General features: G+C 46.6%; 2 protein-coding genes, 1 long non-coding RNA gene and 1 other non-coding gene across 18 annotated transcripts; 2 read left to right on the top strand and 2 right to left on the bottom strand.

Annotated features, from left to right (window-relative positions):
- The first annotated feature begins 8,516 nt into the window (after positions 1–8,516).
- MFSD6 (major facilitator superfamily domain containing 6) lies at positions 8,517–78,921 on the top strand. Of its 12 annotated transcripts, none has more exons than XM_072741144.1 (8): positions 8,517–8,622; positions 11,207–11,433; positions 33,729–35,325; positions 59,385–59,482; positions 72,305–72,466; positions 73,286–73,384; positions 74,517–74,797; positions 76,862–78,921. In XM_072741144.1, exons 3-8 carry the CDS (start codon positions 33,782–33,784, stop codon positions 77,063–77,065), a joined length of 2,388 nt encoding a protein of 795 aa, XP_072597245.1. In that variant the 5' UTR covers positions 8,517–8,622; positions 11,207–11,433; positions 33,729–33,781; the 3' UTR covers positions 77,066–78,921. The 12 variants fall into 12 exon arrangements, with proteins under 12 accessions (XP_072597245.1, XP_072597244.1, XP_072597249.1 ...); XM_072741143.1 differs by lacking the exon at positions 8,517–8,622 and adding an exon at positions 9,190–9,761; XM_072741148.1 differs by lacking the exon at positions 8,517–8,622 and adding an exon at positions 76,679–76,703 and having other exon boundaries at positions 10,646–11,433.
- NEMP2 (nuclear envelope integral membrane protein 2) lies at positions 62,328–105,221 on the bottom strand. 4 transcript variants are annotated; one of them, XM_072741150.1, is made up of 9 exons: positions 104,970–105,220; positions 96,320–96,435; positions 91,263–91,494; positions 91,073–91,145; positions 89,658–89,751; positions 88,719–88,833; positions 87,918–88,143; positions 86,193–86,369; positions 62,328–62,525 (listed from the first exon to the last, which is right to left on the bottom strand). In XM_072741150.1, exons 1-9 carry the CDS (start codon positions 105,067–105,069, stop codon positions 62,447–62,449), a joined length of 1,212 nt encoding a protein of 403 aa, XP_072597251.1. In that variant the 5' UTR covers positions 105,070–105,220; the 3' UTR covers positions 62,328–62,446. The 4 variants fall into 4 exon arrangements, with proteins under 4 accessions (XP_072597251.1, XP_072597253.1, XP_072597254.1 ...); XM_072741153.1 differs by lacking the exon at positions 62,328–62,525 and adding an exon at positions 83,454–85,847 and having other exon boundaries at positions 104,970–105,221; XM_072741151.1 differs by lacking the exons at positions 62,328–62,525; positions 104,970–105,220 and adding exons at positions 83,454–85,847; positions 104,330–104,742.
- LOC140595846 (uncharacterized) lies at positions 75,266–78,548 on the bottom strand. Its single transcript, XR_011997751.1, has 2 exons — positions 78,462–78,548; positions 75,266–76,669 (listed from the first exon to the last, which is right to left on the bottom strand). It is a non-coding gene; the product is annotated as an uncharacterized lncRNA (long non-coding RNA).
- Positions 97,556–97,655, top strand: LOC112922964 (small Cajal body-specific RNA 20). Its single transcript, XR_003235572.1, has one exon.
- Positions 105,222–105,697: the final 476 nt, after the last annotated feature.

Raw genomic sequence — 105,697 nt, 5'->3', positions numbered from 1 at the left:
TCATTTATTTATGATAGTCACAGAGAGAGAGAGAGAGAGAGAGAGAGGCAGAGACATAGGCAGAGGGAGAAGCAGGCTCCATGCACCGGGAGCCCGACGTGGGACTCGATCCCGGGTCTCCAGGATTGCGCCCTGGGCCAAAGGCAGGCGCCAAACCGCTGCGCCACCCAGGGATCCCAATATTTCTTTCTCTGCTAAGACTTCAAGCTCCCTAATATCATGGCCTGTTGTTTTTGTGTGTGCTCTGTATGACTTCATGAAGGACTGTGTCAGGACTTTGAGCACCTAATAAATATTAACTGAATAATTACTCTATATATAATTAATATATACGATAGTCCAATATATATAATATATAATGGACTATTAGTCATAAAAAGTCTTGCCGTTTGCACTGACATGGATAGAGCTAGATAGTATTATGCTAAGCAAAATAAGCCAGTCAGAGAAAGACAAATACCATATGATTTCACTCATTTGTGAGATTTAAGAAACAAAACAAGAGACCAAGAGAGGCAAACCAAGAAACAGTCTTTTTCTTAAAGATTTTATTTATTATATATATAGAGAGATAAATACAGATACAGAGATACAGATATAGATACAAATATAGATATATAGATGCAGATATATATATATAGAGATAAATATATATATATACAGATATATATAAATACAGATATATATAGAGATGTCAATATAGATATATATAGGGATACAGATATAGAGAGATACAGATATATATATATAGATAGATACATATATATAGAGAGAGAGAGAGAGAGAAAGAGAGTGCAAGTGTGCACAAGTGAGGTGAGGGGCAGAGGGAGAGGGGAAGCAGACTCCCCACTGAGTGGAGAATGACACCCCCTCCCCCCCCCCCCCCCCGCCCCCGGGGCTGGATCTCAAGACCCTGAGATCATGACCTGGGCCAAAACCAAGAGTCAGATGCTCAACCAAGCGAGCCATCCAGGCACCCCAAGAGATAGACTCTTAGCTATAGAAAACAAACTGATGGTTACCAGGGGGGAGGTCGGAGGGGGGATAGGTTAATTAGGTGATGGGGATTAAGGAGGGCACTTGTGATGAGCACTGGGTGATGTATGGAAGTGTTTAATTACTATTTGCACATCTGAAACAAGTATTATACTGCATGTTAACTAACTGGGATTTGAATAAAGAAAAGCAAAAATCAATAGAAACAAAAAAATTACTATTTGACTTTAAATAATCAAGAAGAGTTTGTTTCATACTTTTGTTTTGACATCTATTCTAAAATACCATACAGCAGAAGTTTGAAATTCTACTTGTACTAGTTAGTGAGCACGCAAATATGTATTTCCTTCTTGTTGTCTTTTAATTTAAATCCACAATTACAAACATATGTTTTACCTACACAGCTCTCCTGAATTATATGAGTCCATCATCATATAGAAAAATATCCAATAGGAAGGATCATTTTACATAAATTAACTCCCTAGTAAATGCCTAGACCACCCATTGGTAGGATGGATCCGGCTGTGGCCTGTGTTAGGAAGAACATGGTTTTCAATTGATCTGTTGAATGAAACAGAGACCACGGCATTCCACTGAATCAAGAGGAGATGATGACATTCTGGATACCACAGCGATACCCCCTTGGGAAAGGCTTCATGATCATAAATACATTCCAGTTGATTCCTAAGATAACACTTTGAGAAGAATACAGAAGTAGAAAATGTTCAGAAGTGACCAAGAAGTGAGAATTTTCTTGTTCTGACTGGTATCATTTTTTTTCCCATTCTACAGTGTTTGTTTTCTACATGATAACTTAGGAAATACCAGATCCTGTATATTAATTTTTGTACATTATCATATTACATAAACCTGTTTTTAGTTCTTAAAAAAAAAGATTTATTTATTTGAGAGAGAGCGAGAGCGGGGTGAGGGGCAGAGGGAGCGGGCATCTAAGCACACACATGTGGACATTGAGCAGGGAGCCCGACGCAGGCTCTGTCCCAGGACCTGAGATCACGCCCTGAGCCAAACCCAGGGTCGGCTGAGCTGACAGCCCGGCCCAGGCACCTCGACCTGGTTAGTTCTAGCAGTTTCGGAAGAAAGCTTCAGCAAGCACGCGGAGGATGAGGATCAGTGGGGGCACTCCCCTGGTTCCTTGACATGCCCAGATCAGCCTTATGAGTGAGAGCTTATTATAAACAGTAACTTTAGGGGTACCCGGGGGGGGCCCAGTGGTTGAGCCTCTGCCTGTGGCCCAGGGCATGACCCCGGGGTCCTGGGATCGAGTCCCACGTCGGGCTCCCTGCGTGGAGCCTGCTTGTATGTTAGGGATATTGGCTTGGTAGTTTTATTTTCTTATAATATTTTTGTCTGGTTTTGGGATCAAGGTAATACTGGCCTCATAAATTGAGATGGGAATAGTTCTCTTTGGTTCTGGAAGTAATTGTATAGAAGTGGTAATATTTCTTAGTTAAATGTTTGATAGGACTTAACCAGTGAAACAGTCAAGGCCTAGAATTCCTTTTGTGGAAAAATCTTAAAGTACAAATTCAATTTCTTTAATAGATATATGCCTATTTATATTATCGATTTCTTGTTCAAGTTGCTTTTATGGTCTTAGAAGAAATTTGTGTACTTCATCTAAGTTGACAAATTTATTAGCATAAATTGTTCATAATATTATTATCCTTTTCATAGGACTGCTAATGATATCCTCTCTTTTTTTGTACTGGTAACTTGTATGTTCTCTTTTTATTTCCTATTCAATCTGATTCGAGGTTTATCAATTTCATTGATCTTTTCAAAGAACCAACGTTTAATTTTATTGATTTGGCAAAGACCTTTTAGATGTGACCAAAAGTATAATATATAAAATTAAAAAGTTGATAAGTTGAATTTTATAAAAATTAAAAACTTTGTCCTGCAAAAGGCACTGTTAGGAGAATGAAAAGACAAGCTATAGACTTGGAGTAACACTTCCAAATCACATATCCAGTAGAGGACTTCTATCCAGAATATATAAGGAACTCTCTAAACTCAGTAAGAATACAAACAACCCAATAAAAATGGGCAAAAGAAAGTGTCCCCCAATAGATGAATGGTTGAATTGAAAACTTTTCTTGACATGAAATTTGTACACAAATATTTACAGAAGTTTTATTAATAATAACCAATAACTGGAACCGGCCAGACACTGTTTAATCAGTGAGTGGGTAAAAAATTGTGCTATGCCTCTACAATTAAATACTACTCAACAATAAGAGGAATAAGCAATTGATTCATCTAATATCAGTGGATCTTAAACACATATTGCTAAGTGAAAAAAGTCAGACCTGAAAGGCTACATTTTGTATGAGTCCCTCTATATGACATTCTGGAAAAGGAAAACTATAGGCTCTGCTATGATGAATGGCTGGCAGGAATTGGGGGGTTAACTACAAAGTGACACAGCACAAGGGAACTTTTAAGGTGATGGAACTGCTCTTTATGTTACTGAGCTGATAGGTATGTGACTCTATGCATCTTCTAAAAACCCACCGAAAAATACACTGAAATCCGTGAATTCTATTGTACAAGGGAAGGCAACTCAAGATAAAATGCAAAATGTTGGCAAGTGATTCTAGTTGCATTACAAATTAATCTAATTGCATTACACATGGGTGACCACGCTGAAGGGTTAGGTGAGAAAGGAGAGGAGCTGACCCAAGGATCTTTGGAAAACAGTGTTTTGACTGGATATTGCAAGGCTAAACAAAAAGTTTCCAAAACACTGTACTCGTTAGTAAACTTAATTCCCTTGGGTATTAGTAAAACTACTTAAACTACTTGTCCTGCATCATGACTTTGAACAAATAAGTAAATATCTTATAAAGCAAGCCAAGTTTCTCACTGGTAGAGAAAAGCTATAAATAAGCAAAGGGGAAATGCCAGAAGAAACCCTATAATGCTGGATTGGAGTTGAGAATATCAGCATGAATTCATGTGCTGTTTTGTTTTTATATTATATAGCAGTTAGGTAGGTTCAGTAATAAATACAGATATGTATAGATAAATGGGTTAGTGAACATACATACATTTCCTACTCTGTCCACTAGAAGAGCCTAGAAGCAGTGATATCCCAGTTATAATGAACATAATCAGCTGCTTTCTAAACATCTTCCAATGAAAAGAACCATAGCTCTTAGGAGAAAGATTCGATTCCAGTGTTGGAACATGTAAGACGGCCTAGAGCATCTTGTGATGCCAAAGCTCCTAAAAATAAATAAATAGGCACAGAAATAAACACAGTGTGGTATATACACCTACAATGGAATAGTAGTCAATCTTATAAAGGAAAGAAATATTGACACACACCACAACGTGGATGAACCCTGAGAACATCATTCTAAGTGAACTAAGCCATACATGAAAAACCAAATACTACATTTCACTTATATGGGATATCTAGAATCGTTAGACTCACAGGGAATTCAGAATGCTGGTTTCCAGCACGTGGGGGGAGGAGAAAGTGGGAATTATTATTTAATGTATATGTAGTTTCAGTTTGGGAAGACGAAGTAGTTATAAAGATGGATGATGATGATGATGGTTGCATAACAATGTGGACGTACCTAATGCTACTGAACTAGACACTTAAAATGGTTACAATGGTAAATTTTATGTTATGTATCACCACAATTTTAAAAAGAGTCTGTGAAGCAATTAACATGAGGAGTGATTTTAGAAAATATTTTGGCAAAGTTCATGGCAAAATTATCCTGGTTATATACTTAAAATTCTGCTAAAAATAATAAATTATACTCAAATTCCGCCTTGAAAAATAAAGGCATGGAATCCAACCTGAAAAGAATGCCCAATGGCTAAATATAGAACAATTTAAGAAAGAAAATAATGAAAATATTGAATTTTATTTTTTTAAAATACTTTATTTGAGAAAGAGCGAGGACAGGGAGGGGCAGAAAGAGAATTCTAAGCAGGCTCCACACCCAGTGTGGAGCCCAACTCGGGGCTCAATTTCAGGACCCTAAGATCATGTCCTGATCTGAAATCAAAAGTCAGACGCTTAATCAACTGAGCCACCCAGGTACCCTACTTTTTTTAAAGATTTTTTATTTATTTCAGAGAGAGAAAGAGATTGCATTTTAAATCAAAGATTTAATACTGATATAAATAAATGATTAAGAAATAAGTGGAGAAAAAAAAGAAATAAGTGGAAAAGAGAAAAGTTTTCTCTACAAAAGAATTCCAGTTAGTAATGTATAAGTAATAAGGACAATACAAAATCTCCATTAGAATATCACAGTAATAATAGCTGCCAGTAAGAACCGATGAGGCTAAAATTAATGAATAAAGGTTTAAAAGGAAATGGCATATTTGCACAAAGCATCAGTGTCTCCTTCCACATATCGTTAATCAGAAAGGGAAAGATCATGACTTGACAGTGGAGGAAATCTAGTAGATTTCACCTTTCTCAAGGGATCCAGGTCAACATCACAGGTAATGGGACATAGCATGTGTGTGCTCCTGATATGATCTGAGAAGTGCCCTTCATACCTCAGTGACATTCTTCCCCCAAAGATGTGGCCTCTAACTACGAGTCATCCTATAAACTACCAGGACTAGTAGCCAGGTAAAGTAAAGGACAGGAAGACTGAGGCACAGTCACAGATAGGACGAGACCAGGGAGATGTGAGCATTATGTGAAAGCCTGCATTAGACCCTGCAACAGGAGAAGGATGTTGGTGGAAAGACTGGCGAGATCCACGCAGGATCTGCATCAGGGTTTAGCAATGTTGAGGTCTTTGTTTTGATCATCGTATTATACTATGGCTGTGTAGGATGTAATACTGAAGGAAGCTGGGTGAGGGAGCTCTCTGTTCCATCTCTGCAACTTCTCTGTAATAATTTATTCAAAATAAAAGATTTTTTTTTAAAAAATAGAAGACTGTAAATACCAAGTCAGGGCAAGGATATTATATGAAATGAGAAAGGAGTATCAATACTTGCAAGCCCCCTGAGAATTTGATACTAACTAATAAAGGTGAAAACTTACATAATTCTATGATCTAGCAATCATAATCCTAGGTACATATGATAGAAACTCATATATACGTGAACCAAAAGACAAGTACAGGAATGTTCATAGCATCATTATTGGTAATTGTCCAGGAATGTAAATAGTCCAAATGCCCAACACAATAAAAAAGTGTCATTTCTTTCTATGTTGGAAATGAAATAACTATACACAGCTTGTACTTCTGAGCAAAGGAAATCAAGTATAAAAGACTATATCCTTTTGATTCCTTGTATATATAGCTTAAAAACAAGCAAAACTAATCTGTGAGTTTACAAAGCTCCAATGATGCTTATCTTTTGGGAGAAGGGAAGAGGAGTAACTAGTTAGGGTCATAAGGGAACCTTCTGGGGGATTGGTAATATTCAACATCTTGCTGTTGTGGTGATTACACAGGTTTTATCAAATTTATTATAACTTATTGAATTTTCCCCCTTATGATTTCTCTACTGTTCTACATATCATACTCTAAGTGTTAAAGGTGAAGAAGTATATTTTTAAAAATTACATATCTGTGATCCATAGTAAGTGCCTTGGTCTGTATTGGCTCTCTCTGGGATCTCCTTGCAGACGGGGAGGCCCTATTGGACACCTTCTCATGAAGACCTTAGGGCAGCGTGTGTAGAGGAGGGTAGGATGCATCATCTTACAGAAGTGCCGAGGAGATAAAATTGGCAAGACTTAGTGTTTGAAAGTGGTGAAAACTTTGGAACTTTAGGCATTAAGCCATAAAAATCTAATGAATTTTTAGACAGATTTTATTTATTTCTTCAGGAGAGACCCAGAGAGAGAGGCAGAGACACAGGCAGAGGGAGAAGCAGGCTCCCTGCGGGGACCTCGATGCGGGACTCCATCCTGGGGCCCTGGGGTCATGACCTGAGGCAAAGAAGCCGCTCAACCACTGAGCCACCCAGACATCCCATGAATTTTTCTAAATAGGGGAGGAACATGATGGAAGTGATATTTCTGAAAAGTTAATCTGTGTGTGGCTCATAGCATATGCTACCTTCTATTATCCATTTATTTATAGCCCTGTCTCTCTTAGCAGGTCACAAGCCTTTTGATGGAAGGGACCTGATTTTATTCTTCCTTATATATCTGGGGGTTAACTACACTACACGCCAGCGGACTTACTGTTATCCAATAAACAGATGATGATGATGATGCTGTGGAACTGGACTGCGAATGGACAAGAAAACATTTTAGGAAAATACATGAAGAAAATCACACTAAAACACCTATTCTTAATTTTTTAAACCCTTATTACATCAAAAGTTCTTATTTACACTTGCTAAATGTATAGAGTGGTACTTTAGTAACCTAGTGAATTATCTCCCTCAAAGCACCAGCTAGTCTTATTCAGTGGCGAAGCAAGAGGGGCACTCATGGGGAAAAAAAATAAAAATAAAAAAATAAAAAGTAATAACACAAGGGAACGACTATCAATCATCACGAATATTTATCATTGTTTTGCCAACGTAACCATATTTTGAAACATAGATAATGAATATTGGAAAGGAGACCACAGTATTATTAGTTGATATGCTCGTCCCCCCGGAAAACTGCGGAGAAGAGAAGAGATACCAGAATAAAGGATTTCCGTAAGTTTGCCTTCTGCCCTCCTGTTTACAATTAAACGGTCTTTTGAATCTGGTCAAAGTGGCACTTTCTCCAGGAGGGCAACGCCCAGGGAAGAGGGGGTGGAAGAGGGGGTGGAGGAGGGGGCTCAAGGGAACCGGCTCGCAGTTACTCCAGAGCTCAGCCGTATACTGTCAACTATTCATTCAACAAACCTCTATCGCCGCCCTCGCGCCCTTTCCATCCCCCATATGAGGCCACCGACTCAGGAGCTTGGGGTTTGCCCCCCCTTCTCACCTAGGCCAGTTCCCCGTCCAGCTCAGGGACGCGTCACGGGGAAGGCTCAGGCTGCTGGAGCGCCCCGCACCTGTTCGCTTGCACTTTCATAGTAGCAGCGCCGTGAGCGTACGCGGGGTGCGCGCGGAGTGTGTGCGTGGTGTGCGTGCGGCGTGCGTGCGGCGTGCGCGCGGAGTGTGTGCGTGGTGTGCGCGCAGTGTGCGCATGGTGTGCGTGCGGTGTGCGCGTGCGCGGAGTCTGTGCGGTGTGAGTATGGTGTGCGTGCAGAGTGCGCGGCGTGCGCGCGGAGTGTGTGCGTGGTGTGCGTGCAGAGTGCGTGGTGTGCGTGCGGAGTGCGTGCGGAGTGCGTGCGGAGTGCGTGGTGTGCGCGCGGAGTGCGTGCGGTGTGCGTGCAGTGTGCGTGGTGTGCGCGCGGAGTGCGTGGTGTGCTAGTGGAGTGCGTGCGGTGTGCGTGTGGAGTGCGCGGTGTGCGCGCGGAGTGCGTGGTGTGCGTGCGGAGTGTGCGGTGTGCGCGCGGAGTGCGTGCGGTGTGCGTGGTGTGCGTGCGGCGTGCGCGGTGCGGTGCGCGTGCGCGGGTGAATGCGCCGCGTGGACGTGGGGCTCGCCGAGAGGCGCGACCGCCGGCTCCCGGGCCCTCCGGGGAGGAGCGGCTTGGGGGCCTGAGGCGCTGCAGAACCGTGAGTGGCTGTGGCGGCCCGGGGGCGGCGGGTGCAGGCCGCCAGCAGCGCACCCAGGGGCGCCCGGGGTTGGGCGGCAGCGTGCGGCCGCGGGGAGGCCTCCGGGTACCACAGGGAAGGCGGCCCTGAGGCGGCGGCATCACGGGGAGCGAAGAGGCCGCGGCCGAGGGCGGCCCCCGACGGACTCTGCACCCCGAAAGCCGGACTCCAGGGGCCTGCGTCCCGGGGACGCGCGGCCGGAAGGGCTCTCAGCGGAGAGGCTGAGCCGGGCCTCGGGAGGGCCTTGTGTGCTCAGCGGGCCGCCGGCGACCGGGTGTGGGGGCTGGGCGACGGAGTGGGGGAGGGGAGTGGGAGAGGGCGCGACCGGGTGGGGGAGGAGGCGACGGAGAGAGGGAGGGGCGCGTCCGAGGGGCGGAGGGGCCGACCGAGGGGTCAGAGCTGCCGCAGGTCCACGTGCTCCGGCCCGGGGACAACGTGCTGGACAGCTGGACACCGCACAGACTCCGCGCACGCGCACGCGCACACCTCACGCACACCATGCGCACACTGCGCGCACACCACGCACACACTGCGGACCCCAACGGCCCTGAAGGGAAGCGGCCCGAGGGAGGCGACCTGCGATGGCCGAGGAGGAGGGCAGAGAGCAGAGGAGCTGCTAGAAGCAAGCAAGGCCCCGGACCGAGGCCAAGGGAAGCCTACAGAGGTCAGAGGGGCGACGAAGACCCCAGGCTCGAGCGTCACAAGTCAGAGGAAGAGAGACTTTCAAGGGGGCTCCCTTTGGCCCAGGGCGTGACCGGGGGTCCCGGGATCGAGTCCCGCGTCGGGCTCCCCGTAGGAGCCTGCTCCTCTCTCTGCCTGGGTCTCTGCCTCTCTGTGTCTCACGAATAAATAATTTTTCTTTATAAAAAGTAAAATCTCTAAGCCCCCATATGGGAATATGGAAGGGGCTGGTCCACGGGCGGTCCTGACGCCACGCTTCCTTAGTCTGAACGCGGATCTTGCTGCCGCTGAGCGAGGTGACCCTGCAAGCTGCTTACCTTTCACACGCAGCCGTGTTCGCATCCGTCGAATGGGAGAGTAACAGCACCCACTGGTACGGGGCTGTTGCGAGAATGAATATGTGAAAGGCCCTGGCACAGGTAAGTCCCGTGAAGTGTCCAGCTGCTTCTGCGACCACCGTCGTTACATACCGCGACGTCTTTGTTCGGTCGTTTAAGAAAGACACGTTCTGCTAAGGGAAATAAGAGAAACAAACAGTATAAGGAGGAAATAGGAGGTTAAAGTAGAAGCGAATAGTCTGCGACCTACAGTGATAGTGCGTGCGCACGGGAGCCGACTGCACAGGAAGGGCTGAGAAGTCCGAGTGTGCACCAAATACTCTTCGTGCGTAAATGTTCGCGAAGCCCATGAGAATCATGAACCTATTCAAAGGTTACAGTGGCTACTCTCGGGTGACACCTACAAAGCTTCCATTCGTTCTTTGCCTGAGAAATGCCCACCACACCCAAGCTCCTCACCAGGGTAACGGGTGAGCTGGACCTGGGCTCCGCGCATCTGTGCCTGGACTCCGTTGAGAAAGCATTCCTTGTCCCTGGCACCTGGCACGGTCTGTCAAGGCCCCTCCCCGTCCCACCTGGGTTCCGGTCCTTGCACCCAGCCCAACGACCCAAGGAAGGCTGAATCAAGAAGAGCCGGGGGTGGGGCAGGAGGGCACAGGTTGTATTCATATTTCATAACATACACCACCTACTTGTATCTTATCCTTTTTTTTCCTGTTTTTGAAAAACTTTATTTATAAAACTTCCACATCTTTAGATTTAGCCAGTGGGAGGTAGTTTGCTAAGGACCTGATTTTGAAAAAATCTTGATACCTTTAGACTAAAAGACAGTACAGATGAAGAAGGAAAGGAAGAAAAGGAAAAAGTGAAGGCTGGGTAATTCTTGTTTTTAGAATAGAAACAACAGAGCACCTGAATGTTTGCACCCTATCCTGTGTTCATCTACCCTCACTTTTCCCCCTGGCTTTTTTTTTTTTTTTAATTTTTTTTAATTGGAATTCAATTTGCCAACATATAGCATAACACCCAGTGCTCATCCGGCCAAGTGCCCCCCCCCCCTGCCTATCACCCAGTCACCCCAACCCCCCGCCCACCTCCCTTTCCACTACCCCTTGTTCGTTTCACAGTTAGGTGTGTCTCATGTTTTGTCACCCTGATATTTTCACTCCTTTTCCTTTATTCTCTTTCACTAATTCTTATATTTCCCAAATGAATGAGAACATATAATATTTGTACTTCTCTGATTGACTTATTTCACTTTTCCCTGGTTTCTTACCCTGTGTTGTAAAATGATTCAAAAAGCAAGTGATTTCAACATCTTAATTTTGTTTGTGCATCTTTCTCTGCAGTGCCCCCCGGGAGAGCCTGCCTGGCTGTCTGCTTGGAAGCTGAGCACCACACTCGGGAGTAGGGCGATGCAGGAGCAGCATCCAGTTTCTCCTGCTCCCCTTCCCCTCCTTCCATATGTAGGAGGGAGCTTAAGCCATATTAGGTCTACAGTCTGTTCACTTTCTTCTTTTTTTTAGGTTGCTTCTTTAATAGTTGAACAGGAAAGAATGAGGATTCTATAAGATAGCCACCCACTGGGTAGTTTGCGAGCGGTCAGTTCCAGTAATGCAGCAGGAAGCCACACGACCAAAACCTCATTCTCTGACAGCCCACCTTCATCGCTTTCATTTGACGTTTTAGCATTCGCTGCCTTCGTCTTGCTTTTGTACAAAAGTATTGCAGCTGGACTTACCGTGAGGCTAAGGTAACCTAAGATTCTGGGCCCTTCCTGGGCTTCGGGGGGCTACAGGGACTTTGTGATTTTGTTTCATTCTTCCTAAAGAGGGGTGTCAAATCCTAACGCTTCCAGGGCCTGTGGAATTGTCAGTAGGATTTCGTGGTTAGGAGCCTAAGTCCTAGAGATAAAGACTTGTCTCCCTTTCATTAGTAATAGTGGATAGGCCACAGCAAGTCGCAGCCTTGGTTCTGTCCGTTGTCATATGGGGTGGCACCTGCACCTCGAGGACTACGCTGACAGCAAGCGGGCCTTGGCGTCTCATCCGCGCGGGAATGTCCCTGTGAGTCGTTGCTGCACCTAGGGAAGGCCACCTTGCAGCCCCCGCACCCCGCCCCCACTTCGCGTCTGACCAGAAGGATGACGCCCATTGCGCTCCGGGGGCGCCACCCGCGCTCACGCGCACATTCGCCAGCACCTTCCCACATGCGAGGCTGCTCCGGCCTCGGCGCCCCCCCTCCCGCAGCTACCCTCCCCCCCTGCAGCCGGTGAGGGCGGTCGGCCGCGTCTGCGCAGGCGGCCCCGAGGTACCGCGCCGGGCAGGGTGACGGGGGCGGGGGACGCAGACGACCCGCCAGCGGGCGCCCCCCACGCGCCTCCCTCCCCGTGAGCCGGGCCCGCGCCGCCAGCTTGGGGAGGGCGCCCGGCGCTTTCCGCTCCTCCGCGCGTCTCCGCGGGGCAGGCCCGGGGGCCCCGGGGCGGGCGGGAGGCCGGGAGGAGCGGCCCCGACGCATCCGCCGCCGCAGGAGGCGGAGCGCTGCACCTGGCGGCGGATCCTCGGCGCTCGGTCTCGACGCGGGCGCAGCCGGCGGCGGGCGGCGGAGGCACCGGGCCGCGTAGACAGAGGGGAGACGGCCGCCGCGGGTTGCCCAGTCGGTACCGCCCCGCCCGCCCTGCCCGCCCTGCCCGCCGCAGCCGCGCCGAGCCCGAGATGATGCGCGCCGCCCCGGCAGCCGCCGCCCCGCGCCAGGGGCAGAAGGCGCCCCGCACCCCGCGCAGTTGAGCGCCGGCGCCGCCCGCAGCAGGTGAGCCGGGCCGCGCGGGGAGGGGGCCTCGGCGGGCGGGGTGCTCCCTGCGGCGGCGCGCACCTGCGGGCGGGGGAAGGGGCTCGGCGGCGCGCACCTGCGGGCGGGGGGAGGGGGGCTCGGCTGCGCGCACCTGCGGGCGGGGGAGGAGGCCTCCGCGGCCTGCACCTGCGGGCGGGGAGGGGATCTCGGCGGACTGCATTCGCGGGTGGGGAGGAGGCCGCGGCGGCGCGCACCTGCGGGCTGGGGGGAGGAGGCCGCGGCGGCGCGCACCTGCGGGCAGGGTAGGAGCCTCGGCGGCGCGGGTCCCGCGCGGGCAGGTGTGCGCGCCCCCGCTCCCCCCACCCCAGCGGTCTCCGAGTTGTTCGTTCTCTTCTCGGGGCGCCGGGGAGGCTGCAGCTGGCACCCCGGGTGCCCGGCTCGGGCGGCACTTCCGTACACGTAATTGCGGGAGGGAAACAAAGGCGCGGCCGGAGGGAGCGGTCGCCGGGCGGGGACAGCGGCAGCGGCGGGGGGCGGGCTGTGCCCCGTGCCCCGAGGTCCAGGCCCTTGTCCGCCCAGGCCGCCCGGCGCGCGGGCCCTAAACATCCGCAGGGGGCGAGGAGCGAGGATCTCCGGGCGGCCCAGCGGCGGCAGCACGACCGGCAGCTTGAGTCCCCAGGTGAACACATAGGAGGCCTCCCCCAGGCCTGCGGGCGCCGCACTGCTCCACCAAAGCCTAACGGGGTCCCTGACCTCTTGAGGTACTAATGGGTGTCACCAGCCTTTCTGGGCCCTGTATAGCCCCTAGCCCCCTGTAGTTTTCTGGAGGAAGGCGAACATTTTCAAATGCAACTTACTCCCTCGTTTATCTCTCCCCACGCAGACAGGCAGGTGGATTGATTACCCTTAAGGCAGGCACAAGGCGCAGCTTACCTCTCCCACCCGCGTTCACAACCACGGGCTTTTCTTTTTTATCCAGAAATATTTAATCAACACTTTACAGATCTCCTGGAACAGGTAAAGCCTTGCCTAAAGGTTTTGGCGAAAAAAATGTTCAAGAGTTGAGTTGTAATGACAGTTGGTGTCCAAAGAGTCGTGTGTCCTTGGGCTTGTCACACCTTGGGCCTCAGTTTTCTCACATGTAAAAAGAGATGGTTGGATGGATGGGAGAGCGGCCACCATTCCCCTTAATTGTTCAAGAAGTTCCGGATTTTGTGGAAATCTGATGTCAACATAGATGACAGTTGACCAACCACAGCTGTGTATTTAGCGGATTGCTGGTGTCTGCAGAGCATCTTTCCCCCAAGACGCCGGGAGCTAGCCAGCTAAACGTGTGCATCACTGACAGCCTTGCTAAGTAAGGGAGAGGACGGAGCCCTAGTCATTGGTAAGATTGGCTTTTGAGCAGCTGGCCATTAGCAGACATTCAGTATACCTCCAGTCATTGAGATAGCCAGATGGCTTGTGTTTATCGCAAGCTGGAAGGAAGTAAAATTTAGGATTGCTTAGGAGGAGGCTGGAACATTGCTGCTGAGGCCAGTGCAAGACGCTGGGGGAGTAGCACAGAGGATCCAATTTCAATAATGCATTAAAGCTAACAAGCATGTTTATAATAATTTATTCCTAAGGTCTTTTCAGTTTCTGTACAGATAAGGCAAACTAAAACACAAAGATACAAACCAGTTCTGCACGTTTGGTGGCATGAGGTGTTGGGTCACTAAGTCTGTCTGGAGTGTTGATAGTAATAAGGCACTTTTTTGAGCACTTACTGTGTTCAAAACACCATCTTCCACACTTAATTTCTAAGTCTCCGTGATAGAAGTCTTTCCCCCAGCATCGTGGATGATGAAAGGGAAGCTGAGAAGAGTTACACAAACCACATAATCTCAGTGAGAAGGGGAGTTAGATTTGACCCCATGTCTCTGGCTCCAAAGCCTAGGAAATTCCCACATGATGTTCCTCCTCATTCAGGGTCCACGGGCCTCACCACTTACACAGGTGGCCTCTTTTGCTTTTTGACTTTGAAAATTAACTATATTTCAGTGTATGTATATTAGATGTTAACATTTATCTATGTAAGGTAATCTATAGATTTATGTCGTGTGCATATTAATGCATGTATATTTACCCATTCGTTCTCACCATTTTTAGGTTGAAGGCAAGTGTAAGAAAAATGAAAGTAACCAAGGATATATTTAGTATTAGGCTGACGGGTTTTTTTGGTTTTACTTCTTTCTCTACTCCGTAAATCTTGATTTAGCAACTGAGCGTAAAGAAAGGGAGATATGCAATAAATGTAAATATCTCTGTTAGTCACTTTGGTACATTGGCTAGGGAAAAATCAAGATACGGTACATTAAAAAAAGGAAATTGAAAAAGAAATTTATATCTGTGTATTTTATGCAGGCACACATACACCACATTGTCCCCAAACCATTCACATTGCCTACCTGAAGGAAGGGTGATGCGATGATCAGAGGGTGCTTTTACTTTTTTCTTTATGAAGTTAGGTTTGGACTTGTTTTTTAAGGGTCTGTGTCAGCCTGATTTGTTGCCCTAAATCCCGAACGGCACATAATGTGGTACTTTAGCCCCGTTGTTGTTTTCAGTAACATTTGCTCCCTAGCTGGTTTTTCTTCTTCATGTCTAGAAGATACTTCTCTATTGTCAAATGGCACTGGCTTAGTTTAGTTGGCCGGGAAGCTTTTGGAAACTGTCAGGGTCGTTTGTTAAGACGATGATTTATTGGTGCAGAGCCCAAAAAAGAAAAGCAAAGCAAACCAAAATAACCTATATGTGAAACACCTGAACCTTGATCCTATCTATCGATATGTGTTTGTTGTAGATATTGCAGCTCTCGTGCTAGCTTGTGGGTATGTGCAGCTCCCATGCACACCCACACCCCCTGTCTCAGCACCCACGAAACCTTCCCAGAGTTTTGGATTAAAAGAAGCCTCCTCCTGCCTGGGTCCCACGTGCCGGGCAGGATGTGGGGAGGACTGTTGAAAGGGGGTCTGAGGCTTGCATAGGTGCCTCAGGCCCTGGCAGCCCCGCCATGTTTTCGGGGTGCTGGGGGTGCTGGGATGGGACAGGATGGGGCCATCGGGTTGAAATCCGGGCTCTGAGAAAGGTACCAAAGAGGATGGATAGAGGATGGCCCGGACACCTTTGTGGACCTGTGTTCCTGCGTGTGTTTGAGAAGGGATGAACAATTCAGGGTTGGCAAGTAGAAGACAGGCAGGTGCACCTTTGAATGACTCGGAAGAGGTGTTTGATCCGAGGCCCAAGCGGGGTGGGGGCCGAGTGGAGCCTGGCCCTGGTGAGTCAGCGGCTGAGGGGCTGGCCTGGCTTCGGGGGGCCACAGGAGAGCTGGAAGGGGGACCGAAGCTGTCCCAGCAGGCCTGCTGTGTGGCCCAACCGTGCCAGGGGTGGGGCGGGAGGGCGGGCACCGCGGCCCTGCCCTCCCTGGGCCTTGTCTGGGCCTTGCCCGGGCACCGCAGGAGCAGGACGGACAGGTGGCCAGCCCCGAGCGCGGGGACCGGGCTGGGCCGGGCATGCCTGGGGACAGGGTGACGGTGGCGCTCACTCGGGCCGGAGGTGAGCAGGGCCCCTCAATGCTCGCAGCCCGCGGCCCCGCTGACCATGGGGGCACGAGGTGGCCGTGCACACCTGTGGCCGGAGCAGCCCTGGCCTGCTCCCGCGGGAAGCTTTCCAGCCTCTGGGCAGCCCCTTCTTCCTTCCATTGGGAAGTAGTTTCTGTGGAGCTGTGTCAACGAGCAAGTGAGACCCGAGTTCACCTTTATGAGGGAGTTTGAATAAAAGATTTTGTGGCCATGCTTTCAGAGAGTAAAAATGAAGTGCACTTTAATTTTATTTACTATATGAACAGGTTCCTTATATTTTGAAGGTGTGACATCTTTTTTTAATATTATTTTTTATTAATATAGCAGAAGTGCAATGTTACGTTAGTTGCAGGCCTAACGCAGTGGCTTCAGGAGGCCGTAGTCCTGGCATGCTTCCGCAGCATTAGTTACCACACGTCGCCTTACGGAGTTGGTGCCGTGGTACTGACTATGCTGTGCTTTCCATCCCCATATTACCTGGCAGTTTCTACCTCTCAATCCCCTCTGTTTTGTCGATTCTCTCAATGTCCCTCCTGGCTGGCAACAGCCAGTTCAGTGTATTTAAGAATCTGATTCTATTTTTTGTTTGTTCCTTCCCTTTGTTTTTCAGATTCCGTAAGTGAAATCATATGGTATTTGTCTGTTTGACTTGTTTCATTTAGCCTTAGACCCTGTGGGTCCATCCATATTGTTGCAAACGGCAAGATTTCATTCTTTTTTTATGGCTAATATTCTATTGTATGTGTATATACCGCCTCTTCTTTATCCACTCGTCCATCGGTGGATGCATGGGTTGCTTCCACAGCGTGGCTAGTGTAGCTAATACTGGAATAAACCGAGAGACATACACGTTTTCCAGTTTGTGTTTTCATCATCTTTGGGTAAACACCCAGCAAACTGGATCCTGTGGTGGTTCCATTTTTAATTTTTTGAGGAGTATCCATTGTGTTTTTCATAGTGTCTGCACCAATTTGCATTCCATCAGCAGTGCACAGGGGTTCCCCTTTTTCCACATTCTTGCCATCATGAAAATAGAAAATCTTTTAAAAATGTCTATAATTCTTAGACTTTTCAGTTGTCTCTACAAGTAAATGGGATAAGCCCTTTCAATTTAGCAACTCCTGTGGCTTTTCAGGAACTCCAGGATCAAGGAGTGTCCTGATTGTAACCCAAATGCTTTGTTTTTAAAATAATGCCTCTTTTATATGTATTTTTTAAAGTGATAAATGCTCACTGGAGGAAAATCCAGTAAAGTATAAGAAATTAAAGTAACTCGTAACTTTTCAGAGATAGGCTACTAACATGATATTTTTTTCAAGTCTCTTTCTAAAACATATTTCACATGAAGTAGGCATTATCGTAAGTATAAACTCTTAGGATATATAGGGGTTTGCGTCCTGCTTTTTCTAGCTTAAAATAATGCAGAGATCATGAGCATTTCTCCATATTCTATATTAACTCAGTTCTTTTAAGTTCTGTTTGCTCTCATAGGGCTGTACCACAACATCTGTAGCTTCTCCTATTGCTGATTGTGTCCTGTGCTGCAGTTCTGATGATTATGAAAACTCCTGAAATGAATATCCTTGTACTTGAATATTTGCATTCTAGAAAAGCTCTACTTCTCTCAGTGAATGAGAGAAACCTTGCCTACCATTCCATCCTTAGCAGGGCTGAATATTTTCATTTCCAAAGGTATTGGTAGGGCATGTGTGTATTTTCACTTGAATGGGCTGGGTAGTCAGTCTTTTCTGAAGGAAACTGGTAGCTCATGTTAACTCTAAAGTTAGCAGAGTTCTAACCGTATGAGAAGCTATTTTAGATTACATATACTGGAATGTGCTGAGGTTATAAATTATTGTTTTAGATGATAGCTTTTAGGGGATATAAGTAAAAATCATAGATCGTAGCTGCATGTCTGCAGAAAAATGTACTTTAAATGTTGAGGTCTGTATTTTGATCTAAATTATAAATTCAGGACACCTGGATGGCTCAGTGGTTGAGCACCTGCCCCTGGCTCAGGGCATGATCCGCAGTCTTGGGATCGAGTTCCGCATCGGGCTCCCTGCATGGAGCCTGCTTCTCCCTCTGCCTGTGTCTGTGCTTCTTTGTGTCTTTCATTAATAAGTAAATAAAATCTTTAAAAAAATTATAAATTCATGAAAGATGTATCTGAGCACCTATAAATTTCTGTTTAAAATGCCTTGTCTAATGGATAGACTGTACTTTCTTTGATTCTCTTCATGTCCTCAGTGTCTTAGCAGTGTCAGAACGGCAAGTAGTAGCAGCAGTCTCCTACTGACTAGGCTTCGATCAAGTACCCGTGTGTGTGTGCGTGCACGTGCACATTAGTGCTCTGACCTAGTGTTTTATTTTTTTAAAGATTTTATTTATATATTCATGAGAGAGAGAGAGAGAGAGAGAGGGGCAGAGACACGGGCAGAGGGAGAAGCAGGCTCCATGCAGGGAGCCCGACATGAGACTCAATCCTGAGACCCCAGGATTACGCCCTGGGCTGAAGGAAGACACTCAACCGCTGAGCCACCCAGGGATCCCTCTGACCTAGTGTTTTATTACTAATAACCTAGAGTTGTATTTTTATTTCTCCTTAAAATTCCTATTTTGCACAGTCTGCTTGTCCTGTGTTCCTAGTGTTTTTGGATCTTGAACCCATCGTCCTATACTAATATATTTACTTGAATCCTTTTTTGAAAAGACTTGAAAGTGTCTCTGTATGAAACAGATTCACATAACAAGATTCAACGATAAACCAAAAAGCATTTGAATAGAATTGTAATTTAATTTTTTTTTAATTAACGTATCTTCTATATGAATTGCTTCTCAGATATAGAAAACAAAATTTTTTTTTTTTTTTTTTTTTTTTTTTTTTTTTTTTTAGAAAACAAAAATTTATTGAGGAAAGGCTTTCTCTAAAACGTTAAGCAAATAACTTCTTTCGGTATGAACCATTTAAAAATCTTTCGTCTCACGGTTGGGAAAGTTAAGTCTAAGATTTTCTGTGTTGACTTTTCAGCAAAGAAACAAAGGCTGCGTTTGTCTTCATTGGAACAGCGAATGATCAGGTGACAGCCCGTTCTCAGGAGCTGCGGGAGGACTCGCAGGTCCCTGGCCGCTGTGGCCTGTGACCAGGGTCCCCAGGCCATCCTGCCCAGGAGGGCCCCTCCAGCGGGGCCTGTTCTGTTACCCGCAGGGGCTCTCAGGACGCCGGGTCAACGTTCATGGGTTTTCCAGGCTTTCAGGGGCAAAGCAGTGGCGCTGGTAGGGTCCCCGTCTGGGAGGAGATGCGTGATGGGAAGCCGGGAAGGGTCACAGTGACATTTGACAATGAGTAGAAGGCGACTGCGAGAGGCGTCTGCTTCCTGCTCTTAAACACCTGGAGCTTCAGGGCTCCCGCCATGCACGCGTGGCCCCAGAGGAAGCCGTGACTGGGGGTCCGCGCCAGGCTGCGGGGGGCTCGGGAGGGGCCTTGGGGCGGTTGTGCCGCAGGCCAGACTGCAGGAAGGGTTTCCTCTGATGTAGAGGCCAGCGGGCAGGTGCAGGAGGCTCCTGGCCGCGGGTTGTGAGCTCGAGCCTCATGGTGGCGGCGGCGTAGACGTTACTTAAAACCTGTGAGTGAGCCAGTGAACGCGCGCGCTGGCGCTTGGAGGGAGAGGAGCATGCTGAGGCGCTGGGGCCTGGGGCACCCCGACTCGGCCCCCGGGGATGCCGAGGTGCCCGGTCCTGGCCGGCTGCCTGCTCCGTCCCCTGCCCTGCGCTGGTCACCGTGCTTGGGGAGCTGCTGGGCTCGGGCCTCTCCCGGGGCTGCCCCCGCCTCCCTTGGGTGCTGCCCTCGGGGGACCCGCTTGGGGCTCGAAACACCTGCTCGTGCTGTGACTTGAACCATGTCCGTCCCTCGCCCGGGGCTTGTGTGAAGCGGGAAGTCGCGCAAAGCTGAAGAAGGGAGCACAGCTCTGGGGCCTGCTTCAAGTTCCCAGAACGAGCCCCTGGCCCGGTACCCAGCCCCAGCCCGCGGCCTAAAACCAACGACGGGGAGTTTGCTCCTGTGATGCCTGATAGGGTCCAGTGACCTCAGCGACAGGCTCTAAATTATATTTAGTTGTGTCTTCCACAAAGTGAAAGTGAAAATCCCCGTGGCCCTTCTGACTAGAGTCACCTTCAGGGACCATTTCCTCCCCACAGCCGCACCCGGCAGCGGCCACAGGGCCTTGCTCCCTTCACATGCTTCGGTGGGGGGAAGGGGGCCCGGTTAGGGTTTCAGCCCCTATCCTTCGCGTTGAATATGTTACATACATAACTAGAATGTTCCTACGGGGGCTGGAGAGACCCGGAGAGGCCTGGTCACCCCTCCAGCCCCTGGACCGCAGTGCGACCTCTAGGGAGGGGGCTTCCTCCCCAACCCCACTCCCCTCCCCTGCTCAGTAAAACAGTCTGAGGACGTGGAAATGGATATAAACATAAAGTCAGTCTCGCTCTTGGTCTCTCTAAAATAAAATAAGTCTTTAAGAACCAGAAAAGAAAAATGCTTTGTCATGCATTATTTTCATTTGAGCCCTAGGATCCCTCTGTGAGTTAGTTGACTTGGGTTTGTGTTCTGGGCCCCGTTTCACAATATGAATAAAGAGGAAGCTCAAAGAGGCACTGATTTGTTAAAGCCAGGAGAGCAACTGGAGCTTCTCTCTGCACTTCCTAAAATTAATCTCCGTCACGTTACGCTTTAGTAAAGTGATATATACGTACATATATGTGTGTATACAGACCACCGCCAGGCTCTTGTCAGTCTTTATTGAGACTTGCCCTTTGGCAGGTCTCAGCACAGCTCCAGTGTGAGAGCAGTCGAGTCAGAAAGATACGGTAAGTTAATTCTCTTCTCGGGTGTCCTAAAAGATTGCATAAACTGCAGTTCCTAGAGTAAGTACTATGCAAGGTCATTGTAGGGGCAGCGGGGTGGCTCAGTAGGTTAAGCTGCTGCTTTGACTTCGCTCTTGGTCTCAGGGTCCCGCTGTCCAGCCCCGAGTTGAGTCGGGCTCCTGCTCAGCAGGGAGCCTGCTGCTTCTCTCTCTCTCTCTCTCCTAAATAAATAAATCAATCTTAAAAAACAAAATTCTGTCACAGGATATTCCTGTTTATAATTAGTGTTAAGGCCAGTACACTAAAATAAAAGATCGGACGTTAGGAAATCTCAGGGGTTGCAGTAGCAAAATATTGCCATTCTGTTTTCCACAGTGAAGCTTCGATGATCTTCACAAAGTACAAATGTGGCCGTTGTCTGCTCCTCTGTGGCTCCCCGTTGCGCCCAGAATAACTAATACGGAGTTCAGCTGTGGATCAGGCGCTGCGCTAGGAGTTCGCGAACCTCGGCTTGTCAGCCCCGCAGCTACCTAGTGGGCAGCGGCGTTGCGTTCCTCAGCTTGTCGGTGAGGAGACAGAAGTGGCTCCTGCCTCCACCGGCCTCCAGCCCCCCTCAGCTACGCCTCCGCAGCGAAGCTGCTCTTCTCCATCAGGCCCTCACCTGCTCTTCCTCTTGCGGCTACTCTCTCCCTCGAAGACTTCTTAATCATCCTCCCCCCCCCCCCCCCCCCCCCCCCCCGCTCCGGGCCATGTCAGCTGTGCTTGCTTCTGTGTCAGCATGTTGCTCACTGTGCAGCGGCCGGGCTTACCACCCCTCTCCCTTGCTACCCTGGGTTGGCAGGGACTGGGCCTTCCCTCACCATCGGAATCACCGCCCACCAAACATCCCGTTCAGTGCCTGGTGCTAAACTTAAATATGTTGGATTAAAGATCATCTTTAGTTTTTTTTTTTAAAGATTCTATTTATTTATTCATGAGAGACGCAGAGGGAGAAGCAGGCTCCCTGCAGGGAGCCCGACGTGGACTCGATCCCGGGACCCCGGGGTCACACCCTGGGCCGAAGGCGGCGTGAGCCCCCCCGGGCTGCCCCATCTTTAGTTTTCAATACAAGTCTCTAACGTATTATTTTCTGTCCTGCCACCCTTTGCCCCATCCGTAGGGCCCTCTGTGATCTGTCGCTGTGCGCTAGCGTCGTGTCCTCAGCCCCAGGATTGACATTTTACGGATCTCCTGTGGTCTCTTCTTTTCCCCTATCCTGGAATCGTTTACCCGTTCGTCTTCGCCCAAAGCAAATCCTACACATCTTCCAGGGTTCAAGTTAAGCCTCTCGTTCTCTTGACCCCCTCTATCTGAAGTCGGGGCTCTGGGCTTCAGAAGCACCCCATTGTCTAACATTCCCTGTTAATTACGCAGTGCCATGGAGCCTCTGCTCCGTCGTTCTTGGAACTTGTCATTTAAATCTTCCTAGTGAAAAAAATAAATAAATCTTTCTAGTGTTTTGGGCTCACCTTGTCCACCACAGAGCAAGTCTTTGAGGCCCACGACCACGTTTTGAACATCCCTGCCTCGTAGCTCCACGATGCGTTTTTGAGACCTAGCACCTGCGAAGAGCCCACACTGTCTGGATCTGAATCCCAGCTCTGCAGCTGACTCCCTAGTGACCTTGAGCTAATCATCTACCTTCTCCGTGGCTCATTTTCCTCATCGTAAAGTTGGGAAAGTAATCTTCCTCCAGAGAGCTGTGGTGATGATTACACGAGTTAATACGTCTTCAGCCTATAGCAGCGATTACTTAAGTCTTGTTGTGCGGTGGTTAGTAGTAACCGTGATAATGATTTGAAAATACAGATATGTTGTCAGGATGGCCAGCCACAAGGTATGTATTAGCCACTGTTTGGATCAGTTTGTTTGTCACCCGGCAGACCGGTTTTGCTATGAGCTGGGAAAGGTCCACCAAGAATAACAGGGATGGCAGGTTCTGGGAGGAGTTTCAGTCCAGGTGGATGCTGTTGGCCTCAGCCGTGGGAAGCAGTGAGTGTCTGGAGAGCTCAGGCTGGACATTGGAGGGTCAGGCTGGGCTGGCAGGACTAGAACCAGTTGTGACTTTTTCACAATTTGGTTCAGCTATAAAGGAGCTCTGAGGTTTCAAAAAGTGGATTTTCCCCTTTTGCAGCTTCAGTACTGGTCTCGGGGCATTACTGAGTTATGATGGAAATGGCGCCAGGAGGACCGTCCTTTCTGTGTTATCCAGGGACTGGTTCCCTCCATCGCTGATAGTTATGTTGCTGCTACGTGATAGTGTCTGTAAATCTGATCTTTGGCAATTATTATTCCAAATGATATATTCAGGTTTAAGGGTTTTTTTCCTTCCTTGAAAAACTGAATCCATTTCCATACTCATATATTCGTGGTTACCTCCATGTGCGTTTGAGCAGTTTCCATTTAAATGCATAATGAAGATAGCTGTCAATTTTAACAAGAATGATTTCATCACCTGTCATCAATAATGCAGGAATACCTGCCAGTTGAATGACTCGGTGTAAGTACTGGTACGATGTCTTTCCAGGTTTTAAATTTTTTTTTAAAAAAAGGCTCAGAGGTTTAAACAAAGCATTAGCTTAATGGGCTCATGTTGTTAGACTCCTGAATAAACCAGATCTCTCCTCGGTTTGTAAACAGATTAAGTACTTCATCCAGCATATAAATATTTTTACTGCTTCTTTTTTGAGAGCTTTTATTTATTCAAGAGACACAGAGAGGGGCAGAGACACAGGCAGAGGGAGAAGTAGGCTCCCTGCAGGGAGCCCGATGCAGGACTGGATCCCGGGACCCTGGGGTCACAGCCTGAGCCCAAGGCGGACGCTCACCCGCTGAGCCACCTAGGCACCCCTTTTACTGCTCTTTATACTTGTTCTGTGAATCCTTATGGCCGATTAAATGTGATCGAAGTCAGCCGAAGCATGCCCTACTTTGGGGGCGTATTTTAATTTTATTAAAATACAGAGGTGGTTTTGGTTTATTTGCTTCTTTTTGTCCCTGATCCTATGATTGCACAGATGATTATAGTTAAATTGTATTTTGTCGCTGTATTAAATGTGACTGTTTAGTTTATCTTTTCCCTCAAAATCTAAATATAACCTGAAAATATTAAGTCTAAACATTAATGTCCTGAATGGAAACTAAAAGTTTTTGCTTGTATTTTGAGAATTGGGATTCTTACAGAAGTTACTGGAGGTGACATTCACACCAAGGTACCGAATGTTATAAGAGAGGAACCTTCCCTTGACTACTTTGCATTTGTTGATACTTCGAGAACTACTTGACATCTGGACTCACGGGACAAGGGAAACCTTGCATGACCATATGATAATCAAAAATCATTTGAATAAGATGGTGGGGAGCGAATGGTCTGGGAGAGAGTGACTCAAGGCCTAACTCAGCTTCCTAACGTACGGTGTTTTGCAGCTTTGAATTAGCCTTTAGGCATCAGTTCTCATTGTCACTTGGACAAGCCAGAGACTTAGGCCCTTTCAAAAGGACCGTGTCCTTCTATGACCTACTTATTAAAGACTCGGCATTGATCTATGGAAGGTAATTAAATGCCATCTGAGTGAAATTCGTAGTCAGAGCTCATTCTGTACAATTCTGAAAATTATTTTTAGTCTGTGATAGAGGGATACTGGTAGCTACTTTTAATTATTTTTTTAATTATTGTCTTTTAAAAAGATAAAGCTCATATGACTGCATATTTTTTAGTTTTGATTTTTATTTTTTTAAAGCAGAGACAGGTATGTACAAAGTTCTTTAGAAGCATGAACAAGTTTATAAGGCTTGCTTAAAAGGAGAACCACAAGACTGTACCCGCCACTCGCTTCCCCTGCCTTCCCACTGCTGTTGGGATATTTGCAGCCGGTGTAGTTTTAGATCAAATGCTTGCGTTCCTAACTCCTGGTTTCTAAGTGTGCACATTACCTGCTCCTTTCCTGCCCCAGCCCCCCGCCCCGGTTCAGCCGTGTCTTCTCGGACCTTCCCCGCGTGTGACACGGCAGCTGGGGGAGCCCCGGCCTCCCTACTTGCGGGGTAAGACTGTAGTCACAGCTGAGTCACCTAGTAGACCGTGGCTAGTTCCCTTTTCCTGTGCCACTTTCGGTTTTCTTGTGATGTTCTTGCTCCACTTCCGCCGTCCTCACCACTAACTCATCCCTGACTTCACCAGTGCCCGAACACACTCAGATGCACTGCTACCCTGCAGTGTCCTTGTGCTGCGGGCCCCGGGAGCCTTCAGGCCGGCCCTGGACCCCCGCTGTCCTGTGTGTCGGGAGCACGCTGGCACTCGGGATCTCCGGCCACCAGCGAGCTCGTGCCCCTTTGCCTCCCACCCACGCCGGGTCTTTTCTGTCCTGTATCCCGTGTCTTCCTCTCCCTTGATTTAGTCCCGTGTTGGTGGCACACAGCCTGAGAAACAAGAGGTATATTTTTTGAGAAATCCCATATATAAAGTGTCTTTATTTCACCTATAAACTTGAATAATGATTTGACGGGCTATAGCTTCTGCTGTCATTGTTGAGAAGTGTGAAGGCATCTCTGGTTCCCGATCCTTATTATGTGATGCATTTTATTCTCTGAGACTTTGTAGGGTCATCCGTTGGTCCTTGTGTTCCGAAATCTTAATGATGTGCTTTGGCTTGGGTCTGTTTTATTCTCTGCATTGGACACTCAGTGGGTCATTGCAGTCACACAATTCATAGCTTTCAGTTCTGAGAAATATTTTTGAATCAAAAAATTTTCCTTTTCTTAATTTTCTCTGTTTTCTCTTCTTAGAGTTCCAGTTTTTTAGACATCTTTCTGGATGATCCTGTATTTGCCTTGTCCTTTCTCTCCTACTTTCATCTCTTTTCTTTTATTCTTCTTCATAGTTTAAGTTCTTAAGGTCTTTTTTCTTTTTTTGAAAAAAGTAATGTAAATCAGTGACCTTTTTATACATTGAACACATCCACTACATTTGATCTGGTAAAGACCCAGATCAAAAAACCATAAAATTCTCAGCACCCTAGAAACCCCCGTCTAGTCACTATCTTCCCCAAAGGGAACTACTATTTCAAAAATTTAGCTTTTTGTTTTGAGAGAACTGTAGAGTCACATACAGTTAAAAGAAATAACACCTATAGCCCAAGTATCCTGTGCTCATTTTTCCCCAGCGGTAACATCTTGTAAAACTCTAGTACAACAGCGTAACCAGGATACTGACATGGATATGGCCAAGGTGCGGAACGTTTTGCCACCACCAGAATGTCTCACGTCTGTCTTCTGGGGCTACCACCACTTTCGTCCTCTGTTCCCTATGGAACACCTGGCAATCCCTATGCAGCCTCCATTTCAGTAATTTTGTCACCCCAAGAATGACATGTGAATGGAATCCTACAGTATGTAATCTTTTAAGATTGGCTTTTTTCCCCACTCTTTACTTTTGTTCTCTGGAGATCTACCCAGGTTATCCTATGTACTTCTAGTTTGTGGTCTTTTATTGCTGCATAATATCCCGTAGCATGGATGTGCCACGGCTGTAGAGCCGTCTGTCCACTGAACCATATCTGCTTTATTGCCAGTTAGGGGGTGTCACAAATGAAGCTGCTGTAAATATTTGTGTCTTGGTTTTTGTGTGAAGTTTTTTTCATTTCTTTAAGATAAACGCCCAAAAGTGTGAGTGCTGGGTCATAGGGTAGTCACATATTTAGATTAAGAAACTGCCAAAGTGCTTTCCAGAGTGGATGTACCATTTTATATCCCCACCAACAATGTATGAGTGAACTAGGTTCTTCCTATCCTTGTCAGAATTTGGTGTTGTCATGATTTTTACTATTTTATTTTATTTTATTTTATTTTATTTTATTTTATTATTTTATTTTATTTTATTTTATTTTATTTATTTTATTTTTTATTTTATTTTATTTTATTGTATTTTATTTTTTTATTTTATTTATTTTATTTATTTTATTTTATTTTATTTATTTTATTTTTTATTTTATTTTATTTTATTTTATTGTATTGTATTTTATTTTATTTTTTTTATTTATTTATTTTTTTTTAAATTTTATTTTATTTTATTGTAATTTTTTACGATTTCTACTTTAGCCATTGCTACACATGATCAAGACCTGAGCTAAGATGAAGTGTCAGATCCTTAACTGACTGAGCCAACCAGGTGCCCCGTCTGTCCACTTACTTAGATTTTTATTTCTTTCCTCAGCATGTTGTAGTTTTCAGCATATAGTCCTTTGCATTAATTTATATTTAAATATTTCTTCTTTCCAAGAGATTTTGTAGATTTCTTGAGATTTCCTACACAATCCAATAGAGACCGTTTATTTCTTTTTGAGCTATTTACCTTTCATTTTCTTTTATCGAAATGGCTAGAGCTTTCAATAGTCTTGCATAAGAGTGATAAGACCAGATGATCTTGCCTTGTTTCTTATTTTAGAAAAAAAGCATTTAGTCTTTCACTTCTAAGTATAATGTTATCTGTAGGTTTTTGTAGATCTTTATCCAATTAAAGAAGTTTCTATTCTTCTGAGACTTTTCATGAATGAGTGTTTAATTTTGTCAAAATCTTTTTTCTGCACTGATTAATAGGATTCTACTTTGTTTCTTTAGCTTGTTAATATGGTGGATCTTCAAGTATTATACTAGCCTTGTATCCTTGGAATATAATAGCCTTGTATCTCACTTGGTCAAAGTGTACAGTTCTTTTTATATATTGCTAAATTTTCTTTTCTAATATTTTGTTAAGGATTTTTATGTCTGTGTTTATAAGGGATATTGTTCTGTAGTTTTCTGTTGTTTGGACTGTCTTTCTTAGGGATATAAGATTTGGGGTTGATAATTCTTTTTTTTTTTTTTTTTAAGATTTTATCTATCTATTCATGAGAGACACAGAGATAGAATAGAAGCAGAGACACAGGCAGAGGGAGAAGCAGGCTTCATGCCGAAGCCAGACGTGGGACTCTATCCCGGTCTCCAGGATCACGCCCTGGGCCAAAGGCAGACACTTTAACCCCTGAGCCACCCAGGCGTCCCTGGGTTGACAATTCTTATACCACTTTCTTCTGGTGTACATGGTTTCTGATGAGAAATCTGCTATCATTTGAATTCTTTTCCCATATTGGTTGTGACTCCTGTTTCACTGCTCTCAAGATTTTTTTGTTTTTGGTTTCCAAGTTTGACACGTGTGTCTGTGATGTGTCTTGGTGTGGATTTCTCTTGTTTGGAGTGCATTCACCTTCTTGAATCTGTAGATCTTTTGCCAATTTCAGAAATTTTCAGCTTTTACTTCTTTGAATACTTCAGCCCTGCCCTTTTCTTCTCCTTTCAGGACTCTGATAACATGAATCTTCAGTCTTTTGTTTTAGTCCCACAGGTCTTTGAGGCTCTGTTCATTTTTTTTTTCCCAGTCTATTTTCTCCCTGTTATTCAGTTGCATAATTTCTATATTCTATCTTTCAGTTTGCTCATTTCCCCCATCTCCTCCATTTTGCTGTAGAGTTCATCCATTGAGTTTTTTTATATTTTGGCCATTGTCTTTTCCAGTTGTAAAATTTCCATTTTGTTTCTTTTTATACATTATATCCCTTTCTGTTTCTATTCTACAACTTTCTATCTTTCTTTTCATTTTTTTAAACATGTTTGTAATTGCTTGTTGAAGCATTTTTTGAAGTCTTACTGGCTCTTGGTATGCATTATTTTTATTGAAATTTGGGCATTTGGGATATTATGAAACTCTGGGTCACATTTAAGCCTTTTGATCTAGCTGGATTTTTCTGATGTGCTGTTGCAGGGGAATTGGAGATACTGCCTCATTACGACACTCTGCCCCTCTTGACACCTGATGATGAAGGAGCTCCTTATCACTGTGAGGTAGAGATGGGTGTTCTGGCTCACCACTAGGTATCCATTGATACCTCCCCGGCTGGAAGGAATAAGAGTGCCTCATTACTGCTCCCTGTGTGGCTTCCACTGATACCACAGTGGGGATGGGGGAGTAACCTTGTTACTACTGGGTAGTAGTAAAAGTCCTGAGTCTCTACTAGACCTCTTCTGACACCACCCCAGGTGGAAAGGTAGAGATGTCTTATTACTAACAGGTGGGGATGGAAGTCGAGAATCCCCCTGTGTTCTCCACTAATGATGTCTTGGAGATAAGGCCTCATTATCACCTAGCAGTGATGAAGGCCCTAGCTCCCTGCTCGGTGTTCTCCGATACCACCTCAGCTTAGGGGTTTGGGTGCCCTGTTAATAGCCTGTGAGTATGGAAGTCTAGGCTCCCCCGTAGCCATTGCTGGTAGGGGTGGGAGTCAGGACACATTACCCCCCAACCCCAGACCCCATTCTGTGGTATTTGGCTGAAGGAGAGCAGTTATTATTATTACCTAAAGTTTTCTGTTTTTCTGGGCTGCATTTTTCTGCATCCTTTAGCCAGGGAGGACTTTGTGGGCTTTTGGGGTTTTTGTTTGTTTGTTTATTTGCTTGGGGTTGTTTTGGTCTGCACTCATGGATATTTCCAAGTTCTTTAGCCCCATTTATCCCCATGTTCTTTGGGTACCAAGGTCCCTAGCTAGTCTGCAGTCTTCTGTCTACCTTGCAGAGCCTTCTGCATTTGCCTTATATATGATGTCCAAGACTTTTAGTTGTCCTTCACAGGAGCACTAGGGAAAAGTGTGTCTACTTGATCTCTTTGGAAGCAAAAATCTACCCTGACTTTCAATACCATAAGTTAGTTTTGCTTACTTTTGTGAGTCAATATAGAGGGAATCATTGGCATGTGCTCTTCTGCTCCTTGCTTTTCTCAGTCCATATTATGTTTGTGAGACTCATCCATGTCATTGCATGAAATTATGATTTATTTTTACTGCTGTACAGTATTTCATTATCTGAATATAACATGTCTATATATTCTGCTATAAATAGGTTGTTCCCAAAAGTTTTGAGCTATTAAAATTATTCTGCTGTGAACATTTTTGTAGATGTCCTTTTGGTGAATACATTAGTATATATCTAGGAGTTGTCATCGGGTATATATTCAGGTTTGGTAGCTATTCCCAAACGGTTATCAAAGTAGTGTATCAATTTACAGTCCTATCTGCAATCTCTGAGCATTCCAGTCACTCTGCATCCTCACCAGCACTTGGTATTATCTGTCCTATTTATTTTAGCCGTTTTGGGAATATGTTGTACTATTGCATTGTTTTAATTTGCTTTTACTGCCCACTTTAATCAAGTTGAGCATCTTTTTACATATTTATTTGGCATTTGCATAAGCTCTTTTGTGAAGTGACTGTTGAAGTTTTTACTCATTTTTCCTGTTAGACTACCTGACATCTCTCTATAGATTTTTAAGAATTCTCTATATATCTGGATATACTCTTTTGTCTGTTATATATAATATGCATCCTCACCAGAATACCTTATTTTACTCTTGGGCTTGACATATCTATCTTCAATGTTGCCTTTTTATAAAATTTTTTTAATGTAGTCCAATTTATTTTTTCTCCCTTAATGCTTAGCACTCTTATATCCTATTTAATAAGTCGTCTTCTAAGATCTTCAAGATTATTTTTTTATGTTTACAGTCCATCTGGAGTTGATTTTTATGATGTGAAGGGTCTATTTATTGTTATTGTCTTTTTTTTCTAAGTAGTTGCCTTAAATTTTTATTTTATATCATCCCTTACTTTATCCTTTATGCTTTTTTCCACGAAAAATTTTCTATAACTTTTTCATTCAACCATTCGTTTTATACCTTCTCATCCTCCTCCTTCTTGAAAAATATGTATTATCTTATTTTTGTTTGATAGTTGCATTTCTTGTTTCTGAAAATAATATATTCTGGAAATAGCTTCTATTTTCTCCATATTGATTTTTTTTTTCTGTTTTGGGTCTGTCTTTCATGTCAGGTACTTCCCTCATATGTCTCACAATTCTGCTCATATTTACTGGCAAGGCTCGATGACTGAACTTGCACATAGAGTGATTTGGGGAGTATTTAGTTGGGAAGGCTTCAGTATCAGGATCTTCAGAGCAGAACTCAGTTTCCTGCCTGGAGGATGGAAGCCTTGTCAGCTTCTGTAAACCTTGTGAGGGAAGTGGGATGGGGGTTAGGGGAGGGGTTAAGGCTTGGAATCAGGATGTATATGTTTACTTAATGCCCTGTTTTCAGTACGGTACCCCTACCCTCAACTCCGGCCGTTTCTGTCTGACAGCAGAGCCTCTGTGTTATCCTCTCCAGAGGAAAAAAAACCCCTCTAGTTGTCTGGTTAGCTTTGTGGAATGCAGAAGGGAATTGAGTGTCCTTAGTTGGAGCTGAGACTTCAGTCAACTGTGTTAGCAGCAGCCTCCCTGCCCTGCCTACACACACACACACACACACACACACTCCAACCGAATATGGCCAACTCATGAGCCTCTGAAGGATTCTGAGTAATCAATTGTATTATTACTGGCTTTCCCCACTGTCATCCAAGTTTTCAGTTTTCTCAGCTCTACTAAGTTATTTTCCAATTGTCTCGTTATATTCTGGCCTCCAGAATATAATCTGATTGCTCCATTTATGGCCCCTTTAGTTCTCCTAGCTTGGATTATGACTTTATTTTTTTATTTTTTTATTTTTTTTATTTTTTTGGATTATGACTTTAAAAATGTGTGTGTCTGTGTGTGTTGTCACGTTAGTGGGATTTAAGAATGGAGGTCAGATGTACTCAGATTACTCAATCTGCCATCTTCATCCAGAAGTGTCATGCAACGTTTATACGCTTTAAAAGCAACAGATATTTGAGTTCAGAAATGAAATTAATTTAGAAAATAAGTCCAAAGGGGGCACCTGAGTGGCTCAGTCGGTTAAGCATCTGCCTTCAGCTCAGGTCATGATCCCTGGGATCCTGGGTTTGAGCCCCGCATGGCAGGTTCCCTGCTCCTCAGGGAGCCTGCTTCTCCTCCCCCTGCCTGCCCTTCCCCCCTGCTTGTGCTCTCTCTCGATTGCTCTTGGTCAAATAAATAGATAAAATCTTTAAAAAGGAGAGAAAGAAAGAAAGTAAATAAATAAATAATAAGTCCAAAGGAGAATTCTTGTTCTCTTCAGGTGGTGAGATGGAATTGGGGCTGCTGACTTGGATAGGTGAAAGTGCTAATGATAAACATAAGTATAGAAAAATCAGCTGGACAGCAAAAGATTGGATTTTGCTTTTCCCTGAAGTTTTGTGTGGAAAACAAGTTTTTCTTTCACTCTAAGGAAAACACGACTTGGGAACGAGGTAGAGTTGTGGGTTGCACAACATTGTGAATGCACTAAATTCCACTGAATTGTTTACTTCAAGTGGTTACTTTTTTGTTGGGTGAATTTTACCTCAAATAAAAAAGAATGCTTAAACCTAAAAATAAGAAAATACAGGAACATTTTTAAAACTTACAGCTAATTGTTGACATCTGGCTGTGGGGGGTAACAGAGCAGTTGAGATTACACGGGTCTCATTACGTTGTGTTTCCAGTGTCTGCCTAGTAGCTCTTTTTAAAATGTTTGCAGGCCTGATTCTGGAAGAAGTTCAGCAAGTTAGTCTTTGTTTTGAGAAAAGGGAGAGCAAGATCTATTCCAAGGGATAGCAAGTGAGGTTCTTCCTCCCTGGTATACAAGGTGAGAGGAATTACTAGGTATTTAATGTGTGTACCTCCTCCATCAGAATATGTTGATGGCAGCTTGACGAATCTTGACCCAAGACCTTTGGACTCTTTAATTATCTGTATAATGGAAGAAAGGGGAATTCTGATGGAATATGGCACAGTTCCTATAAGTTTATGCCATTTATTGCTTATCTTTCAGAAGAGACACCCTTATAAAAGGGCTTAATAGCATTTTATCGTCAAGGGTGTAGCATTTGGCGGTGTGTTGTGGTGCATTAGAGTATACAGCTCAAAGCCACGATCTCTGGGTTTGGACCTTCACTCTGCCCCTTCTGAGTTGTTGAAGCTCACCGGGCTTCATTTTTCTCTTCTTTAACATAGAGGAGATAGTAGGGATTGTCATAAATATGAGCTTAACACATTAAGGATCGTTGAGCCTGGCATAGAGTAAGCACTCAGTGAATGGTATCTGGTCCTTTCTTCCTGATGCTTTGTTAAACTTCAATCCATAAAAGCACATGTTTGGAGTATAAACAACACAGAGGCCATTTCCTCACCAGGACATCCTTGTCACGGCTAGAGGGCTAGAGTGACCACCTCCAACTGCAAATGTGTAGCCGACTCCCTCTTTCTCATCACATTTGTGGTCGTGGTTAAAAGCTTGCTTCTATAGAAACTGAATGGTTTTAGCTGACCTTGATTTTTTAGAAGTTCTACACTTCAAACGTGCAGTGGATTTGTTTGAAAAGTAAAACCAAGAAACTGTAAATACTGTTTATTTTTAGTTCTCTATATTTGGTTTAGATGTAATCTCTTTCATTTGTACATTTTCACCAGGAATCAATGAAAAGATTTGAGAATGAACCTGAGCTATAAACCTGCCATTAGAACATGTAATTAGTCAGTCGGCGGCCACAAAGAGTATTTGATTCTTTGAAAGCTGTTTTTCTTAGTATTGTGTGGCTGCGAGTGATAAGTAGGAGAAGTCTCTCTCACAATTACTATTTTGAGCCGCAGTTTGAGACTCCTTAGCTTCTTGCAAGATGGAGCTCTGGGCTTAAATGTTATTTTCATACTAAGCCATCTTTTAAATTTTACTTTCCAGGCCAACAGTCAAGATTCCGAAGGTCACAGACTTTCTGATGGTGGTGGGGAGCCATGGCGTCAGATGATAAAGTCGCCATCTTAACTGATGACGAGGAGGAGCAGAAGAGAAAGTACGTTCTCGCCGATCCCTTTAATGGTGTTTCCAGGGAACCGGAGCCACCTTCCAATGCAACACCCACCTCCACGGAAACAGCTGCTATTCCTGAGGAGGAGATAGACTGGATAGAGAAACACTGTGTCAAAATAAACAATGATCTTCTGATATCCAAGGTCTTCTATTTTTTCTTTTACTCTGCCTATGGCTCTCTTTACCCGCTGCTGCCTGTGTACTATAAACAGCTGGGAATGTCCCCCAGCCAGAGTGGATTGCTAGTTGGTATCCGATACTTCATTGAATTCTGCAGTGCCCCCTTTTGGGGTGTTGTTGCAGATCGCTTTAAAAAAGGCAAAATCGTCCTCCTCTTTTCTCTTTTGTGTTGGGTTTTGTTCAACCTGGGCATCGGATTTGTCAAACCTGCTACCTTGAGATGTGTACCAAAGATCCCCCCAACACCTCGTCCCACTAACTCAAGTCACCTGCTAACTCTCCCGCCGACCAACTCTTCCATCACCACGTCAGCGCGAGCACGTGACAGGAGGAGCCTGCTCCTATCCACCTGGCCAGTGATGTTAGAGCTGGGGCCCAATGTCACAGACGCTGTCATCTTTTCGACAGCTCCAAACAAGACCAGTGCGCCCACTCTGCCGCCCCAGACAGATGAGATTACTGGCCATGGTAGGGACTTTACCTCGAGTCCAAGCCCGGTGGCCCTCACCCTCCCAGGAGACGTAACCAGAGAGACAACCACTGCTGTCGTCACCACCAAGTCTTTACCTTCTGATCAAGTCACTCTTGTTTATGATCAGCAAGAGGTGGAGGCTATATTCTTGGTGATCTTGGTGGTCGTCATAATAGGAGAGTTTTTCAGTGCCTCCTCCGTCACCATTGTGGACACTGTAACCCTTCAGTATCTGGGGAAACACAGAGACCGCTACGGACTGCAGCGCATGTGGGGCTCCTTGGGCTGGGGCCTGGCGATGCTGTCGGTGGGCATCGGGATCGACTACACTCACCTAGAGGTGCTCATCGACGGAAGGGGCTGTAAGCCGCCCGAGTACCGCAACTACCAGGTCGTCTTCATCGTCTTTGGAGTTCTCATGACCCTGGCTTTGATTGTTGCCACTCAGTTCCGGTTCCGCTACAACCATTTCAAAAACAATGAGAGTAAAGGGAAAGAGGTGGAGATTCCGCAAGTGGAGGGGAATAGCTCCACAGAGTCCTCGGAGGAGGCGCCAGGCGCACCGGGCCACCCGCAGGCCTTCAGCTTCTGGGACCTGATCCGGCTGCTTTGCAGCGTGCAGTACGGCTCCGTGCTGTTCGTGGCCTGGTTTATGGGCTTTGGGTATGGCTTCGTGTTCACCTTTCTCTACTGGCATCTGGAAGACTTGAATGGAACCACAACCCTCTTTGGGGTCTGTTCAGTCCTCAGTCATGTGTCTGAGCTCACAGCCTATTTTTTTAGCCACAAGCTCATTGAGTTGATTGGCCACATCAGGTAAGAACGCGATTACGACTGCTGCCTTCGGTGGGTGGGCCTCACCCTGTTGTACTTTCTAGCTCCTCTGGGCGCACCCAAGGATGTGGGTGGGGGTGGTGTTTGGAGCCGCCCCGGAAGGGCCTTCTGCTGCTCCTCCGCCTCAAAATAGAAACTGAAGGAAGGAGGGAGCCTACTTGGGTTATCTAAGGCAAACAACGCACGTCTGTGTGTCTGCCATGCGGCCCTGCAGTGAACCTGTCAGGTATAGGAGCACAGGGCTCATGGACTAGATTATTCTGGGGACTTTGAAGGGTCTGTTGCTCCCAGGCATTTGTGAAGGAGAGTCTAGATGCAGAAAGTGGATTAGGGTCTTTCAGCCTTCGGTTATTCTCAGCCACTTGTTGACATAAGAGGAGCGTGAGTATATGGTCTGTGGAAGTGCCCGTTCTATTTAACGAAGCTATGACCACCACCCCCCCCCTCCCCCCCCCCCCGCCCGTAATGGCTAATCTGTGATACCACGTGGAGGAGATTCGTACATGATGTGTTTTTTAAGATTTTATTTATTTATTCGTGAGAGACACAGAGAGAGAGGCAGAGACCCTGGCAGAGGGAGAAGCAGGCTCCCTGCGGGGAACCTGATGTGGGATTTGATCCCCAGACCCCGGGGTCACGGCCTGGGCTGAAGACAGACGCTCAACCGCTGACACCCCCGGGCTGCCCTGTCCTTGCTTTTTATACTGCTTCCTGCCCCATCATTGCCTCTAAAATGTAGAGGCAGCTGCACGTCAGCGCTTTGACCTCAGAGACACGTGTGGCGTACCCCTCCCTAAACTGAACTTGCTGAAGTTGAAAGGAAGCAGCCATGCACATCTGTGTGTGGTACTCGAATCTCTGAGAAAGTCAGAAGGAGAGATAGACACGAGATTTAAGAGACAGTGATCCTTTTTTCCTTTCCTTTTCCTTAATAACTGAAGATTTTAATTAACCAGTAATGTGAATAATTTGGTATAATTTTTAAACTCAACCTAGAATCACTCTGTCCTCCAAACAAATATTAATATTTTGTCTTGTTTGGTTGGTTTTGCTTTGGGAGACTGTGTCCTGCTGCTTTGGTTTCTCAAATCTGTGACCCCTTTGTTGTCACTAAACAAAGTGAAGCATTGTGTACATGGTTCCCAGACCCACAAGGTCCCCGAGGCACATTCAGTGGGACCAGTTTGAAAAGTGTCTTGTGATATCCAGGACTTGGGATGTCCTGTCACTTTGTTCAGGTCAAGTTTGCATTCTCTGGCGTTGAGGGTCGACCGGGCTGCATTTAGACACTTCTCTTCAGCTGGAGTGTATGCGTGCCTTCTGCCCTCAACCAAGCATCTTTGAATTCAGTCACTTATTCCCAGAAAAGCAGTTAGGGCCTCTAAGCGAGCCGAGTTCTAGGTGTCCTGCCTTAGTCAGGCACTGGCGTTAATGGAATGTTGACTCTGTACAGAGGCTGAGCATGCGTTCTACTTTCTTTTGTTTTTTAAATATTGTATTTATTTATTCATGAGAGACACAGAGGGAGAAGCGGAGACACAGGCAGAGGGAGAAGGAGGCTCAACGCAGGGAGCCCGATGCGGGACTCGATCCCAGGACCCCGGGGTCACGCCTAAACCGCTGAGCCCCCCAGGGCCCCCAAGCATGCGTTCTATTTTCAAAGAAATTGTTAGGCTCTTCTCACATGCTAAGAAAAGTTTCTATTCTGTCTTGGCCTTTTTGTCTGAGGTATATATTTTCATGAAAAATCCTAGCAGTTTTACTACTGATTTTGGCAAATACATGAAGCGTATGCTTGTTTTCTTCCCCTTGAGCATTAGTAGTTACCTACTCAGTACTTAAAAACCTACAGCTCAGGGCACCCGGTGGGTCTGTTGGCTGGGCGTTTGCCATGGGCTCCAGTCATGATCTCAGGTCCTGCTCTCCAGCCCCCACACCTGCTTTGGGCTCCCTGCTCAGCGGGGGGGGCGGGGGGGGTCTGCTTCTTCCTTTGCCCTTCCCCTCCCCCCACAGGCGCGCGCTCGCTCGCTTCTTGCTCACTGCTCACTCTCTGTCTCAAATAAATAAAATCTTAAAAACCCTACAGCTCACCTTAACTTTCCAGTTTTATGTACAGAAAACGTCTTCCTTTCCTTATTTAATGATGTGATGGAAGAAAAAGACTCTTGTGGTCACATTGTTGTCCCAAGAGTCTATTGGGATTCCATTGGTTTGTAGCCATTTATCTCTTTTGGATTTTAATTCTGTCCATTAAATGTATTATCTTAACTACTTTTAAAAGATTCTAAGAGCTGGTGTGTGATGATGCCCACTATTCAAGCAGAACAGGTATATTTCTTTTGGTGAGATTTTGGGGAGCCCGGTCAGGTGGTGGTGGTTGAGATTTGGGGGTCTGAGTGCACTGATGGCATCCCGAACCTCTCATTGGATGTCCATCATACATTAAATAGCTCACAAAGAGAAATTCTCTTTCCATGTGATAGTCTTTTATATTTTTCTTATAGGATCGTAAGGACGGATCTGTCTGGCTCTTATGTCCACGTCCATGTTTTTTTGATATTCTGTGACTGTGTTACTGGGAGTTTGTTTTCAGGAGTCAGCACTACCATAAAGATTGTAAATATCCTAATGTAGTCAGAAGTGGATTTTCTATAACTTTTTAAATATAAATTCATAATGGAGAAAAATTTATACCAGAAAAGTTTTTTTAAATAGCATGTCCAATTTTGAAGTACTTAGTATTTTATTTTATTTTTTATTTATTTTTAAGATTTTATTTATTCATGAGACACACAGAGAGGCAGAGACACAGGCAGAGGGAGAAGCAGGCTCCATGCAGGGAGCCCCACGTGGGACTCGATCCCAAGGCAGTGCTAAACCCCTGAGTCACCCAGGGGCCCCAAGTACTGAGTATTTTAATAGTTACACAGTTGATGCCCTGTTTTTCAGGGAAGGAACTGTAAGTCTAATCACACACACACACACAGAGTAAATGATCTTTGGTTTTGATCTTGGATTTTGTCCGTCTCTAGAAAGTAGCTTTCTTAGGCAACTGGATAATGCTTAATATTTCCACTAAAAAAGATAAATTTCTTTTGATGTGAAATTGCAAGACTTCGGAATTTACAGCAAGTATATTTCTAGGCTAATTTATGTAGAGATGATGACTAGACTTTTTTTTATTTTAAAGATTTTATTTATTTGTTCTAGAGAGAGAGGCAGAGACACAGGCAGAGGGGGAAGCAAGCTCCATGCAGGGAGCCTGACGTGGGATTTGATCCTGGGTCGAAGGCGGCGCTTAACCGCTGAGCCACCCAGAGATTCTGATGACTAGACTTCTTTAAGTAGAAATGTAAATGTATCTTAAGGGTATGTTTATCCTGCTGGATGTTTTAACAGCCGTGAAGTGGGTTGTGATCAAAATGCATTACAATTAATCATTTATAAATTTGTAAATCATTACTGTCCAATATTAGGCCATCACGTATGTCGCTTGAAATTTATTTATATTTTAAGGGACACAAAAATCAACTCCATCGACTTTGACTCTGCCCTAAGCTTCTTAGGCTCAGGGCCAGCTTTGCCAGGCGGGTGCTGCCAGCAGGGTGAGAGGAGCGCTGTGCGCCGCAGTTTTCCCCGGAGGGCTGGCTGAGGGTCACCGAGAGCTAGCGGTCGGCTCGGGACAGTGGGGAATGCATGATGCTGGGCAGCAAGGGGAGGAAAATAGGTTTTCCGGGTGAGGGAAGGCCGAGAACGGGGAACAAGACACCAAGACACCGGCTGCAGTGGAGGACGCGGGGGTGGGGGTGGGACGTGCCGATTGCACTGGAGGAGCAGCAGTCAGCACCATAGAAGGAAGGAGCGCCCCGGGCCCCGGGGTGAGCGCCCGCCCTGCACCCAGGCCGTGACCCCGCGGTCCCTGCAGGGAGCCTGCTTCTCCCTCTGCCTGGGTCTCGGCCTCTCTGTGTCTCTCTCTGTGTCTCTCGTGAATAAGTAAATGAAATCTTTTTTAAAAATAGAAGGAAGGAACGAACTCGCTCTGCTGCGGGGCGGCCTGGGAGGGCCTCATGGGGAAGGGGCATTGGAGCCTGCCCGGCAGGCCTTCCAGAAACCTTCCAGAAACCTTGTTCACTCGCCTGGTCCTGCCGCTCCTGCTCGGCCTCGTGGCAGCCGCGTCCACAAGACCCGGCTATTGGGCCGCGCTCGGCCTGCGGGCCTCCTGCCTGTGGAGCCGCCACCAGCCGCCACCAGCCGCCAGGGGAGACCAGCCTTTTCCGCCCTCCCCCGTAGCTCGCTGTCCAGGTGTCCCCGTGAGGGGCCTGTGGCCCTGGTGCCTTCGGGGGGCCCCTCCCACCTCAACACCTTGCTGGCACCTTGGTCGGGCGGGGTGCTGGGCGCAGGAGCTGTCTGTGCGGCCCCGGCCCCCCGCGGAGGGCTTGGTCAAAGTGCAGAAACCCTGGGGAGCTGAGGCAGGTCCCCTCTCTTAGTATCACCCTCAGGGCCGGGTGCAGGGGAGACATGGGCCCTGAGCAGGCTTCGGGCCCAGCTCGGCCCACGTGGGGCCCTCGTGCAGCCCCGAGCCCAAAACAGCCCTGAGCTGCCTAAGTGGCTGAGCCACCCGGCACCCCAAGGAGTAGTATTTTTTTTGAAAAAATGACTTTTACAGGGATGCCTGGGGGCTCAGTGGTGGAGCATCTGCCTTCGGCTCAGGCCGTGACCCCGGGGTCCCGGGATCGAGTCCCTCATCGGGCTCCCCGCAGGGAGCCTCTTCTCCCTCTGCCTGTGTCTCCGCCTCTCTCTGTGTCTCTCAGGAATACATAAATAAAGTCTTTTTAAAAAATGACTTTTGCCATAAAAGAATTTTCACAGTAAATTTGAAATTCTGTAATAGATTCTCTAACGGAGCCAGCATTAACAATAAGCTCAGTCTGTGCCTCTCCCTCTGCTGCTCCCTGTCCCTTGCACCAGTGCGCTCTCTCCCTGAAAACAAATAAATAGAGCTCAGCAGCCGGCACATTTGTTCAGTTTAGGGGGCCAGTTATTTAGGCTTAGGCCCCAGGTTACGGGGCTGCCGGGACCAGCACTACGGGGCCTGGTGGACTGAAGGCAGGTGGCTCCTGGCATTTGGAACATGAACTTCATCCTGTAGGCAGGAGGGAGCCTTCACACGGTTCCCAGCAGGGAGGGCAACCTAGTGGGTGACTCCGATGCAGGAAAACCCCCTCAGGAGGTTCCGAAAATAGTCCAAGGGAGTCATGATCTGGGGAGAGGTGATACCAGGAGCGGCAGATGGGGGGGGCGATGATACTGGGGAGAGGTGATGGGGGGGAGGTGATCCAGGGAGAGGTGATAAGGGGTGGTGATCCAGGGAGAGGTGGTGATGGGGGGGCAGTGTTCTGGGGGGAGGGTGGTGATGGGGGGTGGTGATCCCGGGGGGTGGTGATTCGGGGGAGATGATGGGGATGGGTGATCCAGGGGGAGGTGATGGGGGGGGTGACCCCGGGGGAAGTGATACAGGCCTGAGCTACAGCAGCACCAACAGCAGTTGAGGGAAGGGATGGATCCGGAAGTTAAGCTGAGGATGGTTTGGATATGGGCAATGAGCTAGGGATCCCCGTGTTTCCAGCTGGGTGCGGTGGTTCCCCTCAAAGCAATAGAGAGTTCAGGAGGGTGCTAGGGATGTGGGGGAGGGGGACATGATGTGGATTCAGTATTGGGTTTATTTAGTTTGAAATTGGGGCGTCTAGATATCTAGCAGCTAGAGACCATGACAGGCGGGGATTTGGGGCCAGACTGACCTCAGGAAGGAGCAATAAGGACACTTTGTGGTCCAAGAAGAGAAACGCGCTGAGGAGCATGGTTCCGTGGTCCCCAGGAGTTCGCTCCGCATTTCCTATCTGACTGGTGGTCCGCGCTTTGTTGCTTAAAGTAATTACTTTCAGGTCTAAAAATGTTTCGTGGGGGGGACGTGTGGCGGGACGTGTGGCAGGGCTTCTGCTGTCACCTTTCTGCATCTTGCTTCAGGAGGCGATGAGTCCCTGAGCCCCAAACTGTGGCCGAAGTGGGGGAGACAGACCTAGAGGGGGCACATGGGGGAGGAAGCGAAGCCAAGGAGGGGGGGGGCGGTGCTCTCCAGGGGGGCTCCGGGGTCCTGACCCGCCAGGGCGGCCTGGGGCTGCTGCGGGGCCTGGCTTGGCCACTGGCCTGTGTGGCCCTGACAGCTGCAGACATGTGGCCTCCCCAGTCCGTCCTCTGTGAACAGGGTCCTGCTAGTGCCTTCCGCTCTGTTTTTGAGGTTTCTTGATAGAGACTAACGAGGTAAGACAGGGCAACTGCTTGGCACAGTGAATGGCGTATGTTAGGAGTTGATTGATAAAATTATTACTGCTTTGTGCATCTTCAGACCTATTATGCTGCTTGTAACTGCAGGAGCCATTGATCATGATCGAAACCAGGGACTTAATACGATGTCGTGAGCGTCAAGATCATTAAGGCTACAAAGTAAAAATGTGTGTGATTTTCATTTTTTTTTTAATTTTTTTTTTAATTTATTTATGATAGTCACAGAGAGAGAGAGAGAGAGGCAGAGACATAGGCAGAGGGAGAAGCAGGCTCCATGCACCGGGAGCCCGACGTGGGATTCGATCCTGGGTCTCCAGGATCGCACCCTGGGCCAAAGGCAGGCGCTAAACCGCTGCGCCACCCAGGGATCCCTGTGTGTGATTTTCAAATCTAACATTCTTCTCTAAAACATCTTGGTCTTGGGACACCTGAGTGGCTCAGCGGTTGAGTATCTGCCTTTGGCTCAGGCCATAATCCCGGAGTCCTGGAATCGAGTTCCATGTCGGGCTCCCTGCGTGGAACCTGCTTCTCCCTCTGCCTGTGTCTTTGCCCCTCTCTCTCTCTGCCTCTCTCTCTCTCTCTCTCTCTCTCTCTCTCTGTGTGTCTCTCAGGAATAATAAGTAAATAAAATCTTAAAAAAATAAAATAAAACATCTTGGTCAAATTGAGTTTTTCTCCTCCCATTTTAGGATGACCGCATAATTTATATATCCCTCAGTGCCATTTTTCAGAACTGTAAGTAGCTGGCATACCGAATGGTTATAATCATAGCTGTCATTATTTATATGTGATAAATTAAAATTCTATTCCTTTTCCTACTTTACCTTCAAAAACACCAATACCCATTTTTATGGGAAAAGCCTTTTAGAGCTATTTCAAGCAAGTATAGATGTTCATTATTTAAAAACTGTAAGCTGTAGAATCTCAGAAGTAGAAGACTTTATGATCAAGAGTTGAAAGGGAGTACTTTGGCTTTTATATAGTCCCTTGAAAAGAACAACTTTGTAAAGAAATACGTTACCATCTTACAGCTGCCAGCCAGCCGACTTGTTAACAGCCTTACAGATAATTGAGCCACTCATAGTTCAGAACAAAGGGCCACATTGCAAGGTAGTATCAGTGAATCCAGGGCTTTTACTTATTGGTGGCATATTTGGTTCTCTTTTACCTTTGGGGCTGAGTTGGCTGAGACACTTGATGATTCAGAGAGAACAGGACTGCATCCGTGGAGCTGTGACTTGTGGTGGCAGGCGGTCCCCTATGCCATCTCACAGGCCGAGCTGCAGGAGGCCAGGTGTGCACCTGCAGGAGGGAGGTCAGCTCCCACAGGGTGGTTACCTAGAAGGCACTTGGAGCCGGTGTGTTCGAGGTGGATGTTCCCCATGCATGAAGAACGCACTGTCAGGTATACAGCTCTCTGAAAAGCCCACACACCTGCAGAAAGACATGCAAGTGGATGCTTACTTGCTTATGCAGCTTTCTACATGGACGGGGCGGGGAGGGGGAGGATGGTCTACATATCAGTCAGTTGGAGAAGGAGTATGTTTGATACAGTCACAAGACAGGAGATTAAACAGAAGTGAAAAGGAATGGCCTCGACCAACATGTCAGCGTGGGAAGCTCTCAAAAATGTTGAATGGATAAGAAAGTTTCAGAATGAGACATACTTTGGTACATTTATGCACATTTTAATGGTGCATTTTAAATTATGACATTTTTATGGTTACATTTATAGGTACGTACAGAAAGATGTTTACATTTGGAGAGGAAAACATTCCAAATTCCCATGAGCCCTCGTTCTCTGGACGGGATGTAGGAAGGAAGGGACTGGGATGTGGGACAAAGAGGGCAAGGAGAACCCCCCCCTTTATCTCTAGCATTTTATTTCTTTAAGGAAATATGGAAAAGTATTCATAATTTTCCATTCTCGGTGCTGGATATATGTATTCTCTGCAGAATTTTGGGGGGGATTTTCTCTTGGAAAATAGCTGAAAGCTTGTCTACTTGTAGTGACTAATATAATTATCCTCATGTAGAAGTGTGTGTGTGTCTGAATATATTTTAGAGATATATTGTATCCAGATATATCAAACATTGAGAATTTGTAACCTTGATAGGTACATTGCCCCTGTATTATCCCCTAAATAGCATAAATGACTGAAAAGCTACTTTGCATTCATGGTCTCTGGTTTCTTCAAAATCAGATCGGGTGCAAATTTATAATATCTTATTGGGAATTCATACCAAAGTGCCCAACATTAAATATAAAGAAATATAATAATTATATTATTATTAGAAATATAATAATCATATTCATTTACATGTAAAAAAGAAATCAAGGTACCAAAAGCCAAGTGATCATAAGCCCAAAGATCATAAAGTTTATTCCATGCAGTGAGTCTAAGTATGGGCATTTGTACCAGCTGTTTAATGATCTTGAATCATGCATTGTCAATTTACTGCCTTTTTTTGTCCAAGTCAAAAACCTAAGTAATCTGGCTAATTATATTTCTACATATCCATGGAAATATTTGGCAGACTGCAATTCCATAATCGGGTAGGATACTTTGGAGAGCGGCAAAGCAGAGAGACTTTCTTAGAGGTTTGCTCCATAGCATACCTCCCCAGAGCCTTTCCAAAGAGTACCACTCCGTTCTGATTTCTGATGTATTTAGCATCTTTTCTTTACTTTTTCTCTACTAAACAACAGCATCTCTGAATAGTAATCTATAAGCAAACAGCAACTTACTAAACTTTTCCTGGAAAAGATAATTCATGGATTGAAGCTCAGACATCATCAAAAAGACCAAGTGTTGCGTTTGCCTAGGTTCGGGGCCTTGAACCTTGCCCCTGTGTGTCGGGTCCCGTGGGGAGTGCTCAGGGATGGATTGTTGGCGTCCATCCTTGGCTGTGTCTGTGGCCTGTGGGCCAGACACTTCCTTCCCTTTAGAATGAGAAAGAGTTGAAGCAAATTGGTTTGGCCTTGATCTCACTCGTCTTCTTAAGCCTTGGTGGAAAAATTGTCGGGTGGGCTGGGAGCTATCCTGCTTCCTTTAATTCTTCTTTTTGCCAGTCTACCTATGAGGAGCGTGCGCGCACGTGTGTGTTTGTGTGTGTGCATGTACACGTGTACGTGTGTGCATATCTGATCTAGGTTCAAATCCCACACTTACTGTGTGTCTGGCCTTAGACGAGTCAGCAGGTAGCTTTGTTAAACCTTTTAGGTTCCTCATTTACAAAAGAGGGTCAATAATTGGGCTTTGTCGCATGGTTACTAAGGTGCAGTGAGATAATGGTTAGCAATACTAAGTGCTCAACTATAAGCAATAGCTAGTTTTATTACTGCCCTTATTAATTGGCTCCCTCAGCAATAGTTACTAAGTACCCACTGGAGAACTGGCACTTTTCTAGACCCTGGACTATATCGGGTGGGTGGCTCCTCACGGGACCACTATAGTGCTGGGGTGGACAATAAGCAGTAAAGAGACCACGTTTTTTCCAGTGATGGTAAGTGACATATGGCAAAACAGTGCAGGCAGCGGATTCAGCGTGAGCAGGATGTGACTGCTCCAGCCCGGTGGGCTGGGAGGTGCCTCTGCGGAAGGGACAGCCAAGCAGTCCTGAGTAGGTGCTGCCCAGTGAGACCTGGGGCCCAGAGGAGACCACAAGTACGAACGGCCTGGGCAGAGGCGAGGCTCAACAGGTCAGCAAGGTGTGTGCAGTGCTGCAGGGCCCCGGGGGCCCCGGAAGACCCAGCACGTTACCCGCCTGAGAAAAGCGGGAGTTGTCGCACAGTTTGAGCAAGGGGTGACCCGAGCAGATTTCTGCTTCTATTGATTTTTTAAAAAACTGCCTACGTGGGTGATGGATCTGTCGTCATTACTTACCTTGCTCTGCTTTTGAAGGGATCCGCTGTGCTCATTCTCCAAGTTACAGAGAAGTTTTGAGCTGTTTTCTTCCTGAGTCATCAGCCGGCAGTTCACACGCTACCTTCGTCTACTGAGTGCCTTCCACCGTCCAAACCAAGAGTTCATGCGTTGTTTGGTTGTTTTTTTGTGTTTGTTTGTTTTAGCAGCTTGAAAATTTCAGAATAGCCATACAATCTAGGGGATAGACAGAAAATAAAAAATTGAAAATTAAAAATCAAAAATTAAAAATCTCCAACCTTAACCAAAAGTACAATTACAGAAAGGTATAGAAAATAGCAGTGGCTGGTGTGCTGTCACTTGAGGGCTTCTTATGGGAAAGAGCCGCATAAGGGCGTGTGCTGCACTCGGTCACTGCAGGTCCTCAGTCAGCACTTGTAGCGGCCCCCTGAGGGTGGCATTCGGGGTCTGCCTTGGAGAGGAAGGGCTCAGAGGCGACCGGTTGCCCGTGGTGACACAGCCCAGCCGGTAAACAGCAGAGGGGGGATCCCTACCCAACCACTCAGACTCCAGAGCCCAGGATCTCAGCTTCTTTCTTTATGTAATTAGTTTTGATTGTAGCTAGTCTGTGGATTCGTGGGCACAGGTTTAGTGTGTCCCTCTAAGCAACCCAGTCTCACCTCTTAGTCTTCCTTTTTTCTGTTCTCAGTGACCTGTGTCTGGTACACCTGTTTCACCTGTCTCAAGTGCCTCACACTCTCAAATTGGTTTTTACTCCCAATGAAATTCTTATTTCTCCAGATTAGCTGCTTTCAAGTAGTAGGAAGATGAGAGTACTATAAAACACTGAATGTAAGTGTCAAAAACTGGTACCTCTGATGATGTCTGTATCATAGAGTTAATTCACAATTAAATATTTTTTCACAATTACATATTGTGCTCACTCAATTTTTTTAAGGGAAACCTTTTATTAAAGATCAGGTTCCATTCTAGAATACAGTGTTGGACAAGATAAGCATGGCACCTCTCTCATGGGGCTCACATGGCAGGAAGACCATAAAACAAACAAAAATATTCGGTGCTACAGAAATGTTAACTTAGGCACCTAAGACATTGGGAATGGAAAAAGAGTAAAGGAAATAAAAGTGAGAGTCCTTTTGGGTGGGAGTTGGGATGAATGGAGCAAGGGGAAAGTTATCTTATGAACTGGATACCAGATAGGTGGTGGTGCTGCTCACCAAGGAAGCAAACAAGGGAGGGGGGAGAGGATATGGAGGATGGAACTTACAGAAATCTTAGGAGGCAGTGGAGATGCCCATTAGGAAGTTGTATTTATAAGTCTAAATCTTGGAAGAGAGGATGCGGCTGGAGACATCTTTTGGGAAACATTAACGTGTACGTAGGACAGCTAGCTCCATCCCATGACTTGAAGTTTTCTGTAACCAACTTCCTCCTCTCCTTCCCTCCCTTCCCATCAGCTGGTAAATCCATTTTGGAAACTCATCTACCCCAAACAAGGAGCATGTTACTATCAGTGTGACCTGTTGAAAAGACACCAGTTCAGCACTTCTAAGATGGGGATGAAAGCTATATCCTGACATCAGAACACAAAGTCCTGATAAACGTATCTCGAATGTTCCCTTGATGTTATTCACTCATAACTCGCGGCCTTCATCCTAGTGAGCCTCTGTTCACCCTTATGGGATAGTGGCCCCTGCATTTCTGTAGGACTGGAGAAACACAGTGCTTGGAGACAATGTGACGCCCAAAATAACCTCATGGCATAGGTGTGATTTTCTGCACCCAGGGTTTATTTGATAAGTGCAGTGTAAACTAGGAAAGCAAACCAAGACCAGCACATAAATCAATTATTATTTTTTTAATACACATGCCTGCGTGTAGGATTATTTTTTATTGCCTTCCCTCAGGAATGTTACCGATAGGTGGAGGATACTTATTCCATGGAGAAGATTCTCAGTTTTTAAAGGGAACCATTTTATTCTGTTTCCTAACTAGGCTAAATCAGAAAATCAGTGTTTTCCATTTTTAATTTCTAGATCAGTAATAAAAATAAAGGGAAATAATACTATTGTAGGCTTTACAACTTAGAGTTTTCACAAATACTCTTACTGTTACAGCCTCCCTTCAAAACAGTTAAGTTTTGTTGTGTTCATTTTACAGTGACTTGATGAGAGCTGGATATCCTCCACTGGGGGAAAGACCATGTTGACTCCCTGGGGGCCTGGGGTGGAGCACCTGCCGCCAGGGCTCCTGGAGCCCCAGGATAGGTTCCTAATTGTGTCAGAGAGCATGGGTACTTAGAATAGAGGAGCCGGTTGCCATGGACTAGATTGTATCCCCCTGAAATCCGTGTATTGGAGCCCTGACCCCCCGGATGATGGTATTTGGGGATGGGGCCTTCACAAGGAAACTAAGGTTACATGAAATCATGAGGGTGGGGCCTTCATGATGGGATTAATGCCCTTGGGGGACACCAGGAAGCGTGCTCTGGCTCTTTCCCTCAGCCAGGGCCAGACACGGTGAGAGCATGGGCCTTCCGCAAACAGGAGGACGGTCCTCAACAGAATCTGATAGTGCTGGCATCCTGTTCTCAGTCTTCCAGCTTCCAGAGCTGTTAGGAAATACATTTCTGTTGTTTAAACCACCCATCTTGTAGTATTTTGTTAGGGTCACCTCAGGCAACGGGGACGTGTACCCTAACAGATAGAACAAGAAGAGTCTTAGGTGAGTAGAGATACTCGCAAAGGTTCTAAGAGTCCGAGGAGATTAGAGTAGGAGGCACCTGTGGCTTGACATTGGGACGAGCGCGAGAGTGAGTCAGGCCGCGACACTTAATTTTTGCGTGTATAGCATTCCTGGTAGCATGGACGTGGCGGGGAGGAGAATATCATGCTAGCCTCCAAAGGAACCAATTTGCTGTGATTCGCCCAAGATCTGCCCTTCAGAGTGGTGGTGTGGAGACGGAGCCAGGGTCTCTCTGGCTGTAGATCTCATACTCTTTGGTGATTCAGATAATAATGTTCATGTCTGCCAGAGTAGCTGACCTGAGAGACCAGGTCAGGCAAGGTTAATGATGAGGTAGGTAGGACTCCTGATCAGCTACATGGCAGACAGGGTTTCATTATTACTTCATTATTCTTAATCGAGTTACTCTTAATTACTAATACCCTGGCATTAACTACTAAGTTATTAATATTACTCTTCTATCAGCGAGATTTTGGTAGAAATCTAATATGTTTCAAGTACAGGTAGGAGATTAGGATCACAGCAACTTTTTGTGAAAGAAGATTTTTAAGGTAGAATGATCATTAATTTGTGTGTGTGTGTGTGTGTGTGTGTGTGTGTGTGTGTGTGTGTGTGAAAAAGAGCACGTTTTAAATTTCCCTCAGTTTGCCTCAAAGCCTTATGATCAGGAAAAAAAAAAAAAGCCTTATGATCAGGGTGGAGGAGCTCTGCTGACCGTGGGAAGGCTGTGGGATTTGATAGAAGACCTCAAGTGGAGTCTTGGTTCTGTGATTTGTTTCCTTTGTGTTCCTGGCAACTTGGCTAACCTTTCAGGGCCTTGACTGTTCAGCTGTAGAGTAGGATTCACGATAACTCTTGCTCTTCCTATTTCAAAAGATTATTGGCAGGAATAAATGAGATACTAAGTGGGGAAAATCCTAAGAATTGGAGAACATTATAGAAATTAGTAAGGGGGGTTCGGCGTGGTGAGGGGCCTATAGCAAGCAGAGATCTCAAGGCCACTGAGGTTGATGCTCCTTCTTCCTTAGTGTCCCGTAGAGGGAGACAGGAGTGGATTTGAACAAAATGTAATATTCAGTTAGAGTTCCATATTTTAAAAAAGAATAGAACAAAATTTCTAGTCATAAAGATGTATTAACAAGTGTGGGGCAGGAGTTTACTGTAATTGCTTTTGCACTATTTTTTCCCTTTCTTGAAAAACCCATAACCTAATTTTCTCTTCAGAGAAAGTGTTTAGCATTGTGAGTTGGGATTACATTGAGTTAAGTCTGAAAGCCAGTGAAAGTTCAAGAAAGAGAGGGTGATGACTCAGAACCAGTGCTGCCAGGGTAGCCGACTCATCCTGTGACTTCTGTGGAGCTATTTCAGGGACCAAGGAATGGCGAGGATCAGGGCTCCTGTCGGTCCCCCAGTGGGCTGAGCGCATCTCAGGGACCTGCCAGGCCTGTCTAGAGACCCGCGGCATTGGTGGGCACGGCGCATGCTGTGGTCGTGGTGACCCCAGGTGGATGCCCCTCGCAACCCCCATATTCGCTTTCCCCTCATGTACCTGTTGGGGGGCGTACCCCCTAGTTCCTGTTACTTGGCCGAATCCAGGTGGTCAGGTTCCGGTGAGTTGGCCTGCAGTCTGCCTGCCTGGGGCCGACGTCCTGGCTCACCCTGTGTCCCACCTCAGCGCGGACACCTCCGCTCTCGGGCTCCCTCAGCAGAAACAGGCTTTTGGCCCATCTGATCTCATAACAGGAGTTTGGCTTCTCAGTGAACTTTCTTTTGTGTTCCGAGATCTTAAGCAGCCGCTGACCGGTGCTCGCCTTGCTGCTTGCCCGACGCCGTTCCTCCCAGCGCCCAGCCAGGTAACAGCGTGCGCCTAGAGCCAGCGTGAGCGCACATCCTGCCCGCTTGGCCACGCCAGGCCCTGTCGCTGCTCGGTGGGCCGTGGTCCAGGTGTGACCTCCCATAGCAGCACAGCATGGTGTCGCTGTCTAGTAAGGGAGCCACCAGGCAGGGGCAGGCCCATGGTGGCCTCGTGCTGGCCGGCCGGCCCGGCGGCCCCGTCCTGCCTTGCTGTCCTTGGCGGCCTTGTCTGTGTGGGGGGTCAGGCCGGATGCTGTGGCTTCGCTGAGGCCTGACGCCGACGGGGGACTGGCGCTGCGGCGGGTTCGCCCTGTGCTCCCTCCTCACCACCACAACCCCCCCCCCCCCCCGCCTCCACGTGGTTTTTGCTGAGAAGCCAGAAATGGGCACAAAGCCACTTACGCAGACCGCCCGGCCGTGCGTCCCCTGCTGTGGCCTGGCCCAGTGTCTTGGTCAGCGAGGTGGGGATTGGTAGCGGGTGGGGCCTGCAGAGGGGACTTGGGGAGCCGCGAGGGGAGCCCTTGGCCCTGGCCGTCTTCCTGTCCCGGCTCACACAGACCTGGCGACACGCTCGGCTGCCCTGCCCAGTGGTTTCAGAATCCCTGAGGTAGAGCCGGCGTGGCTGTGACCGTTCCTGAGAAGCGTCCGCCTCCAGCACGTGTGCATCCGGATTCCGCATCGGGCCACCGTGCCCCGTGGTGCCACCCGCCCGACAGACGCCTCCTTGGCCGCTGGGCATGGCACGGCCTCCACCGCAGCCCCTGGAAAAGCGAATGGCGATCCCCTGGGAAACCTCCCTGGGAGAACGGACAGGATCGGGCTGGCAGGGGGCCCACAGCCCTTCCTGGGAGCGCAGACCCCAGCCCCGCCGGGACGGGGCAGGGCTCGGGGAGAACGCCCGCCAGCACTCGGGACCTCGGTCGGTTGGAGCCGTTGGTGGCCTTGGAGGTGGTTTGGGGCCTGCGATGTGTCCCTTGGGAATTCCTACGTGGCGGTGTCTCTGCGTGGCTGCGTTTGGAGACAGCCTTCCCGCGGCAGTTGGTTGACCCCAGGTGATCCGGTGGCCCGCTCTGGCGTGACCCACGGCCGTGGGGAGGAGAGGCCAGGAGCACACACGCAGAGGGGAGCACGCGAGGACATGGGAGGAAGGCGGCGGCCCCACTGGGCGAGGGTCTCAGAGGAGCCCCATCACGAGCCAGCCGGCCCCGCTGGGCCCCCGCGCCGTGTCCCCCCATCCTTGGCAGATGGTCCCTCAGCCCCGTTTGGCTGCTTCGGACAACGTGGAGCTCGCTCGCCGCCAAGGTAGCTGAGACCGCGGGTCGCCTCCGAGGGCGGTCCCCGGGCGCTGGGGCAGAGCAGGGACTGTGTTGTCTGACCCACAAGTCAACGGCTGTCTGTGTCCTTTGACCAGGGCTTGGGGGACGCGGCCCGCAGCCGGTCCTTCACCTCCGGGCCCTGCCGCCCGCCGGTCAGCGTCCTGGGGGTCTCTCCTCCGCCCCCACCTGCCTCCTAACACCACCTCGGCTCAGACATGGGACACCGGGAACACAGCCCCGTCCTCCGCAGCAGGACAGGGCCTTACGCACTCGAGTGTCCTCCTCTTACCACGTCACCTCCCGGGCGCTCGCCGACTCTCCACAGAGTGTCTTCTCCCAGACGCCCTCCTGTTCTTTGCCCTCCTGATTCTGGCTCCTTTGTCAGCCGTCGCCCGCTTGTTCCCCTCTGCTGTGGCCTGGCGAGTCGACACCTGGGAGACTGTTGTCCCCTTTGGCTTCAGCCGGGATGCTCCTTGAGCCTGCGTTTTGATGAACTTGCTTAATTCCCTCAAACGTAGCGTAGGTCAACTAAGACTCTTGAGGCCTTTTTAAAATTCATTCCTGTACCAAATGCCAGTGATTCTTGTCAGGAAATGATAGGATTATTATAGGAAATATTTAGAGGCAACAAGCTAAAGAATGACTTAAGACCAACGGAGGCTCAGACTTCACTTTCACCTTTTCTTTTTCTAACAGAAAAAACGGAAGTATCGATAGCTGCACAAAACGTAGGTAAATAAAGTCTTCTTCCTCCTTTAGCTCTTCTGACATACGATACGGTTCTTACGCTCTATTCTACAGGGTGGGTCAGTGGGCATCTACGCTTGCATAGTGACAGTAGCTTAGTGGCGCGGTGTCTCTCTTGGTGGTCCTCTGCCTGGGCTGGGTCAGTGTGTGAGTGCCGTTGGCTCTTTGAGCATGTGGCATGTGTGCTAACCCTTAGTCCTCTAGTGGGATAGGCCTGTGGGGACCCAAGAAGCCTGTTACCTGCTTGTGCGTATGTGTTGAAGATGCATTGCATGATGTTGCAGGATGTCCCAAATAAACCACAGGCAGCTCTTCGTTGAACTGCTTGGTCATAAATGACTTAATATGTATCTTCAACCGTAGCCTATTAACATTAATCACAAAGGGCACCAAATATGGGCAACCATTTTTTTTTAGGATTTTATTTATTCATTTATAACATACACATAGAGAAAGAGAGAGAGGCAGAGACACAGGCAGAGGGAGAAGCAGGCTCCATGTGGGGAGCCCGATGTGGGACTCGATCCCCGGTCTCCAGGATCACACCCCGAGCCAAAAGCAGGCACTAAACCGCTGAACCACCCAGAGATCTCCGGGCACCCATTTTTTTAACTATCCTAGTTCTAAGTCCTTTTCGTGGGTCAGCTTATTCTTTCACATACCCATCTCTTATATACACACACATAAAATTATAAGCATAACACGTGCGTAGTTCCTTCTTGTTCACCATCATACCCCTGGCACTTAGCGCAGTGTGTTTAGTATTAGTTGAGTGAGGTTCTATGTAGAGTATACATATTTTCCCTCTAGGGAGTGAACGTTTACGGGCATGCAGCATATGCCAAGCACTGGGGATCAGAACCAGCCAACATGACAGGCAGCTGACCTCACCCGGCGTGGAGCATGCATAGCTGGAGGACAGAGAGCAGAGCACTGGGCCAGACAGGCTGCAAGAAAGATGTGCTAGAGTGGAATCTTGTTTCCATCAGAAGCGTTGATTCCAAGGCTCCCATTGTGTTACATACACTTTGTGATGAACCCCAAGTGGTCCTTGCCGCAAATAAGCACTTTTCATAAGGCTCTCTCTACAGACTGCCATTTCCTTTGTCCAGAAGAATACAGTAAGGGCAAAGCTGATTATTTTATGTGCTTTTCTTAACTGTTGATGTGTCTGTATGGTTTAGTCTTACCTGATTGCACAATTGAATCTTTTGAATTCAAAAGATAGAAATGATACTGATTACTAGCTAGGATGTCATATTGTTTTTAAGCCAAAATAGAGATCCAGATAATGGTCCCTTCAGGTTGGAGAACTATTGGTCAAACATCATACATCATTTACTGTTTATTTATCGCTACATGAGGCATAGTGCCTGAGTTCTATTCATTCTGTGAGAGAGTAGATAGACGCATGGGAAAATATGCAAGAAGTACTTAAGATCTCCGGTCACATCCATCTCCCAGCCCTGGGACAGTTTCCCAGTCCTCCTCCCTAGAGACCATGGCGTCATGACGTTCAGTGTGTCTTTCCAGAGATACTCTGTTCATACATAAGTGCACACACACTTGTACGACTCTCCTTCTCTGACATAAACGTTAGAATGCTCTGCTTACCAGTCTGTAGGGATTTCTAGCTTGCTTTAGATGGCGGCATCAAGGAGTTTGCGGTCGGCTGATGATAAAATCTAAATATTATAAGACAAAAATAGAAAAGCATTTTGCTAAGTTTTTGATACAGGGTCAGACTCTTTTCTTTGAAAACATCCTTACTGATTGGGGTTAAACCAAATGCATACTCTGTGATCTCAGTCAGTTTTGGCTTCTTTAATGTGGAACAGGAACTTTAAGATACTTTCAAAACAGCCTGAGAGCTGAATTCTTCTGGTTTTTTGTATTACTTTAACCCGGATTTTTTATAGTTGTCTTTCTTGTGTCTAATTTGACGGTTTCTCTTTTACCTTTTAAATCTTTATTGTTACATGATTATCAGAAATACATTAGCTGCACAGCCAAGGAAGCAACCCACAAAACTAGGAGACAACGTGGGGCCCGGGAGCAGATGCTGGTAAACGACGTGCCCAATGAAGGGTCCGTGTCCAAACATGAAGAGCTGGCAGGCCTGACACCACAGGGTCGGTAACGATCAGGAAATGGGCGGAGGCCGCCCGGATGGCCGGCACGAGATGCTCCCCTCACTCGGCGGCGGCAGCACCATGTGGACCCGCCACCTGCCGTGTCGCCTGGCCCTGGGCAGACATCCAAAGCTCGGGAAGCAACGGATGTTGGTAGGCGCGTGCAACGGGGGGCACCGCGGCCGCTGGGACCGGCCGGGCGCCGACGGGGACAGTGCGGGGCGTCCCCAGGCAGAAGCCGTCTTCCCGCGCCTGCCGTAGTTCCCTCAGGTCGCGTCACCCTGCACCCTCTGGGTGCGCTGACCTCTGCCAAGGCCGGGCCGCGGCCTTCATGCCCACGTGTGGGCCCGAGGAGGTGGCAGTGGGCGGCCCTCGAGGCGGGACCCTCGCGGCCTCCCTCCCTCCCTCCCCGCAGGTGGGCACGCCCCGAGGCGGCTGGACGGCCATTGCTGCGTTGCCGACGTTCGGGGCCTTGGGTGTGCGTCAGTGGCCGTGGGTGTGCGTCGCGGCTGTGCCTCCTGCTGCGCCTCTTCCTGATGGGTGCCTGTGGCCGCGAGGCAAACACCCAGGAGGAGCCGAGGACACGCGGCCCGTGGAGAGCCCCGCCCCAGGCTTGGCCACGAGGTCTCCTGAGGGCCGCGAGGGCCACCAGGGCTCCTGAGAGCTCCTGAAGGGCGTGAGGGCCGCGAGGGGGGCTCCTGAGGGACATGAGGGCCACCAGGGCTCCTGAGGGACGTGAGGGCCATCAGGGCTCGTGAGAGCTCGTGAAGGGTGTGAGGGCTGCGAGGGCTCCTGAAGGCCGCGAGGGCCACCAGGGCTCCTGAGAGCTCGTGAAGGGTGTGAGGGCTGCGAGGGCTCCTGAGGGCCGCGAGGGCCATCAGGGCTCGTGAGAGCTCGTGAAGGGCATGAGGACTGCGAGGGCTCCTGAGAGACGTGAGGGCCGCGAGGGGGGCTCCTGAGGGCGTGAGGGTCGCGAGGGCTCCTGAGGGCCGTGAGGGCCGCGAGGGCCGCAAGAGGGGCTCCTGAGGGGCGTGAGGGCCACGAGGGGGGCTCCTGAGGGACGTGAGGGCCACGAGGGCTCCTGAGGGCGTGAGGGCTCCTGAGGGCGTGAGGGCCGCGAGGGGGGCTCCTGAGGGACGTGAGAGCCACGAGGGCTCCTGAGGGCGTGAGGGCCACGAGGGCTCGTGAGGGCTCCTGAGGGCGTGAGGGCCGCGAGGGGGGCTCCTGAGGGACGTGAGGGCCACGAGGGCTCCTGAGGGCGTGAGGGCGTGAGGGCCACGAGGGCTCCTGAGGGCCGCGAGGGCTCGTGAGGGGCGTGAGGGCTCCTGAGGGTGTGAGGGCCACGAGGGGGGCTCCTGAGGGCGTGAGGGCTCCTGAAGGCGTGAGGGCCGCGAGGGCTTCAGACGAGGGGGGAGGGGTGCGAGGGCTCCTGAGGGGCGGCTGGGAGCGCCTGCTGAGGAGGCCGCCCGGTGCCCCGGCCCTCCGCCCCCTCCGCCCCCTCCGCCCCCTCCGCCCCCGCGGTCCACAGCACCCTCTTTTCCTGCGGCGGCGGCTTCCCGGCCTGAGGAGCGCTGCGGACCCAGGCCTGAGCGCCACCCGCCGCAGTGGACGCGGCCCCATCCCGCGGCGGCCTTGGTGTGTTGCCGGGTCCGTGGGTCGTGAGGCGGGGGGCGGTGTCCGAGGCCGACGGCGTCCGAGCGTCGCGGGCCTGGGTGCCCAGCGGGCGGCCGTGTCTCCCAGGGAAGTGCTCGGAGCCCCGCGCCCGGAATATCCGGGACCCCGAGCGCGCGGCTGTCAAAGTGCGCGGACCTGGCTGTGCATGCGGCGGGAGAGGCCGCGTCGGCGTGTCCCTGCCCCGGGCGTGCTGCCGGGCGCGAGGTCACCGGCTGGGCGCCCAGGACGTAGGTCCCCGCAGGTTGTGGAAGCCTCCAGCCTGGGGCCAAGGCGTGGGCGGGTGGCTCCTCCGCGACCCTCCTCCTGGGCTCATCTCCGGTGGTCGCAGGGTCGCCCTCCTTGGGGTCAGGCCCGCGGCACCGCCCGCCCCAGCACATCAGCCGTGGAGGGCACTGGGCACCGATGTGCCTGCATCCTGCCGCCGCGGTGCTTCGTGGGGCGCCGTGCCCGAGTCACCGCTGGATCCGCACCGGGCGCAGGTGTCACTGTCCCTGCCGTAGGAGGGACCGGGGCGCAGGCCGTGAAGTGACGCGCCTTGCACAGCTCCTGGTCTGCTTGTTCTCTAGGGCCTCGTGTGGCCCTGAAGGCCCGTGAGCCATGAGGTTAGAGACGTGGGACGGAAGGGAAGGGCACCCAGCTGACAGCGCTTGGCTTCTGGTGCACGTGAGCCCGAAGGGCCCCAGCAGCTGCGCGCAGGCACCAAATTCCACGGGGCGAGGTCTGAAGGCTCAGCACAGCCTCCCCCTAAACTGCGCTGACCGTGCTTTTGGGCCTGGGCCTGCGTGCAGTGACCATGGCCATGGCGACGGAGAAGGGTCTCGAAAGGTTCAGGACGTGCAATATGAACACAAGGAAGGTGTTTTACCAAAATTTTTGGAGAGTAGGATTATGGGAAAGTGTGCCTGGGAGCTGCCTGGACTGAGCTAGAGCAATGGCTCTTCCCACCGGCTCCGGATCTGAATACACTGGGAAGTGTCCCAAGCCCGATGCCTGGACTGCCGGCCGCGAGGCCTGGACGGCTGTTGTTTTTAATGGTTACCTGTGTGGATCTGACGTGTAGCCAAAGTCAACAAGAACTAATGAATGTGTCAGGGGTCAGCATGCTGCAGCCCTGGGGCCAGATCTGCCCCACTACCTGTTTTTGTATGGCCCAGAACTAAGGATGGTTTCTGTACTCTTAAGTGGTTGAAAAAAAAAATCAAAGAATAATAATATTTTGTGATGCATAAAGATTACAGTTTACCCTTGAACAACGTGGGTTTCAACTGTGAGGCTCCACTAATAGATGTTTTTCAATACAGTATGGCAAATATATTTTCCTTTTGTTTTTCTTAATTTTTTCTGTAGCTTATTTTAATAATGTAATATATAATAAAATAACGTATAAAATATGTGTTAACTGTTTATGTTATTGGCAAGGCTTCTAGTCAATAGTAGACTTTCTATAGTTAAGTTCTGGGGGAGTCAGAAGTTACGTGTGGATTTTCTACTGTGCAGGGGGGCATGAGCACCCCTAACCTCTGCATTGTTCAGAGGTCAACTGTCTGTGAAATTTAAATTTCACTGTACATAATTCAAATTGTACTGGAACACAGCCATCCTTGCTCATTCACGTGCGTACTATCTGCGGGTGCTTCTGCACTATGGTGGCGAGGGTGGGTAGCTGCAAGAGACCTGCAGAGCCGAAACTTTACAGGAGCGGTTTACTGACCCGTGGGTTAGGCTGTGTCAGGGTCCTCAACAGAGCTAGGTTAGAGCCTAAGAAGACCTAGGTTTGTGGAACTTGTATGTTTGTGCAGTGTATCTTGCACTGTAATTTCCTGTGGGTTTTTGTTTTGGTCTTTGCTGTTGTTTCCTAGCAGAGGGACCCCACCCCGGTTGATGATCTGTAGTAAGTCTGTTCAGGAAACTTTTTATCAAACAGGATTGAAACACAGACTTTTTTCCTTAAAACATGAAAGTACAAAGAATATAACGTCCAGAGAATACTATAACCCAGACTTTTTTAATACTGAAGTTCCCCTAAATCCCTTTTAATATACATTTCCTATCTCATCTCTGCCCCTCAACCCTTTTTTGTTTTTCTCCCATTCTTCTGTTCCATATTTGCTGTTAATACAAGCTGGATGCCTCAGAGCTTTCCTTTCCTTGATTCAATGTTGGGAAAAGAGAACAGTGTTTACTGGAATGATTTTTTTTTTTTAAGATTTTATTTATTTGTGAGAGACCCAGAGAGACAGGTAGAGACACAGGCAGAGGGAGAAGCAGGCTCCATGTGGGGAGCCCGACAGGGGACTCGATCTCGGGACTCCAGGATCATGCCCTGAGCCAAAGGCAGACGCCAAACCGCTGAGCCACTCAGGGATCCCCTACTGGAATGATTTTAATATAAAAATATAGTTGAGCAAGATTAGGAAATTATCACTGTCATATTGGCTTATTTCTTTTACCTTCAAGTTTTCATCCACTTGAATTTTGAAACAAAGAAAAGCATTAAGATTAGGAAAATTAACAGAAAATGGAAAACAAACTAGAAAGGGAACTCCGTACCATCAGGCTGTGTCTTGTACAAAGCGGCAGCCACCATTTGCTTCTAAACCAGATTGTCCAGTTCAGAACGAGTATGTAACCCTATGCTTGGATGTACCCCTAAAGGCCTTTACTTTGTTTTTCTCATAATCTTGGTGGTGGTGCTTGTGAGGGGGGAAAGTGATGCTGATGTATATTTATTAGTTTGGTAAGCATAGGATTATATCATAGATTTATTTTTAAATAGTGAAGATGTATCAGTTGAACTAATAGGAACAAGTATTTGATTTCCAAATAGTTTATTATTCATCATTGGATGATAGTTTTTCACGACCTTGAGAGTCTCCTTGTAAAACTCCTTGGTGTTTTGGGGACTGCATGTGAGACCACATTCATATTTACATTCTCATTTTTATCCTGTCCTGCCCCCATCCTCGTGAAGCAACTATAATCCCAGGCATATTTACCCTACAGCCACCTGGAAGGAGGCCAGTAATGTCATTACAGATGGCAGTGTGCCCAGACTATCTTTAAAAAGCATTGGCTGTGCTACTAATTAAATTTCAGGAAGGGTGATGTTCACTTTTATATTAAGTATTCTGAAAAGACTGAGGGCAGATATGTTAGAAGCAGTTTTCTTATTTCTAAGAGTTCATGGTTAAATTTAGTTGTTCTTTAGCTTCCTGACTCCTACGTTTAAACGCTGCTGGATGATGGATGGTTTGGGCAGGGGAAATGTACGTAGTACTTGCATTTTTTATGTCTCCTACAGGGCCTCAACTTATTTCCCTTTGTTTTTTGTTTTTTGTTTAAAGAGTTCTTTACATTGGTCTGGCCTGCAATACAGCTCGCTATATTTATATTTCCTACCTGGAAAATGCCTGGACTGTTCTCCCCATGGAAGTTCTTCAAGGTAAGTTAACAGCTGGAATTAGAATTATTTTTTCTACCTGACTGAGCTATGACTACGTAAAAGCTTAGTGACCTTGAGCATCTGACTCTGAAAGGAAGGGCAGACCTGCTGTTTTATATGATTTTGAAGTGGTTGTTAAGGAAGAGGTGACATCAGGGGGGTTGGTTCTTCGGTTACTCTGAGTACTCTGTGTTTGTTGAGTCAAACAAAGCTGGACTTGTCCCACACCCCGGTGATTAAACAGAGAGAAAGGAGTTCTGGAATAGACTTTATGTACAATTGTTAAGTATGTATATCCGAAGGTAGTTTTAAGTATAAACGGATTTATTTTTTAAAGATTTTAGTGTTTGTAGGTTAACTGTATTCATCAACAAAAGGTTGTCAAAATTATTTTGTTCCTTCAGCTTTTATCACATCTAGTGATTTACAACTAAAGCTTTACAGTCAAGGTATTCTTTTCCCATGAACCTTTCAAATAGGTTCACATATCCTAACCAGAGTTCTTTTCTTTGCTTCACAGGACTGTTTTCCCTTCAACAGATAACTTTGAAAAGAAATTTCTAGGAGGCTCTTGCCATGTGGCTTGAGGGCAAAAAAAAGCTGGATTTCTGTACAAAGCTCATTGCCATATTAGCTCATACATACAATCTAGACTATATACTGAGGACCTTTGTTAACTGCTTGGCTGAACCATTTGGTGGTTGGCAGAATGATTAAAATGAAGGTTCAGGACAAGATTATCAGAGTTGAGGTCTTCTGGGATGGCCCAGGCTCCTCAATCATTAATTGTACTGAGCAGTCTGTGATGATACAGAATTTCATTAGCTTTACAGACGCCATTTTCATTTTCCCTAAACCTGAGGATACAAGTACAGCACAATCAACATAATTTCTCATCATGACATCTAAGATGACTCATTATCATACATCTAAACAAAATATACACAATGCAGCCCATTCATCAAATCCTGTTGTAGCAATGGAAGAAAACTATCCTTTTTGAGAGGAGATACAATTTATATTCAGATTATAATTATGAAATTTAAATATATACGTACTCTAAATAAAGGTATTTTACCAGGCCTGATGCCATGGTATAATTGGTGAAAGGAGATTTCTGTTTATAATAGAAAATGGAAATTTAGGCTTATAATAAGTTATGGTTTATAATTATTAGAACTCTGGAAGAGCCCTGAGGTAGAGCGCATACTTCAGCACTGTGCCATTTAAGAGTAACAAAGCACTAAATAAGGACTATAGGAAAGAATGATGTGATAACAAGGTGAATGCAACACAGTTCTTAGGATTTCCCATCTCTGGTCCTATTTTATGAGGCAGGATCCTTGCCTTACTTAACTGCTTTATTTATTGGTGCCAGAGTGTGCAGAGTCTATGTTAAAAAACAAACCCACTAACTGGTATGGCCACAGAAAAGAAAAGATATTGTAATAATATATACATACATCTTTTTCTCTTCTTAATTTAATACAAATTCCATGGAAGAGGACATATATGACTTAAGAGAGCAAAAGAGAGCTTTTTCAATAAAATGGTTAAAGGAACAACACATTTTATAAGAGGAAACAAATAAATGCTGTTACGAATCAAAAAAATTTTTTCCTATTATTTTATTCGAGATAAATAGCTACAAGAGTCAGGCAGTAGGCTGGGACTATCCTAAATGCAATAAAATGTAATAAAAAAATAATACATTAACTTAGGCCCCAAGGCCCCACCGTCTGTCCTGGAAGCTGGATGTGTAACCACAAAATTACTAGTGTGTTAGAGTCAGAGAAACATGCCAGGTGCAGAGAAGTAGCTCCCTGGCAGGAGTGGGATGGGACGGGAGGTGCTGCCGAGGTTCCCCAGGGAGCTCACGTCCGGGCTGCGTGCTGAAGGACCCGTTGTGGTGCAGAGCAAGGCCAGGCGCTGGGGGCCGGGAGCGGGGGCTGCCACCGGGGGGGACAGTGGTTGCGGCCGGGGGGCTGGCCGTGTGCCATCCACGCAGGAATTCGGCCTCCCAGGGGGCCGCAGCCTGTACCCCGGTGGCCTCTTTTCACCTGTGCCAGTGGAGGTCGAGTTCCTGGCCCGAGACCAGGAGGGCCCAGGGGTGCAGCGCCTGCGTCGCCGGGCCCGACCCCCGAGAGCCCCAGCTGAGCCTGGAGGACAAGTGCTCCCCAGGTCCCCAGCTTTGGGCACAACAGAAGTGAAGTCCTGGCCCTTGCTGCCCCACACGCACAACCCAGAAAAAGGTGGCACAGCCCCATGGGGTCAGCCCCGCACTACGGGGCGGCTTCTGACCAGGGAGGCCTGGCCCGTCCAGATGCTCCCCCTGACACGTGTCGTCCGCACGACCTTAAAGCCTTGGGACTTCGGGCAGCTCTCCTGAGGCCGTGGAAGGACAGAGGCCTGAGGACAGGCCACGCTACCGAAGCCCACTGTCCAACCGACCCTCGCCAGACCCTTGGCGGGAGCCCTTAGAACCATCACCAAGCCCCCAGCCTGGGGGAGGGGGGAGGCTGGGAAGGCGGCCTTCGGGTCCCCGCGACACCTGGCACCTGCACCCTTTGTTCCACCGGGGCCTCACAAGCCGCTCCTCTGGAGGCCTCATACACCCTGAGAACTAGTGTCCCCTCATGGCCACAGAGGGGGAGACACCACCTCACCCCTCTGGCCCCCGCCCGCCTGTAACAGGAGGAGTCCTTGGCCCTCACTCCTCCGAGCTGCGTGCCTCCACACTCACCTCCTGGCCTCCTGGCCTCTGGCCGCGGTGGCAACGGTGAGCGTAGGAGGCCGACGGAGCCCGTTTCCTCCTGCCTGGGCCTCTGCCAAGGCGGCTCCGTGGTACCCCTGGGGCATCGAGGGGACGCTGCTGCCTACTGCTGGGAACCGAGGCAGTGTTTCTTTCCCAGGGTCAGGGTCCTTCTCCCGTCGAGTGGCCGGTGTTCTCGCAGGCTCGGCCCTTTAGCAGTCCAGCCGCGATGGGCAGCAGGCACGTCCTCCAGGTAGCCGCCGGTACCATGCGGGGCAGCAGCAGACACACCTGCCCGTGAGAGCCAGCAGTTTATTTTAGAGAGACACAGGGAGTCTAAGTCCCTAGAAGTATTGCTGCGTGCAGTAGAGGAGGTGTGAGGGTTTATATTTATTTCTCAAGATCTCGTTTTCAAAAACCCATAGGAATTTTCTCTATTACTTTTGTATAAGAAGCATTTAAACATTCATGATTATAATCGGGTATCCGTACTTCACTACGTATAACGAATCAAACCCAGATTTGTTATGCTCCTCCCTATGCAGGTGTTGGTTGTGAAGCCTTACAAACGTTGAGACAAATATGACCAAAATTATTCTTGCTATTAAAATGCATGTAAGGGGCAGCCCGGGGGGCTCAGCGGTTGAGTGTCTGCCTCTGGCCCAGGGCGTGACCCCGGGGTCCTGGGATCGAGTCCCACAACAGGCTCCCCGCATGGAGCCTCCTTCTCCCTCTGCCTGTGTCTCTGCCTCTCTCTCTCTGTGTCTCTCATGAATAAATAAAATCTTTTTAAAAAATAAATTCATTCAAGGAGATTTAGGGCCAACCTGGGGCTGCTATAACTAAAGAGATCTTTTTGAGGTACCTGAATGAATGATTCAAGCAGTGAAGGCTGAAAATGAGGTCTGTGTCAAATCTTTCTCTGCAGGATGCTCAATGAGTGGGAGCTGGGTTAAGATTTTGATGAAAGGGGGTTTTCCAGGGTCAGCAGTAGGAGGACTTGAACTGGTGTATATGAAGCTTTGCTCTTACTTAGCATACCTATTCAGCCGGTAAGAACCATGTTTCCCCTCCTCGTATGTTCTGGAAGGTCATATAGGCATCATGAAAGGGTTACCACGCAGTCCTTATCTGCCAGTGGAAATCCGAGATGTGATTCCAATCCGTTAGCATCCATATTGGCAATTTTCTGTCTGGCTTAATGAAACACAAGTAGCTGGCCACGTGATTGTGCAGGATAGATATGCTCCAGGTTTAACATTGCGGTTGATAAACTGGCGTATAAAAGTCACTGGTGCTACTGTTAGAATCATGTTTTAATCAGAATAGTCTTATGAATTGTTAATAGAGCCATTTTGTTCTTTGTCACTCCCATGGTTTGCATGGTTTGTTTACAGTTACTAAAGGTTCTTATATCAACTTTTCTTGAAAATGTGCAGGATTTTGTCCATGTAAAATTCACTTTAAATGCCTCTGCTTTAAGAATCCTGTTCTGGGATTGCATCTCACACTTGGCTCTTCCTTTTCTGAACTGTTCTCAGATTTATGGACTATGTTTTACCGTTTAGCATTTAATTGCTATCCAATTATTTTACAAATACTACTTTTACTTCCTTAGTTTTAACTCTTAAATGCAGAGACCATGCTTATGCTTTTTGAATTCGCCGAAGAAACATGCACATAGGAAAATACACTATAATTGCTTATTTTATAGTCTCCTGCAAACTGTACTGTAATTGTATTTTCTAAATTTTAAAGGTTTTGAATAACAGAAAATTTTATTTCAAAAATTAATATGTAAAAAAAATTGAAAACTAAATTTAAAAGCTGAACTTTCAATATAACTTTTTCCCCAAGATGTCATCCTTTCTCCACTCCACATCTGTAAAACATCAGTGTGTTTTTAATCATTCACCTATGTTCCCACTTCATTCTATAAATTATTTAAGATAATGTACCAAAATATGCAATAATCTACAAACTATTAAGTGCTTAGGCTTGAATTAGATTGTATTATATTCCAGTTCTGCCACCTACAATCTAGGTGTTTTGGGGCAAGATACTTAATACTTTGGGGCACTAGCATCTTGCCCCAAAACCTCAAAGGCCTGCCTCAAAGGCCCCAGTTTCTTACACTGTAGAACAGCCTGATAGGAGTATTAAATAAACTAATCCATGCAAAGTATTTAGCGTATTAGCTGGGACACGGTTAGCCTTCCATAAATGTTAGATAATAAAACAATGAAAATAAAATTTAAAATTATAAATAAAAAGACCAAGGGAAATGTACTTTAAGAAATTCTGCTCTACAAGATTAAATTGCAGTATGCATTAAAACCTGGCCATAAAATGACTAAGTGCACACTGTTCTTAAAAGTTCCTCTTTGGGAAGTGAAATTTTACTATCTCTGATACAACTAGCAGTTCACGTGTGGCTTGATATGGGGACACTGAGCACGTAGCACATCCTGTGGGCAGGTGTCCACATTAGACACAGTTTGGACGGTAATCTCCTGAGATTTCTTTTAAGGTATGTGAGGGCATGGTGCCAGCGTGGAAAATTCACAAGGGCCTGTAAAGCATTGTTGTATCAGTTACATTTTGCTTTGGGTTTTTTTTTTTTTCTTAAGCAATTTTTTTTTTCATTTTATTTGTAAAGTGAAACTTATGGAAACTTACAGAAGTTTCATTTCCTCTGTTCACTTTTCTCCACCTTATGCAGGGCAGGGCGGGCACGTTTTGTCCCCGGATGCTTTCTTCCTCTCCTCCAGCACGCACACCACTCCCTGTTTAGTTTCATCAGCATTCCTTTGGCCAGCTGCTGGTGTGTGTCAGGGTGCTGCTGGGTGTGTGTCCTCAAGGAGCTTGGTTTCTTTCAGTGAGATCCTGGCCCTTTTCACTCACTGGACTGTAAACTCCATGGTGGTTTAGGATGGGTTTTGTACAGGACCACGTCCTCAAACAGCACGGGCACTGGCACCCAGTCCTAGGTGCTCATCAAGTCCTGTTGAATGAATGCAGGAAGGTGCATACGGGAGTACTGGGGTTTTAACAATAAATGCGTGTCTTAAAAGTCTCTTTCATGCAACACAGATGCTTCGTGCAGGTGCCGCTAGGTCCGCTGTTCTTCGTAGCGTTCTCTGCTGTCACTGGAAGGCCCATTGCTGCTGGCGGCCCTGACTTGGGCAGAGACACTGGGCTTGCGGTTCACGTGATGTTTCCTTTTCTTCATGGACACATAGTTGGACTCTATTTCCCAGCCTCCTCTGCAGTTATGTGTGACCATCTGGCTAATTCTTTTCAGTGGAATGTGAGCAGGAATTATGTGTTACTTCTAGACCCAGACCATGGGGATCCCTGGGTGGCTCAGCAGGTTAGTGCCTGCCTTTGGCCCAGGGGGCGCGATCCTGGAGTCCCGGGATCGAGTCCCGCGTTGGGCTCCTGGCATGGAGCCTGCTTCTCCCTCTGCCTGTGTCTCTGCCTCCCCGCCCATGTCTATCATGAATAAATAAATAATTAATCTTAAAGAAAAAAAATAGACCCAGACCGTAACATCTTTCATCTCTTCCCGCCTCTGCCAGCTGGATGTTGGCACCCAGGTAACCAGGTGTCGAGGACGGCAGTCTCTGCCGCAGCCTGGATCCCTGAGTGACTAAATGGAGCACAGCTGCTACTCTTCCTGGCCCACGCCCACCGGACTTTATATGAGCAAGCGAAAAAAACCGCCTGTAATATAGGAGACCACTGGGATTCCAAGGCTCATCTGTTACAACAGCTATCATTACCTTAACCAATACAGACTCCTTTCATTGTGAGCCCAGTGGAGTTTTTTGGTTTTTTTTTGAGAAAGAACAGTATCTTTTCACTAGATTGATCTTTCAGAAGCTTTTTCTTTTCTTTTTTTTTAATCCCAGCATTTGAGAGGTACCCCAAAGTAACTGAAATCTATGCTTTGGTTCATCAGTGCAAAAGGTTGGTCACCACTGATTTGGTGTGCCAGTGCCATGAGGATACTTATGTTTTGTTTAGTGAGCTTAAGTCAGTGGCAGAGCAAGAAAAACAAAACAAAAAACCAGTACATTGTCAGAGTTCTTACCCCTCCCAGCCGCTATGATGTGATTTCCTCAAATCAAGCAGCATTTTAAAAAGAGCAGCTGTCTATTGGGGAAGAAAGGATTTTTTTTTTTCTTGCTCATCCCTGCATACGTTTTTTTGCAATAGAGCATTCTCCCGGGCCAAGGCTGAACAACCTTGAAATTAATGTTACAGGATCAGAGACCAGTATTAAATATACTATTGTTATAAGGTAAGTATAAGGTGAAGAGTTATATGGGGCTTATAATATGTGAGTTTTTTAGAAAAGGAGGGGAAGTAGGTAGTAAGAATATCCTTTTTTTTTTTTTTTTTAAGAGAGTGTGAGCAGGGAGGGGCAGAGGGAGAAGAAAAAAGGAAATCCCAAGCAGGCTGCATGCTCAGTGCAGAGCCCAACATGGGGCTTGATCTCATGACCCTGAAATCGTGACGTGAGCTGACACCAGGAATCCGCTTCTTAACTGACTGAGCCAGCCAGGTGCCTCGAATGTAGTTTTTTAAATTGATAGACTGTTGGGCATGTTTATCAAAAAACCTCTCAAAGTAGATGGTTATAATTACTACATAATACTTTTTAATAGTTGGTAGGAGGCTGTATAGGATAGTACTTAAGCCCTGAAGTCCTGAACTTCCATATCTTAGCTTCAGACCCTGTTCTACTACCCTGTTGTCTGTGTGACTTTGGACAAGGCACTTTATCTCTCTGCGCCTAGTTTCCTTTTCTGGAAAAGGAAGGGAAAAAATAGTACTTATTACTGGGAGAAATAAATGAGATAAGCTACATAAAACAGCACAATTCCTGGTAAATCGCTATAATATTATTGATGAAAAAATTAAATGTTAGTCATAATTATTTCTAATGGTTCATGGTTATTCATATGTAGTGTGTTCCCGAACAGTAAGGTCTTGGCTGCAGGTGCTGTGAAACTCTCTCCATGTCTCCGTTAGGCCTTGTAGGTAACCTTGAGGGCCCCCGTAAGGGTAAGGAAAGACCAAGAAGCGAAGTTTCTGTGACCTGTGTGGTCTCTGAGAGTCACTCATGGTCAGTTAACATAGGGTGTTGAGGAGCCACTCACAAATATCGGTATTTTCCTGACAAGTAGCCAAGGAAGGGTTAACACATATTGCAATAACAGTCAGTTCAAGTACCTTGTTACTATTATCAGCCAGGAGGGAGCATCTTTTTGGTCTTAGACTATCTGATCCACCAACCTAGTTAGCTCGTACTAAAAGGTTTAAAAAAGTTGTAGCCCTCGTGTGAAAACACTTTTGCCCGTGCCATGGAATCCATTTGCTTATTTCATCATCATGCTTATTTTGAGGGGAATCTTACAGAAAATCTTACAGAAAAGTTGTTTCAGGTAGCACAATTGTTAAGACTTTCTTGTCTTACAAGTATGAAAAAACGGTGGAGAGCTTTTAGGTTTCTAGATTGCTTTTTTATTATTTTAAAATTAGAGGACCAGAACACAACTGTAGTAAAAACACTGGAAGAGTTTCAGGTAACTAATATGATTACTAGAAGTTTCCATATTTACCTCAAGAATAGGAACCACAACTCCACAATTGTGTTTTATATACAAAGGTGATATTAACCAACCCAATCCTATCTTGTGAATTTTTCAGTTTTGCTAGATTCTTTTCTAGGAAGTGGTATGGATTCTTGTATTTACAAATTTTGAAATAAGGTATCTCAGAGAAACCGATTTTTAATTCTATACCTGCTCTGGAAGATACTGGAGCATACAAGCAGAGGGGCTTTCATCCCTTTGCTACTGGTACCAAAGAAAACTTTTTACTAAATGCTTTACTATATTTTCCTTCAGTTAACACTGCTTTAAGCAATGTAGTTCCCAATTATCTAGTTAGTCCCAAAAAGGAATAAGGAAATTCTAGAGATCTAACTGTAGAGCATCTAGTCCAACTGTCACATCCTACTAGCCCTCAAATTATAAGAATAGTTTAGAATATTTAATAAGATACCCGAGGACACCTGGGACACCTGGATGGTTCAGTTGGTCGAGTGTCTGCCTTCGGCTCAGGTCGTGATCTTGGGGTCCTGGGATCAGCCCCACATCTGGTTTCCTGCTCAGCAGGGAGCCTGCTTCCCCCTCTGCCCCTACTTCTCCCCCTGCTGGTGCTCTCTCTGTCAAGTAAATAAATTAGAAAAAAAAAAAAAGAATCTGACTTCAGTCATTCTGCTGAAAAATGCTTTATCTTGGAACTCAAGGTTTTAGAAAACCGTTAGAATTTTGAGAGAAAAAAAAAAGGAATCCTGTTTACCGCTACAATTCTATTTGACCTGGAATTATAATAAAAATATATTTGTTACAGTTTTGATCACATAAATACATAGGCCTACCTTTGTCTACTTGTAAATCCAGCAGTTGATTGCTCACACACAGACATATCGCTGGATTTGGCTTCACTTTTAAAGTTAGTTTACAGGGGCAGCCTGGGTGGCTCAGCGGTTTAGCGCTGCCTTCAGCCCAGGGCGTGATCCTGGAGACCTGGGATCCAGTCCCACGTCAGGCTCCCTGCATGGAGCCTGCTTCTCCCTCTGCCTGTGTCTCTGCCTCTGTCTCTCTTAGTCTGTGTCTCATGAATAAATAAAATCTTAAAAAAATAATAATAAAGTTAGTTTACAGTCATTTGGTGCAGTCTCAGATCTTTGATGATTCATCTTTTTTTTTTTTATAAGGATTTTATTTATTTATTCATGAGAGACACAGAAAGAGAGGCAGAGACACAGGCAGAGGGAGAAGCAGGCTCCCTGTGGGGAGCCTGATGTGGGACTGGATCCCAGGACCCTGGGGTCGCGCCCTGGGCCCAAGGCAGACGCTCAACCACTGGGCCCCCCAGGCGCCCCTTAATGATTCATCTTTAAGAAATGATTTCCACACCTATGTTGTATTTCACTTTGAATATATTCATCTTATTTCTTAGAACATTTGAATTTTCCCCTTAGTGTTGCTAATGAAGAAATATACAGAACTGAAAAGAAATGTAGTCAGCAGCATCTTTAATGACCTAAAGGGGAACACCTGACATTTCCATCGTGTACTAACTACTGTGTCGCCACTCACCAATGCAGATCACGGGGCTGCTGGGTGGCACCATCGGTTGAGTGGCCACCTCCTAGTTTGCCCAGGCCACGATCCCGGGGTCCTGGGGTCGAGCCCCGGTGCATCCATACTCAGCAGGCAGCGGGCCTGGGATTCTCGCCGCTTCCCTCTGCCCTTCTCCCTGCTCAGGTGCCACTGTGCTCGCTCGCTCGCTCTCAAATCAATCTTTAAAAAAGAGCGACTACCTAGGAATTACTCAGCTCTGAAAAAGCTGACACATCTAAGGTATTGCAGTTGTTTGCTCAGATAAAGCAAATACTTTAACTTCTGTGGAAATTAAGTGTACATACTACTTCTAATCTAGTCCATTTTTCTAGGTAAAAAATAACCTACTTGAAGTGATTACCAAAACCTGTATAAACCTCATAAAAATTATTTTTATTCAACTATAGGGCCTATAATCTAAGGCGTGCAGTGGAACACTGCTGATTCATTATTGGACCTTCTAGCTCATCCCTGGTAACTGAACCCTATGCTAGACGTTGTGCATTTTACTGTTTTTAGTGCTGGACAGTTCAGTTCTTTCTACAAATATTCCTGTGCTTTGTACCGGGATACAGGGAGGTTACGTGGAAACAGTACGATCCTTTGGAGTTTTGAAGGGCCCAGGACGGCTTTCAGACTAATTCTTTCATAATACAAACACAAGACCCCTGGGAGGACTCTCCCAATCCCAGGAATCGGGAGTTTTCCAGTTTGGCGCAAGCAGGTAGTGTCGAGGCCCTGTATGGGATCGGAGTACTGTTCTCTGTGATGCTTTTGGATGCTGCTTTCCCTGGTCATGGAGTCTGTACCCGTGGTTCTGCTGCGACACGCGGGTACCCCCGTGAGGGCGACCACCTGCAGATCCCTGCGGCTTCTCTCTGTAAAGCTCTCTCCTCTCTGGTACTCACCCCTGGAACTCCAGCTGCCTGGGTCTCCTCAACTCAGTGGCTCCCCCTCTAGGCCCGGCAGCTTTCAACCCTACTGGGGGAGGAGGGAGGGCAGCGCAGGTGGCTCAGTGGTTGAGTGTCTGCCTTGGGCTGAGGGCGTGATCCTGGGGACCTGGGATCGAGTCCCACATTGGGCTCCCTGCAGGGAGCCTGCTTCTCCCTCTGCCTGTGTCTCTGCCTCTCTGTCTGTCTCATGAATAAATAAGTAAAACCTTAAAAAAACAAACCTCTAATCAGGCAGCAAGGTGTGGCTTATTTGTTTCCCATCAGTCAGAGATCACTGTCCTTACTATTGATGTTCAGCATCTTGGGAACAAGATGTTTTATATATTGTGTCCAGTTTTTATTGTTTCAGAAGGGTGGCAAATCTAGTCCAGTATTCCATTTTGGTCAGAAGCAGACTAATGTCAGATTAAATCTTAAATGAATATTAATCTTTTTATTTTTCTAAACATAAGTTAGGAGTTTCTGATGCTGTTCTCTCCAAATGATATTATTTTTCAGGGAGAAAGCTCATGAGTTAATCTAGGCAGAACTACATGATTTCTATACCCCTTCCAGTTATAAAACCTATTATGACAATATCTTTTTATTACATTTAAGGCAATACTCTAATAAAGATTTAAAATCAGACAATGCAGCTTGCCAAAACAAAAGTATTTTTAATCTGTTATTTTTATCCTTCCTTCCCTCCCAACAAATGGTGAAAATATAACGAAATGGATATTGAGGCACTGTAAATAGTCTCTATTCGCTTTTGGAAAACAAATTAGAACTATATACTAAAAAGGCATCCTCGGAGTCAGTAAGTATATTTGTAGAATTATTGCCAAATAAATAATCTCAGATATGTAAAAAGCTGTATCTCTAGAAATGTTAATCATGGTGCTAATTATAATGGGAAAAATTAGAAATAACCTTAAGTCAAAATAGGTGTCCAAAAAGGGGTTAAAACCCAAAATTATAAAGAACTCCTACAACTCAACAGAAAAAACCCCCAAAGAACCCAGTTCAAAAATGGACTTAAGTAGACATTTCTCCAAAGATGATATACAAGTAGCCAGTAAACATATAAAAAGACGCTCCTCATCACTAGCCACTAGAGAATGCAGATCAAAACCACGAGATACCACTTTATAATAGCACTTTAGGAGTGCTATTATAAAAAAATATAGTGACAAGTGCTGGTCACTGTAGTGGAGAAAATGGACCTAACTCTTGTGCATCTCTCATGGGAATGTAAAATGGTACAACTACTGTGGAAAACAGGCAGTTCCCCAAAGTGTTGGACGTGCTCTCAGTATCTGAACCAGTAATTCCACCTCTAGGCGTACACACCAAAGAACTGACAGCAGGGGACCCAGCAGATGCTGGAGCACCCCATATACACAGCAGCAGTATTCACAATAGCCAGAAGGTGGGCACAATAGAAATGTCCATCAAAAGATGAATGTAAAGTGTTATCTCCGTGCAAGAGGATATTCCAAAGGAGGGAAATTCTGGTACATGCTACAACTTGGATGAACTCTTAAGACATTATGCTAAGTGAATAAACCCGACCCAAAAGGACAAGTTCCAATTCCGCTTATATGAGGGACCCAGAGGAGTCAAATTCAGAAAAAGTAGAATGGTGGCTTCCAGGGCCTAAGTGGAGTTATTGCTTAATGAGTAGGAGTTTCAGTTTGAGATGATAAAATTCTGGAGATGGATGGTTTAGTATCACTCTGAATATACCTAATGCTACTGAACTATGCACTTAAAAATCGTTAAGATGGTAAATTTTATGTTATGCATATTTTTCTAGAAATCAAGTGTATGTCTTTATTAGGTATGCGTGTGTGTGTGATTAAATATCTTGCACTCCAAAAAAGAGTAACCTAAGGAACACTCATCAGACACCCCCACTCTTCTTCCTCTCCAGGAGTGACGCACGCAGCCATCTGGGCTGCATGCATTTCTTACCTCAGTGCGGCAGTTCCCCCTGAGCTGAGGACCTCTGCTCAGGGCATCCTGCAGGGCCTGCACCTGGGCTTGGGGAGAGGTTGTGGTGCCATGATCGGAGGCGTATTAGTCAATTATTTTGGTAAGAACGGCTTTCTCCTCTTCCCCTCCTTCTTTGTTGAAAACTTAAGATTTTTCACAAACACCTCCGTTAACAGGTTACTACTGGATTGCCAGGAGCTAAACTCCAGTGTCCAGGTTACCTTTCTCACACAATGGTAGCCGTAGTTGTAAAGCAGTGTGCTTAAGTCATCAGGATTATTAGAGCCGGCCTGTCCCTGTGCACGCTTTCTGACAGCCTAGTGGGATGCTACACCGGTCCCTCAAAGGAGCCAAACAAGAGTAAGCACATGTGCTTTTGGTTTGAAGCAAGGCGCCCCAAACCTGCTGATAATGATGCTAGAGGAAAGAGAATTCCTTATTGTTATTCCAGAAAACTCTAGTGATTTGCCGCCTTTGGTAACGTCCCCACGTCTCTGTTGACACCACGTGTCTGCGGTGTCGGATCTCCCTCGTCGGAGATCCAGGGTTCGGGGTGAGGAGACTACCCTGCCCCCGGTCTCTGCCATTCCAATTCCTGGTCAGTAGGGCTGCTGAACCCTACTGGGGGTTCAGGAAGAAGAGAGCACCATGGACCTTTACAGTAAGAGGCTCAGAGATGATCCTTTGTAAATGTAGTTTTGAGCTTTGATGAATGACCAACCCAACCCCAGCATCGGGGGCTCCTGGCATGTAGCAGGCCTGTGTTTTTCCACCATGTGAAGCCACTGGCTATTCATTGTTCTCTGGTTTATCCCAAGCTCTGCTGCCTTCCCTGCACTTCAGCACAATGACAATTTGGGATGGAGGCCATCTGCACTTCCTGGAATTACTCTATTTAGTGCTCTGGTTGTTCTCACAGGGGCTGCTGCGACTTTTCGGGGGATCGGCATGGCCTGCCTGGTGATCCTCCTGCTTTTTGCCCTGATCCAGTGGCTGGCAGTGCCAGATGAAGAAGAAGGTAAACCTGTCCATTATTACTTACTGGTTCTAAAGATTGAAGCCATGGAGAATTCTACACACACCCCTCAGAAGCCCGGAGGTAGTAACAGCACACAGCCCAGCTGCCTGGCTGCATTTTCCCCGTGGTCTGTCCGTGAACTTCTGTGCACCACTGCTAAGAGAAGCTGTGCTGAAACCAGTACTGGCCATTTTAAGTAGCTTAAAGTTCTTGGTTTTGTTTTGTTCTATAGTACGAGGTAATACAGGAAGTAGCCGGTTTTAAATTCCTCTGGTATTCTAAGGGATTTCAAATTTGAATCAAATACATATAAAGTTATACAGTAATTTTACAATAGAGAGTGGTACTGTTATGCTTTTACATTCCTTTGAAAAAAGTATCTTTAAAAAACTTAAATTTGAAGTTTTCCTTACCCAGGCATGGCCTTCATTAAAATTGTTAAATAGAAAGGAGGTTCTATCAAATAGAATATACAAGTTGAATCAACTTTCGTTTTTTAATGAAGAAAACCAACCAGCAGAATGGAAATATTCTTGCTTAGCTCTTATGTCCCAGAACAAGGCTCATCATCTTTGATGTTCTGTTCTTTAAGCAGCATTTGCCTTAAGTAGCTTAAGTGCTTCTGTTAAGGGAAAAACTAATTTGTCACAGAAAATCCCAGAGGCAGGTTTTAATGCTAACAAGTTACACAGAAAGGAGGACCAATGCTGATTTTTCTCACTTTTTTTTAAAATCCTAAGTGGATGACACAGTGTTGGTCCTTGCCTTCAGTAAAAGGCCAATAAAATCAACTATTACTGTTTTGATGCTTATCTTTAAAAACTCAGCCCTGTAAATGGACGTAAGGCCACATTCACTATAAGCCATGTCCCCAGATTAAGTGATATCTAAGTTTAATGAAAAAATACATTCCGTAAATAAATGTAAGTTTATGTATAGACATAAAGAGGTCCTGGAAGATCAACATCACATCGATCGTTCAGTCCTTGCACCAAGCAGCCCTCAATACACAGCAAGTTACTGATGTTGCCAAGTACATAGAATGGTCTTACAGGATTGTCTGCTTATTTATTTTTGTTTGTTCAAATATGTAGAAAACTGAAAAATGATTTAAACGTGATTTTCTCTCCAGACAAGACAATGTTGGCAGAAAGGATTCCTGTTCCCTCTAGTCCTGTTCCCATAGCAACCATTGACTTGGTACAGCAACAGACAGAGGATGTCCTGCCACGCATCGAGCCCAGACTTCCACCCAAGAAAACCAAGCACCAGGAAGAACAGGAGGATGTGAACAAGCCAGCCTGGGGGGTCAGTTCCTCTCCCTGGGTGACCTTTGTCTATGCACTCTACCAAATTAAAGAGATGATGCAGCTGACAAGAGACAACCGAGCTCCTGAGATACAGCCTTTGCAGGTAAATTTGCTCCCGTAAGTGGGCTCAGCTGTGTGATTCACTCAGCAAGATTTAGGGAAGGTCTAGTGGGCAAAAGAGACAGGCGGACAATTTCAGTATTCTGGGACAAGTGCGTTATAGAGGTGTATTACACAGTTCTGCAGAGGGAAAATTCTGCCTTAAGGAGTTCAGGAAGGCTTCTTAGAGAAGATGTTTCTTGAAAGAAAGAAAATAAATCCAAGAAATTGTATATTTCTTTAAAATTTCAGTGTTGACAGATACCAGTTCCAGTGAGGATATATGGTTCTTGTCACGGGAGACCATTATTTATTAATCTCTGTAATTCAAAAAAGCTGGTGGGGGCATTATAGATATAATAAGACTTCAGTAAATATCTGATACATTAGTACGTTGAGCCAAAGTAGGAGTCTAATGGGAAATGGGTTGTTTTGCTGGTGGCCTCACATGAGAAATAAAAAGTGTGTTTGGTTTTGTTTTTTGTCCCTAGAGATGTGGTCTCTCCTGAGTCGATAAAATAGTGTGGGTAATTGTTAACTAGAGCTATATACGGTCTTTGGAAATGATCAAGTGTGAGTTCTATGAATAGTTGGGTTAAAGTAATGAGTCTACTTCCCTGTTTATATATTAATCACATCCTTATACTCAGTGAGTCACACACATCAGGTCTTATCTAGAGTAGCTTCAAAGGACACATAAGAAAGATAAAAATAAGGAGTAACTGGATAATTTCCTTTTTAGAAAATTTGAGCTACCTTAATTAAATTTATCACGACTTTGTAAACATGTAATATTTCTGTAATTTAAACCTGAAGAAATCTGATTCTTCACCCAATCTCATAATGCATTGTGGCCCATGCATGATATTACTCATTTATCAAGATTATAAACTCACATGAATGTCCCTGCTCAGTCAAAAAGGAGCATCTTGGGGTGGGAGGAGCATATAAGAGAGGTGAAGGAGAAGAAAGGATGAGATTTCTGCTCGAATAGCAGTGTTTTCATTACTTTGGGTACTCCTCCTATTAGGCTTATGTCGCATTACATTTCTTTGGCTGGCATGGCAGGACTAATAAACATTGGCTGGTATGGCTTATTCTTATGAATAAGAAGTCATTACATTGGGCAGCCCGGGTGGCTCGGTGGTTGAGCCTCTGCCTTCAGCCCAGGCCGTGACCCCAGGGTCCTGGGACCACGGGGTCCTGGGATCGAGTCCCATGTCGAGCTCCCCGCAGGGAGCCTGCTTCTCCCTCTGCCTGTGTCTCTGCCTCTCTCTCTCTCATGAATAAATAAAATCTCTAGAAAAAAAAAAGTCATTATATTAAGATTTCTTTACATTTTAGAATCAGTCACAAAAATAAAACTTTTTCTTTGGTGGTCAGCTTTTTGAAGGAAAATTCATTATAAAAAAAAACATGTTTCTTGATTTGTATCAATCAAGAATGTATCATGCAATGTGCCCACGTGGCATTTCACAGACTTGATGGGGGTGATGTGCTGGAGTATGCGTAACTCGCAGCTACTTACGGTTGGTGACCCTAAGAGCTTATTTCCATTCCCCCTTTTTATGCAGCTGTTCGGTCTTAACTTTTAGTATGTACTTCAAATCCCAAATATTCATCAGGACTCGTAATTCCAGGACAGTCTTTTCCTGGCCTTGTCCCTGAGGCTGCTTCCTGCTCTTGGATCCTGTGGTCTCAGGAAATGACCCGAGTTTCATTTCATGCTGCTGGCTCTGTGACCTGTCACGATGGTGGAGGCTCAGTACATATTTGCTGATGTAGATTGTTTTCCGAGTAGTAACCAGCATCTTGGTAGTGATGTTCCTTTACCCACAAGATGTGTCTGCTTATAGTGTTTGTGTTTTTCATGCGGCTTTGGCAGTTGCACATAGGAAAGGAGATAAAAGGTAAGACATTCTATCTTTATTCCTCTATTTGTTCCCTGAAGTTACTTCAGAGTGATCTCCCCATGTTTCTTAGATCTTACTTGAAGGCATATAAAACGTGTTGGGTTTCTTTGCTAGTAGCACTAACTACAGAACATCTTCTCTTTTTGTCCTTCCAGGGGACCAATGAGAATCGGGGTGATTCTCTAGCTGGTGGAGCCCGGCCTGTCCCACGTGAGACTCAGTCTGACCCATCTAGAAACCAGCCATCCCCTCCAGCAGCAGCACCTCAGACGCAGAGCAGCCCCACCCACCCCAGTGTGGACCAGCATGTGGAGAAGCGGGAGGACCAGCAGGCTCAGCCCGCCGCTGGGGGACACTGAGGGCTCCCACTCATCTCACACCCTGCATGGAACCGGGCCCCTCTGCCAGGACACAGGGAGAGGCTCCCTGAACCTAAGACCTGCCTCACCTTGAGAAGCATAGCACTATACACGCTTCTAAATACCTGGACTCATCAACATGGAAACACACATACACACACAGGAGCTACAGTACATGTTGGCAGAAACAGGTAAACTTCCATTATCTCCCTGGGAAGCACAGAGGGGAAATGGGAGTTTGGGGAGGACTTCCAGTTCTGCGATTGGTTAGGTTAGGGACCATAGGACTTCTTTGCCAATGCAGTAGGGTTGAGAGCAGCAGTTACACTAAGTAAGCGGAGGGAAAGAAAGTGTTTCAAGGTGAATGCTGATGCAATTTCCCTCTTCTGATTATTTATTCTAATTATTTGGTTCTTAATGCAAACTGGGAAGAAATAAAATACATCTATAATTTTGTTTCTCTTGAAGGGAACTATTTAAAAAAATTACATATTTAAGAAAAGTAGCCAGATAAAAGTTACTAGCTTATAAGCTTTTGTTAAAAAAAAAAAAAAAAAGAAAAAGAAAAAGAAAGTTTCATCAGAAACTTGGCATATCTCTAGCAAATATATTTTTATATGTATATGGTATATAATGAAAATAGTCAATCCTCTGAGCAGCAAAAGCCGTTACTGACTACTGCAAACTAAACTGAGCTTTAAAATGCCTTTTGTTTTAAATGGGCTTTAAGACCAGAGGAGGGAATAATTCAAATCAACCAACCAACTGAGTATCCTATGGCTTGACAGACAAGAGTTTACTAAATATAGTGATACTGTAAGTAGCCTCTATCACTATTTAACAGTTTTATAGTGATTTGGGCTCTAAGTAGCTGATGGAATTTTTTAAAAATCACTGGATTCCTAAGGGTTTCTCGAATTAAGCAGTACTATTTACAAATAACAGTATAAGATTTAAGTGCCTGGGAGAGGGATACAATTTTTAAGATTTACACAATGGGTAAATTTTTGTTTTTGGTGAGGGGAAAAGTTGGTGAATAGGAGGCCAGGAATGGAAAAGACCAGAATAAGAAGTAACTATATTTTCCAATGACTAAAGAAACAAATCTCAGAATATTCTTTTCCACAAAGATCCCGTCAGACACCGGGGATCAGATAGGGGTGTGCTACTGTAAATAGTACAGCTACGGCCAGGACAGTGACTCGGTGACTCACGGGTCAAGCCTGCTGCTGAAAATGAAAAGCTGAGAATAGGAGGAAGCCGAGGGAGGGGGGGTGGCTGTAGAAAAGGGAATGCTGCTTTCGCTGAGTGAAGGTCCACGATGGTGTGTGTAGGAACTGTGAGTGAGCACAGGAGAGAGGAAGGAGGCAAGCAGAGTGAAAAACAAGCAACTCACCTTATTAGGATGAGTTGTGGACTGAAGGCTTCTCCACGACACCATCCTTCTGCCCAATACTGCATCTGGGAGGAGAGATTCTATATTTGGATGTCTAGCTTTGCCACAAAACACAGCTTAAAAATAAAATAATGGAAAGGAATAGAATTAAGCAAATAGTTATTTTTGCACTTGAACTGAAACGTACTGTACTGTAAATTATCATGACTCATTTTAAGTGACCTTTAAAATCAGATGATTTATTATGCTTATGTAATTAGAGAAATAAAGAAGTGGACGACAGGCTGAACCTCACCTATGAATGTACAGTATGTGGGTTTGTGAAACTGACTCTAGGAAGTCAAAAACTTATACTGTGTCTTGTGTTTACAGTTCTGATTTATTCCTTTGAAAAGCCTGCTGTTTTGGAAATGCACAGTTGACATGTTGAAATAAAAATAAATATCATTTTTAAAAATTTCTTAAATGACAAAGATGTGACCAAACAAAAGCCCTTTACTCTGTAATGATGGAGGCCAAATTCAACAGGCCTTTGTCATGGAACATTCACTTTGAAAGCTGATTCAGTAATGCAGGACTTTGTGTAGCCTTTTGGGCAGACACCTTCATGGGTTCGTGGACTTCTTAACTTCCTACTGTCGCTAAAGCACCCACCGGCATCTTATTGTTTTATTTTCTATTTATTTATCTGCTTTTTAAGTAGGCTTCATGCTCAACACGGGGCTTGAACTCACGGCCTGAGAGCGAGAGTCATGCGCTCTACTGACTGAGCCAGCCAGGCACCCCTTAGAAAATATTAAAGTGGGTGCAAATTGAATTTTGAGAATTTCATAACCCCACTTGCAACTTCCTGGAAGTCTCCCTGGCAAACTCCCCAGAGTTGTCACAAAGCCTGGGCTGATGTCTTCCTTCACACTCTTTCTGTTGTAGAAAGGGTGAATTAGCTGAGCGCTGAGCTTATCTGGATCGAAAGAGGTTAGCTGCCAATTATTAAACTATTGCCCAAAGCCTTAAGTAGACTACTAAGTAGACCATGATCGTAATTCACGTAGATCCACTAGCTCGCAAACCTCATGAACAGCCCAGGCTAACTCACAGGAAGAGGATGCTGCCTTCCTGGCTCTCTACTCTTGCCGTGGGCACAAAGTGGTCGGCTAGGCAACTCCGGGTGGGCACTTACCCAGGACTTGGGGGGGGGGGGGGGTGTGCTCCTGGGACCATTATTTAAGCAGCGCTCCTCTAAGCAACCTGGAGCTGGGCAGTCCTTGGAAAAGGACGACTACATCCGCAGTTCCTGAGTGGTGGCTGTGAACAGAGATTACCTCTTGTCCCCTAACAACCCAGCGTGGTAAGTACAGCTCACCTCCCCCACCCCGTATATGGGAGTAGCTCCCCTCCTAGGACGAGTCTGCAGCTAGCAGACCCCCTCACGGGACCACGAGCACAAAGCCAGGATACAAATGATGCAACTTCAAACCTGCTTGATGCCAAGGCTCAGGTCCACCGGCACCTTCCCCGGGATGCGGAGGCCACTGCATGCTTCTACTGTGCTGGAACAGGCTCTAAGCAGCCAGGCCTACGCGTGTGCCTGACCTGCATGTGTGTGGTTCTAGTCCCAGCAGGATTTCTAGATACTCCCAGATGCCTAGCACTGCAGCACCTCCCCACTCCTGGAACTTTGTTAGTCGGGAGGGTCAGACCCCTTGCACTCTGGAGAGGCCCTGTGTGGTCTGGCAACCCTATGGAGACCACCTGGGAGGTGGGCAGGGACCCTGAAGGCCCGTGTCACACAAGGGCAAGGACCGGCAGACAGCCGTGCCACCGGCACACCCAGGAGCAATCGCTCCGGCTTCAGCAGAGCTGTGTGGTCTGGGATGGTAGCCGCTGGCCACGGGGGCCAGTAAGCACTTGTACCCTGACGAGCACAGCCGAAGAAGCTGGATCTCTCACTGTATTCAAACAGCCACATGAGGTTCACGGCTACCAGACTGGACAGTGTAGTTACAGAGAGATTACTTTGGGGAGCCATCTGGGCCTCAGTTTCCTCATCTCAGGGCGAGAGGCTGGATCCTAGAATCCTCTTATTCTGTGAAGGTGAGGTATGCCATGACAGCTGACTAGGGAAGTAAAGGTGATTTCCCTTCCAGAAGGTCTCCTGTCCTCTGGTGCACGGGGACAAGACAATGCGATTTCTGAAGCCCCAAACACTCCTGTGCCATCCCAGCAAAGCTCTAGGAATGGCTGGCTCAGGAATTCCAAACCACCAAGCGGGTGGGCGGGAACCTGGGGCAGAATAAAGGTGTGAGAGAAAGGAAATCAGAAAGGAAGTGACCCGATGCCAGGGCAAACTGTGCCTGAGAGTAACCAGAAACACGGTGAGCCCGTCCGGGGGCGCCTGCCTCTCACTCAGCTCTCCCCGCTTCGGGCGGCTAACACAGGACCACCTGCCCTGCTGTGGCTCCAGGGAGATTTTTAGATGGACACCCAGGACCTCACAGCGACGGGGGGAAGTGCAGGCTCTGGAGCCCCAAGTCTGGATCTCCCACACTACAGTGCTATGTTAAAAGGGTTGCCTACACCACCAAGCATTCAGCTCCCATATGCACTATAATCATCCAGTTGTGTGTAGGTACAAGTTAACTGACAAAATTAAGCAAAATATAAATTGAAGAGCTGGGAAAAATGACAAGTAACAAAGGTAATTCTATAGTGTGTAAAAGCCAGACAGGAGAGGTTATAAGACATTTGTTCCACAGTTTGAATATTTTTCTTCTAAAGGGTGTCAAAAAAAAATGTAAGCAAGAATTTTATGATCATTTAACAAGTTACATCCCCTACTCTTTGCCAGATAGTCAGCCGAGGATCTTCTCTTTGTAAACTTGTATTTTGAAAAGGTCAGGAACTTTTGGTTCGCTAAGAGCAATGGAAGTCTCAAAAAATAACATGTGGACCAGTGCTACTCAACTTAATTCTCATTCATTTTTAGGGTACAAAAGTCCTGTCTGTGGTTGATGGAAGGCGGGGGAACTGGTCTGTTGCCCCAGAACTGGCATGCACCAAACATCAGACACAGTCATCTCTTCAACTGATTAACCACAGAGCCACTTACTTGACTTTGTTTTTTAAAGACAGTGGTACAGGCGACAGCAAGAGCATACGGGCCCCGCACAGACTCACATTCTGATTCACTTTAGCAACTTTTCCAAGTCTGTCCTCAGTTGAAAAATGGAAACCACACTAAAGAGATTAGAGTGATTAGAAGTCCAAATGAAGAGGCATAGAAAGGGTCTATATGGCACTTGATAGATGGCCAATAAATGCTGGTACTCCTCCCCTTTCTGCTTTGATTACTCCCTTGTTGGAAAATGGACCAAATCTAAAAAAAGTAAAGATCCCTCCAAATTATTTAAACAAGAGACAAAGAGCAGCTACCCCACTGAATGTGTCTTCCAAGATCTATCCTAGTAAATATACACTCAACCACTCTCTCTGGTGACCTAGTAAGGTATCACATTCAGGGGTCATAGCAAAAATAAGCATAGGGACCCGAAGAACATAATTAGACTCCTTGGCCAGAAAAAGACCGCAGATTTTAACATATCTGAATGAAGAACATGTCCAGTAGAAAGGGGTGGAGATGCCCGTCAACGACAGAAAAATCACAAAAACAACAATCACACAAAGGTAAAGCTGGCAGGGCCTGCCTAAAGGAAGGGTGGTCTTTAACAACAGATTGAATCTCTCATGATATTAGCAACGGTGGCCCCACGGAGGGGGTTGCATTAGATTTTGGTCTGGTGACATTACACATGGGAATTATACAACAAACTCCCTTTGTTCTCTTTCTGCTCAAGCAACCTTTTTACCACCATTTGAACCCTTCAAGGGGTCTTCTGGGAGAGAATCTGCTGGTTTTATCAATTCAAGCGTTTTTAATCCTTCTGCCGGTTTTATTTTTAGCTGTGAATCCCTAAATAGACTCTATGAATTGGCTGATGTGAGGTAGGTCTTCCTATGCGCAAGGACAAAAATCAGGGTTCTGAATCAAATAAGGTCAAGATCCACACCTGCATGGTTAAGTCCTCAATGTCATTATCACCCAGTGGGTGACTCTCAGAAGGCAGCTTACTCTTGGGGTCACCTATAAACACCTCTGTCTTACTGCAGGCTTTAAAATCATACATCTATTATGTTATTTATGCATAACAGCTAGACAAAAACTGATTTTTTTCTCTCTTCTCTCAAATTCTACCTCACTAACTGGGAAATAATCACATACAGGATAATGCTTTTTCTTTTCTTGACAGAACTGCAGAGGTCTTAATACACCCACATGTTAAATATATTGATATAATCCATCATCTATTCCAAGCCTCTTAAAATCTGAAATCTCTTAAAATTCTAGATTTAAAAAAAAAGGTCTTAAACTCAAATATTGTCCTAAACATCAGATGGACACTCCCCTCTAATTCAGCCCTTAGCAAATTGTATAACCAATTCACAAAGCATTTTTTGTGATACGTAAAATGTGTTTTAAAACCTTTAAAAAACCTTTAAAAAATAACATTTGAATGATACAATTGTTTAAGCACGACTACCTACGCTAAATCTCACCCACACATTTTGGTGTCAAACAGTCCCAACTTGCTAACAACAAGTTTTTATGAGGCACCTTGCATAAGCAATAACGCAAAGGGTTCAGTTATGCTCCGTAATTGCGCACCTATGGTGGTATGAGCACGAGGCCAACTTTCAACCACCTGTGAAAGGCAGAACCATTTTACTGAATGGTCACTTAAACAGTTTAAAGGCCTTTAAATAAAGGAGGGGGGAGGGTGGGGAAAGGAAAGAAAAAGAGAGAAAGGAAGGGAGGAAGGAGAGAAAAACAAATCTCCTATGGGAGCCATCTATGTACGGTTCCATGGGGATTAGAACTGTGATCAGCACTGTAATAAGGCCCAAATCAAAAGAACACGACAGAAATACACCAAATGTATCACAAGTAATGCTTGTAATTGTTTAGCTTCTCACAATCATCACACCACAGAAACTCACAAATCCATGATTTCTTCTAAAAATAAACAGTACCCCAAAAGACTCTTGTTCTTTTCCTTTCTTTAGCTTTTTTCATTGTGATGGTCACACCTAGCTTGACCCCCGAGGAGCTGCTTCCTTCTGTAGTCAGCACCACTTCAACCTGGAATGACAGGTGAAGGCCACGGAGGCCTGGCTGGGATGGGCCCTGGGAACTCCAGCTGACTGTTTACGTTATTCACACACACATTCTGTCAAAAACTGCCTTCTGGGAGGTGAACGTAGTGAGCACAAGCAGCAACACATCTGATACATTTATGTCAGGAATAAACTTAATTCTAAAAAAATCAGATTAAACTATAACAAAAATGATGTTGGAACCGTTTATACTTACAAAACATTAACATCATAATCATAATTTGAATGGAAGATTCCTTGATATTTGAAATCAGCTTATGTGAAAGCACAGACTGAATTTAGTAGATTTTACAAAAATTGCAAAGCTCCTAATATTAAAAGGTGTCTGGCAAAAAGAGAAACCTGTAAAACACTGATAAACTGGGGATCCCTGGGTGGCTCAGTGGTTTGGCACCTGCCTGTGGCCCAGGCCGTGATCCTGGAGTCCAGGGATCGAGTCCCATGTCGGGCTCCCTGTGTGGAGCCTGCTTCTCCCTCCACCTGTGTCTCTGCCCCTCTCTCTCTCTCTCTCTCTCTCTCTCTCCTCCCCATTAATAAATAAAATCTTTAAGAACACTGATAAACTGTTTCAAAGAGAAATATCATTTGAAAATCAGCCTAGAAAGTTCCAAATGGGAACCATGCTCTTACTCAATTTAGAAACGTGCTACTGAACTTGGCTCAGGAAAGCTCCTATGTGTCCCTCCTTCTAGTAAAAGAAGAGTCTTCATTCTCTAGGCCTCTATCCTTTAAGAACCCATCACAGAAAGAGAGAAAAAAAAAAAAAAAAGCCTGTATTTGATTCTTAAAGTGATTCAGTTTAGCAAATCTTAACCCTAGGAATGTTTTGCCATGTTCACATCTTTTCTCAGCTCGCTCTTTGGTTTTGGCCTCCTTTCCCCAGGGTCAAAGTTCAGAGTGCTTCATTTCACTCTGGAGAATCAAGAAAAAAAGATCTGTCCTCTGAAGAAAGATCACAGATCTGTTTTTGTAGGAAACTGTTAAAAATATATATAAACTAAATTTTTAAAATGGACTAGTCAACTCAAAATGTCAAAAAAAGTTAAATGTCTTCAATTTCAACATACCAAAAAACCACAGAAAATAATTCTCATTTCTAATTTTTATATAAGCCTATAAAAATTTTTTCAAGGTTGAAAATACAATCTTAGGAAATGCTTCTCTGTCATAGGTATCAAAATAGCTATTTGTCCATTAAAAAATAAAAAATAGTCACTAATACTGAGACCCAGGCGGTAGGGAGATGGCCCCTCCGCTCACCTTTGAAGGTCTCTTTCTAACCCTGAGTTGTCGGAACCACTAGGCCCGGAGTCCCGGCACGGCCTCTAAATGGTTTCGTAGTTTTGGACGAGATTTTATAATCTCCTCAAACCTCCATTCCGCCGTCACTAGCACTTCGCAAACTGTTCCACGGAGCATTAATCTCATGAGAGAGGTTCTCTGGTCAGTCAGTCAGAGAGCGCTGCACCGGTTCCTCCTGAGGAGATGCACTGTGGGGCAGCAGCGGCATCCCTCACTGCCCGAGCAGCCCTGGGGTGCGTTGACCTCTGCCTCCATGTCAGCCAGCCTCCCAGTCCCTTCACAGACTGGCACTTAGGGACACCTGCGGGTCACACTTAGGAGAACACCGGCCGGGGCACCCGCGTCTCTTCCAGCCCGTAAACTGGTAACGCGCAGGAAGAGCAAGTCAGTCTTCTGGTGCAGGTCCTGGGGGTGAGAGAGGACTTGGCCTCTGGTGCGGAGGAGGCAGCTGTTGGCGGGCTCCCTGCGGGGCCGCGGGCCCTCCCTGGTCCTGGTGACAGTCGGCACTGAGGCAGTCGGGGCGTCTCTGTCAGTCTTGCTGGCGCCTACGGTGCAGCGCAGCCGAACTTACCAGGAGGAGAAGTTCGCGTCCCTACAGTCCCGTTTTCCTCCCAGGAGGACTCGTCCCCACAGTCCAGGGTTTGGGCAGCGCTCCCCAGGCGGGCCTGCCCAGGGTTGGGGATCCCTGCTCTGACCCGCGACCCGGCCAGAAGGAAGCCGCGGCGGCTTCACGCGGTCGTCGGGTTAAACAGCTGCTCCTCCAAGAACGTGCCCCCGAAGCCATATTGCTCTTCGTGCAGGCTGACTTCTTCGGGCGACAAGTGGCTTCCGCCCAGAACAAACTCTGCGAATCTAAGAAGTAGTTTTTTGTTTTAAATGAAGTTAATGTTGTCACAGAAAGGTCTGGAAGGCAGCATGTTCTCTCGCGGTCTATCCCCCGACCACGCTGGAGTCTGTCACCCGGGAAGAGCCTTTACACGAGATGTAGGAGCGGGAGGGGCTTGGTAGCCGTCTCAGGGCTCTGGGGGGCAGCGGAGGGGCCCCCCGACCCCGGGCCCCCCGTGTCCAGGCGCCCCCGAACCCTGGGCCGCCCCCCGACGCCTGTGGAAGGGCAGGCGGCCGGAGGGCTCTGCCCGGCACACTCGCCTCAGCTGACCCCCCTGGGACGTCCGGTCGCGGCAGCCGGTGGTCACTCACCTGCCGGGGGCCCGGAGCCGCGAGACCAGCAGCCAGGCGGGGAAGCCGGGCTGGCGGCAGGCGCTGCGCAGCTCCTCCAGGGCGCGGCGCGTCTCGGCGGCCGCCTGCTCCCCGTACTCCTCCTCGCTGAGGCGCCCGGCCGCCCGCCGCTCCGCCCTCGGCCACGTCCGGAGCCTCCTGCGACAGGCGGCGACAGGCGACACGGGTTGGGGTTGCGGGCGTCCGCCAGCCCGGCCCCGGCCCCGCAGCCCCTCCCCCGCCCCGCCCCTGCCTCCTCCTCGCTGGGCCCAGCTCCCCGGCTCCCTGCCCCTGGGGCGCCCTCTTGGGGCACCTGCCCAGCAGGGGAGCCCGGCGCGGGGGCGCGGGGACCGCGGGGGCCGCGGGGGCCGAGGCCCCGGGGGGAGAAGGAGCCGCCGCCGCCGCCTCTGCTGACCGAGGGGCTCCGCCCGAAACTGCTCCAGTCAGGAAAGTCCAAGGGGAGGCTCATGAAGACGGTGCCGACACGAGGCCACGAGGTCCCCGCGGACGTCGCGCGTGTGAACGAGCCCGACGGCATCCGGCGGCTGAGGCCTCGGCAAGGCCGCCCACACCCGGGCGAGTCGCGAGCGTGGATCCTCCGCGGGGTCGGCGGCGGGAGGACGGACGCCCCTCCCGTGCCTCCCTGAAGGCCGGCGCCACACCCGGACTTCCTCACACAGCGAGCAGCGGGAGGCTGGGGCGCGTCCCTCAGGTTACCGCTCGGTCACGTGAGCTGCTCTGCGGAGTGTCCCCGGGGAAACGCAGAGCGCCGCTGGCGAGTCGGACATGGTCCAGCAGCGCTCGGTCGGGCTAACCCACCACACGGACCCCGGCTCGGGGCATGAAGCGCGGCGCGGCCCCCAGCACCCGCACCAGGACGCTCTGGGCAGCAGGCGGACAAGGCGGACGGCCATCGCCGGCTCCCTGCCCAGGCCTGTGAAGGCCCCCACCCCGGCCAGTGCCCCCTCCCTCCCCTGCCTCCTGGCCTTCCTCCCTCTCAGGAAACTCCTTTCTACACTTATGCACCTCGCTGTTTCAATTCACGGAGATTCAGCCTAGTAATTTCTTCTTCAGGAAAGTTCCTGAACTCTCTGTGCCACAGTCCCTGCGCAGGCTTATCTTAACGCTTCAGAGATACAGGAACTTTTGCTGATGTGTCAGCAAGTACACCTCAAGGGTAGGAGCATCTCCTCTGTGCACCTGACGCAAAAAAACAGGTGATGAGACTCCGTGACTAAGGAGAACCGCAGCAAAGCTGAGACCACAGAGGCTGCCTCATCTCTGTATTTTTAAAGGGCTTAAATACCTAAAAAAACCTCCTGAACATAAATAATACCTTCACTTCTCTAGCTCTATCTCATAAGGACAACAAATGTCTTTAAAGCAATCTTGGGCCCTAATGAAAGGAACTGTAGGATGAAAGTAGAAATTTTAGGCGACCCAGACTGCAACTGACTCCGACACTGATTTTAGTGAATTCTGGGGGAGCTGGGATTACCTTGTAATCGAGGGAAGTCCTCTGAAAAACAAAGACTAGAAACGGAGATGGGATTCAATGCTCAAGTTCTCCATCCTCTCTCAGACCTCCAGATGAAACGTGCTAGTTAATTATGAGACTAAATATGACACGTGCAAGAAACTTCCCAAAACAATAAATAAAACCAGAGCTCAAAATGTCAAATTTACAAGGCAAAAAAAGATACGCACCACCTCATATAACTGAATGCTTTCAATGGGTAGCAGAGACTCCTGGAGGACAGGATGAGGATCATAACCGCATAGGCGCACTGGGGCACAGTGACACCACAGTAGATCAGAAGCAGCGCCAGGAGCCGCAGCGTCCACATCAGAAGATTCACATTCCTTTCGTCAACAAGGGGCCCGTGTTTGTAACAAACAGCAAAGCTGAGAAATCCTACAATTAGGACATAGCCTGTAGAAAAGCAGAAGAATTTGAAAATTTGAACTTGAATAGCTTTATGAAAAATCATGACAGAGCCTTGACTTAAGCTAACAACCTATCAGAAAGCCTTCATTTCTGTCTTCTTTTTCTAAAGAAGTAAGGTTGAAAAACATATACAGGGCTATTTATTCCTTCCATGTAGGATACTATGCTGTCTTTTGTAATAATTAGGTATATTTAATAATAAATTACAATGATATATACCAGTTTTTTAGTCCAGAGTCCTAGATAGGCAAATGCTATCATGGTTGCTTTGGTCAGGAATAAGCCTCAACATATGTCACAGCTGGCTACAGACCCTACTTTTTATTGTCACTTTCTAGTTAAAAAAGGAAAATATAATTTAAGAGTGGCAGGACCAGGCTGCACCCCTGATCCAGTGCTCAGCTTCTGCATTAGTAACGGTAGGATGCTGAGCTGTTCTGCATCTCCAGCTGGGATCCACTGTGAAACACACATCACTTACGTAATCCACCAAGTGTTTCACCAAAAGTGCTATATTTTTCAGCTTTAGCAATAACGGGATTTTTTTAAAAATTACCTACCTAATATATATATTCTGTTTTCATCCCATAGCCACTTGAGATCCTCCGTGAATCGGCACACAAAATAAACTGAAGCAAACGAACAACCAACCATTAGAGCCCAAAAGGTGCTATACTGTGTATGGAAGAAAATAAATGACACAGTTTTTGGTTCATTCACTCTCACAAAAATAGGAGCAAACAAATAAACGCTTTGTGTTAGAAACTTCTACATCAAATTGCATTGAAGTCAATTCAAGATACTCTCTAGAGTCTTGTTAAAGTTATGGTCCATGAACCAGCAGCATCAGTATCAGCTGGGAGCTTGCTGGAATGCAGACTCTTGAGTCCCACGGTAGACTCCTAGTCAGATCTGCATTTCAACAGGATTCTTAGTAACTCATATGTACACTAAAGTGGGAGAAGCACTTCTTTAAAGAAAATAAATTTATCTCAAAATATGCCAGTGTTGTAAGCTTTAACCAAGTATCTGCAACATGATCATCATGAACTAATATTTATTCCCGACTCAGTACAGAGCATTCTTTCATTAAATGTGTTTTGGGGAACAAATAATAATGAAGAAATCCCCAGATGTAGCAATGTAGTTATTCAAGGCCTTGACGGTTCAGCATCATGACATTCCTCAGCTCTGCTAAGACCAAGACAAATTTCTACTCAGCATAGATCAGTCCCTGGCCACTCATAAGAAAAATGTATTACCCAAAAAGTAAAAAGGTCTCAAAAAAAGGATCACCAAAACTTAATACTTGAGGATATATACAGTAACAAATAAAAATGGAATCTCTAGAAAAAGATTCATTTTAAAGTCAGTTTATACAATGTAGAAATACAGTTTGAATCAGGAACCATAATCAGTGTGAATTAACTTGGATCAATTTTTCATGTCTATGAGATCATGGTTTCCCTCTTCCATTCATTTATACACAGTATGCCTACCTTGGGAATTAACCTTTTCACCAGCAGCAGGACAAAGACTAATGTCATTAGAACACCTAGCACGGTCCCAGAAGAGTAATAGAAAATAGGACTTCTGTCAAGACAAGCAGATAAAAGCCATTTAAATGCTACACGGCACTTTCAGTGTTAAAACCATGCTTAACCTGATGACAGTAGCCAGAAAGAATACCAAGGAGAAAAACTCAGATGGTAGCTTTAATTACATGCTATACTCTTATAAAATGAAGTCTGTACTTGCAATTTATGGTAAATAGCTGGCCACTAACTCAAAACAAAATGTCGGCGTTACCTTCTATGTTTAGTATCTGATGCCAGAAAAATTACTGAGCACCAATCATGTAGCAGGCACTGGTCTGCAAGCTGGGCACACATTCACGACGGCCCTGTGAGATGGCTATCCATGTCTAAATTTCACAGAGGAGAAAACGAAGGCACTGAGAAGTTAAAGACCTTCCCCAAGTCGGTATCTGCCAACCGAAGGGCGCAGGCTTGCAGTCTGGTTCCTGGGGAGTCTCAGGCTCCTCAGGCTCCTCAGGCTACGTAACTAACATTGGGTTTCTAAAGGTCATGCCTTACATTAAACACGATTATACTACAAGGAAGATAAACAATATTAGGAATAAAAAGCTTAAGAAATAAAATGTTATTGGAAAAAAGTGCCTTTTCATGAGAGAAGTTGTAATATACAGAATATCAGGATAACACGTTTATGCAAAAGTCAGGTACTTGGTAAATTCAACCTTCTGGGGCAGCTCTGGTGGCTCAGCGGTTTAGAGCTGCCTACAGCCCGGGGTATGATCCTGGAGACCCGGGATCAAGTCCCACATCGGGTTCCCTGCATGGAGCCTGCTTCTCCCTCTGCCTGCGTCTCTGCCTCTCTCTCTCTCTCTCTCTCTCTCTCTGTGTCTCTATGAATAAATAAAATCTTAAAAAAAAAAAAAAAATTCAACCTTCTGTACCAGAGCCACAAATCTTGGAAGCAGCCTGAATCTAAGAGAGAGAGAGAGCAGCATCTGGCATCAGAAGACCTGAGTATAAATCTCAGTCCTAGCAAGAGCTAGTCATGTCATGATGAATGTTGGTTTTCTCATCTATAAAATGAGAACAATAATACAGAACTTATGTAATTGTTAGGAGGATCAAATAAAAAAAATGTGTATTAACACCTGACACAGAATAATGCATGTAAATGCACTCTGTAATATACACATACATATCACATGTACTGCTATGGGTTTTTAAAGGCCTTTCTGGCACCATCTTCAGACCTACTGTCTGTACAACCTAAAGCAAGAACTATAAGCTAGTGTGGAAATATTTATTAGCATAGGGTCAAAACTGTGCTAGCCCCTTTTTAATTCACAAAATTAAGAAAGCAAAAAATGCATACTTACTGACTCAAGGTCTTTGCATAAAAGAAGAGGAAAATGCCTGCCACAAACACAAAGCAGAGTTGGAAATCTACAACTGGAGTAAAAAAGACATTCAACAAAGATTTTGTGTCAGTGTAGTTAGTGAAACAAGTCGATCTATTGAAATGTCACTCCAGAAAAGCTAAATCAAATATAATGAAAACAGACTTACGATTTCGATTCACACTAATTGTATACATAAATATCTTCCTGACAGGCGTCACAGAGAAGCACATGGTCTCTCCATATGGATTGATGATTATGGTTATTTCATTAGACATCTTTGGTGTCCAAAAATTATGAATCATACACTTGATTAAAGATAGAATGGTTTCCGGATACTGACAATTATATTTTTCTGTGATGTATACAATATTGAACAGGCCTGAACTGGTAATTTTCACCTATAAAGTAAGAGCAAACAAATCTATAAACACAGAAGTTAAAATGTCTCTGAAGTTCCTTAAAGTCATGAGCAGGTGAATAGAGAGAGCCCAAGATAACTGACTAAAGAATGACATCTGAGTAGATGTCCCACAGTCCCAGGGATCCCAGCCGTGGACCTACAGATCTCTGTTTAGTTCGAACATACTGGAGCATAGACTTTTGAAAGTGGATGTTTCTTCCCCTGAGTTGTAGGTGATTCAACTCCCTTCTAGCAAGTTGCTGTGGCCAAGGGACATGTGAAAAAGGACGACAGAAAGTAATAGGTGGCAAACTCCTTGGTTTATCACGAGGTTTATATTTCTATCATTTTCTACTGTGTTTGAGGAAAAGCACTTCCTCCGGATCAGCCGAGCAGATGTGATTCAGGCTTCTCTCCTCGTGCCCCCCGAAGAAGAATCCAACCACAGATCCCACTCAGGTCTCACAAAAAAGCACTAAGCAGACAGTGACACCAAGCAGACAGTGACAATCCAGTGATCACTAAATGACAATTGTTGCTGCTGCCTTTGCCTGTCCCTCTCTGTTCCTCTTCTTTGTCCACGAGTAAGGCAAGCCAGAAAACCAGGCATCAGGTGCTATAACCCAATACCTACCCTCACTTCTCATGGACTTTGGCTCCTGGCTCACCATTGCTCTACTACTATTTCCTGTCATACCTCTCAAGGGATCAATATGCACAATACACCAAACTCCTTCCAATTCTCTGACTCTCGGCATCTTGAGCTTCTCCCCTAACACTCTCTGCCTGACCTCAGCCAACCACTCCCATGGCCACACTCTGGACCTTGTCATTACCAAACTACAGCCCCTCTACAGGTTGTTTCAGGCATCTTGCTGGCTGACCACCAACTCCTACATTTCCAGCATGCCCCCCTTTTTTTTTTTTTAAATATTTTATTTATTTATTCATGATAATCAGAGAGAGAGAGAGGCAGAGACACAGGCAGAGGGAGAAGCAGGCTCCATCCACTGGGAGCCCGACATGGGACTCGATCCCGGGTCTCCAGGGTCGCGCCCTGGGCCAAAGGCAGGCGCCAAACCGCTGCACCACCCAGGGATCCCCCAGCATGCCCCTTATAGTACCTTGACCCCAGGAAGTCTTTGACCCCCACCATGGGTCAAGCATTTTTCCCTGCTCCTCACCCCTCTGATGTCCTTAGCCCCTTCTTATCCAGCTAAATTCCATGATCGATCATTATAAATCATTCTCTTGCATGTACCCCTGACTCCTTTACACCACTCTTGCTTTGTCACACCTACCTGCAAAATCCAACTCTCTGCCCATTCCACTCTTGCCTTTGCACCACCAAATGGTGCTAGATAAATGCATAGCAGTCTGACTTCACACCCATGAGTGTGAAACTGAAGTGGGACCTGAAGCTACAGGTGATCATACCATACATTCCTATCTACCCTCCAATCTGTATAACAAAGATTTAACAGCTTTTTATTCCTCAATACCAACACCTCCTCCCCACCCGCACTTTTGGCTGAAAATGGAAGAAGGCAATGTCAACAGGCTTCTGTCCCCATACTCAACAACTGGAGGGCACCGGCAGGCACGTGCTCTGCTTCCTACCTGTGGGGAGGAACTTTCTGCCACACAGGAGATTTTAAAGGCACTGAATCAGATCACCTTTATCTACTCAAGGACATCCTACCAATACTTCTTCTTCCCTCTCTACTGGACCATTCCTATTGATACGGGAAAAAAAGGCAAAAGAAAAATTTAATTTCCTACTACCTATAGCCCATTGAGAAGTCCTCGAAAGAAGCAGAGTAACATTCTTCTAGAAACTCAGCTTCCTTAATGTTAACACTTTGCTAAAGGCAAAGGCAATCTTAGCCCGACCCCCAGGACCCTGTAAGTCTACTTTAACTTATAAAAATTCCTTCAGAAATTTCCTTTATCTCTAAACCCCCAAGATACATGTTGGCTGGCAATCATGCCCCTCACAGATGACCCACCGATATACATCTGAAGGGTCTCATGAGTAAGGTTTTATTAGACAGTAATATATGACCTTTCCCCAACAATAGTAGCCTCCTCAAGGTACTGGAAACCTTGCTTCCAAAATTCCTTAGAGACTTACGCTGTCCCTAACCCCCTCCCAACTTGAAAGTATAGAATGGGCCACTCCTCACGACCCCAGTGCATGCAGCTCATTTTGCCCACGGGTCCTGTCCTTGTGCTTTAATAAAACCACCTTTTGCACCAAAGACATCTCAAGAATTCTTTCTAGGTCACTGGCTTTGAACCTCAACATCTTTCCTACAACACTATCAGCATACAAACATGTTGATATTTTTCCCATTGTGGGGAAAAAAGCCTTCTATTGACTCCATTTTCCCTTCTAGCTATCCCCTTGTTTCCCACTACAATCAAATTCTTTTAAAATGTTGCCATACCTGCAGTCTTAAGTTCCTTTTCTCCCATTCTCTCTTTAAACTTCTTCAATCATTGTTTCATTCCCAACAGGCTGTCCCTGACGAGGTCAACAGTGGCCTACATGTTGCTAAATCAAATGGCGAATTCGTTCTCAGTCATCGTTTTTGATCCATCAACAGCATTTAGCACTGCTGATCACTCCCTTTTCCTTGTAACACCTTCTTCCCACAGTTTCCTGGACATCTTCACTTTGTGTTCCTTCTCTCTCTCCTGTGCTGGCTCTTTTCTCCCTTCCTATATATAAGGCTGATCCAGGCTCAGCTATTGGTCCTCCATCTAAACTCACTTTCTCTACTGTCTATAAACATGCATTACTGCTTACTTTTGCAAAAAGAAACACAGGAAAGACATAGAGAAGCTAGTAAGACTAACTACTCACAAGGGGTGGGCAGGAAGAGGTAGAGGAAAGAGGGGGAGTGACACTTTTCTGAGAATACTTCTGTACATTAAACCATATTAATACCATACACACTAAAAAAAATGACAATAAAATCAATTAGGATAGGGGAAAACCCTGAAAACAAATAAAAAAAAACAAATATATTTCAAATGGAAATGGAAACAAAACTAAATATATTTCAAATGAAAAATACAACTATATTAAAGGGGGGGTGGGTAGTAATTTGTAATTTGTAAGTAATTTTGGAGCCTAGCATGTAGTCTATATACTCTTAAACTAGAGATAAAAAACACTCTAAACAAATATTTACAAATAAATAACAAATTACTATTCAAGCATTAGGCAAATAAATCAATATACTGAGAATAATGAAAATTAAGTTCCCCACTATCAGAGAAGAAAGTTACAAATATGTCAAGGAGAGAAATTAGAATGAACCCATAGTATGGAAGATATCAGAACTCATGGTTTTCAACAGATAGAGAATCACAAATAGATTTGTACATATGTGTATGTATATATATGTGTGTATACACATGTGACAATGGTATCCCAGCACTAATAAACACACCTAACTCTGAGTATCTCTTAAAAAAAAAAAAAAATGTATGATTCCAGAGCTGGGTTTCAGAAATCACAAAATAAGCCCGGAACATCTTGTTTGCCAGAAGATGCTCAAATGATAGGCACAAATTAAAAGGACAAATGAGCTACTTTGAAGGGGCTCCTATTGGTCAAATCCAGGACAATCTGAATATCAAAATAAACCATGAAGTAATAGATTATAATCCACTGAATGAAATGGCAATCCATAACACTATGTGGATATAAATAACCTGGGGAAGGAAAAACTCTCCTCTATTGAAGAATACTGATGAATGTAGAAAGAATAAGGGAATTAGAAAATGACCATTTGATTAACGTCATGATGATATCTGATTCATGCAAGCATCATCAATGGATGATAAAACTAGAGAGTGAAAAATTGATGAGGAAAAGGATATCTACATAGTTTTATTTTTTTTCTACATAGTTTTAAATTATCTCCTCAAAAATCATTTATTACAAAGAGTACAATGGTCACTTCATAGTGGTAAAACTGTGAATTGCCAGATACCACCTTAACCAGGTGGCCAAAGTGGTGCCTACAACCAGCAACAGTACAAATCAACGTCATGTTCCTTCTGATATGCTGTCCTAGCTTTTCCCTCAGGCTAGACTACTCTTTCTTGGTAATATTATCTTGATAACTCACTAACTTTAAAATATTTCTCAAATACCACCTTCTCAACAACAACTACCCTGACCACCCTTTTTACACTGTTAACTTGCTCCCTACCTCCCTCATTCTGCCTCCCTTGCTCTACATTTTCTTATTTTCATAGCACTTACTAGTTTTATAATTTTCCTCTCTATTACATTTATGGCCTATTCCCTATACTCCTATACCCCTAAGAGTATAAACATAGGAGCAGGGATCTTTTGTTCACTGATGTATCCTAAAAGCCTACGTTCCTGGCACTAAGCAAGTGCTTAATAAATATGTTAAGTGCTGAATGAAGGAAAGTACTAGGCTACTGAGAAAAACTACTCTTGGCCATACCTGGAATCAGAGAGTGAGTGGCTTGGGATAGCAATTATTTTGGAAAGTAGAAGACAGAGTGTTGTCCTGAGTTGTGTCTGAACAGCGAGCACACCGTGGTCACTTAGATACCATATTTATTTAGAGTGGTTTGGAGAAGGGCTCACAGAAAGTATGAAGAGTTAATATTCCCTTCCATACATTCCTTTCCCTTAGGCCATTCTACGTGATTCCCAAGTCACCTTTCATACCGATACACTGCTCTGTGTCATATAAAAGATATTTTTAATTTTTGAAATAGTGCATTTTAATTCTCAGCTCTTAAGACGTGATTTAAACATAGGCTCTTACCCGCACAGTCGACCACATGTATTTCCACTCCATTTGGGAATTTCGATTGTAGCAGTAACAGTCTGAGTCGGAAGTCTTAATAAAATCCATTTCCTTCAGGGTTTTACACCTTGCAACTGAGAGATGAAAAAGAAAATATATTTCTGAAAGATTTAATTTCCCAGAATCATACCCTTTTTTTTTTCCTTTTTAATTCACAAGAATAATGCTATTTTTACATTCTCTGACCAATGGATTCTTCTACATTGTTATTACAGTCCTAGTTGTCTATTCCAACCTACAATAGACAGACAAAAAATTACAGTCCAGCATCAATACTCTTATGACACATGGAAGGAAGTCTAAGAACACAGAGAATAGGTACTTCAGTCTTGGGAGTAGAGGGCAAGAATTGGGGGCAGCTTCCTAGAGAAGAGGAAATGTGGGTGGAGCACTGAAGGATAAGTCAGAGGCCACGAGACAGAGAAGAAAGGTTAGAGCGTGGCAAGTGTGTACAAAACCAAGATTAGGGAAATCATAGAAGTGGTTCAGTTGTTCACTGAAGTCAGAGTGTGGGGAATTATGACGGAATTTCAACATCTGCAGCTAGAGAGGTAAGCAGTGGTTACTACTTTAAGGAGTATAGACTTGAGCATTGGAGAATTCTAGGTGAGCATTAAAGTCTCAGCAGGTAACTGCTGACACTCAGGAAGGCTTTACTGAAGAGGTCAGGGAGTGTGTGGGCAGAGTTAAGGCATCAACACTGTCAACTAAGACACCGTGAACTTCCTAGACCTCAACGACAGCAAGAAGTCTTCAACATCCCTAGGCCTGAAATGGCAAAGGGAGGACCTGGTGTTATTTGCTGGAGCTACTAAAACCCGGAGGACAGTCTGATGGATGCAATCCCTGACAAAACATGCAATGGAGGATGGAGATATGACTACTTCAACCTCTCTCCTGCCCTCCCATCAGGGCTCCTCACTGGCCAAACCCAATGGGAACCAAAGGACAAAGAAGCCACAGGCCTGAGGTGACTCAGGCCACAGATGTCAGCTTTCAGGTACTGAGCCGGGGAGGGAAGTACAGAGAATGATCTGGGATCCATATGTAACATACAAATAATATACAACACAATACAGTACACAGAAGAGGAGAGCGAGGTGCCTTATTAGATGGTAAATACCGTAAGAAACATGTAAAGTAATGGGATTCATTTTATCTGTGGCTCCCTCTGAATTTAAAATGAAGTAAGACGCCCTCTTCCCCTGAGTCAGGGCTGGAGGCCAAGATCAGTCCTTGAGGATCAGCGTTGGTGCCACAAGCCGGCAGGCTTGTTTTCCGGCCTCAGGCACCTAGAGCTGCTGGGAGCCCCACCTGCTCTACTCCAGGCCTGCTGACTGCCCGCCAGCCTGGGGCCTCGAGTGCCCCCCCCCCCCACACCCAGCTCCTTGAACAGTGCCGGGCTCCCATGGGCCGCTCCTGGCCTGGGCTGCCACATACGTAGCTTGGCCCCTGCCTACCCCACAGGAATCGCCTACACACACCTAGATGGGCGGGCGTCTACCATAAAGATGCCCGTGAGGGAGTGCAGCCTCTCACCTCCCGCTCTCCCACCAAACGTTGGCTTTGGCCCCAGGGGGATCACTGGGGGAGGAGAGGGTGTCCAGAGTGGGGAATTCTGCTGCGGACGGGACAGCCGAGGCCACCGAGCTCAGGGAGGATTACCACTCCTCCCTGCTGGGTGAGGCCGGGTGCCAGCCAGGCCACTCCATCCTTCACTCAGCTGGGTCTCCCGCACGGGATCCCCTATAGGCCAGGATCCCCTACAGGACGTAAGGTGGGAGGTGATGAGCAAGAGCTGGGAATGGGGGGGGTGGGCTCTGCACGCACCCGGGCAGGTCAGACGCGACCCTCGGAACAGTGGCCACGAGCACAAGCCCTGCCTCTAAGCGGTTAGTGTATCGAACCCCACAGCTCTGGTTCCACACGGTTGCAAGCAGGAAGTTCTCTATGTTGAGGTGCTTACTTCCATCAACTGACAAATGTTTTAGAAAAGTTTTCAGGTTCTAACAGTTTTTTTTCCACTAACAAAAGTTCTGGAAGCATCTTATTTTGTTCTAAAAGCAATAAGCCACTTTCTGTGGGAAAGAAATAAAATAAATTGAACTGAGATGAAAGTCATAAATTCTTCTGGATCCAGGATAGGGTGTCATCACTGTGTCTGTCAACAGGAAGCAGGCACAGAGAATGCTATGGGCACACAGAAAACTGGGCCTTATGCCCATCCCCAACTTTTTTTTTAAGATTTTATTTATTTATTCATGAGAGACACAGAGAGAGGCAGAGACACAGGCAGAGGGAGAAGCAGACTCCATGCAAGGAGTCTGATGCGGAACTCGATCCCAGGACCCTGGGGTCACGCCCTGAGCCAAAGGCAGACGCTCAACCCCTGAGCCCCTGGGGCCCCCCCAACTTTTCTAGGGGGAAGTGTGGTCAGCTGCTCCAGAAAAACCTGAAATGAAGCTAGAACAACCGGCTGCACCAAAGTTAGGGAAGGATTGAGTAACTAGTAACTGGTCAACAGTCACAGCCATTTAGGGAATACTGAAGAAGCCCACGTAGGTCTGTGCCCAAGCTAGACGCATCCTAAGCATTGAGCCCAAGAGAGTGGAGACACACTTGAGAAGATGCAGAGAATACCGATTAATGTGACTGCATAAAGGTCACAAAGTTAACAAAGTAGGAAAGTCACGGGAGAATCCAGTATTTTCCAATGTGACACCATCAAATCACTTAAAATTTACTCTTAACATTGTGAGGAAATGCTTACATTTTTAAATATACCAACACATTTGCAGAGTTTGAGAGTCAAGATGCAAATACAAAATTCTAAGAGACAGGTCTCAAAAAGGCACGTGAAGGAAGCTCTAGAGGTGCTCTGCTAAATATAGGAGACTAAAAATTAAAAATCCATCCCCCAGTATGGCATGTTCATATACCAGACCAAAAGGAGGACGCAGAGCCAGTGCTGAGGGAGCCGCTGGGTTACCCCCGGCCCAGGGATATGCAGGGGAGAGGGCCCTCCCGGACATCAAAGCCCTGGCAGGCAGCTGGCTGTGGAAATGATGTCAGAGGCAAGAGAACCTGGGGGCACCTGAGCAACCAAACACAGTGAGAGCCTCCAGGCAATGAGAGCAGAGGGAGGACAGGGAGGAGGCTGTGTGCAGCCTCTGCAGAGCCTCCCGGCTAAACCAGGCGGGGTCCACAACTTGACCCCGGGGCCTCAATAAAAGACAGGAACTCCTACCTGTGTTGGAAAGGGAGCGCATTCCAGCAGGACAGGTGAGGGAGGGCGGGGCCAAGGTCCACAGACCCCAGCAGCCCCGGACCACTGTAAGAAGGTCACTGGCGGCCAGTTCTTTCTTTGGGTTTACTCCCAACAGGGCCGGTGCTCTAGGCCAGGGGCTTTTCTGCAGGGTGGCTCCGGGGCCGAAACACAGAGAACTAACTACTGCTCTTGTTCGTGGTTTGAGGGAACATCCTCTTTCCGGGTCCAAGCTTTGCAAACAAATGCTGCCTTCCAATGAGTTTGTTTCCACTTGGTCCTAAGACCATCTCCTAAATCATTTGAGATCTCTAACTCTTAAGAGCAAGATGGTGTAATATAAGTATAGTGCAATAATCTGAATTTAGAAGTAAATGCTTCTTTGTCATCCAAGCCAGTCTCCTTGCACTAGGATTACTGGTTCCCTGCTTCTGGAATTGCCCTAAATATCAATTCCCCTCCAACCTATTCTCCAATCAGCATGGAGATCTTTTAAAAACATCAATCAGAGCACATCATTTACCTGCTCAAAACCGATGACTTCACACTGCACCTGTAATAAAAATCCACCCTCCCGGGATCCCTGGGTGGCACAGCGGTTTGGCGCCTGCCTTTGGCCCAGGGCGCGATCCTGGAGACCGGGGATCGAGTCCCACGTCGGGCTCCTGATGCATGGAGCCTGCTTCTCCCTCTGCCTGTGTCTCTGCCTGTCTCTCTCTATCATAAATAAATAAAAAAATTAAAAAAAAAAAAAAACCACCCTCCCTTCCACGATCTAGCGCTGTGACCCTCTCTCCTCTACTCCTCATCCTCGCAGCTGCTCAGGCCACACCAACCCTCCTGTCCTCGAGATGCTGAGCCATTCCTGCCTCAAGTTTTCCTACTTGCCAATTCCTTGACATGCAATCTGCTCCCCAGATTTTGGCAGAGCTTGCTCCTTTTGGTAATTTAGGTTTGCCCAAAAGTTACCTTCTTAGGAAAGCCTTCTCTGACCCCACTGTCTAAAATGGCACATTCCAACCCCTTTCACCCACTTGCTTCTCACTCTGCTTTATTTTTTCCTCATATTTTTTTTTTTAAACTGGGACGTTCATTGGCACATTCCAGTTCTTTTTTTTTTTATTTATTTTTTTTATTTATTTATGATAGTCACAGAGAGAGAAAGAGACACAGGCAGAGGGAGAAGCAGGCTCCATGCACCGGGAGCCCAACGTGGGATTCGATCCCGGGTCTCCAGGATCGCGCCCTGGGCCAAAGGCAGGCGCCAAACCGCTGCACCACCCAGGGATCCCTTTCCTCATATTTTTATCAGCTTATACTCTGTCTCTCCATGAAGTTAGAGGCAGCATGTTCTTTACTGTACCCCCAGCCTTTAAAAATCTGTCTTCTGTGTATGTGTTTAATCTGGGAGGGTCAGTGGGTTATTCGGGCATGCACAGCTGAGACAATGAAAGCCTGGCCAATCTTTGTAAAAGGCTGCCTGGCACTAGTCAGCACATAAAGGGAAGCGCACCCCGGCCCTCCCCTTGAAGCAATCTGATGTAATCCGACGTCCTATCCAGCCTGTGTCCCTGCCATTCCACCACAGAACCTGCAGACTCCATCTCCCCCTTACTCTACTCCATCATCCACATACCTTAACTACGGGGCTGAAAGCTGTAATCCTTAAGACCCCTTGGGCTAGGGATCTTCTTTATCCTCCTGGGATAAAGAAGGGCAGAGAGAAGCAAGAGACAACAAGCTTGCATCAGTGCCTTCTGCATAAGGGACCTCCCAGTTAGAAGAAAGGAACACGCTCTGAGTTTCACTTCGCTCCCCTACAGGATTAAGTATAGATGCGTAGACTGCTCTGCTACTGATACCTATGGAAACTACTAAAGGCACATTGTAAAGTATTCCACCTGGAATTCTCCAGAGTGCTCTCTAGCTTTTGAAGTGAAGTTGATGTCAAATTCACACAATATACGAGACATAACAGGCCAGGTGTTAGCGTTTCATGGTGTGCTCTGGCTACCCTCATTGTTAACTCCCTCATTCAACCCCCAAGAGGACTCCTAACTAAGGAACTAGAAACTCACAGCTACAAGAAACTACAGATCTAGCTTCACGTGAGTTCGTGTAAACCTGAAGCCACCGGCTAGTTAGGCCAAGCCTAAGACAATGACCGTAAGGATCAAGACTGTTATCTAGGCTTCTTCTAGAAACACTTTACACTTCACTATCTACTTCCTCCACCTCCACCTAAGGGTGGGTAAGAGAAGACCTAGCCAGATGGGACTGCTTATCTGAACTCCATCAGCTGTTGAAGGAGCTGCCCATCCAGCCCTGAGGTCTGGGAAGCTGCCTGCATGTCTGCAGGTGTCACTTATTCATGGGGCCTCAGTCTTTGCTGGTTCATCTCTCCAAGATGGAACTTCTTGGAGGTCGCTGTAGGCAAACCCAAAGACATCACACTGATAATCAACAAAACTCCTCCCTCTTAGTGCAATTGAGAAAACAAAAGGGAATTTCTAGGGATTCAGAAAAATGTTAATAATAATCATTCATTTGATCAGAAGAGAACAATTCCTGCCTAGGGACAGCTACAGCTTCCCTTGAGGCCGAGTATGTTTTTCTGCCCTACAAGGTGCCCCGTAGCTTAGGTATTCACTTCCTCAAACCTGATTCCAGATCCGGACAAAAATCTGAAGTGTGGGGTATCCCAGCTCTGCCTCACCTCCTAAGCACTTAGGAATATCTGCCGGCCAGCCCTGAATGCCATACTTACTAATAAGCTCCCCCAGCAAGGGTGCACCTCTGAGCCATGAAAGGATCCTCACGGTAACGCCCTGTAGGCCTCAAAAGGTTTGCTTGATTCTGCAATAACCCTGCCTTCTGACTTTCTGGACAGTAGTGCCCAAACCGCTAAGACAAAGCACAATCATTTACATTACCAAAGCACTTGAGTCAGGCTTATCCTACCCAATGACATTCCTTACTTCAACTTAAATAGCACTCAATTTATAAATATTCAATTAATCTAAGACTATGTAGCTTATATAAAAAAGGGACAGATGGGTTATCACCTGCTTTCACTAATAAATTACATTTAAAATTACTCCTTTGTACCACTTTTGTCATTTATTAGTTTTCCTAAATGTAAAAGGATATATTTAAGTTAAAGAATTTAGTCATACATACATAAGGTAAAAATATTCAGTCGAAATTTCAGAAAAGGGTAGGTAGTACTTAAACCTACTTATAGAATATGCTAAAAATAAAAAGCACAAACGCTCCTCAAATCTTAGCAGATCTTAAACAACCTCCAACATAAAAATATTTCAGCAACGTTCCTTCTAAAAATTTAACCTTTACATGGCCCCCATATGGAAAGAAAATAACTTCAGATGAAACTATAATAAAATTTTAAAAGCCACCTATTAAATTAGACTGCTATTTTCTTCATTTGGCCTATAACTGTTTTTCTTTTGGAAAAGGGGGGGGGGGGGGACAAGAAAAACAAAAAGCAAAAACCAACAAACCTTAGCTCCTGAAAGTTCGAAGAAGAAGGATTTTTCTGGGTATTATTTGCCAATTGACATTTTCAAAGGGGTTAGCATGGAGCACCAAAATTAGAAAGTAACTTCTCTGTCCTAACCCTAGTTGTTTTTTTTTTTTAAACCAGACTTGAATATAAATTTGATTTTTGTTTCTCTGAGAATGTGCATAGAGAATAAATCTGAAGTTAGCACATGCTGATGCATAATCAGGCTGATTCTAACTTTGAGGACTGATTTTTCTTCTCCATAGATGATCACAGGCCGTGGCCTATCACCGTATAGTTCACTATGAATAATTCTTCCTTCCAGCCAGACAACTACCTGCCTCTCCAATGTCACCTGCCTCTGACTTTCCTCCAAAGAGGGTGACGGAAAGCTGTCCTGGCTCCAGATATTCTCTATTTTACGGAAGGGTGTGTACATTCGAGAGAGAACTTTACAAGTTAGGATCATCTAATGCAAGCTTCTTCTGTGACTGACGGGCCCTATTGTGAAGGGAAGCACCAGCTGTTCGATCTCAGTTCACAGAACCACTTTTAGAGCAGCAACATTCCTCAGACCTAGTCCAGTCCAGAGGTTCCAACGTGATGTCACCTGCACACACAGGACCCAGGATGCTCCACAGCCTGTGCTGTAACACGGACCTGGGATGGCAAGAGTTGCCCTAAAGCTACACAACTTGCCATTTTTCTTGGCTCTGGGCTAGAATTTTATCAACTCAGTGTACATCCTGCATCTCTTGGGCAGAACAGTAGCTCTGAAAAGCATTTAGCCCTTTGGTTAACAAAACATAAGTCACAGTGGACACTAAATGTTGTAACACAAACATGCGAAATATTGGGTTATGTTGTAAACCATTCTGCGATAGAACAACTTTGTTTTAGTGATGAGAAAACCATGGAGCATAAAGATGCTGTGCCTGGACCAAGGTACTTCACAAGTGTGTGTGTGGGGGGGAAGGTCATGAATGTCTAGAAGTCAAGGTTCCAGGGGTTGGTTCAGGGCTACTGACACTTTCCTGGCTGCTGCCATGCTCAGAAACCCTCCTTCTCAGGCGTATTTGTGATTTATTTTTCCATCTCATGTATAGACGGCTTACATTTGTTACTACGAAGCCCACCTCTCTTTATTCATCTATAAGATGGGTACGTAGGGGGTACTTACCCTCACAGGGCTACTAGGCTATCACATAAGAGAGCACATCGAGAGCCCTGCTAACACTGCCAGCACCGAGTGAGCACTCCACAAACGTCTGTGCAATGAAAACTGGCAGAGAACGGTTCCCCGGGCGACGGGCGACAAGCTGGCAGCGGGGGCAGGTGCTCCGGGTCTCTATCCTCAGACAAGGCCCTGCCCTCCCTGGAGGGGGCGCTAAGCCCGGCTTACAGCACACCCGGCGACTCCGGGCGGAGGCGGCCAAGGAGGCGGCGACGGGTTGGTGGGCAACGGCTGCCTTCCGGAGCCGGGGCCGGGGCCGGGGCTGGGCGGGGACCGGGACCCGGGGAGCCTGACCCGACGAGGAGGCGCCCCGCCCCCTGCTCGCTCCCAGGATCCTCGCCCCGCCCCCCGCTCGCTAGCCCCGCCCCCTGCTCGCTAGCCCCACCCCCCGCTCGCTAGCCCCGCGCCCTGCTCGCTCGCCCCGCCCCCTGCTCGCTCCCGGGTTCCCCGCCCCCGCTCGCCCCCCTTCCCTCTCCCTCCCCGCCGCCGCCGAGCGGGGCGGGCGGCCTCAGGGCGTCGGGGCAGCGCAGCCGGGGGCCGGGGCCCGTGTGCGCCTGCGTGCGCTGCCGCCAGAGCCCGCCGTTACCTGACAGCGCCGCCGCCTCTCCGCGCACGGCGCCCGCGGGCAGCGAGGACAGAGGCGGCAGCCAGAGCAGCAGCCACCACCGCCCCGGCCGCGGCCGCATCCCGCCCGGGACCAGCTCCGCGCCCGCGGGCCCGGCTCGGCCGTCGGGACGGAAACGGCGGGGCCCGCGGGGGGGCGGCGAGGCTTCCGCGTCGGCCTGGGGGCGCTCCCGGCTGCCGCCGCCCGCTCCGCCCGCTCCGCCCGCTCCGCCCGCCTCGGGGCTTCCGGGCCTTGCCGTCCGGGGGCGCCTGGGCCGCGCAGTCCCGGCAGCCTCTGCGCGGGGCCGCCGGGGGAGGGGCGCTGCTCAGCCGCGGGCTTCGGGCCTGGGGCGGGGAAGAGGGGGGAGGGGGCGCTCCTGGAGGTGGGGGCTGGTGCTCCACGGGGGAGGGGAGCCTGTGCTGCAGGAACCCCCTTTTAACAATAAACCTTTTTCCTGTTTTCCATTTTCCTTGGTTGTAACGACAGACTGGCAGTTCAGTTGCTCAAGTAACACGGACTTCGGTGTCTCAGCTCCTGAACACATTTCAGTACAAAGAGGCTGTAAAACGTTCCCTCACCAGTAGAACACAAGTTAAAATTAACTTGCATTTAAAAAAAAAATACAGAAAGCTGATTGGTAGTGGCCAGGGGGACGGAGTGGGGAAAGGTGGGCGAAATGGGCAAAGGAGGTCAAAAAGTACAAACTTAGA

The sequence above is a fragment of the Vulpes vulpes genome, chromosome 16 (assembly GCF_048418805.1).
Source record: "Vulpes vulpes isolate BD-2025 chromosome 16, VulVul3, whole genome shotgun sequence".
In the NCBI taxonomy this organism is placed as follows: Eukaryota; Metazoa; Chordata; class Mammalia; order Carnivora; family Canidae; genus Vulpes; species Vulpes vulpes.
This window is presented reverse-complemented; position numbering and strand designations above follow the sequence as displayed.

Excerpts from the sequence above, each read along its gene's own strand:
- NEMP2 (XM_072741153.1), bottom strand. The coding sequence starts at position 105,069 with ATGCGGCCGCGGCCGGGGCGGTGGTGGCTGCTGCTCTGGCTGCCGCCT. Across the intron at positions 96,436-104,969 it reads AGAGGCGGCGGCGCTGTCAG|TTGCAAGGTGTAAAACCCTG; the intron begins GTAACGGCGGGC and ends TTCATCTCTCAG. Across the intron at positions 89,752-91,072 it reads TATGCAAAGACCTTGAGTCA|AAGTCCTATTTTCTATTACT; the intron begins GTAAGTATGCAT and ends TTGTCTTGACAG.
- MFSD6 (XM_072741144.1), top strand. The coding sequence starts at position 33,782 with ATGGCGTCAGATGATAAAGTCGCCATCTTAACTGATGACGAGGAGGAG. Across the intron at positions 59,483-72,304 it reads CCCCATGGAAGTTCTTCAAG|GAGTGACGCACGCAGCCATC; the intron begins GTAAGTTAACAG and ends CTTCCTCTCCAG. Across the intron at positions 73,385-74,516 it reads AGTGCCAGATGAAGAAGAAG|ACAAGACAATGTTGGCAGAA; the intron begins GTAAACCTGTCC and ends TTTTCTCTCCAG.